Source organism: Polistes fuscatus, unplaced genomic scaffold (genome assembly GCF_010416935.1).
Source record: "Polistes fuscatus isolate 324 unplaced genomic scaffold, CU_Pfus_HIC Scaffold4, whole genome shotgun sequence".
In the NCBI taxonomy this organism is placed as follows: Eukaryota; Metazoa; Arthropoda; class Insecta; order Hymenoptera; family Vespidae; genus Polistes; species Polistes fuscatus.
In genome coordinates, this window is record NW_025113118.1 from 4,996,448 (window position 1) to 5,127,943 (window position 131,496).

At 31.8% G+C, this 131,496-nt stretch overlaps 14 protein-coding genes across 31 annotated transcripts; 11 read left to right on the forward strand and 3 right to left on the reverse strand.

Moving 5' to 3' along the window:
- The first annotated feature begins 5,775 nt into the window (after window positions 1-5,775).
- Window positions 5,776-22,985, forward strand: LOC122521300 (nicotinamide/nicotinic acid mononucleotide adenylyltransferase 3). 6 transcript variants are annotated; one of them, XM_043641890.1, is made up of 6 exons: window positions 5,784-6,781; window positions 7,100-7,509; window positions 7,590-7,691; window positions 7,761-7,927; window positions 8,779-9,142; window positions 15,264-15,483. In XM_043641890.1, the coding sequence occupies exons 1-6, from the start codon at window positions 6,460-6,462 to the stop codon at window positions 15,291-15,293; spliced, it is 1,395 nt and encodes a 464-aa protein (XP_043497825.1). In that variant the 5' UTR covers window positions 5,784-6,459; the 3' UTR covers window positions 15,294-15,483. The 6 variants fall into 6 exon arrangements, with proteins under 6 accessions (XP_043497824.1, XP_043497825.1, XP_043497826.1 ...); XM_043641891.1 differs by lacking the exon at window positions 15,264-15,483 and adding an exon at window positions 13,730-14,171; XM_043641889.1 differs by lacking the exon at window positions 15,264-15,483 and having other exon boundaries at window positions 5,776-6,781; window positions 8,779-11,861.
- On the reverse strand, window positions 18,964-31,099 carry LOC122521301 (ABC transporter G family member 23). The gene is made up of 15 exons (XM_043641896.1): window positions 30,603-31,099; window positions 27,509-27,664; window positions 26,846-27,090; window positions 26,185-26,362; window positions 25,651-25,744; window positions 24,219-24,459; window positions 23,222-23,288; window positions 22,805-23,042; window positions 22,457-22,634; window positions 22,226-22,341; window positions 22,069-22,139; window positions 21,845-21,933; window positions 19,781-19,957; window positions 19,596-19,682; window positions 18,964-19,361 (listed from the first exon to the last, which is right to left on the reverse strand). Exons 2-15 carry the CDS (start codon window positions 27,610-27,612, stop codon window positions 19,150-19,152), a joined length of 2,097 nt encoding a protein of 698 aa, XP_043497831.1. The 5' UTR covers window positions 27,613-27,664; window positions 30,603-31,099; the 3' UTR covers window positions 18,964-19,149.
- A 5,916-nt stretch (window positions 31,100-37,015) lies between these two features.
- On the forward strand, window positions 37,016-46,243 carry LOC122521102 (ABC transporter G family member 20-like). Of its 8 annotated transcripts, XM_043641545.1 has the most exons (14): window positions 37,147-37,164; window positions 37,539-37,601; window positions 37,812-37,987; window positions 41,795-42,006; window positions 42,563-42,833; window positions 42,921-43,343; window positions 43,421-43,510; window positions 43,599-43,711; window positions 43,820-44,205; window positions 44,298-44,413; window positions 44,508-44,578; window positions 44,655-44,743; window positions 44,827-45,003; window positions 45,091-46,243. In XM_043641545.1, exons 4-14 carry the CDS (start codon window positions 41,798-41,800, stop codon window positions 45,390-45,392), a joined length of 2,247 nt encoding a protein of 748 aa, XP_043497480.1. In that variant the 5' UTR covers window positions 37,147-37,164; window positions 37,539-37,601; window positions 37,812-37,987; window positions 41,795-41,797; the 3' UTR covers window positions 45,393-46,243. The 8 variants fall into 8 exon arrangements, with proteins under 8 accessions (XP_043497482.1, XP_043497484.1, XP_043497485.1 ...); XM_043641547.1 differs by lacking the exons at window positions 37,147-37,164; window positions 37,539-37,601 and adding an exon at window positions 37,016-37,066; XM_043641544.1 differs by lacking the exon at window positions 37,539-37,601 and having other exon boundaries at window positions 37,069-37,148.
- Window positions 46,244-46,418: 175 nt separating this feature from the next.
- Window positions 46,419-53,567, reverse strand: LOC122520881. The gene is made up of 14 exons (XM_043641199.1): window positions 53,506-53,567; window positions 53,016-53,401; window positions 52,877-52,947; window positions 52,572-52,800; window positions 52,344-52,469; window positions 51,997-52,275; window positions 51,727-51,906; window positions 51,165-51,624; window positions 50,246-50,894; window positions 49,574-50,147; window positions 47,139-49,219; window positions 46,920-47,046; window positions 46,690-46,832; window positions 46,419-46,622 (listed from the first exon to the last, which is right to left on the reverse strand). Exons 1-14 carry the CDS (start codon window positions 53,565-53,567, stop codon window positions 46,419-46,421), a joined length of 5,571 nt encoding a protein of 1,856 aa, XP_043497134.1.
- Window positions 53,568-55,541: 1,974 nt separating this feature from the next.
- LOC122520883 lies at window positions 55,542-56,276 on the forward strand. The gene is made up of 3 exons (XM_043641201.1): window positions 55,542-55,640; window positions 55,783-55,909; window positions 56,002-56,276. Exons 1-3 carry the CDS (start codon window positions 55,542-55,544, stop codon window positions 56,274-56,276), a joined length of 501 nt encoding a protein of 166 aa, XP_043497136.1.
- A 548-nt stretch (window positions 56,277-56,824) lies between these two features.
- Window positions 56,825-60,304, forward strand: LOC122520884 (caldesmon-like). Its single transcript, XM_043641202.1, has 6 exons — window positions 56,825-57,036; window positions 57,667-57,790; window positions 57,873-58,331; window positions 58,649-59,036; window positions 59,277-59,488; window positions 59,724-60,304. The coding sequence occupies exons 1-6, from the start codon at window positions 56,825-56,827 to the stop codon at window positions 60,003-60,005; spliced, it is 1,677 nt and encodes a 558-aa protein (XP_043497137.1). The 3' UTR covers window positions 60,006-60,304.
- Window positions 60,305-61,534: 1,230 nt separating this feature from the next.
- Window positions 61,535-65,296, forward strand: LOC122520776 (esterase E4-like). Its single transcript, XM_043641032.1, has 8 exons — window positions 61,535-61,901; window positions 62,564-62,689; window positions 62,843-63,014; window positions 63,081-63,457; window positions 63,530-63,710; window positions 64,009-64,202; window positions 64,283-64,430; window positions 64,754-65,296. Exons 1-8 carry the CDS (start codon window positions 61,689-61,691, stop codon window positions 65,089-65,091), a joined length of 1,749 nt encoding a protein of 582 aa, XP_043496967.1. The 5' UTR covers window positions 61,535-61,688; the 3' UTR covers window positions 65,092-65,296.
- An 87-nt stretch (window positions 65,297-65,383) lies between these two features.
- On the forward strand, window positions 65,384-69,114 carry LOC122520777 (esterase E4-like). The gene is made up of 8 exons (XM_043641033.1): window positions 65,384-66,127; window positions 66,540-66,665; window positions 66,779-66,950; window positions 67,016-67,392; window positions 67,483-67,654; window positions 67,947-68,140; window positions 68,218-68,365; window positions 68,662-69,114. The coding sequence occupies exons 1-8, from the start codon at window positions 65,924-65,926 to the stop codon at window positions 68,988-68,990; spliced, it is 1,722 nt and encodes a 573-aa protein (XP_043496968.1). The 5' UTR covers window positions 65,384-65,923; the 3' UTR covers window positions 68,991-69,114.
- A 1,083-nt stretch (window positions 69,115-70,197) lies between these two features.
- Window positions 70,198-73,725, forward strand: LOC122520778 (esterase E4-like). The gene is made up of 8 exons (XM_043641034.1): window positions 70,198-70,588; window positions 71,007-71,132; window positions 71,464-71,635; window positions 71,699-72,075; window positions 72,148-72,319; window positions 72,764-72,957; window positions 73,031-73,178; window positions 73,273-73,725. Exons 1-8 carry the CDS (start codon window positions 70,379-70,381, stop codon window positions 73,602-73,604), a joined length of 1,731 nt encoding a protein of 576 aa, XP_043496969.1. The 5' UTR covers window positions 70,198-70,378; the 3' UTR covers window positions 73,605-73,725.
- Window positions 73,726-74,419: 694 nt separating this feature from the next.
- LOC122520885 lies at window positions 74,420-75,554 on the reverse strand. Its single transcript, XM_043641203.1, has 4 exons — window positions 75,470-75,554; window positions 75,030-75,221; window positions 74,759-74,956; window positions 74,420-74,646 (listed from the first exon to the last, which is right to left on the reverse strand). The coding sequence occupies exons 1-4, from the start codon at window positions 75,552-75,554 to the stop codon at window positions 74,420-74,422; spliced, it is 702 nt and encodes a 233-aa protein (XP_043497138.1).
- Window positions 75,555-76,562: 1,008 nt separating this feature from the next.
- On the forward strand, window positions 76,563-78,749 carry LOC122520780 (retinol dehydrogenase 14). 3 transcript variants are annotated; one of them, XM_043641039.1, is made up of 5 exons: window positions 76,563-76,899; window positions 77,040-77,224; window positions 77,325-77,564; window positions 77,815-78,215; window positions 78,486-78,749. In XM_043641039.1, the coding sequence occupies exons 2-5, from the start codon at window positions 77,092-77,094 to the stop codon at window positions 78,588-78,590; spliced, it is 879 nt and encodes a 292-aa protein (XP_043496974.1). In that variant the 5' UTR covers window positions 76,563-76,899; window positions 77,040-77,091; the 3' UTR covers window positions 78,591-78,749. The 3 variants fall into 3 exon arrangements, with proteins under 3 accessions (XP_043496974.1, XP_043496973.1, XP_043496972.1); XM_043641038.1 differs by having other exon boundaries at window positions 76,563-76,735; window positions 76,928-77,224; XM_043641037.1 differs by having other exon boundaries at window positions 76,563-76,735.
- Window positions 78,750-78,853: 104 nt separating this feature from the next.
- On the forward strand, window positions 78,854-80,481 carry LOC122520782 (luciferin sulfotransferase-like). The gene is made up of 7 exons (XM_043641040.1): window positions 78,854-78,988; window positions 79,072-79,275; window positions 79,362-79,458; window positions 79,524-79,680; window positions 79,748-79,868; window positions 79,960-80,054; window positions 80,120-80,481. Coding segments are annotated over exons 1-7 (990 nt in total). The 5' UTR covers window positions 78,854-78,987; the 3' UTR covers window positions 80,435-80,481.
- Window positions 80,482-81,738: 1,257 nt separating this feature from the next.
- LOC122520818 (mitogen-activated protein kinase kinase kinase 15) lies at window positions 81,739-92,932 on the forward strand. 4 transcript variants are annotated; one of them, XM_043641096.1, is made up of 24 exons: window positions 81,739-81,849; window positions 82,235-82,372; window positions 82,456-82,664; window positions 82,777-82,971; window positions 84,313-84,482; window positions 84,770-84,938; window positions 85,002-85,301; window positions 86,097-86,350; window positions 86,443-86,602; window positions 86,836-87,189; window positions 87,282-87,543; window positions 87,618-87,755; window positions 87,842-88,008; window positions 88,082-88,177; window positions 88,242-88,381; window positions 88,472-88,627; window positions 89,154-89,261; window positions 89,760-89,872; window positions 89,946-90,115; window positions 90,189-90,453; window positions 90,660-90,987; window positions 91,077-91,230; window positions 91,319-91,395; window positions 91,475-92,932. In XM_043641096.1, the coding sequence occupies exons 2-24, from the start codon at window positions 82,336-82,338 to the stop codon at window positions 91,542-91,544; spliced, it is 4,092 nt and encodes a 1,363-aa protein (XP_043497031.1). In that variant the 5' UTR covers window positions 81,739-81,849; window positions 82,235-82,335; the 3' UTR covers window positions 91,545-92,932. The 4 variants fall into 4 exon arrangements, with proteins under 4 accessions (XP_043497031.1, XP_043497034.1, XP_043497032.1 ...); XM_043641099.1 differs by having other exon boundaries at window positions 89,166-89,261; XM_043641097.1 differs by having other exon boundaries at window positions 82,306-82,372.
- Window positions 92,933-105,118: 12,186 nt separating this feature from the next.
- Window positions 105,119-121,791, forward strand: LOC122520886 (dynein beta chain, ciliary). Its single transcript, XM_043641204.1, has 33 exons — window positions 105,119-105,362; window positions 105,441-105,673; window positions 105,810-106,075; window positions 106,185-106,591; window positions 106,656-107,083; window positions 107,163-107,404; window positions 107,462-107,729; window positions 107,827-108,697; window positions 108,793-109,147; window positions 109,229-109,500; window positions 109,603-109,983; window positions 110,191-110,339; window positions 110,528-110,557; window positions 110,967-111,212; window positions 111,298-111,829; window positions 111,928-112,492; window positions 112,586-114,979; window positions 115,060-115,421; window positions 115,483-115,959; window positions 116,043-116,307; window positions 116,397-116,746; window positions 116,809-117,071; window positions 117,128-117,424; window positions 117,500-117,669; window positions 117,745-118,048; window positions 118,117-118,586; window positions 118,665-119,219; window positions 119,294-119,594; window positions 119,663-120,246; window positions 120,329-120,456; window positions 120,530-120,744; window positions 120,811-121,167; window positions 121,257-121,791. The coding sequence occupies exons 1-33, from the start codon at window positions 105,119-105,121 to the stop codon at window positions 121,698-121,700; spliced, it is 13,425 nt and encodes a 4,474-aa protein (XP_043497139.1). The 3' UTR covers window positions 121,701-121,791.
- The last annotated feature ends 9,705 nt before the right edge of the window (window positions 121,792-131,496 follow it).

A 131,496-nucleotide genomic window follows, 5' to 3' on the forward strand; every position in this document is an offset into this window, starting at 1 on the left:
ACACACACATACACACACATACTGTATTAAATGGGAGACGCTTGCCCGATGTATCGGTGCTCGTATTTTGCTCACCTGAGATAGAAAAGGAAAAAAAAAAAAGAAGAAGAGGCAACAAAATTTATACATAGACAAAAATTTGCATGTTGATCGATCGTCGGAGGAAAAAAAATACCAATTTTAAAAATTGTATATTCGCGTATGAAATAGAGAGAGAGAGATAGAGAGAGAGGAGAAGGGAGGGAGGCGACTTAATGACTTTTTTCGTTAAATTTCGTGTATATAGCTGTTCCTCGACGATCATGTTTTGGATACGTACAATTGGTGTATAATAATAATATTAATAATAATAAAAATAATAATAAAAAGTATAGAAGAAGGGGAGGAGGGAAAAAAAATATGATCCAAAAGTTGCGATATGAAAAATAAATTGTTCGCGTGTAAGTGTTATGCGCGTGTTGGATAAGATCTCACGGGTTTTTTTTTCTTTCTTTATCCGTATACGTCGGGCCAGTTCGTTTCCACGATAAAATGTGATATTAAAATTAACAGAAAACGAAAAAAAGTGGATAGTTTAAGAGAAGGAAGAGTAGATGATGATCGGTGTTGGGGGAGGGGAACTGGAAGGATTCGAATAAACAGAATTAAGAGGAAAGATAGTAAAAAAGAGATCGACGAGAAACTGTTCATATAGGACAAATGAATTTTTTTCGAACGAATGAAAAGAAATATTAGGGATAATGTCGAATCCGACGAGATTGATAAGCCGATATGACAGAGAACGAAAGACAAAGAGAGATAGAATGAATGATAAGAAAGAGTGAAAGAGAATGAGAGTGCGTGCGTGTTTTATAATTGAAAATTGTGACGAGTATGAACCGATTTTGAGTATAGATCACGCAACACCAACGATATATATATAATATACATATGTGTGTGTGTATACTATATGTATATCGGTTGATGCGGTATCTAAATTGTCGCAGAAAAAAGTGAAAGAGAGAGAAAGAGAGAGAGAGGAGAGAGAGAGAGAAGATATAAATAAAAAATGCGTAACTCCAGTCGTAATAGAAATAAATGTTAAGATTGTAAATCGAAGGAACGCACGAGCCTAGGCGTTGATATTGCGCTCAAGAATCTTCGCAGAAGTATATATATAATACATAAATACGTACCTGGTACGTATATATACGTAAATACACATGCACGCACATACACACCCCTATAAGCGCGCATACAAATACGTGATACATGTATAATATAATGAATTTTTTACGCTCGAATACCAAGAGACCAAGAACGAACTTAACGAACTGGGTAAAATTTCAAATTCGGGGATGTGAGAATTCGATCCTTTTCCAAACTCCCTTTCTCCCTTTCTCCCCTCCCTGCCCCCGTTGGTTTTTATTTTAAAGTGAACTAGCGATTACGATTTTGCTAGCGTCGTCTCTCGTTGAATGCTGTCTTTTTCTCTTAAACTTCGTGAGAATCAATGATGTGACACGGTGAATGGATGAAGATTAGGGTTGGGAGGACGGGAAATAAGAGGAGGAAGAGGAGGAGGAAAAGGAAAGACAAAGAAGAAGATAGAGAAAGAGGATAGTATATATATAAATATATATATAGTATATCCCCTTTCGCTTCTTCTACTTCTGAAGAGGTTCTTGAGCTCACAGTAGTAACATATAGCCGCGCAACCCTCGATCTAATGTTTAAGGAAATCTTTAAGTAATACACATGACCGATAAGAGGAGGAAGAGGAGGAGGAAGAAGAAGAAAGAGATATAAAAAGGGATAAAGAAAAAAAAAGAACACGTTGATAAGGAAAATACAAATATGAAATAATAATGAAAAAAAATGGGTGTTATTTTTAGATGTCTATTAGATTATCAAAACCAGAAACTAAAGAATATAACAAAAAAAAAATGCTTAAACATAAAAAAGGAATAAAAAAAAATGAGAACCTACTATTAGTACTACTACTATACTACTACTACTATATTACTACTACTATTACTGCTGCTATTACTACTACTACTACTACTACTACAACTACTACTACTACTACTATTACTACTACTACTACTACTACTACTACCATAACTTGTAAGAAGGATTTAAAGGATATAGAAACTTAGTTGACGCAATTTCACAAAATGATTAAAGCAAAAAAAAGGATAAAAAAAAAAAAGAAAGAAAAAAGGAAAAAATAATAATAATAATAATAATAATAATAATAATAATAGTAATAATAATAATAATAAGTTGAAGAAAAAGAAGAAGAAGAAGAAGAAGAAGGAGGAGAAAAATAAAGAGGAAGGAAGATGCAAATTTAGAAAGAAGAAACGTCCCTCTTTTACGAGAGCCCCGCGCAGGAGCTACCAGAGAGCTACTTCGCTGCCGTCCAGCGTACTCTCTCGTCCGCCACCATCGCTACCCTCCCACCCCTATTGTGATGATCCCCCTGTTTCTCTCGCGATGAGAACCCTTTCTTTCTCCGTGGACGATATTTTCCGAGCGGGAGGGATGTTGATGTTTTTCAAAGAGAAGTGAATAAAATGATGAAAGAAAAAAGGAAAAGATATATGTAATTAGATGAAGCGAATCTTTTTTAAAAAAAAAAAGAAGAAGAAAAGAAAGAAAGAGAAATAAAGAAAGGAAGAAAAGACAACAGAAAAAAAGAAAAGGGTCGTTTTTTAAATCGCACCTGGGCAAGCGCGCGCGTAACCCGCGTCGCATCCTGCGCGGGTGTTTTATGAAAGTCTTTTAAACAAAGAAAGAAAGAAGAGAAAAAAGAAAGAATAAAAGCAACAACAACAACAACAACAACAAAAATAAAACAATAAAAGAAGGGCGAGTGTAGGGGAACGTGGAAGACGACGAAGGGCGACAAAACTTTTTCTCCTGTTGAGAATGAAATAGAAAGAGAAATGGATGATAGATAGGATAGAATAAAGATATAGGATAAAAATGAGAGTGATAGAGAAAGGAGGAGGAGAAGGTGTGAGGAGGAAAAGATAAGGATTAAGAAATAAAAGGAAGGAAAGAATTATCGGGAGTTCCCAGCTCGCCGTATGTGTAAAAGTACATTCACCACGTCGCCCTCCGTCGCACTCAGGGACATCTTTTTCCTCGAGAACATTTTGCTGCTTTCATTGTTTAGATGATTACTATTTAACGAAAAAAAAAAAAAAAAAACAATGTGTGTATGTGTGTGTGTTAGTGTGAGCGAGCGAGCGAGCGAGCAAACGAGCGAGGAACGTGGTCTGGTTGCGGAGAAACAAGGAATAAAACAAAACTTGCGAATGTCTTTCATTCGTAATAACGTGATAGTGCGCCATCTGTGCGGTTAAACCGCCATTTTGGATCGAGGATCGTCCATTTGTAATAATAAACGTTGGGCGAAAAATAATAAACGATTATCGAATTAATTCAATTAAATTGAGTTGTATTATAAGTGTTCCTTTTCTTAGCTAAATTTATTAATGTAAAGAATTAATGTAAGAAAAGAAAAAGAAGGATTATCGTAAAAGTATAATATAGTTATGCGAAAGAAGAAAGAGTTAGATTGAAGGGTTGGATTATTTTCAGCTAGGTGACGGCTAGCATGGCGATACTCCTTCAGAGCAAAAGTGCGGTCCTTTTCTCGGTCGTTGTTAAGCCACGTAAAGCTGTTGCAAGGGTTTCATACTCGATAATATCCTAAACTCGCATAATCCCTCTCATTCAGCCATCTTTACTTCGTGATTTTCTTCTATCTCAAACACTCATCGAGAACTCGAACTACGAATAAGAAGACTATATCCTTCTTCTTCTTTTTCTTCTTAAGATCGTAACAACGAGGATGAAAGAGAAACGAGAAGAAAGAAGGACGATCCTCGAGCACTTAGGCGAGCACGTAAAAGATTCAAATTCTTATGTACCCACGATAATAGTTAATAAAATAAGGAATAAGAGAAAAATTGAGAGAGAGAGAGAGAATGCATGTTATATGGTCGACAAAAAAAATAATAAAATAAAAAATGGTGTATAAGATGTTCTGTTTCTCTTTTTTTTTTGTCGACGATATACGATGAACGAATAAACGAACGAACGAACGAAATACACGATTAGAAATTATACGCGCTCGCCAAGGACTATCACCGTTACCACCACTACCACCATCGTCATCGGCAACCAACACCAACATCGGGCTCTCCTGACACTAAGAGCATTTAATCAACGGTAGAAATGTGATTAGTGGATTAAAAAACTAGAAACGAAATGAGAAAAAGGAGTGACAAATAAGTGAATGAGAAACTAGAGAGTGGGAGAGAGAGAGAGAGAGAGAGAAGTTTTGTAAGTATGTAAGCCAATTTTCATGCTCGTATTAACGTCCGGATTTGCCGCTATTACGAGAGATTCATTGAATCTAATATGTGTGAGAGAGAAGGAAGATTAGGGAAGAGGGAGAATGAAAGAGAATAAGAGTGGAAACGAGATTTATAAAATTATGCGTGATTAGAGAGAGAAAGAGAGAAAGAGAGGGAGAGAGAGAGAGAGAGAGGGAGAGAGAGAGAGAGAGAGTAATAGTATAATCGAACACGAGAGAAGTTAGGAGTATAATATTATTGTGTAATATTTAAGGGAGATTATATAGAAAGTGTGAGTGAAAAGGGTGGAAATATTTGAGAGAAAGGGAGGGGGCTTGATACGGAGTGAGCTTAATTTTCTGCACGATTAATAGAGCGAGATACGAGAGAGAGAGAGAGAGAGAGAAGGGCGGGGGAAGAGTGCAAAAAATATAAATATACAAAGACAGAATATAAAATAAAATGTTCTTGTCGGATTAAAAATCATTGTCAAGGTCGAGAATGTGAGATAATAAGAGAGAGAGAGAGAGAGAGACATAACGTGTGTGAGAAAAAGAAAACGAATGAGAGTATGTGTGTGAAAGAGAGAGAGAGAGAGAGAGAGAGAGAAGAAAGACGAGCGAAAGAAGCAAGGTTAAAGGGCACGCACTGTCAATTCGTCAATATTGTCATGACTCGATCGATTGATACGCCTATGATCGTACCTCCATTATTAAATGGTTGTATGAAAAAAAAATAGAGAGAGAGAGAGAAAGTGAGAGGGGGAGAGAGAAAAAAAAGAACAGAACACGTTATTGATACAATTGAGTACGTCTTTATGCTTATGATTATGATTATTGTATTAATTAATTGATTATCATTATAAATTACCATTAACAGAACGAAAGTAGGAATAAACCTGACAGCATCAAGGATGAAAGAGAGAGGGGAGGAAGAAATGAGATAAAAGTAAAAATAAAAATTTAAAAAAAAAAAAAATAATAATTACAAATAAATAAATAAAAAAGAAAGGCAAGCACTTATATTATTGTACATACTTACTTGTAACTGCTATTCGTATTGCAGAGGTTTTTGTTCTCTCAATGAATGATTTCCTCGATTCTGCGGAAAGGAAAGGAAAAAAAAAACAAAGAAAACGTGAATAAAATAAAAATTTGTGTATCATTAAACGACACCGTAACCCTTGTCACAGTTTTTTTTTTTTTTCACGCGTAGGAAGAAAGAAGAGGGTTAAGAAGAGCGAAAGAGAGAGGAAGAGAAAAAAATGGCCGACAACGGTAGTATATACATAGTAGTCTATATATCTATCTCTATCTGTATACATATATATTTTTATATATATATTCTCGCGCTATAAAGCTGTTACTCTAAATCCTTCAGCGGTATATCAAAGTCCAGCTTACTTTACTAGAAACTGGCACCGGTGAAGAGGCACTTTACATTTACGTAATATTGGCGTAAGAGGTATTTTAAAAGGTTGCATAAATCGGGGTCATAACTCGTGTGCTCTCGGTAATGCACTCTTCTCGAATAAAATAAAGTGGCGCCATCTGAAGGTAAAATATACGGAGTAGAGTATTGATTTCAGTTCAATATAATAAAGTTCTATACGTAGTATTTTCCGAGGGTTATACGGAGTTAGCTGCATCTGTTTGTAAATCATGCATTTCTAAATTGAAAACTTTCATGACAGAGAAAAAGAGAAAGAGAAAAAGTTTGAGATTTGCATTTACAGTTGAATGATGCATTAGTATGACTGGACGAAACCAATGCATAAATTCTATCTTATTTACAATTTTTTTTATCATTCGAAAAGAAAACAAAGTAGATCTTTCTTGCCTTTAATTTTAATTACGTTTACCTTTAAACGGAAGAACCCGATATTATCGACCGAAAGAAAAGAAGAGAAAAGTAAGTAAATGTATAAGATACAACTTGTTGACGCAAATTCAAAAAGAGGAAATCGAGATACGTTCGTTCGATTAAACAAGAGACTGAAGGTTATTTCATATCGAAGTAAGATGATTCAATTATATCACAGATATGATTTATACAAGATAATAAATGACGTTTTATTTAATAAGATATTATATCATGATCATTTTGAATGGCACGTTTTTACTTGACTTTGGAAAAAATTGATCGTTTGACTTTGGTGGTAACGCGATATCAAATATGGCTGAAACGTCAGTCGGTGCGGAGTTTGCTCCGGTTTTACGATGCTTGTTACTACACTTTTATAACGCGAATTGCGTGCTACTTAGTGTTTCAAAATCAAGACTTTTCGAGAAGGAGGACCAAAAGATACGATAAAACGGTTGTCAGTAGATGCTGTCTAACAAAGAGAGACAAAATGTCACCTAAGCGTGTTATTCTTATGTCCTGTGGAAGTTATAACCCTCCAACCAATATGCATTTACGAATGTTTGGTACGTAGTTATATCGTTTAAAATCAATATCTCTTCTTTTCCTTCGATACATGATTACCTTATTGCGTAATATTTTATGCATTTATTGTAGAACAGAAAACACAGGATCTTAGACATTTTATAAATATTTTTAATGAATTCATTATTGATCCGTTACGTTACTTATTTATACTCGTAATTTTGTGTCATGTCATGCTTCATAAATATTTTGATTATATAATAACATTTGATTGGTTCAAATATATTTATCTTACATATTTATGATTTTATTATTTTGGATATATTAATGAAATATTTTATGTGACTTTTTGTTTGTAGAAATAGCAAGAGATCATTTACATCGGATGGGTAATCACATAGTGGTTGGTGGAGTTATATCTCCGGTTCATGATGCATATGCAAAGAAAGAACTTGCATCGGTTACGCATAGGTGTGCCATGCTACGCTTAGCATTACAGAACAATGATTGGATTCGACTTAGTTCCTGGGAAACAAGACAGAACGGCTGGACGAGAACTAAAATTTCTCTTCACCATCATCAAAATTTATTAAATCTAATTTTGTTTGATACAAATGATATTAGAAATAATATACCAAAAGAGGATTTGGAATGGATACCAGAGAATATTAAAAATAGTCAGGATCAGTTACCAATTCAAATAAAATTGTTGTGCGGAGCAGATCTTCTAGAAAGTTTTGGAAAGTGCGACTTGTGGATGGAGGAAGATGTTAGTTTAATTCTTTATATTAAATATGTATTTTATTTAAGAATATTTGTATTTATACGATTTAAATTTTGCTTATACAGATAGATGCGATAGTTGGTCAGCATGGTCTCGTTGTCATCACAAGAGAGGGCTCTAATCCTAACAAGTTTATATATGATTCAGATATTCTTTCAAGACATATGGTAAGAAATAATAAAGTAGTTAATAATTTGGATTTTGAGTTAAAGCTGATCTTAATTTTCTATTTGTAGCATAATATTCATATCGTAACAGAATGGATTCCAAATGAAGTTAGTTCTACTAAAATAAGAAGAGCATTGAAAAGAGGTGAAAGCGTAAGGTATCTTATTCAGGATTCCGTCATTGATTATGTCTACAAAAATGAAATCTATGGCGCTAAGTCTTCTACAACGACAATGTGAGTTTAATGTAATTTAGTTACAAATGTTACTTAATAGTGACGCACTCTAATCAATAACTCATTTAACAATAGATTTTCTCAAGACAATAACTTCAGATAGATATTGTATAGAAATAATCATTTCAGCCATAAATCGATAGATAGCTTAGTTGAATTTTAAAGATTTTAAAAATTTTATTATGTGCCAAATGGGATCTCGTGAACTTGTACAGAGACAAATTGTTAAAGATAGATAAATATATATGTATATATATTCATCACACAGATGAATTATTTACGAAGAATTATAAACGTAAATTTATTTTTACACATTTTGTATAGAAAATCTGTATTTTTATAGCAAATATTAATCATCGGTATAATCGGTGAGTTAGAAAAATGTACAGATTCATTAACATTAAGCAATTTGTAATAATGCACAAAGAATATGTGAAATACGGCCAATGCATTGTTATAGATTTAAAAAAAATCCATTAATTTACTTTTTCATGATAAGATTTATCAATGTATAAATACGATTAGATTCTCCAAAAATTCCACGATATATATATATATATGCTACGATCATAAATAAATTTTATTTACATTATACTTTTCATAGTCTTCACATATATATTACATCAGCACATAGTTAAAAAATATATCCGTTTGACTGACTGTCATGAAAACTTGGTGTTGCAAGTTTTCTTCGAAAAACAGAAAAAAAAAAATCCGATAACTGTTTGTATAATACGATCAGTGAAGCGGATATTCGTAGAAAGCAGATTGAACGATATAATTAGTAACATTGTAACGAAAACAATACGGTGTCTTGTTTTTCACGCTGCCAATCCTCTTGGACAATGAAGTAAGTTGGACCTGACCTCGCCCAATGCGAACGATTACTTGACCATTGATCCCAAGTACCAAAGCACCTTCCTATCGCCGTCGCCTAGCGACGTTACCATGGAATCCCCGAGCCCGGTTGAAATTATAAGCATCGACGTTCCCGATACCGTTCTGCGTAAGAACTTGCAGAACGCAACGAGCGCGGCCTTCGTCGCTTCTAGGCAGCCGATGGGTCTCGAAGAGGCTCGCGAGAAATTTATTAACGCGATCACCGCTGAGAATGGTAATGCCAAGCACGTAACATCTAGCACGAAGGCCGCGTATCCAGGTCAAGCAAAACAAATCATTGCCACCGAAAGCGGTGAATCGCAGTTACTCGACGAGGTAGGTTTAGTTAACGAAGACAGTAGGGTCACAAGGGTTCCTAGCAAACTAGGTGAGACATCCTCGAAAGTTGATAAATTCGAGAATGTCTCGGTTAATGTCGGTCCAGTCGAGAGTGTAGGACTTAGCGATACTATAGATAGGACGCAAATAACCGAAACTGATAAAGAAAAAGTAGATGATGTGAAATTAGAATCCGAGGATGTCAGGAAAGATAACAATGTTCGTTTATTGTCCGTGGAAGAGAATGTAGTAAAGTCTGAAATAGATCCACGATTCGAGTGTGCACTTTCTGATTTTACACTTTCCACAGATGATCATACTTATAGTAAATTAATAGACAGTGATAAAGAGAACGAAGAGGCTGCTACCAATCAGAGCGTAAAAAAAGAGATTCAAGTTACACAATTAACCGTTATAGAAAATACCTCGAACGATATAGAATATGATCGACGAAATAATAGTTTAAAGGAAGAGCCCAATACCGAAAAATACACTGATGAAACTTCTTTGGACACTGCCATAGATATGAAAAAAGATCGCGAGGAAGATAACGTTCTTCAAAGCGTCGAGTTGAGTCCAGCTGCTAGCACGATCGAAGCTGTCTCTGTGATAGAAAATCCAATGATCAAAAATCTAGAAACTTGTGAAGCAAAAGAAAAAATTGGTAAGAAAATTGTTGAAGATGCCAAAATCGAAGAAAAGATTCAGTCTTCTAAACGTTCGTCTAAACGAGATTCGAATCTCGAAATAGATGGTAAGTATTTGAAATCAGTGGTGAATTCTCGCAAAAGTCCGAGAAAGGTAAAGGACAGTCAACTGCGTCAATTCGAATGCATTTCACCTAACCATCAAGATCATATTAATGATACCGTGATCGAACAAAAGCCAGGAAGAGCGAGATCATTGAAATTAACTAATTCTAGAAGAGGAACTAGCGACACGAGGAGTCAAGAAACAACGATGAACCCGCAACAATACGATACAGTTTTAAAGGGTAGCTTGGATTCGATGATCAAAGCTAACGAATCTAGGACGACGTTGAGAAAAAAAGCCGGCAAGACTTCGAAAGACACGTTCTCGAAGAAATCAAAGAGTTACGAGTCGATAAAAAAGACTCAAGAGGTTTACTTAGGCGAACCATCGAGGACAGATAGCAGTACATCGCAAACATTAGTAACAGCTGAAGAATTCGATCCTCAGACTTCAGAGGAATTTTGTTCAATATGTTATTACATGAACGAACTTACTATGAAAACGGAAGAAGAGATAAGTAGTCCGAATCAAGAGATCTTTTATACGTTACGTTCTAATTGTAGCTCATTGGAGGACTCAACCGAATGCGATATATGTAGTTCCTTGAATCTTCAAAGTTCCAACGAAGTATTGGATCGTACGATTTTATCCACGACGAACAACGAAGAGTCTCTATGCGAAATTTGTGAAATATATGGCGAGGTAGGGGATAATATGGAATTTGAAAAAGAACCAATGGTAATTCCACGGCTAGTAAAAGGTTATCAAGAGAAACGAGCTTTACAGGAAGAGGATTATAAAATCTTGGATAATACCACGGTAACGGATGTTTCTTTGGAAGAAGATAGTTTCGAAATTGAAAATTGCGGTTTGATGAGCGGTACCGAATCAGTGGACGATCGGGGATTACAACAAAGCGAGAACGAGTCTAAAGAAAACGAAAAAGTAACGTCCAAATCGATATATTCTCGTGGTTCATCTTTAAAAACTAAAGACAAATATTTCGTGCCAAAGGACGAACTTGCGATACTTTCTAGCGGCTCGAGAAAGATCACTCGTAAAGGATCATTGTTAAAAAAGAAACCAGAAGATCATCAAATCGTTGGCTCGCAAGACAAACGACGTTATTCATCGGCAGATAATCTTCAACTAGCCAAGGTTTTTGCGACAAGAAACGACAAATGTCTCAGATCGAAATCTGGAAAGTCTACCGGTTCCGCGGACAACATAAGATCCTCGAGAAATAGTTCGAGAAGATGCAAGTCTCTTCAAAGATCAGCCGACAACGTAAGATATTTGGACTCTTCCACGGACAATTTGGACTCGTTAGCTGAGAGTCTTGGTCAAGAGGATAACGATGATAGGGCATTCGATTGGAACGAAAAGCCAAAGGTCAGGGATAACGAGACTGTTAAACTGATACTTACCAAGCACGGTATCAAGATCATTAGCGAAAAGGAAACGGCTTTGTAATCGATCGACTTGTTGCAATTAACGTTACTATAATGAACTTGATTCTTCGGTTTCCCCTTGTGGTGGCTCCTTTTCGCTCGGTTCTCGTTAATCTTCGGCTTTTGTGATAAAGTAGGATGTATATGTATGTATATGCGTAGAAGCACATATATATGTACATGTACGCACTCAACACATACATATAAATACAACACACCTTTGTCTTTCTTCCGTACAAGCGAAACTGTTCGAACATAAAGATTTTATTCATTGACTGTATGTATGTATATATGTATGTATGTATACATGCGAGTGACAGATGTTTAACGAATTTTAAGGAATAACGTACGCTTCTTGTTTAACGCTTTACAAAAATAATCGTACGATGTGTGAACTTGTACGAAAGAACAAAATATACAAGAATGCGAAACACAAGAAGAGTATATAGGCTTGAATTAAATTATTATTTTCAATAATAGAAAATAATCAAATCGATATAGACATTATAGATAATTATAATTATTATTACTGTTATTATTATTATTAGTATTATTATTATCATTATTATATTAATAGTATTATTATTATTATTATTATTATTACTGTTATATATAAAACATAGGACGGCTCTCTTCCTCACGTGACGCCAACGTGAATCTCGTTACTTACATTGATAGATATAAGCGCCAATTTATTCCAATTTCGATCGATCATAACGATCGTGTGCCAAAATCACGATAATTTATATCGACGTTGAGAGAGATATGAAAAAAAAAAAAATTGATAATTATTGTCGCAGTTCCATTTAAGAAACGTTCGATGTGATTTCAAGAGATACGGCAAGTTGCCAAGACAATCCTAGTAACGCGTGTCAATACGACGAGAAATATATAGTTTCAATTATATAAATATATATATATATATATAAAATATGCAATATATTTAAGCGAAAAAAAAAATATATATATATATGCATATACATATAAATTAGTCTTTACGGAATACATCGACCGATAAAAAGACGTCTGTTAGATCGATATTATCGAATATTATAATATATATTTACGAGAGAAAAAAAAAGAAAAAGCAGAGAGGCGAATAATTATCTTCATTACGGCTAACGACTGTTTAAAACAAATAATAGTAACTTTTTAAACACGAAGTTCTTCCGACTTTAAACATGTTATGCGAATACGTGTGCCAACCTTCGAGCTTTAATATTATTATTATTATTCGTTTTTTGGTTCGTTCATTCGAAACGATCTTTGTGAAAGATGAAGAAGGAGAAGGAGAAAAAAAAAGAAAAAATATAATATATATATATATACTTATTTACATATAACATAATATATATATATGTATATATACATACGGCGAGATATATATATATATATATACCATGTAGGTAAACGGAAACTTACTCTCAAACTTACTATTAGTTAGTCCTTCTCGTAGTTCCTCGTTTTTGTCGCAGATAATCTTTAGATTATCTTTCGTTAATATCCTACGTTATATCTGTTTATACACTACCGGCAAAAAGTTTGGAATCACTAAGTAAGTTCCGCAAGAAACAGGATATTTATATGTAAGAGAAAATACAAGTGGAACACCTTTTTAGAGTAATCGGGATAAATTTATTTGTCGAAAAAATATTTCCGAGAAATATGTCGACATATTTTTTCATTGTATATATTTTTGTAGCAATAATTGTTTTTCTTCGAGTTGCCCTTTTCATTCGAACAAAAAAAAATCACATCGTATTTTTTATTCTGACATTATTTCGAATATCCTGGCAATTATTTTTTCGTTTATTGTTTTTGATTGAATTTTTTTTTCATCTCTTTTTGTACAAGAAATCGTCAAAAATGTTCCAATAGGAATGTTCCATTCCGAGCGTTGTCTTAAAATGAACGTATGAAATGAACTATGAAAGAACATTATGAAGATAAGAAAATGCTGCGACGAAATCTTTGAAAAAAAATAATTTCACTTGTTAATAATTGATCTATAATAATGATATTAATAGTTTCAACTATAATAACGAAATTGATCGGTGTAATAGATTTTTATGAAAAAAAAAAAAAAAAAAATCAGCAAGTGATTCTAAACTCTTGGCCGGTGTTAGTGTATTTTTCACTAAATTTGCACGATGTTATGCGTTTGCTTGTGTTATCGATCTTGCTTCGAAAGACTTTCCTATTTTTGGCGAATCTATTTCCATTTGTATCTAAGAACGTTTTTTTTTGTCCGAATTGAACGATCGATTCGTCGATCGATTCCTTTCATTCGTTTTTTCTATTTTTTTTCTTTTTTTTTTTTTTAATTTCATTTTTACAAACTCTTACTTAAATATTCATTTACTCGCCTCGTCGTTTTTAGATGCAATTGGAATTTTAACTAAACGATCAACAACAACATCTTCTTCAATCGATGACTCTCAGCTCATGTCAGCTTCGCAGAAAAACGTTACGTATTATTTATTCCTTTAATTTTAATCGATCATAAAATTGTTTCGATTCGAATATGACTTTAGTTTCCTTTAGATTTTTTCTAATCATTTATTTTAATTTTTTGTTGTTGTCGTATGAAAAAAAAAAAAAAGAAAGGAAAATAATTAGAAACCAATGAGCAAACGTTGGTTGTGTGCGTTGTCAACTTCGAATCGAATAGATTTTCGAAGAGAACATTTCAAGAGAACATGTACTTGACTACATAGTATTTTTAGATTTTTGGAAATACCTCTCTCTTATACGATCTCGGCTTCCATTCACCTGATCATCATCACACTCCTTTTCCTTCTTCAATAACACTAGCCACAAAATTCACGGGAAAAAAAGTCACGTTGGTTCGATTTTTCTCGTATTTTCTTCATTCCCCATTCATCACGCACATCTTTCTTTCCACGTATTTAGCTAATGTAGATAGCGATATCTTTTTAGAACATGCGAAATACGTACGTATTTATTAATCAATATATATGTATATATATACACATATACATATACATATACATATACGAGTTATTCGTTCGTACGCTTTTAATAGGAGCGAATGACTTGATCGTAGGCTAATTATTGTTATTATTATTACTTATAATAATAATAATTATTACTTACACACATATATTTGTTTTATTATTATTTATTTTTATTTATTTTCATTTATTGTACTATTTCTTTTTTCGTTTTTGAATGAGCGCTTTCTTCTCTCTCTCTCTCTCTCTCTTTCTTTTCTTTTTCTATCTATCTTTCTCTTCTCATACCATTTCCAAGTATTTTATGTATGTGTTTACTCCAAATCTCTTCCGACCGATCACATGTTCCTTATACGTGTTCGATGAACGACGGCTCTTATCACGCAATCGCTAAAATTAAAAAGTAAATGTTTGATTAACAAATTTTAAACGAAAAAGAACAATTTATTAGAAAAACGAAAAACAAAAAAAGAAAAAAGAGAAAAAAAAAAACGAAAAAAGAAGCGGAAGAAGAAGAAAAAAAATAAAACGAGGCAACGATTGTACACTTTACAGATCGTCGATATAAATATTATTGTTAATCGTTTATAAAAAAAATATCGTACGAGATTTTGTAAATATTAATCTATAAATCGAATACGACAAAAAAACAAAAGTAATAATTAACGTAAATATGATCTTTTATATGATGATTTTCATATTATCCCTTTTTCTCGATTGAACAAAAAAAAAAAAGAAAAAACAAAAAAAAAACGAACAAACGAACAAACAAAAAAAGAAATAAGTAAATAAAAATAATTATAAATATATAAAGTATATAAAAGAGATAATGATAATGATAATTATACCAAAAAAAAGAAAAAAGATAAAAACACGATGGCGTGATAAAAGCCGGTGTACGGTTCGGTTCTGATGTAGCATGTGATATGTGTTTTCCAGGGTACAACAAAACCTGCATGCCTACTGTAAGACAGATGATAGTTGACTATCTTGCTGCTCGTCCCTTGCCAATCCGATGTGGCCCCTGCCTTACTGCTAAAAGTACTAATAATGCTACTAACAATCGCAGTAGTAATGGCGCCAATCGCGTTAGTAGCACGGCTAACAGCAACATCAGCAACAGCTACAACATCATCAACAAGAACAACAACAACAACAAGAACAACAACAACAACAACAACAAGAACGTACACCTACGAGAGAGAACTTAGAATTCGCTAGAATATTATAATGTCGGAATATAGAAGATCATTTCAACGAGAAATCACAAAGAAAATAGGTCAGTGCAGGAGCTTGCATATTTTTTGTATTTTATTTTATTTTTTTTGTATTTTTTTTTTAATAATTTTCTAGATCGTTCCTCGTCAGGCTGCTGGATAGTTGATTTTTATCCGAAGGTTTTTCTTTTTTGTTTTTTTTTTTTTTTTGAAAAGTCTTCATTTTTCTTGACTTTTTATAGCATATTCTCTCCTACTGGACGATCTTGCATTTGTATAGTTAACTTGTAATATGCAATTAATTTTTTTTTAGGTATGTACGTATTTATATATATATATATATATAAATTATTCGATCAAGGATCGAGATAAATAGAGACGAACGTATGGAAATGAAGGAATATAATTATACTTACGCGCAAAACATAAAAAAAACGAAAGAATTGATACACATTTGTTTCAGAATAATCTATTATATGTACGTACGGAAGAGTACATATTATATGTATATATATTTTACAACAACAACAAAAAAACATATGCAATAAGTGAGAATCGTTTAGCATGAAATATATCGAGAGAACGTATTTATGATTATTTTTGAAACGATAGAAGAAGTTTTGCGTAGGCTGTTATTTTTGCTAATAAAAAAGATCGATTAATCTTATTTGGTTATCTTGATGGTTTCATAACAAACATATACGCTTCTGTAATTAGAAACTATACGTAATCGCCGTGTATTGTAATCGATAATTTTTTTATTTTTTAATTACACGTTATATTTTTTAATATACGTATGTAATACGTAAAAACGAGATGTTTCAATTTAACACGCACACTTACATGATTACGTGGGACGAGTGTAATGAATAAATGTTATTAAATATATTTGCACCATGAAGAGGAATGAAATAGAGTTAGTATACAAATATACATAGTTTTATTTTCAAGATCATTTCTCGGAGGTATATCAAAAATCATTGATTCTTTTTATCTTAATTAAACATCGGTCGGTACATATACCGAATATAACTTTTTCTACTTATTGTTAGATGGAGGAGTTAAAAGCCATCTAATAATTGTAAAACTAAAATCTGTTTTTTTTTTTTTTTTTTTTTCTCTTAATTATATGATATGTTTTTTTTTTTTTAACGCATCGATCGAACGCTGCTCGAAATTTTTTTTATATAAAATATATATAAGCTAGTATATATTTATTACGAAATAATTAATTCAAATATTTTTTTGAACGTAATAAAATTAAATTAAGAGGGATATGGCATAACACGAGTTCTCGTTTATATATAGTTTAATATATTTTATTCATTTAAAATACATTCTGAAAATATTCTTATTAACAAGGTGTAATCTTTTCGTAATTTTTTGTTGTACGAAGACAAGCTGATATCGATGATCCGAATGTAAAGTTTAATGTAAATAATTATTTGATCCTCGAATTGATCATTTTCTTTTATAATTTCTTTTTTTAATTCGAACCATAAGAGTCTTGAAAAATGAATTAATTGTATAATTTAATTAACCGATTGTATCTATTGTATAAGAGGAGAAAGTAATTATTATAAAAGATATGGCGATCGAATTTTACGAACACGCAAATTATATGTAAATACATCAAAGTTTATATTTAAAAAAAGAAGTTAGAAGAAAAAACAAACGAGTACCAATTATTATGACGAAACAGCCTTATGAGTAAATATTAATTATTTCATTAAATTATATGTCCCACCTAAAAAGAGAGAGAATAATAAATTCTATTGGAGAAGTGTTGACGATTGTATCGACCTGCTTTACGAAATTACAAGTACGACATAGAAGTTTATATTAAGAAAAAGAACAAAGAGAAATAAGAAGAAAAATATATACCAATTACATCTAATAACAACAGGAACAACTGCAAACAACGTAATCGTAAATATTATTCGCACGTTGTATATGTTTGTAATATCGCGTTTAGTGTATTATGCTAAACATCGTGAATTATATATTTGAACATATGTATACCAAGATAAAAGAAATAAATTATGAATAAATAATTAATACGAGCGTGTATTTATATACATAGAGGGCGACACTAATATTATCTCGCCGAACATTACAAAAATATATTCTACAAAGAAAAATAAGACAAAAATAATATTTAAAAAATATGCTATTAGATGTAGATTCTTATATGTACAACCAATTGTGTTGAAATATCAAAAAAAAAAAGGTATCTCAGGTCTGATATCTGAGATAGTATCGGATTTAATCCGTCTCTAATCAAAAATTGTCCGGTTCCAGTACGGTCCCAGTTTAGCCCCAGGCACAACTTTAACACAAACCTGATATAATTCTTCAAACTTTACGTAATTCTGACTTTAATATAATTCTGACGTTAATGGTATTAGATGTTTTTTATATGATTATTTCCTCGAAGTCATTCCGAAGGTTCGATCAATAATAATAATAATCGGTGATTTGCGTTTCCACACAATGTTTCTTTCTTTTAATTACATTAATCAAAATGAAATAAAAAAATTTTCTTATATTTTAATTACGTAAATAACATTACATTTTTAATCGAACTATTATTTTCAATACGCATTGGATGAAATTCATCGAGTAAGAAATTACGTACTTTCTATGTATTTATTATAATATTTAATAAGTAGCAACGTTATCTTGCAATACCGACGCCTAGTATTTGACTAGACACATAATTCGAGAGAAAATTATTTTTCTTAACAAGAATTATTAGTTTTTCCTCCTAAAATATTCTTAAGATATTAATTCTTTCGAAGATTAAATGCTTTCCTTTTGGTTTCATTTTCTTTTCTTTTCTTTTTTTTTTTCTTTTTTTCTTCTTTTTAATTCCAATTTAATCTTTTCGCTATTTAATATTTGCGTCTACAGTTGACTCGATATATAAACATAAAAGAAATACGAAATATACATAGACGTGTTATGTTAATGACACATTATTTGTCGTATAGTTCTTCTTTCAAGTTTTATATTATCACGATAATAATTAATTTTATTTTTTCAAAGAAACTTTTTATCCAACACTTCAAACTCGCCAGAAATCATCGTCCGTTCAACGTGAATTGTACTTTTATGATACGAAGTACCGTTGAACAGTAATTTTCCGGTGGCCAGTTCCGCTATAGAGAAAAGATTAAATAATTTACAGTCGTATCGCGTTTCTACCATAGATTTAAAATAGATTTTATGATAGTGTGATTCTATTTAACGATTAAAAACTATACATTCTAAAACGATCCGAAACGTATTTTACATAACTTAAATTTAATTACATAATTTAAAAGTTATTTAAATTATGCGATTATAAAAATAAAATTCATATAAATCTCTATAATAAAATAAAGGTAGATCGCGTAGAGATAAACCTTAGTAATTAAAAGGAAAAATAAATAAAAAGAAAAAAAGATAAAACCTATCCGGAATAAAATGACATTAGAAACAACTAACAGCGATTTAAATAAAACTAATCGTTTAAAAACTAAGGCACTCTTAGACGCAAGATTGCCGTCTTTATTATTATTATTATTATTATTATTATTATTATTTTTTTTTATTTCTTCTCTTTTCTAAAATTTCCTTCTAAGACCATAAAGACATAGGCAAAACAAAATAATCGTCCAAACACTTATCACGAGGAAACCGATGTAAACTTCAGGATTGCTAATAGAAAGGCCTTTGATCATAAGTGCTCTCAGTGATATTCCTGGTACTGTCGTTGGTAAAAAAACACTTATCCATCTCATCGCAGTTGGCATTCCTTCGATTGGCCAGAGAAATCCTGAAAAATAAAAAAGAAAAACAAAACAAAAAATATTAGAAAAAATTACAATTTGTTTAATTTTCATCCGTTTTAATTTTCTTTTTAAATCACCCCCAAAAAAAAGTAAACCAAAAAAAAACATTAGGAATTACAATAAAATATTTGTTGGGTAAATAATCCGTTTATACGCGAAAAATGTAATTTTAATTAACATTTCTTTTTTTTTTATTATTATTATTTGTTCATACTTACCGCTAAGAAGTATTAAAGGGTAGAAACTTCCAGTGACTACGAAATCCGCGAAAATGTGCGAATTGACAAATGCCGAAACCGTAAAACCTGTCGATCGAACAAAATAAATTTATTTTATTTGTTTAAGTTTCTTTTTCATCTTACTTTTTTTTCTTAATAGAATCAATTTGAATTATATAACGTACCATAAGTCATTCCACATATACCCATTAAAAATACTATCCCTATGATTGTAACAAGGGAACTTTTACTTTTTACTCCAAAATAAAGGAAGCTTATGGTACAGATTATTAAGACTTGTACTATGATCAGCATCAGTTCTACCACGAAATGAGAGATCAATATTTCTGGTGTTTTAACTCCTACAGAAAACAAAAAAAGATGTAAGAATATAAAACAAAGATATTTATAATATAGTAATCATTCTTAAATGCTCGTTTATATTTTTGTATTTTATCATACTCTCTATATCAACTCTGATCGAATAGCTGACAGATTGGATTACTTTTAATTATTATATTAACTTTAATTTTATTAATTTAATTAATTATATATATATATATATATATATATATATATATATATTTTTGTTTCCTTGGATTCAATTATAGAAAATGTCAACAGTACAGTTGGAGTAGTATCTTTCGCAGAAAACTTGCCTGTACCGATATAATAGTTTACTATGAAAAATTGTCTTCGTTAAAAATTTTCGCATTAATAGTATTGCATGTCTCGCATAACAATTATTATCGTTTAGTGAGTAACACCCAACAAATTGTGTATTCTATCCCATTGAATGCAATCATTTAATTAATCTTCTTGGTATCGCGGTCATCCGAGAAAATATTATACACGGTTTTTCATAGGTTGCTTTATAGAGATGCTAACAAAATAATTTACTTGATTATTTTTTTTTCTGCTAATTAAACTTAAATATTTGTTATAGTTGTATCGTAGGACCGTAGTTATTAAAACATGATTGCAATTAAAGACTACGTATCAGGATATAATACGCGGCAGAAGTGAAAGTGTATTTTTAACCCCTTGCACTATTCGGAACTTCAGGAAACGTCAGGCCAAACGCGGTGAAAGGCGAGCGGCGGAGCGCACGTGCCGAAATTTGAAATCTATTTTCACGACCGAACGCAAGATGTCGAGTACGAGTCGGACTCGTGATATTCATGTTCGGCCTGAAATGTCGAGTACGAGTGAAGCTCGTGATATTCATGTTTGATCTGGAACTGAACAACGAGCCCGACTCGTGACATCCATGTTTGGCCTAAAATTTTCATCACGAGTCAGACTCGTCAAAATAGTGCAAAAGGTTAAAGTATTTTATTTCTAAATACCATATGTAATATTTTCAAGATATGCATGAAAGTGAAAAATAATAGATGACGAAAATTTTTTTTCGCTTTTCTTCACGCTTTTGTGTGAGATTTAATATCGAATTGAAACTGGTTTGATCATGAATAAATTATTCTAGATCGTTCATTTATCTTCTTGACACAACGTTAACGTAATTTTCATTTTAATACACATACACGCATACCATGGTCGAATTACTATTTATTAATGAATTATTCATAATATACTCTAGGAACAAACTTTTAATATTTATATTATTTATTTGATTGATATATCTTCGTTTCTTTGCTATGGTTTAAATAATGTGTTTCTTTCAAAACATTTTTTTATTGATTAATTTGAATATTTTCGGTAACTTCCTAAAAAAAGTTACATAATAAGAAATATTACATATGTTCAATGATCTTCCTAATCCTTCCAAAAAAATTCTTTCGAAACGAATTAGTTTTTATTTATATTCATTTTTTAAATTACCAGCCGTCTTCTATTTCTCATATCTGATCGACCTTGGTATTCAACATGTTAATTGGCAATAAACCTAGCGCGTGCGGTTACTAAATGACCGCACCTTGTAATTTGTAAAATAAAAGAAAATGTGTTGTTGGCTATCCAATTACATAAAATTTCGTTCTATAATTTATATATATAGTCATTTAACCGCTTATGGTAGGTTTAGTGTAAATTTTTCAATTTACGTTATGACCTATCGAGCTGTACATTCACCATTTTGAATTTAAAAATTATACGTATATATATATATTTTTTAAATAATTAAAACGTGACATAAAAAATATATATAAATGTAATAATGTCAGACGATTCTTTTGGTTTTTATTTTTTTTTTTGGAACTTTCGAACATTCGAGATCTATGAATGATTACCTTGAACGAGACTTCTTTCCCAAATCCCCTCGTGTTTGTCTGAAATTAATATCGTGGTAGTAAGAGCAGTTGCTACGAAAAAACATAACCTAAACAGAAAAAGAAATCAAATATATATACATAATATTATGTTAATATTATACAAAAAAATATACAAATTATAATAAATAATATATTATTATTATATATATATAATAGATAAAGAAATGAATTGTTTAACTCACGTTAAAATGTAAGTAGGTGAACTGAAAGATGTAAAGTCTTGTTCAAGAATACCAAAAATAGGTTCTTCGAACTGAAAGTAAAAATGTTCGATGATAAAATCGATGTTTAAATAAATATTAATCGTCAATTGTAATGCATGAGAATAATTATACTTACATTTAATGGTACATTCGCTACTTTCTTAGATAAGTTACATTCTTTCATGACATCTTGTACGGTCTCAAAGTATCTCTTGTATAGTTCGTTCTTTAAGAAAATTCCAATTTGTCTATCTGTCGAAAAAAAAGAAAAAAAAACAAGAAAAAAGAGTTCTTTTGCCTTTCCTTCTAATTTTTGCTTTAATTACAAAAAAAAAAAAAAATTAAAAACTTATAAATATATATTTACTGGACATGTCCAACCAGACTTGAATTTCTCCCATTTCAAATTCTTCATTTTCCAAATATCTCTCCGACTCAAATCTTCTTTGCAATGCTTCCGTAAAATTTTTACCAAAATGTAACATCCCAGAAAGTTTTCCTTGTCTCAAATTATTCTCCATATCCGAAAAACTATCGTAGAATATCTTTGATGAGGAAAAAATAAAAACAAAAAACAAAAAAAGTGAAAAAAATGATCTACGAAATAAATTTTATCATACAGATTGTCTAGCAAGAATGTATACACATATTTATAAAGTATGTTATTTAATTTGTTATAGAAAATATTACATATTTATTATGTTATATTTCTTACCTTCTCCGAGGTTATATTCTTTATATTGTGCAAATATTGGCAACTAAAGTCAATGACATTGCACGTACCACCGTAATCGTCCGGCGTGTAAACAACGTTTCCAGTATTTTGACCAAAATTACAGTTCCCAGTTTCTTCATTGAAAATACCGATTTTCAGATTTTGAGGATCGTGACCAAAGGAATAAAAAAATAATGTAAGTTGAATAATTGGAAATCCTGCAGCAAATACGATTCCACTGTAAGTTAATATTATATTTATTATTATTTTTATTATTATTATTATTATTATTATTATTATTATTATTATTATCATGATGGTTAAATTCTGTGAAATTATTTACACTTTCCTGATTTAAAGAGATATATAAAAAGAAAGAAAAATTAACTAGCAAAGAATGATAAATTATCATCGTACCTAGGACGACGTAAGAATTGCGTCATATTTTTGATTATAAGAGCCTTGAATCTTCCAGAAGTCGTAGCTGTAAAAAGTCGTTTATTGTTAGTGAACTGAAGAAAAAGATGGAACACGTGGAGTATTAAATTCATAAAAAGAAAAAAAACATTCAGAATATTATTATTATCGTTTTTTCTAAATATTGTTTTAATTAATAAGAAATTCGTTGTTTGATATTTAGCAATTTAAATCTTAAAAAACCACGAACCGCAGGATGATTAATCAGCTTCAGAAAAAACCATCATTAATAAAAGAAATAAATTATAAATTGCATTTATTTGCATTTATATAGAACTTGTTTTCTACTCTATTATTTTTATCGAGTTTTGTTATCTGTTATCGTTGTTCTTTTTATTATTTTCATTTGATATGAGATAATAATTTCGAAATTAGTAAATGTGTATTTTTTTTCTTCTTCTTTTTTTTTTTTTATAACAATTTTAATATAAGAAAATAAAAATCAAGAAAAATTATCAACGTTCCGAAAAATAATAGAATATTTTTCTTTTCATCGTTTTTTCGTAACTATTGCATATGCGAAAAGGGGGCTGAAAAATATTAGAACCTCGATAAAAAATGATTTCATTTAAAAAAATCATAAAAGTGAGTAAAACTTGTCAATAAACCCACGTATAATGGATGACCTCCGGTATCCGACAATCTGCAATAATATAATAAATAGTATTCGAACGTTTTTTACTATTCGGAATTCTCTATTATTCGAACACTATGTGAATACAATTTCCTATGTTACATCGAGTTGTAATATTTGATCAAATTGTTATATCATTTTTTCGAAATATTATAAACTCACCATCGTGTTAAGAGTTAACGTTCTATTAGAAAAAAAAAAAAATTCCTTTATCCGAATAATTATAATATCACCTTCCTATAAGTATAATTCAAATAATGGAGGTTTTTAATGTATAATTTATACTTGTACCAATATACGTACATAAATTTTTAATTGGTTGTGCTGGAATACTCGATGAATTCGTAGGATGATGAACCAAAGTTTCTACAAATTCTGTTTCTTGCAACATCTCAGAATTGTGAGTCACATTTCTGTTAACATTTTCTTCTTGATCTTTACTTAATTTAAGAAAAGCTTCTTCTAAATTATCACACTGGAAACGATCCAACAATTGATCAGGAGTAGATTCAATTAATAATTTACCTAATCTCATTAAACCGATCTAAAAACAATATAAACATGTTATTAGCTTTTTTTATTGCTTTTGTTACCTTTTTCTTGTTTATTCATAAGTGAAAGTAATTAATGACTAAAATAATAACGATAAATGTTTTATACGTATTGCAAAACGCATTATGTTTTCACGTAATTATGTTAATATTCCTTGTTTATCATGATTCATTCTTATTAATAAAAACTCTGCAATTTACTTATTTATATTTTTCTTGAATAGATGCATAACAATTAATCGAACTATTTCCTTTGCTTTTAATCGTCTCATTTTGTTTTTCTCATTTTGTTTTTCTTATTCTTTTTTCCTCCTACATAGAATCACGCGCGGAAACGTAGATATAATATATATGTTACCGGCATAGAGCGGGAAATTCGGCAATGCCAGCAATACCCCGGCATTGTCCTCAATGCAAAGCGTCTTTTGACAAAGTCGGAAATGTATTCATATTTCTCACATTTCCTTGAAATTCTTGAGAATGATAAATGAAAAACCGGTAAAGTAACAAACCAGATATCAAATATTTCGTTCTAAATCTGCTTATTTTCCGATACGATAAGGAATGAAAGGTACAGATTTTTCATGGAAATCTCTATGAATATCGGTCTAAATGTAATATAATTTTCTTCTATGATATAAGTAATAGTAGACCCTACAGATAACACACCAGCATTGATTAAGTTTCAGTTTATAGAGGTACGCATAGTATAGCGGCACGAACATTCTCAACAACCAGTTTCATGCTCGTTTTTGTGTGTGTGTGGGAGCGGGGTGTGTTTTGATTATGGGGTGGAGAGTGTATGTCTGTGTGTACCTGTTGCCTGATAATTTATACTTTTCAATATTACCTAAATAGCATTTGGTGTTCCATAAAATGTCTAAGTATTATGTTCAATGCTTAGGAAAAGTCCGTAAAAATTCTTTTGTTTCCTACATTGTCAAAAAATGCTTTGCATTGAGGACAATGCCGGGGTATTGCTAACATTGCCTGATTTCCCACTATTAGCATATATATGTTCCATATATTACGATTTTGTTATCTCATAAAATTTAATATACTCGATTGAATTGTAGTCTTTAACGTGAAACATGCCAAAACATAAGAAATAGAAAATCCAAGAAGATGATTAATCAAGAAGAGAAATATTTATTTTATTTTTCTTGACTGTTTGTTTTACTCACTTTATTCGCTTGTCTGGCTTCCTCAATGTAATGTGTAGTAATAATAACAGTAATACCGTTCTCCTGTGTGATCCTAGATAAGTATTTCCAAATCCTGGAAGAAAGATGCAAGTTACAAGATAAACGAATTAACAAAATTATAAACAAAAATTAAACTATATCAATAAATTGAGTGATCGAAAATTAAAAAAGAAAGAAATACGAGCAACAACGTGTTGTTTTTTTTTTTTTAATATTAGATAAGTGTTTTAATGAAAATATGATGCGTGTCTAGACAATGAAAACAAAATTAGACAACTAATTTTCAAGTTATACATTTATGTGAAGTTTTAACACTTTTTTAACGCGTTATTATTTTGTATCTGATCGCATACTTTTCGATAGTGCATAGATACGTTCATCGTACGTGAATGTTCATTCTTCGAGAGCGTATATGTACGCCCGTTGGAACGAACGGGTTAAAAATATTTTACTCATCATCTCTTACTCTTTTTATTCACTTTATTAAATAGGATAAGTTAAAAATATACTTGCTCATCTCTTAAAACCGGATCAAGACCTACGGTTGGTTCGTCAAGGATTAATAATTCCGGATTGTGAAGTAAAGCTGCAGCCAATGATATTCTTCGCTTCTGACCACCGCTCGTATTTTTTACCAAACGATTTTTTGGCGGTAATTGCAAAATTTCTTTTAGATCTTCATATCGTTTTTCTGAAAAAAAAAAAAAATGGATTATAAAAATGTCACGTCAAGTTATTAAAAACATGGGATAAATAATTTGTTGCCTTTTTAATTATTTTCTTGATTCTTTCATTAAATACGTAATTAAATTTAATCGAATGCGGTTTAGTTACCAACCGTCTGTACATTTTATATAATTACGTCTATTATCTTGTAATTTTTACTATTTAAAAGTGATATGTAATAATTATACAAAATAATTTAAAAGTATAATTACTTAAATAATACATTAAAAGATTTTTTGTGCGTATTCTATAAAAAAGATTGCCGATAGAATCTTTTGAATTAATAACAATTGTTAACCTTTGAGATACAAATATTATTATGACGGATAATAATCATGACAATTGACAAAAACAATCGCGTGGAGATTATTTCCACATTGGAATGCAAATGAATTAATCTTTATGTTTGCATTTTTTTTTATTTAGAAAAATTTTTAAAATATCTTACTTATCTCGTCATCCTCCATTCCATTTATTCTTCCGAAATAATTCAGTGCACCGATTACAGAAAACTCATCTACGAGGCAAATGTCCTGCGGCATAAAACCAACTCGAGGTCCTGGAATACCCGAATTTTTAGTACCCGGTTTTCCTCCTAGCACCCAAACGTCACCGCTGTCTATTTTTCGGATACCAACGATGCACGATAAAAGAGTTGTTTTTCCACATCCACTTGGACCCAATAATCCGTATCTGTTTATGGGAATTTAACATTTTTGTTGTTATTTTTTTTCACAAACTTTCGTATGTTATTTTATTTATTTTACTTTACTTTTAAATTATACTTTATATGTTTTATTTTTAATCATAGTAAGGAAAAATACTTCAGTCAGTATTATTATTATTATTATTATTATTATTTTAGTCTTGAAAACAAAAAGTCCTTTTCAAATTCACCTTGTAAGGATTTATTTTTTTCAATGCGATTAAACAACTCAAGGATTATTTTTAAACCAATTAACGGAAGACAATAGTGTACGACTATTATCTTTCGTTTTTTTTTTTTTTTTTTTTATTATACCGTTAGATGTAATTTAGTAATAAAACAACGGCAAATAACGGAAATAAACTCGAGATGAAAAAATGAAGAAATTACTATGACGTTACTTACATGGAACCTTTGGCAACGGTCAGATTCAATCCGTCGAGTACTTTAAAATTTTTTCCATAATATTTGATAACATTTTTCAATACGATCGCTTCCTTTTCGTACATTTTAGATTTCTTCGAGTTGATACGTTGTCACTCGTTGATAATATCAGTCTGACTAAAAAAAAAAAAACAAATCAGAAAAAGAAGTGAATTATTTAAATAGATTATTAATATTTATTATATTTATAAATATATTTATTTTGAAAATAATAACCGATATGCAATTAAACGCGATTATAATTGAACAATTTAATTATCGTTATTTGCATCAGAAATATACATATATCTAGAGAGAGAAAATAAGTAAAGTACTTGTAATATTTATTTGCATTTACAATTGACGTATTTGCAAAGTCATCATGATTTCAATGTCTCCGTTTCGATTTGATAGTTTTTTTTATTATTTTTTCCGAACGAAAAAACAACCTGATAGAATCGATTGAAAATCAATGTTTATTTTGTTTCTTTATCTTCTTTGTTCTTGCTTTCCCCTCCCCCCCTAAAAAAAGATATAAAAACGACAGAATTTATAATTAATTGTCTACTCATTGGTATTTACCAATCGCTGAATTGAATAGCTTCGAAAATATTTAGAATCGAAAATGAAAAATTTTGTTAGGAAATACGACGTCAAATACTTAAATACAAAATTTATTATAGTATTTAGCCTTTTTACCGTGCGTATATGTCTGAAAAACATAATACGTAATCCAAAATTCTTTAGTATTTTCCGTTTCTGAAATTTTTATGAATATATTTATAAGAATACGTTTTACGTTGATACTCATTCGATAATTAATTAGAAAGGCTTAAACTTGCGTAAAAGTACGTAATATTTGTTTTTTTGATAATATTTTTAAATGCGTAAACCATAAACGTGTCATAAATCGACAATTAAATTATTTATTAAAATTAAGTACGTACACGCATTCGAGTTAATTGCATTTACGCGTAAATGATTTTCTTATGATAATTAGCGATATAATGTCGTTAAATATAAAATTATTTAAACGAAGCATTTATTATTTGCCTTACTCAAATCATTATTCATTATAACTTGTATTTTTAATATTAAATATATCCTATTTTTATCTTATTAATTTTAGAGATTTAGATAAGTTTATAATAGAAATATCTGACGCGATTTTATAGTTAATATTAAAATGAAATTAATAGATGTGGATTTTGTAATTAGTATGATATATCTTAACAAATTATGTTTTCTTAATTCAAAAGATAACGCATTAACGATAACACACAGGTATTTGGAAATTGTATGAAATACGTAAGTCTGATTAAATCTTGATATGTATATTTAATGTTACCTTAATATGCTTCTGTTACATTTTATACTAGCAATGTTTATTCATTATTCGATTTGCGTCATACAAACTAATAACTTAAAACGTGAGAAAAAAAAAGTGATAGAAAATATAAATTAATGAATAAATTATACTATCAATAAAAAAACTTTGTTTTATCTCGAATAAGTCGACAGTTGTGGTCATTTATTAGACATTAAGTATACATTATGATAGGTAAGTTTTTATTAAAATGTATTTATAATGTGCATCTATGTAAAAACGTGCAAATTGTAAGAATACAACGTATTACGTAATGTTAAACTTTGTAATATCTCTGAATATTATAATTTACAATAGATTAGTATTTGTTTATAATGCAAAACTTCAAAATTCTTATAGGAAAAAATTTATTTAAGGATTATTAAACTTTTAAATTGATCCAAATTCAATTATTAAAAGGAATTATAAATATTAATGATTAGAAAGTTCACATTTTAATAAATAAATAATATGCATAGATTTCTAATTGTTTATTAATCGTTAAATAATTACGCGAGGTATTATAAATATTTATATATTTAAATATAAGGAAAAGAAAGCACAAAATTTAAGAAAAGCACAAAAACAATTAACGGATTAACGGAAATTAATTAACGAAAAAATATGTTAATGAGTTTCAAATTATTTCGATAAATTAATGTGTTCGATAATTCCAACAATTCTTTGAATATTATTCTAATTTGTTTAATAATTTATAAACGATAGTAAGCAAAAATATATTCCAGATTAATCATGCCAGTTTATATTTAGAACGATTGTTCGACAAAAATATTGATGAAATTTGCTTTGTTCAGCAGATTATATTCTAGATTTTCAAGTTGACGAGTCGTAGTATATTTAATACAAATAATTAAAATATAAACACATTTAAAAATTATACTTAAATATTATTCTATTGTCAAATCGTTCAACTATGAAATGCAAAAATGTTTATTTTTATAATATCTTCAATAATTAAACTGATTAAATGAGTAAAAAATTAATACGTTCTTCGTATTAAATTTTTTTAAGTAAAAATTATTAAAAGTAAGACAAATTTCTTCGTTGGATTTATCTTGTACGATTGGTTAGATTTTGTTAATATTCTTTTGTTTTTTGTGCTTGTAATTTTACTTATGATATTTTTCGTTAATTAGATTAGTTGAACAGAATAATTTAATGGAGAAAAAAATGAAAAAAAAAAGCAATTATTTTAAATAACGATTTATAAAAATATTCGTAAGCATTGTAATTAAAAGGAATAATTGTGCTTAGTAAATATGCTCATGTTAATGACAGTCTAATATATATGTAATGCATAATTTTCTTCTCGACGGGTCCTAAAATTATATATAGAAGAGAGAAATAGATTCCTCGTTATTACGCATTTAAAAAAAGTTCAAAGTGCAATTAAAAAAAAATTATCTTATAACATAAAGCAACAACGTTATATGGATAATAATAATAATATGTAATTATCATTATATATATGTATATAATATAATATAATATAATATAATATAATATAATAATAATATGTAATTATCATTATATATAATAATATACATTTGGATAATAAATAAAAGGTCAGACAACGTTATATACACTGTTAAATTTCTATTATTATGGAATATTGAATTGAATGTCATGTTAAGTAGATCGCGTGAACTTTCTCTAAACGAAAACAGCATAATCTATTATTCTACTTACTTATCTATTATTTCCTTATTAGCTGTAAAACAAAATAGGCTGTGCAGTCTCTGTTGATATTCTTCTTGATTACGAACAAAACTTTTAGTAACGATGATTCTTTGCTTTTTTTTTATTCAAATCTTCACGATCATTCTCATCGTATCGTAATTGTTATTATTTCTAATCTTTTTATATAAACTTTATAGAAATCATTCTCTCTCGTATTAAGGAAATAAACTTTTATCATCGACAGAATTAATTATTTTCTTCTGTCCTATTCAATTTCTTTGACAAATCCTTCTTTTGTTTTTTAAATAAAAACATTAACTTTATGAAATGAAATCCCTTATTATTAATTAAAGAAAATTGTAGAATGTAAAACTAAAATTACAGAAGCGACAAGCTTGACAGGTACGACATAATAATATTCATATGACTCTATGAATAACAATTCGAATACGAAGTTAAACCGATATGTCTAGCGTTTGAGGCCGTGTTAAATCCTCGACTGACCGGTGTGTTTCGGTCTTCCCAATGATGTTAAACCAGTTTTATGACCGGCATATTTGAGAATGTGGAAGGGAGTAAAACGCATCAAGGAGTACTTATAACGGTACTATCTTTACGCCGGATGATTTTTAACATTGCATTATCGATAATTCAGACGAATTACAAATTATTTAGTTTTCTATTTTACCGACTGTCGATATATTACCACAAGTTGATAACATAGAAATTTTCAGTAATGTTCTATGTAACTGTCGATCGATAAAATTATTTTCTTACGTCGGTAAGGTAAATATTTGCATAAGAAAAATTAGTTTTCTTTTATTTCGCATATAGGTATGTTCGAAGATAAAAAAAATTAATCATAAATATTCTAATTGCAGAATATTCCTAATCATATTCGTAATTATATTTTTATATTATTATCATTTAATGTGTGTAATAATTTAATGATGTTGTTATTGAACTTTTGCAATTGTTTTCATTTCCTATTTGAAAATAAGAACTCGTATATCGCGACAATAATAGCAATCATGAGGATGACATGATGAAGTATACTCAATGAAAAAGCGAGTAGAAAAATGATAAAAAAGAAAATTATATCGAAGAAGTAGCAATCAATGGTGTACTTTCATCGGTTAATCTTTTCTTGCCGAGACGTACTTGTATTTCCGTGTTATTTCCTATAATAACATATAAAAAGCAAAACTTGAGCAGTTTAAATCCACTTATCTCGATGATATAACAAAATATATTATAATAAATCAACTATTTGCATGAATTTTATTTTCTCTTCTTTTTTTTTCTATATTTCTCTATCTTTTCTTTTAGCTCGTAAAGCGAAAGTATTATGAAGATATTAGGTGAAAGTTTTTTATGCGTAAAGAATATTAGGATACGTTGATCGATATTATATCAGAAATTTCTATTTTTCTTTTACAGTAATTCATGACGTTCTAGCAATTTTAAGTTCTAACAAATGACATAATTATTCTATATATCTAGTGATATGGATCAAATGATTGTTAGAATTTAGAGACAGGATTAGTTCGGATCGAAATAAATAACATTTATTAACATAATTAATACAGGTATATAAATGACCGACGTCATAACATCTCATTTGCATTGCCGATTGTCTGACTTTTTACATATAGTCCCCAAAAAAAAAATTATAAAAAAAAATAACTAATGTTCTAAGATATTGATATGCAAATGGTCCATATAAATGATCTTTAACTTTGCTAGAAAATATAAACGTGAATATGTTAAGTATCATTAATCATTATTACTCGATCTTTTCATTCTAAGTGATGATTTATTTCGATTTTGATAAATTGCTATTGTTCAATATAATTAGTTATTGTTTTAAAGATTTTTATAAGAAAAGGAAGATTCTCTCTTTCTTTCTTAGTATAGTAGGATTGGGTATTAGAAGATTTAAAATAAAAACTAGTTTATTCTCAAACCGGTTAACCTCGTGACTAATTGAAAATGTGTCAGTGTCGTCGTTGTTTAACGAGACTTTATACTAAACAGCGTTACTGGTATTGCATTTATATAGACGTTACTTGTAGATACTTTTCAAAAAAGGAAAGAAAAAAAGAGTATGAGAAATTATAGATTTTGATTTGTCAATCTGTAAAATTTAGATGATTGGAAAATTAAAATAAACAATAAATCAAAGCTGATCTTTTATCAAAAGATTATGATGATGATGATTATGTATATATATTGTGATAATAATTAAAAGGTTTACATTTTTATTTCATTTTCTCGTCACAAAATTCACTTTCCGCTATAAAGTTTGAATATTAATTCGAAGATTTTAATATTATTTTCTTTTCTTTTTTATGAACTTAGGTTATAATCAAGAAAAATACGTAATTAAGTAATATTATAAATTTCACAGTATATAATTTTCTTCTGGACGTAAAAGATAATTAAGTTATAATAAATTAATATGAGTTTCTTGTCCATCGTATATTTATTCTTAAAAACAACTAAAAAATTAGCATTTAATAATCCTCGCCATATTTAAGAGTATAAATTATTATTATCGTTATTTTTTTTAAATTAGAATTAATTCAAATTGACAAGAATAATTTTGCTAAAATATTATCATCTTCCTTATTGAAAACAGAATATTGTTTCTTAGATTCTTTTCTAAATCTAAATAAATAAATATTGAATAATTCATAAACTCGATATTCGAGCAGGTTATGTTGTTTTGGTATAGTAAGAATGTTTCTTGAAAATATTCGATTGACATATCTTGGTAAACACTTCTGGGATATCCGTTACCCAATAAATTGATGTAGAATAAAAAAATAAAATGAATAATGCAACATGAACGCCATTTTTTGCTGGAAACTATTTTTAACTATTAACATCGTATATTTTTCTTATTTTATTTTTCTACACCAATGAAATCCCCATTTTATATAAATCGACATATTTATATATATTTTAACTTTAAACATGTAAAAGATACTTTAATAAAAATATAAAAAAAAGAAATAAAAGATTAAAAATAAATAATCGTACATATTTGTTTTTACTAGTTAACAAAACAAAAATTCTAATAGATACCGTCTACGACAATACTTTTTGTTAAGCACTGTATTACATTTGTTTCCAACCTCTATTCTCATTTGTATATTTTTTTTCTATTCCATTTGTAGACGAGAATAAATCAGAAGAAACGTAATCTTTGAAATAGTAGCTTTATCCATTTCTCTTTTTCTCTCTCTCTCTCTTTTTTTCTTTATCTCTTGATTCCATTCTCCATAAAAAATTTCTTCTCGAGTTGTACACGTACATATATATATTTACATGCATAAATTTAAAGTTATTTTTTAAATATTTACATGCATAAATTTAAAGTTATTTTAAACGAAGTTGACGGTGAAGTTCTATGATTTGTCTTCATGGTCAAATCCATCAAAGTTGCTAATATCAATTATTTAAAAATTTTCCATCAGTAGTCTATATTTCTATCTCTCTCTCTCTCTCTCACTTTCTTGTTTTTGCAAATTACTCACACTCGGTTCGACGCGTAAACACATGATGTGTAACTTAGGTTAGCATTTCTGCCAATCGTTCTTCTTATTCTTTTGTGGCAGGTATTAAAGGTCAAACAACAATAAGAAGAATAATAATCAATATTGGAAAAATTTACGTAAGTGAAGCTTAGAATAAAAAAATAAATATATGTTTCTCCGTTTTTCCTTTTTTTGCTTTTTTCTAGCAATATGCCACAATTCTATCCAATCATTTTCGAGTAAGAAAGGAGTGTGAAACTTTTTTTATTGATCAGTTTTTTCTTCATTTTATCGATATTAATCTTTTGTTCATGCAGATAATCTCGTCTCATATCTGTTGACGTAATATTTTAATCGAAGAATTATTGCTGTTTAATGGAGAGAAGAAAAAAGGATTCTCGTCTAATATTTATCCGGGGAAAGAACACGCTCACATATGTTGAAAATAGTATTATAGTATGCAACGTATCATCGACGACATAAAATAAAAAAAAAGGAAATATCATCAGAAAATTCTGACGTTATTTGTGTACCTACTCTCAACGTGTTACAAATTTTATTCTCTATTGTGATTATTATAACAGATTTTGTAGGTATCATTCATTTATTTTACATAAGTATAATTGCATTACATAGTTTTTTTTATGTATATAAAAAGACTCTTCATACGTTAGTTAACATTTCCATTGATTCCATTGAAAAAAAGGAAAAATACTTCTGTTTCTTGTAATCTAATTTGTATGTTTTACTTTCTTTTTCTTTTTTCTATTGCATTGCGTCGAAATATTTATGAAAAAGTTCAAATTATTTCGTGAAATTTTCTAATATCGGTAGTACTTATTTAATGGTATTGTATATCATAACGTTGAAGGAGGCTTGATTTAAATTTGTTGTTTTTCACGGTTATTGACCGTAATAATAATGGTTGGCAATTGTTAGAAGAAAAGTGTATCATATAATTAACGCGTCGTTTCGAAATCACGAATTTGTTTCTCCACGCGTAATATTACGTAAAAACTTTCAGCATTAACTAATTGTTGGATTTGCAATGATATTATTTTTTACATATCCTTATATTTTTTCCCCCTCTCTTTTCTCTTTTTTCTTTCTTGTTTTTGTTTTTGTTTTTATTTTTCTCGCGAGAGTATAAATTATTATGAGAAATTGATCACGGTTACACAAATAACGTGATTTTCTTCAAAAGTTCCGTTCTCGCGTGAAATTTGAATATTATCGTTGGGTATCTTTTTTTTTTTTATTTAATATAAAACATTATGATAATGATATTTTTAAGCTTATACGTGAGATCATATTTATCTTTGTATTCTTTATCGACCTAAAAACAAACCTTGGCTCGAAGAACCTTGACGTCGAACTTCTTGCGAATTTCATTGTAAAAATAAGAAGAAGAAGAAGATGAAGAAGAAGAAGAAAAAGAAGGAGAAGAAGAAGATTAAGCAAAAACTGAACAGCCTTCTCTTCTAACAGAGAAACGAAGGTGTTTCTTTCCTCGAGTGACCTTCAAAAACTCGTCTGACTTTATTCCGTGCATTTTTATGTCCATGCAAATTTCGAATGCTAACTTTTCTACTTTTTCCTACCGTAGAGAGACTAGGACGTTCGTGGAATTTCAAATGACGAATTGGAAATGATTTACAAATTCAAAAATAAAAAAACAAACGAAAAAAAAAGCAAAATAAAGGTTGCAAGTTGGAAGGTGGACGTGGAAGGAAATGAATTTAGTTTATTATAAGAATTAATCAGTTAATCGGCCTGCTATTTAAGACGATTATTAAAATTCTGAAGGATAAAATATATCCTTGACTGGAGTCCAAAGTATCATCCGTATTCTCATTTAGTGATTGAATACATTCGTCAAATGATTGCTTATGAATTTAATGACTTTGACAAAGTATACCACGTGATGACTGAGTGAGATATCCATGTGTCACATTTTATTGTTAATTTCATTCCAAGTTTCACGTCAAATAACACGCATGTTCTTTTTTTCCATTATAATTCCTTTTATTCTCTCTTATTTTTGCACGTTTCTCTAATAAAAATTGAGAAACTGTATTCGTTTTTAATAAAACGAACAATGCGTTAATTATTATTAATATTATTATTATTATTATTATTAGAAAGGAGGGAATCTCGAAAGAAGAAACGAAAAGAAAACGTCATTTTGCAAGAACACGATTCTTACTAAATTACCGTTCCGATTTCTACTCGAATTTCTTGGACAAGTTTTTCCACTATTTAAACTATGTATATAAAATCAATATACTTGTGTATTTATATTGGATTATCGATTACGTGACATATTAAAAAGAAACATATGAATTATTAATTTGTTGTAATCGAAACGTTTCGTATAATAAATATTTTCTGTCAACTCTGTATAGTGATACCCTAATTGATAATACAAAAAGTAAACGTGTTAACTGTCGTTGCTAATAACAACATAAACGTAAAAGTAAAAATAATACGTGTCCGTATCCGAAGATCGATCATTATATTTTCAATCGTATCTAAAGTATAATGAAAAATATTTTCGATCTATATCATCGATAAAGTTCGATTTAATTTTATATAAATTTATTTTATATTTCCTTTGTCGTTGATATAAATTCGTTAATTTTATAAACAGAATCTTTTGATCTGATTCTACGAACAAAAATATTCAAAAAAATATTATTATTACAAAATAATTCGTCAAGTCCCTGTAAAAGTGTACAATCAATGGCAAAAATAAAATGATTTTTAAATCAATCGTGACGATTAAAAAACAAAAAGATTTAATGTTGAAGTTGAAGTGGTGGTTAAAGGTTTAAATCGAATAACGAATGAGTATCTCTCATTCTTAAGTTTAACGCTCCCACCAGAAGCAGCAAGTCGGATCGGCAGACACATCAGCTAACTCCAGTCTTGGTAACTTTTGTTAGACGACTTTGGTGTCTTGCACAAGTCTTTGGTTCTCCGGTCGTGCGAGTGATCGGGCTAGTTCTCTCCGGTATAGCGAACGGATTGTATCGTATCGTCTTTCTCTTTCTTTCTTTTCCTCTCTCTTTCTCTCTCCCTTTCTCTCTTTCTTTCCTTTTCCCTGTTTCTCGTACTTTTCACTCTTACTCTTTACTCTTTCTCGTTTGGTTACTTTCGTTGCTAACTTTCCTCGTTGTATAACAAAAATATCAAACATAAAAATACTTGACCAGAAATAAATTCTTATTGGATCATACGATTGGAACGAGGGGAAACAAAAAGAAATAATAATAATAATAATAACAACAACAACAACAACAAGAATAAAAGGGTCAAGTTCAGAGAAATAAAGAAAGAAAGAAAGAAAGAAAGAAACAGAAAGACGATATATCTCGTTGTTTCTATATTATTCTCGATTCAGCCAAAAAAACCCTTCACTGCGAGAAAATTCTTCAGTTCGGCATTGAATTCGTGAGCTTGTGCAGTGAGAATCCTTTGTTGTATTTCTTGGCTCCTCCTGAATCTGTTATCATCATTATCATCATCATCATTATCATCATAATCATCGTAATTATTATCGTTATCGTATCGTTGGTGTTATTACCGTTACTATTACTCTTTCGTACTCTAATAAGTGTTCGTGATTTTTCTCATCGAGATTACATTATCCTTTGTTCTACATTTTGTAATATAGATTTATCAAATTTATAATGGAATTCTTATACGATGGAACATTTCAAATCGTGCTTCGATAAAGGATCGACGAATCAAAGAAACGAAGAGGGATTATCATCCCGTCCGTCCTCCTAACGTTTCTTTCCGACTACCTGGTGTCTCGAAAGTCCAAAACAATTTAACGATTTATCGCAGGTTAGTGAACACTCATTTGTTAAATCAATACAATTATTTGTTTCTTAAATATTGTATAATGGTAAAAATAATCGGGCTGGAGTACTCAAAGATTTGTCTCTCTTTCTTTTTTTTTTTTCTATCAATACGTATTTAAATGTCAAGCAAACATGGACTTACAACACGCCGGCGTTTTCTACGCGTCATCTTAACTTTAATGATAAATTGACTCAGCATAAAGTTTGCTTTATACTATTTGAAAAAGGAATTGCGAATGATGTTAACGGGATGACACACGGGGAAACCGCAAAATCGTTTACGTATGTTGCAAAAATTAATCATTTGATACCGATCGTTATCGGTTTTTTTTTTCTTTTTTTTTTTGCGCACCATTGGACAATTTTTCTTCTCTTCCATATCATTTTCATTCGCGTGATTATCATTGTCATTCGTTTTTAGCTCCGCTTGTCCTTATTCGTATTATTGCACGTTAACGTAATTGCTTTTTTTTTCATTTTTACGCACAGTCATGCCACTCTCACACAGTAACTCGAACGTGTGCGCACGTGTGCGAAAGAGGAAAAAAGGAAAGAAAAAAGACAACAAAAATTATATCTCGTAATCTTTGTCATTTCCTATTTCTTTCTTTCTTTCTCTCTCTTTTGGGGATGGGGTGGGTGGGGGAGGGGTTTGATAGGAGAAGACGATCGTTCTGAGAAGCGAACAAATTGATTTATTTGTGTTGAAAATAAAAATGCAATTCTTGCAATTATTCTTATAATCATTATCATAATCATCGCGTACAGGTTGAAAGATCGAATAATAAAATTGCAATATAATTAAGTAATCTATTAGAGTCATTAATTTTCGTCATTTAATATATTTCTTTTTGTCCATCCTTACGTTTATCTTCCATCATCCGAGGTATTTTCGTTGATACGTTAAATGATATAAACTAATATATACCTACATACATATATATATACATATACATACATACTTAATGCGTAAGCGTATGTGAATTTATGTATCACAGATATAGGATCGGCTTTCCTTTTCATTCTAGTTGCATTCACGAGTTAAGACATACATATCGAATCTGTACACGATTATTTCGTTCTCAACTAACAACGAGAGTCATCGAACTAACTTATTATAGTTTTTCTTTTCTTTTTTGTCGTTTTTTCTCTCTTAACTTTTTCTAACACTTAATGCTGAGAGTTCTCGGCAGATGATGACATTTCTTTAATCAATTTTTGTTCGTACACTTCGCGAAATGAATGAGAAATTGATTTCAACGAAGAAAGAAAGAAATTTCATTCATTTGATCGTTACTATTTCTTTTTTTTTTCTTTAAATATTCTTTATAAATAGAATTGTGTGTGTGACAAAGAGTTTCGTAAGTTTTTTAATCGAGTCGTCCGTTGAAGATGAAGACAAATTTATTATTATTCGTTAACGTGGCTAAATAATGAACATCGACGGTAATGCAAGAGAGAAAATAATTCGGTGCGTTGTGAAATATTATCTTTCTTTCTCTTTTTTTTTTCTCTTTCTCTCTTTTGAAAACATTAAATACAGCGTGTACACACATATGAGTAATAAAATAAAGTCCGGTTACGTATTCACTGTATTCGGTACTCTGTTAGATCAGAATATGATGGAACTTTTGTAAATAAAACTTTACTGTGTTTGTACGGGCGCAAAACTTAAGATCTTAATCAAAGAAAGAATAAGATAATATTTCCAGTATTTTTTCATTTTTTTTCCAAGAATTCGACGATAATTTTCTCGACACAAAGTGAGATTCCTAGGTATTGACTCTTGGGAGTGTCCTTTAATTTAAAAAAAAAAAAAAGAAAAAAGAAAAAAGACGTTAAAAACTTCATCATATTTCTCCTTAATTTCTCTTCCTTTACTTTTTCTAAACTTAAAAAAGAAATGAATTAATCGTCAAGATGAATGATCTAATCGAATTTCGGTTTGAATAAAGAAACTTATGTAACCAATTTAGAAAACAATCTTCCTTCGGCCGTTGATCAAAATTATTGGTCATTTTTTTAAACTTCTTTTTTCTTTTTCATCGTATACTTTTGAAATTAATTTAGAAAAGAAAATTGAGAAATCGTTTCGAAATCAAACAGATCGATTTAAAACAAGTTAAAGGAGAAAGGTTTGCTTCTGGACCGTCTAGATAGATAATCAAAAGGAGTGAGAGTACGACCTACAATGTATGAGTTACATCACTAACGAATTACGCGATACGTTTGGTGACTATTAAAAATAAAAACGGTATAATACACCTCGTTCAGACCAAAGAATTCTTTACTTTTATTACATAAATACTATAGCAATTTGACGTATATACTTATCTCTTTAATAAAGGAAGGATGCTGCGACGTAAATCCACGTGGCATCGAACACATGTCTTCGTGCACACGTATTCAAGAATTTTACTCGATAATTATCATTATCTGTTTCGTTTTAATCACGAAAAACAATTCCGACGATTTATCTTTCTAACAACCGGTTATTCTAAATAACCAAAAAAAAAAGTATAGAAAAAATAATTTTTAATCATTCTTATATTTAAAAGAGAAGGAAATAAAATCAACGAAATTGTGTGTTTGTGAACGAACAAAGTATAAAACTCATATATCGCACGGAAATAGAAAAAAAAAATAAATTGATTACAACGCAAAAATAAAAAGTTTTAAAATATAATACGACGAGGATATTTTTCTTTTTTTTTTTTTTTAATTTATTACATTATTGCAATAAATAGTTACTTTCATTTCTAATGGTGAAACTTGAATCACCGATTTTCCCGCCTCTACGCGATCTTTCTTTTTTACTCTCTCGCTCGCACTTACACCGTGTACGTATATTCGTGTGTAACCTACGGTGTAACTGAACACACACGGACTTCGTAACATCTTACGTCACAAAATGCATGTTACACTTTTGATGATCAAACGTATATACACCGTCGTGTATTACATTTCTCTTGTGCAATATTTTAAATAGCATATACATTTTTTCGTGTTAGTAATAAATAATGCTCTCCTCAAGCTAATAAAAATTCGCAAACAACTTTTGTTGAAAATTTGGTCAGGGTTTCTCTTTTTTTTTCTTTTTTATTTTATTACACAGATTCTTATTTTGTTATTCGACGATAATGTCCCCTGGCCTAAATCTTTATCAAAACACATCAATTATTTATTTACAGTTAATATTAATATTCAAATATGACGACATTGTAAAGTTATGCTTGTGTATTCTCTTTCTTTTCGTATCTTGAAATGAAGAATGAAATATTATAATTATATGAAACACATACGAGACAACTAACGTAATCCTAGATCACTTCAAATAAAATACCAATTACGTAGTTCTACGTCATTTCAAAATAATCCACATAAATATCGATAAAGTAGTACTTTGCAATATAAATATATATTACAATTTTTAATTTGTTTATTCATTAATACAATTTTGTTTGATTGTTAAGTGTTCATTTTTATTATATATATATATATATTTTTGTTTTGTTAAATTTGTTAAATTGTAATGTTATTGTTTCATTTAATAATATGTTTTATATTTCGAATGATTACATTTGGTATCCAGTTAAACATTTCATCTGAACAATGTCTGTCGCAAATGTGTTAATAAGAAAGTTAATTTTTTCTTCTTCTTTTTTTTTTCGATAAAGCAACTTTAACATACTATAAACAGATACATACATATGTATTCACAATAATATGTAAACCTATTTTTTGTCTTATTTATTATCCTTTCAGTGTTTTTTTTTTGCATATTTCTTAGATCATGAATCTGTCAAATGCAACATCAACCGTACCAACAGCTTCTTTGGAGTTGAAAACAAGGCGAGCACAGTTTCAAACGCAAACATCGACCTTGGATACGAGAAGAAGGCAAGCGGTATGCGTTAGAAGAGCGTGTAAGAGATATGGACCGAAAAAGAATTTTAATATTGTCCTAGATGGATTAAACATGACGGTGCCTAAAGGCACGATGTGAGTTAATATATATATGTATATATATAACTCAAATCTATTCGAAAAGAAAGCAAAATAAAATATATAAAAAAGAAAAAGTACAAATAAATTATTTAAATGATATTTACGTAAAGAGGTGATCTTTGAAACTTCGATGCTGTTAAATACGTTATTACGTAAAACTTAGAACATGCGTTGTTTTAATATTCTATAAGCTGTAATATATATTATATTTTGGAGAAAAAACATTAAAAATTTCAAAATAATTCATTTTAAAAGTAGGTCAAAATGTTTCTTCTCGTCAATTCGCATAATGTTTATTTAACCACGTCGAAAATATCAATCGATATTTGTTTATTTTTTTATTTTTTTATTTTTATATAATACTGGCATGAATAATTAAGCAAAACTATTCTCAATGGGAATATTATCAACTGTTATCCATTTATTTTCACGTAAGATCCCCTTTTTTAAGATATCAGAATAATGAATAATTAATGAGGAATAAATAAAGCGGATATATTTTATAAATATTTGACAACACGGATAAAAATGTTTTTTTTGTTTTTTTTAGTTATGGTCTGCTCGGTGCCAGTGGTTGTGGGAAAACAACTTTATTATCATGTATCGTGGGTCGAAGACGTCTGAATTCCGGAGAAATTTGGGTTCTAGGTGGTAAACCAGGATCAAAAGAATCAGGTGTACCAGGTCCACGATTAGGATACATGCCACAAGAGATATCACTTTACAGTGAATTTTCTATAAAAGAAACGTTTATATATTTTGGCTGGGTCGCAGGTATGACGACCGAACAAATTAATATTAAATTGGAGTTTCTTTTGAAGGTAACACTATTTTCATGAATAAATCGTTATTTTAACGTTTAAGAGATTCTAACTGATCGATTGTTATTTTATCGATTGTTACTTTAGTTCTTGCAGTTGCCATCGGAAAATCGTTTTATTAAAAATCTTTCGGGTGGACAACAGAGAAGGGTATCATTCGCTGCAACGTTATTGGGCGATCCAGAACTTTTAATTTTGGACGAACCAACCGTAGGAGTTGATCCAGTATTACGTCAAAATATTTGGGATCATTTGGTCCAGTTAACAAAGGATGGTAAAAAAACTATAATCATAACGACACATTATATCGAGGAGACCAGACAAGCGACTATAATTGGTCTTATGAGGGGAGGTAAATTTCTTGCCGAAGAATCACCGAGCAAGTTGATGGAAATGCATAGATTGGATACTTTGGAGGATGTATTTTTAAAACTTAGCAGACGTCAGAACATGGGTCTCAGAAGAAGAAGTAGTATTCTCAGTAGCGTTACCGGTGTACCACCGGAACCGGTAAGTTCATCATTTTTTTGTATTTTTTCTCCCACGTTGATTATATAAAATTATTTATCTTTGTCTCTTTATCGTAGGACGCTGATGACGAGATGAGTGGCGAATTTGGTGACAACGTTAGTATTTCTAGTCGAAGAAGAAGCATAGTCGTTACGGATGAAGGAAATGTAAGTGGATTTAAGAAAGTCACGTTATTGGTAATGAGTTTAGAGATTGGAGTTACTTTTTTCATTGAAAATAATTTTTCACATTTAGTTGCCGGAATTGCCGTCGGAGAAAAAATGTTATTCAAATTTCAACGTTTTAAATTTACAACATATGAAAGCGTTAATATGGAAAAACTTTTTATGGATGTGGAGAAATTTTGGGTAAATATCAATTAAATATTTTACATTAATCTTTTCTTTAATATACAAATTATACATAACAGAAATATCATTGTAATCCATTATCGTAATAATAGTCAATTTGTTTAGCATAATGTCGTTCATCATCGGTTTACCAGTAATACAGATCGTCTTATTTTGCCTTTCTATCGGAAAGGATCCCGTTGGTTTAACATTTGCTATTGTAAACAAAGAACTTAACAACAGTACCGATGAATGTATACCATCAATTGGTTGTAATACAACATTATTGAGTTGTCGATTTTTAAATCACCTAAAGAATACATCTATGATATTTGTGCCTTATGACACTCAACAAGAAGCTGAGTATGCGGTTAAAAGAGGCTGGGCATGGGGTACAATATCATTTTCAGCTAATTATTCCGAAGCTTTAATTTCGAGGCTAGAAAATGGCAAGAATGCGGAAAATTGGGATCTCATATATTCTGACATGGACATCGTTATGGATATGTCAAGTAATTTGAATCTGTTAACGTCTTTTGCCTTTATCTTAGTAGTAATTTTAACTGTTTTTTTTTTCTTCATGTTATTCTCATTTTAATTTCAGATCAACAAATTGGTCAGCTCTTGCAAAGAAACATCTTATATTCTTATATAGATTTTGCTCGTGAAGTTACCGTTGCATGTAACTATAGTGAAAAATTAACCAGTATACCTGTAAATGTAAGTTAAAAATACAAGTATATTATTTCATTTCGATTCATTATTTTTCCTATCAAATTATATCTCTAATCTTCGATCTTGCAAATTGATTTAGTTTAAAACACCGATTTATGGACCTTTGAATCCAAACTTTACTGATTTCGCAGCACCAGGAATCATTTTAACGTAAGTTGTCGAATTAAATGATTATCAATGTTTACAAAATAATTACAATTGTTATATAAAACATATTTTTTCTTAGTATCATCTTTTTCTTATCGGTTGCTTTAACGTCGGGAGCTTTGTTACTAGAAAGGAACGAAGGTTTATTGGAAAGAAGTTTAGTGTGCGGTAAACATCATTATTCAATTATGTGATGTAAATTTGTGATTAATACATTCGAATGCGAGTTATTACAATTTTTTCCTCTACAGGTGTTACTGGTACTGAAATATTATTCGGCCTGGTATTAACCCAATTCGTGGTAATGATTGGACAAACTTTAATGGTAATGATATTCAGCTTCTCCGTGTTCCAAATTACTTGTGAGGGTAATATTATTTGGGTTTCTGTGTTAACTGTACTCACAGGATTAAGCGGAATGTGTTTCGGTATAAAATATCATATTTTAATATGTTAATTTACATTGATTCGTTTTCTCGATCTTATTTAATTTATGGTTTTCTTTTTTTTTATAGGATTTGTTATAGCCATTGTCTGTGCCAACGAAAGAAGTGCTACTTACGTTGCGATGGGATCCTTTTTACCGATAGTTATGTTATGTGGAATAATTTGGCCATCCGAAGGAATGCATCCTGTTCTTCAAAAAATTAGTTACGTTTTACCATTAACAAAAAGTACCGAATCAATGAGGTTTATGTTAGCCAGAGGCTGGGATTTATCAAGGTCCTCGGTTTACTATGGTTTCATTGCCACTCTTACTTGGATCACTATCTTTCTTAGTATAGCAATATTTGCAATTAAATTTAAAAAAGGATAGGAATATATATATATATATAGATATATTATAATGAATTGTATTAATTATATTAATTACACACAATAATATTCAAGAGAAAGATAGAGAGAAAAAAGAATACTATTTTGTAATATGAATATGCGTAAATGGATTGACATGTATAGAAACTAATCAAGTTTTTCTCATTGAGGCTGAAAAACTTCTGTAATCCACCATTGTATATAGCGAATCACAGGAATATTCGTATTTGTTATCAATGTAAATTTGAAATAATTGATGTTTATTTGTAATGCAAGGTTTCATAATTCTTATATAGAAAAATTGGATATCAATTTGAAAATTCGATAATTTTAATATTAATTCTGTTTCTCTGTGTATAAGAATTTTGAAATATTGCGTTACGCGAGCAATAATTAATAGTTTCAAATTGACAATGTATAAGCGTGACTAGCTGTATATTTATTAAAGATATTAAAAATTAATGAATATAAATCCTAGATAGGTTTCAATTGAGATGTACAATTAAAAAAAGAGAATAGAAAAAGTATAACTTTTTCTTACGACAACGATTAATTGTTAGTTTTATATTAAGAGACTTTTAAATGTATCGTATGTATATTACTTTTAAGAAGGACTAGAATCGTTCAATCGGGAAAACGATTTACTTCCACACAAAGAAATAATAGTATAGTATGTAGTATGTATCTAAATAGGTATTATAAGTTTCTATTCAACATGATTGTATTTATTGAATTTTATTATGTTAATTATTATTAATTTTAATTTTTACCATATCAAACAATTGCAACAATAATTTTTGTATTGTATAATCATTTGGAAAGATAATTATAAAAGGTGTTATTTTTATGTCATTTTCTCAGATTTCTTTTTGTTCAGAACTATCATTAAATATCGTGTTACTCAAAATGTTAATAACGATTTGAACGTAATATATGCGATAACTTTGATTAAACGATAATTTTTTTCGAGACACGATTTTGCGAACAGTATGGATTATTGACGAATTTATATGCAACCGAAAAAACCTTAATCTTTTTCACGAACGTCGTTAATCAGCCAAGGTTTAAAAACGTGCCCATCGGCTTCCTTTGTAGGCATATAAGTAAAGAAAGCTTTTTTGTATGACAAACATGGATATCTTCTGAACTCCATGGTACTCCACATATACCTGCTGTATAACACACGCATTTTTCTTAACTGACTATAGAATATGGCATTTTTCATAGCGATCTGTCGAAGATAAGAAAAAATTAATTAAATCATAAAAATCCTTCGTTAATTATTCATCGTTACGTACTTTGTTCTTCATTTCTTTAGCACGGTCGAACGTCAATTCATGAATTTCTTTCTTGGACATGTCTAAGGAGGGTATTACAATTTTTGGTGGTGGAATCGTGTCAGCCATTCCCCAAAATATGAACGAAAATTTCAAGAGTTTATCTAAAAGATGAATATTGTTCGTTCGATATGAGATTTTATAAATGAATTGTAATGAAATGTGCAAGGATAATGTTGAACGTAAATAACTTGTCTCTTCGTCGTTGCAAACGAATCCTTTCCTATACATAATCCAATTTTGAATTTGTTGCATTCTATGACATTTTGGTAGCTTTGCAAAAAGAAATCCCTCCGTTGCCATTTTTTTCAATTCTTTCTGTAGAAAAAAAAAAAACATAAAATTGTTGTCAACGCATTTAATATAATATCGAATATTTGATTATTCATCATATTAATAATTATTCGTACTTTTATCAAATTCTCCAAACTAACATTTGCAATATTAACATCTTTATCTTGACGATCTTCGTGTTCTATTGAATTTTTTTTTATCGATACTACAACTTTATTATCTTTCTTCGTCTCTTCGTGTATCTTTTTCTCTGTCATCATCGTTATATCTTGATTTAAATTTGCATTATTATTCGTTCCTTCTTCTACTTTTTTTACAACCTTTTTATCATAACTTGAAGCTTTCTGTGCATCTAAAGACTTTTGTGTATCACGTTTTACTGAATTGATCAATTGATTATGTTCACTTTTCTCTTCTATCTCTTTAGTATTTGTTTTTCGTTTGCCAATATGCATTTTAACAGGCTCGCATTTTACTTTACAACTGTGATACCATTCCTCAGAGTTATTTACTTCATCCTGTGGCCCATAAATCATTCGTGCTGCCTTTTCTAAGTATTCTTTTCTACGTTTTCTTTCTTCTATCAAGGCATGTTCTTTTCTAGGTAATGGTCCAGGTGGTATATTTGTCGGTGACCAATGACTATGCAAACAAACACATGGTATGATTTCTTTACTCGGTTCTGGTGTATGCAAAGGTGTTCCCATATTTAAACCTTCCACAACTGTTGTCGTTGGACCCATAGTATAATTTTCTGCTACACCTGATATACAATATTGTACATCGTCTATGTACTCGTCATCCCGAGGGATTCTTTTAACGTCAGATATAATCAATTTCGTGTCAGCTTTCATGGGTCTTGAAATATTTTGTACGTTCGTGTAAACCTTCTTTTTAAAGCTTTTTAATTTCTTTTCACGTTCCTTCCGCTTTATCCTTTCTTCCTTACGTTCAATTATCTTTCTCTCGTATTTACACTCGCAAACAGGCTTTTTCACGCTTAATCTTTGTGGTTTCAGAGGACAGGTATATTTATTGAATTTAGCACATGTAGTCCAACATGGTACTTTATGTTTACAACCAGCGTAATAATCGATCAGACCCTTATCCTTCAAAGCTAGAGCCCATCTTTCCCTTGGTGATTTAGATTCCATCAATCTTTCTCTTTCCTTCAGTAATCTCTTGGATTCTTCTATTTCTGCATGGTCACCTATTATACCGTAACTGTCCAGGTAACCACTACAATCGCAAGGTTTGACATTATCTCGTATCTTTGACATAACGTCTCGAGGTGTCGTGTATCTTTCTAAGAAATTAATAAAACTATCCTTGCGTAGATCAACACATTTTTCATAAGGTGATTCATAAAGATCGTATTCAGGAACGTACTCGTCGCTTCTTCTTCGACTTGGTGGTGGTGTATAATAAATAACACCGTCTATTACTCTAATGTCGTCGCGTTCCTCTTTATTTTCCTTTTTTTTCGTACCAATCTTATCTAGTTTCGTCGATTCAATTTTCTTTTTTCCAATTGATCCACCAATCTGATACATCAAAATCTTTTTCTTGTTCCTATTTTCTCGACAAATACAAGCTTTCCCATTTTTTCTGACAGGAATCATTTCAATAGGTGGGTCTGGATCGACCAAATAAGCTAGAGTCTTTTTAACAGGCAATTCCTGTTCTGATTTGGTCCTCCAACCACAGGGACCTTTTTTTGATATCTTCACTTCGCTGACAATTTCTTCAGAAGCTGGATCTTTCGATTCTTTTTCCAAAGAATCTCTGTATTCGTGTTTACAAAGAGATGGTGGTTCTGAAGGAAGAACAACTGGTTCTATATTATGAGGATATGTGTCAGGTGACATCATCATGGTCTTCAATCTTTTCATTTCTTGCTTGATATCTTCCGGTTTAAAGATAACTTTGTCATCTTTTATCGACTTTTTTTTATGGTATTTTTTTACCTCGCCAATTTTCGAGGCTTTACGTAATTTCGATGAATTCATTTTTGTACTTTTCTTTTCCAAATTCAACGGAGATATATTTTTCCGAATTTGTTTAACCGTACTTACGTTCAAATTGTTCTCACCTTGTTCGTTTTTTCCTTTTTTCGGCTTTTCATCGTGAGATCTGTTTATCGAATTGTTTTTCAAGGATGTTTTGGATTTGGTGGTAGAATCGTTCGGATAGGATCCTAGTTCGGTTTTCAATTTCTTTTTATTGTCATTATTTCTCTTCTTACGCCATTTTGAATTAGCATCGTTCGTAATAAATACTTTAGACATTTTCGGCAACCTTTCGTTCCTCTCTTTCTTTTTTACAATTGCTTTCGTATTTTGTGCACTTTGGTCAGTATTAATAATACTTTTAGTTTTATCTTCTGTTCGTAAATTCACTCTCCTCGAAGAGAAATTTGTTCTACTTCTTCTTCCGCTTCTTCTTCTACTTCCTTTCGACGAAGAACTTACCGTTCTCTTCCTTCGCGAATTTTTCTTTGACGTTGCAGGAAGCGTTTGTTTCTTTTTAATATCTTTAATCTGTTTTATACTTTTCTTTTCTTTCTTAATCTTATCCGAAGGTACTTTTGTAACTGCAATTTGTTGTTCGTCGTCAATAATTTTCGATGAAATTTCTTTAGACAATGTCGACAAAGATTTGAAAATTTCGGATTCTTTATTACTACTACTCTTTCTCTTCCTTCTCTTCTTCAAAACTTCAAGAATCGGTTGAGATGGATCCGATCGTGGTTTAGGTGTCGAAAGTTTCAAACTTTGTTCATATTCTGTAATAGTTTCTTTAACCGACGGTGCAGTACGAAAAACGTTCCATGGATCATCGTAACCATGATAATCCGGATCGGGTATAAATTTGGTAACTTTTTCTTTAACAATCTTTTTCTCGGTTGCCATGGATTCTGGACTAGCATGGCAAAGTTTGTCACGTTTAAGGATTTTCTCTTTTTTCATTGGAACAGGTTGCTGTTGTATTACTTCTTCTTCTTCTTCTTCCTCGTCCTCTTCATCCTCTTCTTCGGCACTTCTAATTTTTTTTGGCTGTGGTATTCTTTCACCGAATGGTCCTTCGCAAACAGCACGCCCTGGTCTAATTCCACACGGTGGACCCTAAAAAGAAATGACCATCGATTCCCTTGTATATTAAATGACATCAACAATGATCTATGTATCATATTTTAATTATTTTCCCTAGAAGAAAAATCTACCATCAAGATTTCTTTTCGTTGTCTTTCCAGTTCTTCCAATTCTTTAGGAGATAAAATATTACGAGTACCCCATGGACCACCGCAAACGCTCATACCTTGCTCATCGCCGCAAGGTTGAAAATCAGCTATGCTGTACATCCTTTTTTTCTTCTTCTCCTTAGTATAATAATCTTCTTCGATACTTTTCTCTCCTTTCTTTTTCATTTCTAACCTAACAATTTCCTTTAGGAAAGGATTCAATCTACACGACTTGTCGCCAGGATTTGCTTTACAAGAATAAGCTGCTGTTATATCTGGTCTATACTTCTTTCCAAAACATAAACCCTCATCCTTTGTCCATGGTATGTTATCGGTACTCAATCTTGGTGTCACACCTTGATTGAACATTTGTTGAATGGCGCAAGAACACGGTGGAATATTTTTCAATGGCAATGGAGGTGGTGGTTCGACTCTTCTTGAAGGAATATGAATTGTCTCATCCTTCATACCAGTTATGTAATACTTTTTCTCCCCTTTATCGGTAGTGACACCATTTATAATAACGTTCGTGGTTATCTTGTCTTCCGAAGCAATGATCTCAATCAAATTCACCGTTGATTGATGAGGTGTAGGAGGTGGCGAATGTAACGCCATAGATCCAACGATATATCTGTCATTAATAATTCATAAATTACTTTAATAATAAATTGAATCCTCTTTGCGTATATATATATATATAATAAATATTTCAAGTAATTTTTTAAAATGATTAAGATGTACAGGTTAAAATAATTCTTAATTATTTGAATAATCATTTTTAATATTAATTTAAAGATATACGCTGGTACAAATTATCTTCAAATTATTTAATTTAAATTATTCTATCTTGTTTCATTAAATCGAATTAAAAGAAAAAAAAAAAAGATTTCGTTTCAATCACTTTTGTTTTCGTTCATCTTCGGTCAAAGCATCGATGACCATGAAGGGTGCCTTAGTTTCCTTTTGCATGATACTAGTTTTTCTGGTTTGTCTGCAAGAGCAACAACTGTCACAAGTCGGTCCTGGAAATACGAGTCTCATGGTAGCCTCGACGCTTTTTAATATTTTATTTGCTTCCCTTTCAACTTGAATAAATTCTTCGTCCGCATTTTGTAACCATTCTTGCCAATTTTTCGAAAGATTTTTTCTACCACTTGGATATATCTTATTAGGTCCATCACCAAGCTTCAACACAGTGTAAAATCTTTCGTCGCTGTTTATTGGTGTGACATTAGCAACTCCTGTCATTTCATAAGAAACGGGACACGTTGGTGGATCGTCCGAGACACCGCTGATAACAAAATGTGCATCCTTTTCTCCTAGCCATGATTTTTTATTATCTCTAGGTGGATTAAGTGTCCCTTTAATTGATAAGACAAAAAAAAAGAATTAAAGACAAAAAGAAGATAATCCTGGAAGTTTTTATAAAAACGTTCATCGTATTTGTTCTAACGTTATTGTACCGCAAATCTTGTATTTAACTGGACCAGTTTGATTTTCGCTCAATCCGGAAAGCGTGAAATCAAAAATTTGATTATCGTCCGGCAATTTGGTAATATCACTGTTAAGCTGTTTTTTATTACTTTCTTGAAATGTTAAATTTTCGTTAGCTTTCGTCAATCTTTCATCGCGTTTCGATGAACCTAGAAAAATTCGATAAAATATAACTCGACGTAATTATCTTCGAACGAATTTATAATTGCATTGATATATATGTATATATATATATATACTTTTCTCTTTTTTTAAATCAACTTTGGAATCCTTGAAAGCCATCGATAAATCGTTTTTAACAATGACGTTATTTATATGAAAATTTCGTAAATTTTCTTTATAAGTAAATATCGGACAATTTTCGTCCGGTAAGATAACTTTTGGTATCGGCAACGATTTACGATAATTTCGCCAACGTTGTAAACGAGTCATATAATTTACCCAATCGGGACGCGTAAAGAGTTCTTCCTTGTACGGTGAGCTTGCTTTTTTTCTTGGCAAAATCATCATTGGTTGAGCTAGAAAATTAAATGAAATTGATAGAAAGAAAAGAAAAAAAAAAAAAGAAAAGAAATAAAATCGTTACGTTTTGGTGGAAATTTGGGCATAATAATGGCAGGCAATCTTTTATCTAATTCGATAATGGTTTCTGGTAATGTTAAGAAAGCAATGGCTGATAAAATGATTCTCTCGTTGCAATCGTAATTTTTCTCTGTGAAAAAGACAAGAAAATTAAATTATTCCCCCAACAAAAAAAAATATATATTTATATATATATATATAAATTGAATGTAGAATAAATTGTTGAACAGACTGTAGCCTTCCTGTTCGAAATAATTTCCGGTAAGTAATCTGTAAGTTTCTCTGAGAAAATCAATAGCCTTGAAGTCGCACGATCTTTGCATTCTTCTAATTGTTTTTGGATCAATTTTAAAAAAGGTTGATACAATCCCCATGGCCATAAGAATTTTTAGCGTACGACCGGTTTCCATTTGCTTGTAATCAGCCGTCATCACATCCTCCAACGACATCAGATTTCTCATCTGAAATAATATTACGATAGATCATCATTTTTTCTAATCAATGATTATTCTTACGTTACATCTAATCCTGTATTACCTGATCGATAGAAAAATCTTGATACCATCGCGGTCCAACATTACCCTTCATTTGTTTCAACTTAGCTTCCACTAATATTTATATATCAAAATAATTATATCTCTGTGTGAAAAAAAGTAATCATTCGTAACTTTCGTACCGTTTGCTTTTCCAATACGAACATTTTTTCTTGTCTCTTCTTCGTTTTTTCGTAACCTATCTTCCCATAAAATATCTTTGGCTAATTCAAATTCGTCTTCTATGTACCACTGGATTGCTCCATTTATCGATGAAATAGGAAAATCTTCAGAATTTATTCCAATGTATTGCGTATCTTTGCCCTTGGTTATTAGTTTCTTTATATCCAAATGATTGATGTATTGCGTGCGTAATTTTATTGCTGGAGATTCTTGCAAGGAACCTATTGCGGTTAACGATGACGTATAAGGTGGCTTACGTTGATCATATCTCATCAGAGGATCGATGTCTTCTACTGAACAGCAAAAATCGATGGGTTTCATGCTTTTTATCTCCTCTATTTTTTGTCTTTAATGTTAAAAATTATTATTATTATTATTATTATTATTAATATTAACTAAGGCTACGTAATATTTCTATTTGTTTTTATTTAATTTGCATTTTATATTTACTTTTTTCGGCGTGCCAACGATCGAATACTCGATTCCCTGGACTTTAAAGAAATTCGAGACATTTTGGAGAAACCGGTTGCTCCGCTTTTTAATTTTTTTTCTTTTTTTCCCCCTCGAGAATTTTGTTTACTTGTTAATTTGAAATTTCCATTTTTAGATTCCTTTTTTTCTTTTTTTTTTGTTTGGTTATATAACTTTTATTCGATGCTGTAAAATGTATACGTGTGATGTTTGTTGCGTTGAAAATTATGAAACGATTAATTAGTCTAAGTTCAGATTTATCGTTCGATATTGTTACACTCTAATTTCAACCAATTGCTTGCAAAAAATTGGCGACCAATAGCTTTAATATTACATATCTGTGATTTTTATATTATTTCTCTCCAGTTTCTAAGATTTGAATTTAGAAAGACTCTTTAGTCAGTTAGTTCATTAAAATTCTATCTCACTTAACAACGTTCATTATTTATTCCTCGAATTTAATTAGCAAAATATCTACGATTTTTAACTTGAAACTTCGACTTTTAAATTAACCACTATCCTTGGTTTTCGACTCAACTATTTATACGCTTCTTAGTTACTTTTATATTTGTATTTGTAATATCATGTTTCATTATGTGAGATTTATTATGAAAAATTATAAGAAAATAATCTTGTCTTTTTTATTATCATAAATAATTTCCTTATCGATGATATCTTTTTAATCATCGCAATAAGAATAGCATTTTATTTTATTCAGTTTTTTTTTTCTTTTTAATAGTTTCACAGTAGATACATTATTCATCGATGTTATGTATATTACGAAATAAAATGAATGATTAATTTTATCTCATATGACCTGATAAAAAGATTTTCTATATCCCGTTGGTCTAGCGAGTAGTTTGATTCTAGGTGAACAAATGGCTTTCAAGGCGGACGGATTTACTTTGAAAGGATCTCGTAAATCTTTAGTAACTTTTTTCAAAGAAGTTAAAGTCTTCGGTAACGCCAATTCCATAACTCTTTTTGATGCTAGAAAAATTCAAAATTCGTTTATTTAAATTAATTGTAAGCGAATAATTTTATTCGCATGAAAGTATATAAAAGAAAATATGGAATAAAGGAAACCTTTCGAAGGTAAAGTTCGTTTTTCCATTTTCCTATTTATTTTTCCAGACACGGTAGAGTCCCAATTTTGTTTGACAAATTTTTTTTCTTTAATTTTAGATCGAGCCAATCGTCGAATTTGTCTTGTATCCTTTACTACTTCGTTTACTTCATTATTACGTTTCTGTAATAATTCGGAAAACAATTTCATATTTGATACGATCAAGCTAATGTAATAATGGATGAAATTTTATATAAAATTGTAATTTTTTATTTTTATTTCAGATATTCATAAAATAAAACAAATGTGCAACGAAAAATATCTAAATATTATTCAACATTAGATACAAATAATAGAAATGTCATCGATAATTGTAATTACTGTTAAAAGGGAAGACTTGGTTTTTCTTTTCTTTTTTCTTTTTACTATTTTTTCAATCGGTAATTCATTTTCCGCATAAATGTTGACAACTTTTCTAGGTAGACACCACCAGCACGATTTGAGAGATCCTTTTTGTTTCCACATTTCATAATAATCTTAACCTATCAAAATCAATGTTTAAAATATATTTAAGATGAAGTAATATTCAAAGTAAATGATTTGTATAATTTAATTAATTTTCAACATGACGTCGCAAATGCGGTTTGTAAATTCAAAGATAACAATTCAAAAGATTATACGCCATGATTCACGAAGTACTGTACTATGAGAATAACTAAATGAATTTTTTGTTATCCGAGTGAACGTCGCTTCGAGAAAGACGATATTAATTTGTTTCGATTAAATCTGTTTCACCACTTTCACTCTCAACATTCTAAATTTAACCCTAACGCAAATTTCAAAATTTACAAGTCCTCAATATCAAACTCCCTTTAAACTAAAAATAAAAATACTTATTATTTGTTGAACTTGTTAGAAGCTTATTACAAAAAATTAAATCAAATTAGACATGAGTACTGATGATTCCTCCCGAAAAACACCGAGATACGATAAATTAGCAAAACCGAAATTAAAAATCGAGAAGACAAGCAACATTAATCCGTACAAGGTATGTACATTTGTTTTTTTTTTTTTTCATATTCTTATAAATTTACGCGTTACACGTGTGTTTATATAAAGAAAAAAAAACGGAATGAGAAAAATATTTGAAAAGAAAGGGGGAACATAAAGAAAAAATTACGACGTTTCAGATAAAACCTTCAGCTTTGTCTTATCAGATAACAGATACGTTGAACAAACTTGCACAACCTAAACGAAAATCTGATGTTTACGATTATCCTAGTTCATCAGCACGAACGAGTAATTCATCAAACGCAGGTTCTTTTTTCGAAGCATTTATTTTTCGTCTTTTTAAATAATTTTTCTTTAATAATTTCTACAAGATTCTCGTATCGTTTCGTTTTTATTAGAAAAATCGATGAAGAGAAAATTGATAAACAGTAGCGAAGAATCGAGAAAATTCAGTGATCTTGGAAGGAAGCAAAATCTTTTGGATTCTTACGCTCGTATAACTGCAATGAGAAACAAACGGTGTCCTAAACGTTTGCGTGAATTAGCTAAAACCAAGAACAATTCTACTGACAACGATAACGTTTATGGAAATTTCAATAAAAATTATTATCATTCTGTGAAGAACTTAACGCCAAAAACTAATCTTACTTATGGGAATCAACAGAAAAAATAATAAAATTTTTTAAAAAGAAGAAGAAAAAATTTGATTTTTCTTTTTTTTCTTCGAAAAGGTTAATCAATATTTTCGAAAAATCTGTCAAATGTATGAAACAAAAAGATATAATGTAGACAAAAAATAATGCAATAAATTTTTGACCTATATTTTAATGTTTTTATTCTACGATATTATAATTTGAAATGTTAATTGAATATTATTTATTATATTAGAAATAAATTTAAAATCAACTTTGACCGCGTTGTTCAAGGATTGAATTTAACGCGAAGATCGGAACAATCGACAACCATAAAATTATGGCGTGGTAGACAAAATGAATCGTAGATTTCGATCAAATCTTTTTTCGGAACAGAATCGTCCAAAATTTGTATCAATAAAATTCTTCAATCGATAATTAAATGAAAATAAAATCATGTCTAATATAAAATATAACCTTTTAATTGAACCACCAAAAAATATCATCAGGATGAAACCACTAACCTAAAATTGATCATCGATATTACACGGTAATTAATTTGTTGAAAGAATTAAAAATATTCAAAGAAATGCCTTCGAGAATACAATCCAGATCGAAAATGGCACGCACGCGTAGATTTGTCACCCCTAAAAGTAGTGCAGTTCAATTTAGAACTGGTGCAGTTGGTTCTAAAAGGGTTGCAGATGTCACTAAGAAAGATACTCGAGTTTCTAAACATCCTGGTATTTCTAAAACTTCTAGAAGGGATAAAATAATACAAAGAATACAAATTAGTGCAAGGTGAGTCGAGAAATAAATTATCATTCTTTTTAATAAAAATATGCTAATACGTATTAATATAATTTAATAATCAAATAATGTTATTTATTATATTTAATATTATTGTATTCCACGTTTAAAATGTATAATATATGTACAATATTATATTTAAATATATCTTACAATTAAATATTTTATATTTGTATATTGTGATGTATTGTGTTTAAAATTTATCAAACAGAGATAAAAAAGTGCATTAATAGAATTTTATAAGAATATTACAACTTTTTAAATATTACCTTAGTCATTATTTTCTTGAAAATTGTGACTCTTATTTTTCTTATCTTACAAATTATGTTTATGCGCATTTTTCCTGATATCTTTTCAATTTGGCAAAATGTCACTTTTAGGAAAAAATTCAATTCTACGAAATATCCTTATCTTTGTATTATAATATAACATTTTCTGTTACTATGTATATAGACTACGATTACAATTCGTATTCCTATCACGCGATACTCAATAATTAATGTAATATAATAGTAAAATATAAAAAGTAAAAGACAATTTTTTCAATTTATTAACACAATTTATTCATATTTATATTAAATGAAATATTAAATATGTTCAATCGAATTCGCATAATTTTAGATATAAAAAGCAAGATAAGTTTCGCGTAAAGACATGGTTGGAAACACCAGCTGATTGGGCTCGGTTCGATGCTTGGGCCAAAATTAATGCACAACCACGAAAATATCCAGAACCAGAACCGATAGTAAATTATTTATTAGTAACAATATTTTGTATAATAAGAATAATAACAATGTATAATTATTTTCTATGTTCTCAATCGTCAGATTCGACCATCAAAATCGTTGCATTTATTGAAAAAAAGGATCAACCTATTAAGCAAATTTTCAAAACGCGGTGACATGAGTAAACACTGTAAACCGAGTGAAACGAAAGTTTCAAGAGCAGCTTTGCTCGCAGTAACAACAAAACGACTTTTGGAATTGTCCGTACCGAATTTACGTATGTGCGATTATGGTCGTGAATTGCCAATTAAAATACGCAAAGCCACACTATACTATATTCCAACTGAAAGAATAAATCATCTGAGTCAGCCTAGAATTGTCGAACGTGAAGAATGCAAATCTGTGGATGTACCAAGAGATACGAAAGATAAACGTTTCGAGAAAAAAAGATTATTGGAGTTAACGAAAAAATTGGCCGATTGTCCCGAAGGTTTGACTGATCAAGAAAGAAATGAATTGTTCACTGCTGCTGGGATTAAAAGAAGTGCATTAGAGTACAAGGTGATATTTTCTTTTGTAATTTTATCGATTAATATTTTATACAACATTTCATTGATCGCCTGTAATTTATATAAAAGTTCGTTGAGATTTTATTACTTTGAAATTTTTATATTAAACATTTTTCTTTATAAAATCTTACTATTACAAGATACTAAATATTTCATTGCAAATGTTAATGTCAAATTGAAATTGAATTTTGGTACTTTTATATAAAAGAAATAAAATAAAAATAAAATAATATGAAATTATAATTAACCTTTCTGTGTGTGTGTGTGTGTATGTGTTTTTTTTTATTTTTAATTTTCTAAATACATCAGATTACTTCATGGACAAAAATTCTGGCTTTGCCAGCGTACGCGATGCTGAAACCTAGATACGATAAAGATGCTAAGAAATGGAAGAAAATATTATTAGAAAATTTCGAGATAAGAGGTAAAAAGGCTTTAGAGGAACAACAAAGAAGAATAGAAGGGAGAAAAAAGAAGAAAAAAGATACACAGCCAGAAAAAGGTGAAGGAGACGAGATAAAGACGCTCGATGAGGAAGGGAAAGATTTAGAAGATGAAAAGAAGAAGAAAAATAAGATAAATGAAGCTGAAAAAAAGCTAAGAAAACGAGCTAAACACGCTTGGAGATACGCACCTTTGCCCTGTAAAACATATAAGGATGCATTTGTTGTTAAACAATCTGCCTTAAATGTTGAAGGTATCTGAAAATAACAACAAAATTAACGAAAAATTCTATTCCATATAAATAATGACAGTGGATTAACAATAAGTGAAAAATATTAAGAATAAATTTATGAATTTTTTTTAATTTTTTTTTTATAATAAAATTATATTTATATTTCATTTTTTTGTCAATGATCTATTGTCATAATTACTAGCGCATTAATTTATTCCTTTTGGTAAATTAACATCGTTTGTGTTCGTTCAATACTCGTAGCTTCACCGAGAACAATCGAGTTGGCCAAATCGAAAGCTCGCAAAGATTTAACGACAAAAAAGGAACCATTTGCCGTAAAAAAGAGTGCACTGAGTGCTACCAGTACAGGTAGAATCAACGAATTAGCTTCACCGAATCAACCTAAGGATCCTGTCGAAAAACCACCTCCTCGTGAAAAAAATAAATACGACCAACCGATTTATCCAAAACCGGTAAATGTTAGATCTCATTGATATCGATATACACGAATTTTGATTCTAAAATAAAAGAACGGATTGAAAAAAAAGTTTTGAATCCTAAAAAGAACAATATAATTTTTCGTTTCGAATAAAGTTAAATTTGACTGGAAAGAAAAATAAAAGGGCCAAGACTTTTAAGTCCTACCGCGTATATATTTACATTGCTATTTTCAATAATAAATGAATTTTGTTCTTTTTTCTTAAATAGAAATATGGTAAAGTTTTGCCGAAAACGAAACCGTATAAAATGGGAGAGTGTCCAAAAGAAGAGGATAAAAAGGAAACGAAGAAGAAGAAAGAAAGGCCAATCGATCCAATCGTTTATCAACCAACTATTGATCCCTGTATCGATTTAGAAATGGCGAGAAAACAAACGAGAGAGAGAAAGAGGGCTGAACAAATATTAAAAATGAAACGTCAGCAAAGAAAAACCGAGCAAGAAGAAGAGAAGAAAGTTGAAAATGAAGAAATTGAAAAAGAAGATAATTAAATATCCATTTTTAATATAATTTGTCCTTTTTTATACAACGACTTCGATCCAGAAAAATTCCACTGATCGAGCGATCAATTGCAATTTGAACAAATTTCATGCAAATTGATGAACCAATTACGAGAAATAACGAATTGACAAGAGAGAGAATGATAAATACTTTAAACATCAATTTAAATTCTATTATCAAGCAGAGTGTTTTTCCTGAAGTAATGGTCTTCGTCACCACCATTTTGTTCCATTGATCTATTGTTCAATAGTGTATGTAAATGAATATACATATATTACATTTCAACTCATAGTAATACGCGTTCTACATAAACGATTATTTTCCTTATTTCCTTATAAACCGTTCTGGGAAATTCAATGCTGTGGTCTACTTTATTTTAATAAGTGGGAAAAACCCAGGAAAATAAAATGGATACCCACGAGATGTTCTACATAATTAAAAATAAGAATTCAATGAAATGATTTCATATATCATATCATAGGTAGAAATCGTTTTATCGTTTTAACGCGTGTGACGTATTATAATATAAAATTAGAAACACAATAACAGTAGACAAAAAATATTTATCGACTAAACTTTATTATTCGAGACTTATTATTTATCGTAACTAATGATGTTTTCAAACTAACATATGGACATTATTAATCTCGTCGATTATATAATACGAAAGAGGTCAAGTGTACATAAATGATAATAACGACGACGAAGAAAAAAATTAAGTAATGTTATCATCGATTATTAAAAATTCATTACTTCATTAGATAAAAAAAAAAATGAAAAATAATGTTATTTTAACTGAAGGTTCATCTCTAAAAGGAATTTCCACGTTCTTACGTATATTATAGTTTGAAGCATTGCTAAATCAGGAATGTATACTCGCAAAAGATAAAATAAATATTACTTATTATTATCTCTTTTAAAATGAAAAATAAAAAAAAAAGAACAAAGAAGAGAAAAAGAAATAAAAAAATAAATCTCTCATAGTACGTATATATAGTATGTTTGAAGAATTCACAATGAACAATAAATAAAATACGTGACCCCGTTAAAATATTGTTTCGTCATATTTTCTGCGTATTATGATATAGAAAAAAAAACTAAACGAAACATACGTTCTTATCTAGAAAAGGACAATTTTATAATAAGAATCAATAGATCATTATGACTGAATGTCGTACCTTCTTATCGTGAGTTAAAATAACAAAAGGCTCGTTGAGAAATGCATAAATATTCCTAATGTCAAAAAGTAATGCTATTCAAATGTGATAAATTGTAAATAAAACAGCGCTAAATATTATTTTAAGATTACAAAAAAGAAAAAGAAGTAGAACAAAAAAACATTAATGAATATATATATATATATATTCAATAGATAACCTTCGAGTTATACGGATGACCTTGAAAAGGCAAATGTTACTATAAATTACATCGGTATTATTCTTGGTAAGATAATCGGCATTTCTCTCCTTCCCACCAGTCTACCAGTCTATCTTTTTCCTCTTGGATGAAGAGTATATAAATTGCATTAGTCTGTCCTTGAACGTCAGAGTCTTTCCTTGAACGTTCTCGGCTCTCACGAATAAGTTCATTCACTATATATCGTCACGGTCGTATACAACCGCTTATATAAATGCTATTTAAAGTACAAGTTTAACAGAAACATTTCGTCAAACATGTCGAAAACTATCGGAATCATCGTCGTCGCACTGAGCACCTTTTTCGTTCTCGCGATAGCGAACGATTCTACGACAAATGAAGGAATAATTGTTAATGCACCGGTTGGGAAAATTCGTGGTACGATTTTAACATCGAGATTAGGTAGAAAAATCTATTCGTTTAGAAGTGTTAGATACGGCGAGCCACCAGTCGGAGAAAAAAGATTTCAGGTAATAATTGTATGATAATACTTTTGAAAAAAACGTTAATAATACGTTCGTTCGTGTTAAATATATAAATCAAATTCGATACAACAATTTATTTTCCACTTCATACGTAGAATCATATAAATTACCATAAATAATGATCGGATTAATTCATTAATCATGTGTATTTAATCGAGAACTATCGTTTATATTTAACAAATTGTTTTCTTTACAAAAAGAAAAAAAAAGAAATAATAGTAACATCTTTTTTAAATACAATTCATTGTTAAAAGCATATAATTATGTTATGAATCATCGTGGAAAAGGCAATAACACGTATAGTCGTCAGCAATGTTTAGTGCCTTTCGTTGTAACATACAGGATGAGTCAAAATTAATTGGTCACTTGGATTTATAAATATGATATATGTATACATCAGAATTAAAATGATTTCGAAGGACGCACGAATTCTGATGATTCTTTTTTTCTTTCACATTCTCTACAGTAATTGATTTTTTTTTATTAAATTAAATTTTTCAGTTTTATATATTCAACTGTATAACGTGATTAAAATAACGAGGATAAACTCTCGCATCGTTTCTAACACATGTAGCACGTGAAAAAAATTCAACAAATACCGGTTTACTATAGAAACTTATAATTAGTTTTATCTTTTTCTTTTTTAGGCTGCAACTCCGGCAAAAGATTGGAATGATATATACGATGGTACCCAAGAAGGACCTGCTTGTAGTACCTTAAGTGATACACCCATATCCGAAGATTGTTTGCGTTTGAACGTTTACACGACCAAGGTGAATGAAAAAAAAATATATATTTAACTGGACTTCACCATTGCGTCACAATTTGTCATGTAACTTTGACGCAACCCTTGACTTTAATTTTATCAAAAAACGTAAAAATAATTATCATCTCGAAATATTTGTTCATATAATAATTCTTTATAGGTACCAACGAATAATGCAAAAGGCGAACATTTCAAAGGCCGTCCAGTTATCGTTTATTTACATCCCGGTGGTTTTTACTTTTTCTCTGGTCAATATCGATTCTATGGACCGGAATATCTGTTGGATAAGAATGTTGTCTTAGTGACGTTGAACTTTAGACTGGGAAGTTTAGGTAAAAATTTATAAATACATTTATAGTGACATAAATAATTGTGTTTAAATATTTTCTGTTTGTTAGGTTTTCTGAGTACAGGAGATTCTCACGCACCAGGAAATGCTGGTTATAAGGATCAAGTTTTAGCACTTCGTTGGGTCCAAAGAAATATTGCAGCATTTGGTGGTGACCCTAATTCAGTTACTATTGGTGGTACGAGTGTTGGAGCTATCAGCGTATTGTTGCACATGATATCACCGATGTCGAAGGGTCTATTCCACAGAGGAATCGCTATGAGTGGTTCCTTTATAGGAACAGAACCTTATAAATCAGATCAGAAAAACTTGGCGATAAAACAGGCACAATTTTTAAATTGTCCAACAAGCACAACAAAAGCAATGGTCGATTGTCTTAGATCGAAACCAATCGAAAGTTTCACTAAAACCATTTCACAATTCTTCGTAAGTTTGACTAATCCTACAAATCCAAGTTGATTCAAAATTATTTCAATATAATTTCATTATTTCTTTCAGGAATTGTCTATTGGATATCCCGACCCCATGGGTATATGGGGAGCGGTTATTGAGCCAGAAATAGATGGGTCTGAAAGATTTTTAACTGGTCAACCTATTGACTTAATCAGACAAGGCAAAATCAACGAAGTTCCTCTAATCATAGGTACTACTTCAGAAGAATTTGGTGGACAGGTCATCGGTAAGTAATTTCTATAGCAATATTTTTCAACATTTTTGTCATACGAATTAATTAATTTGTTCGTAATGGTTTCACGATACAATTATTAGGAGAATACAATAATTTAAACACGCAAATAAACTGAAGCTATTATAAATAATAATAATAATAGTGTTATTGATTTAATTATTTAATATTTTAGTATATTCTTTTGCTTGAGATTTACACAATCTTTAATCATCGATAAATTGACAAAAATAAAAGTCAAATTAGTAGAAATGATTTTTCTGTTGATTTAATCGCATTCATTTATCTTTAGCTATCGATCAAAAAGTACGAAATGGAAACAATTCAGTGTTCGATCTTTTAAATAACGATTGGGATACCGTAGCACCGATCAGTCTTATGTACGAAAGAGGTACACGTCGTTCGAAATATATTAGTGACGAATTAAGGAAATTCTATTTCGGCAATCAGCCGATCGGTCGAAATTCGTACGAAGATATAGCTCACGTGAGTAAATCATCGAAATATATAATCCGATTAGAACGACATCGATTTCGTATAAATTAACGAAACTTATTCCTATTCAGATTTATAGCGACAGGGTCATCGTATTCCCAGTACTTCGTGCTGCTGAACTTTATTCCGAATATAGCAAACTTCCAGTCTATTTCTACAGATTTTCATTCAGAGGACGTTACAGTTTCGCTATGTGGAATGATACAACCCCATACAAAGGTAAAAGAATTTTCTGATCAAAAAAGAAAAATTTCTAATCCTTAAATACCAATGTTTTGTACAATAGAATCTTTTAAGTATGTAATATTTATTGCATAATCGTGAAAACAATTATTCCACGAAAAATTTAATTTAAAATAGTAGGGTATCCGTAACTTTTACATATCGTACTAAATTTTTAATTTTTAGCTAAAAATATTGACAAAACGTTTGAAATTAACAAACAAAGATAAATAGAAATTTCGGAACAAATAACTTTTCCTTTATTAATACTTCAAATTTGATTACATCATTAACATTGACGACTTTGATTATTTTTTTAGAACCTGTACACCACGATGATCAACAATATCTATTTACTATGAATGCCATTTTTCCTTTTTACAATGGTTCTGATCCAGAAGTTCCAATGATCGAACGTAGTACTGCAATATGGTCAAATTTCGCACATACCGGTGAACCCATTCCAAGGAATAACGAATTGTTTAAAAATGTCGTGTGGGACAGATTCGAAACGCCGAAGAAAAATTATTTAGACATCTCTCTAAATCCCATGATGAAACAGGGTATCTTTCCTGAAAGAATGGCTTTATGGGAAAGATTATTCCCTTTGCCACCACCAACTCGTACAACCGATATTAATCATCAAACAAAATCTTAAAATTAAAGCTATGATACAAATATTCAAATACGTTTCATATACGCATATATAATGTTTTTTTTTTATTAAATATAAAAAAATAAAAAATTCTGCTGTATGTATAATAAAATATTATATAATTTCTATTTTATCCTTTAAACGTGCATTACAACATATTATGGACGTATCTACAAAAATTTAATAAATGTAATTGAAAAACAAAAAACAAAATAGTAAGTATTACTGAAACTGTTATTTATTTAAAATTTAATTAATATTGATTATTGTATTTATAAAATAAAATAGTAAACAGAAATTCAATCTTTTAAAAAGAAGTAAAAATCTTTAAGATATTATATTAACTAATTAAGTTTTTTCAAACTCATTGAATCATTAAAATTAGACAAAATATTTCCGTAACATCTTTCTTTGTAAAGTAAAATTATCAAAAACACGATCGACAAACGGATAAATTTTCGTAACGTTAAAAATTAAAGCTGTACAAATATAAATTACAAACACAGTGAAATGTTACTTTTTAAAAAATACAAATTATTCTAAATATATTCTGTTTACCTTCAAAATATTGATAACCTTAAGAAGACGTGAGTTGTTGCATTTTATAGTCTTTGTCCTTGGTAAGATAATCCATATCCCCTACTCTTTTCTTTTTCCCTCACTCTTTCGTTCCTTTATTCGTTCCTTTTTCCTCTTGTGAGATAAAGTACAAAAATTCTTCAGCAATCTCTCTGAGCGTCTCAATCTTTCCTCTAACGCAGTCAACGCTCGTGAGGAAGAAGTTATTTCAATATCGTTTTCGAATAACAACGTCACTAAAAAAAAAAGCAAAATAATGTTTGAAACGTGCCAGTTCGTAATTTTATGCTCGTTGTTCGTATTTACTGTTGCGAATGAATCGACTTTGGAAAATCCAATAGTGGAAGCACCCGTTGGAAAGATTCGAGGATCTATCTTAACTTCGAGATTAGGCAGAAAAATTTATTCGTTTCGAAGTGTAAGATATGCAGAACCACCAGTCGGTGAAAGAAGATTTCAGGTAAAAAGTCATGTTTTTTTCTGTCGCAATTAAAATTATCATTGACTTTATCAAAATATTATTTCTTTGTACGTTTGAACCCGAATATACGTTTGACAAATTGTAATTATTTATTATAGAAAATTTCCACTATAACTTATAAAATTACTCTGGAAAACAACATTCTACGTCTTTCGTTTATTTTTAAAAATATTTGTGTCAATGTTAAGAATATCCAATATTATAATGAGGTGTTGTTTAAAATAAATGCATGTGCAGGTGTTAACAATAATTTAGTGCTTTTCATTATATATTATTTTACTGTGACAATGATACTTTTACACTTTATCAAACACATATGTATTACAGACATAAAAACAATTAAACAAATGTTTGACCATCGCTGCAACCTTGCCTTATCATTTATTTTTAGGTTGCAACTCCAGCAAAAGATTGGAATGATATATACGATGGTACCCAGGAAGGACCTGCTTGTCCTACTTTAAGTAGGACACCTATATCCGAGGATTGTTTACGATTAAATGTCTACACGACCAAAGTAATTAATAAATTAATTAAACAGATTTGTTTGCGTTACAATTATGAGTTATAATGTTGATTTGTTTTACTTCAGAATCTAATAAAAACAGATTAAAATAATATACTTTATAGATACCATCGCAAAATGCGAAAGGCAAGAATTTCAAAGGTCATCCAGTTCTTGTCTTCTTCCATCCTGGTGCATACTATTCCTTCTCTGGTCAATCTCGATATTTTGGACCACAATATATCTTGGACAAGGACATTGTCTTGGTGACATTAAACTATCGATTGGGAACTTTGGGTAAACATTTATTTTTGAATACGTAATAAAACAGATGACCATTGATATATTTCTTTTTTCGTTAGGTTTCCTTGCCACAGGGGATTCTTATGCACCAGGAAATTTAGGCTTGAAGGATCAAGTTTTAGCACTTCGTTGGGTTCAAAGAAACATTGCAGCATTCGGAGGTGATCCGAACTGTGTTACTATTGGTGGTTATAGTGCTGGAGCTACCAGCGTATTGTTACATATGTTATCACCCATGTCAAAGGGTCTTTTTCACAAAGCAATTGCCATGAGTGGTTCACCTACGAAGTTAAAACCCTACGAAAGAGATCAGATAGGTTTAGCTAAAAGGCAAGCAGAATTGTTGGGTTGCCCGACAGACACAACAGAATCTATGTTCAACTGTTTTAAATCTCAACCAGTCGAACGTCTCAATGAAACAATGTCGAAATTTTTCGTGAGTTTTGTTTCTATTGAAATTATTCTTATATATTCTAATAATGAAAATTTGTTCGAATAAATTCATCCTTAAAAATGATTTATTTAGGAATATGGTGGTGATCCGGTGAATATATGGTTACCGGTTATTGAACCAGAAGTAGATGGGGTTGAAAGATTTTTAACTGGTCAACCTGTTGATTTGATCAGAGAAGGCAAAATCAATGACGTTCCTTTGATCATTGGTACAACTACAGAAGAATTTAGTAGAGTGGTCTTTAGTAAGTGATTGGTAAACTAGCATTTTTTCAACTTTTTTACCACGTGGCTTAAAAATACTTATTTATAAAAATAAAACGCTTTAGTATTTTATTTAATAATTTTGCTAATATTATTGTTGTATTATATTTTCACTATAATAACTACTTAATACTTATAATTAGTATATTACTTTTTTTTTCTTTTCTATTAAAATAAAAACAAAATTTAAAACTCACATTAAATTTCAAGACTTAATAAATACAAAAAATGTTTATAGAAATTGATTTGAATAGATTTTATTGTTGTTTTTAGTTATCGATAAAAGAGTACAAGCAGGAAACACTACGTCATTCCGTAACCTAAACACAAAATGGAATACCATAGCTCCAATTAGTTTTCAATACGAAAGGAATACACCTCGTTCGAATTACATTAGTCAAGAATTGAGAAAATTTTATTTTGGAAATGAACCAATTGGTACACAATCATACGATGGAATAGCTCACGTGAGTAAATAATTAAAATTCATTCGTTCGTTCCATCGATATGAATTTTTTATTGAACTTTTTTGTTTACTTATTAGATTTACTCCGATAGCATTGAAATATTCCCGGTGCATCGTGTCACAAAACTTATGGCTGATAATAGCAAATTTCCAGTCTATGTCTACCAATTTTCATATAGAGGACGTTACAGTTTCGCCATGTGGAATGATACCACACCATACAAAGGTAAAATAATTCCCCCATCCCCCCTAAAAAGAAAAGAAATATTCGTCATCGAAAAAATGTGATTTTTATAAAACTTTGTTAACGTGTAAGAATAATCGATTATATTACAATCAATTACTTTAGAAAAAGTAAAATTTTAGAAATGAAATCATCTGTTTAAATGTTCAAAAATTCTCATAGACGAAAAGCAAATTGCATAATAATCGAAATTATTGGCGGAAGGAAATTCCCATTATTATTATAGTGCTTCAAATTTTATTACACATCAACTTTATCAATTCTTATCATTTTCTTAGGACCCGTTCACCACGATGATCTGCAATACTTATTTTACATGAGTGCACTTTTTCCTTTTTACAACGGATCTGATCCGGAAATTCCAATGATCGAACGTAGCACCGCAATGTGGACAAATTTCATGCAAACTGGTGAGCCAATTCCGGAAAATAACGAATTGTTTAAGAACGTTAAATGGGATAAATTCGAAACGGTTAAGGATAACTATTTAGACATCAATTTAAACCCAACTATGAAGCAAGGTATTTTTCCTGAAAGAATGGCTTTATGGGAAAGATTATTCCCTTTGCCTCCATTGCCTCACTGTATCGACAATCAAAGTAATTAATAGAATTTCGACAATGATAAAAAAGTAATATTTATCATAGAAAAAATCAAACTACATTACGCATACTATAAATAGTTTTTTTTTATTAAGTATTAAGGAAGATAAATATACTCTATTACAATTATTATTTAATATTATTATTATGTGCATCATACCATTTTTTTAAGCGACGTATCTATAGAAATATTGTTAACATATTTATATTATAAGAAAATAATTAATTAATAAATATTAATACTATTTTGAAATAAAGAAAATAAAGAAAAAACTTTAATGCAATTTTAATAATTCACGTGTATCATATTTTGAATAAATGAATAATTGATTCAATGAATCATTCTAACGATCCATATATATTCCTAAATTATTTATTATATTACCTTTTCGAGATAAAGGAGAAAGAAAATAAGACCTCGAGACGTTCACGATAATTACAAGAAGATCCATTATGATGTTATGATGTTTCATATGATTACTTTGCGAGAACTCGTTAAATTATTATTTATCATTGGGGAATAAAAATAATTCACGATAACGATTTATTTAAAAGGCTTAAAGCTTAAATCTTATTATTCTATTTTCTACTTATCTCGACTAATGTTATTTGACGAATTACATCTGTAATACCATGTGATTGTATGCAATCTCCAAAAGAAAAATAAAGTTAATAATACACTGATAAGGATAACGATGAGAAATTATCTACTTAATGTTATTGTTTATTCATTAATATACCAGCAAATAAAGAAACAAAAAATTAGATTCTAAACTAACCAGATGATAAAACGATATTTCCATATTTTTGCCCGTCATCTAGTTCAAAGTTTATACAAAATATAAAATATATGCTAAATTTTATCTGTTTAAGAATGAAAAAAAGTTAGAAAGAGGAAAGATGAATGTGATTTATATAACTACCAGATGGGATTTCCATCGAACGTCATACAAAAATAAAAATAAAATATCTGAGACATTATTGTAATTTGATCTCATCAAATTTTTTTTTATCGTAACGATTAAGCTGTATAAATAATTGTCCCATAAATATAAAAAAAAGAATGCACTCCGTTGAAAAAAATATGTTTCTCCTTTTTTTTTTATAAACGATCTTGGGCATGCGCGTCTTAGCAAAGTAAATCAACCTTGTTCTTGATAAGGTAATTCATATCCCCTACCAGACTTTCGTTGTCCTTCAACAGTTATATGGAAAGTATAAATAGTCTACCAGTGACTACGAATGTTTCAATCTTTCCTCGAGTGTACTCAAGTCAAGCTAACAATAAGAAAGAAATTCCTCGACACGACCGATGTAGCAATATTCAAAAATTAAAACGATTATTAATTAAACAAAAAAACAAGAACGAAGGTATTTTCTATAAAAAAAAGAAATGAAAATGTTTGAAACTTACCGGCTCATCATTTTATGCGGGTTGTTCGTCTTTACGATCGCGAATGAATTGACTTCGGAAAATCCAATAGTCCAGGCACCTATTGGAAAAATTCGTGGATCGATTTTAATGTCGAGATTAGGCAAAAAAATCTATTCGTTTCGAGGTGTGAGGTATGCAGAACCTCCAGTCGGAGAGAATAGATTTAAGGTAAAAATTATTATTTGTTTTTTCTTCTTTAGAAATAATAATGATCATTGATTTAATCGTAAATATCTATATCTGTGCCCATAATGAAATTGTTTCATAGATGACAATTTTTTCATACGATAATATTTTCTACCTTTACGTAAAATACTTTTGTTAATCTTGACTTTAATTGTTATTATAATTCGAGTACATATTTAGCAATTTATTATCCGGAAATATTATATTATAATTAAACGTCTTTCCTTTATTCTTCAAAATTTGACTCATCGCAAATTCTGTCGGAAAACTATTATTAATCATCGTGAGAAATCGATTTATTGTTTTTTCTAAATCAAACGCAATTCGTTATAAGTTGGAATTACTGTGTCAACGATAACCTCACATTATATTAGACACTGACATTCTGTTTCGATTTTAGGTTGCCACTCCAGCAAAAGATTGGAATGATATATACGATGGTACCCAAGAAGGACCTGCCTGCACTACTTTAAGCAAGACACCTATATCCGAGGATTGTTTACTTTTAAATGTTTACACGACCAAGGTAATTCAAAAATTATTTAAATAAACTTATTTTCATAATAATTTGGAATTCTTCTGTAGCCTTAAGATTATCTACAAATATTCATAGATACAAATATTGTTATGTTACAATAGACATATTATTATAATATTATAATGTTGTTTAGAAATTATTCTGAGCTTCTTTTAGCCACTCTAAATCTCTAAAATTCGGTTTACTTGCCTTCCACTTGAACTACTGGGATAGCTTCCTTCGTAGTCTAGTTCTAATTATTGCAAAAATTTTATATAGGAAAATGTGACGGAACGTACATATTATTTGAAAACAAATGAATATACAATTTTTTTTATAGTTACCATCGCAAAATGCAAAAGGCAAGAATTTCAAAGGTCGCCCAGTTTTATTTTTCATCCATCCTGGTGCCTTCTACGTCTTTTCTGGTCAATCACGATTTTTCGGGCCACAATATATCTTGGACAAAGATATTGTCTTGGTGACAATAAACCATCGATTGGGAACTTTGGGTAAACATTTATTTTTGAATACGTAATAAAACAGATGACCATTGATATATTTTTTTTTGTTAGGATTCATTAGTTCAGGAGATTCTCACGCGCCAGGAAATTTGGGTTTGAAGGATCAAGTCGTTGCACTTCGTTGGGTTCAAAGAAACATTGCAGCATTCGGAGGTGATCCGAACTGTGTTACTATTGGTGGTTATAGTATTGGAAGTACCAGTGTATTGCTACACATGTTATCACCGATGTCAAAGGGTCTCTTTCATAGAGCAATCGCGATGAGTGGTTCTGATGTTATCTTAGAACCATACCCAAGAGATCAAAAACATCTAATCAAGAAACAAGCAGAACTGTTGGATTGTCCAACAGACACGATAGAATCTACGTTGACCTGTCTGAAATCAAAACCAGTAGAAAATTTCACCGATACTATGTCGCAATTTTTCGTGAGTCTTGTTCATCCTATAAAAGATAAGCTCGTCAAAATGATTTCACTGATCATAATACGATTTATTTAGGAATATTATGGAGATCCGATTCTGATATGGTCACCGGTAGTTGAACCAAAAGTAGATGGTGTTGAAAGATTTTTATCTGCTCAACCTGCCGACTTGATCAGAGAAGGTAAAATCAACAAAGTTCCTCTTATCATTGGTTTTACCGAAGAGGAATTTGGTGGAGTGGTATATGGTAAGTAATTACTATATTAGCTGTTCCATGAGATTCAATAAATCAATTTGTCATCATATCGTAATCGAAATTATTTACGACTAACGATGAGTCCTGAGACTCTTATAGACCGAAATGATTTTCAATAATTCTTGTGTCATTCGTGTTCTTAGAAATTTTTTACGAATAAATTAATCTTCTCACTTTTGATTGAATAGACAGAAAACATTTGTGCAGTTCGTTAAAAATTTAATTCTGTCCAATATTTAAGTTGCAGTACTGAAGTTTAAATAAATTATTTTATTGACTCTTAATTCTTTAAATTAAATGATTAGAGAATAACACGACGGATTGAATAAATTTAATATAAAATATGTCTTAAACAGACGAGTAAGTTATTCATTAAAATATATTAAAATAAATAAATAAGAATCCCCACAATTCCATTGGTTTAATTTATTTTAGCTATCGATAAAAGAGTACAAGAAGGAAACACTTCGATACTCGATAATCTAAATACAAAATGGAATACCATTGCTCCCCTTAGTTTCATGTATGAAAGGAATACACCTCGTTCGAATTATATTAGTCAACAATTAAAAGAATTCTATTTCGGAAATGAAACAATTGGTACACAATCATACGATGGAATAGCTCACGTGAGTAAATAATTGATGTTTAATCATTCGTTCTATCGACACGAATTCTTTAATAAAACTTTTTCTTATTTAGATCTACGCTGATAGCGTTATCATATTCCCGGTGCATCGTGTAACCAAACTTATGGGTGATAATAACGTACTTCCAGTCTATTACTACCAATTTTCATATAAAGGACGTTTCAGTTTCGCCATGTGGAATGATACCACACCATACAAAGGTAAAATAATTCTCTGACTGAGAGTAACCTCTCAAGTGGAAAGGTTTAAATTTGCTTGAATCATCGAAATTAATAATATTTTTGATCTTTTTAGGTCCTGTACACCAAGATGATTTGCAATACCTATTTTACATGAGTGCGATTTTCCCTTATTTCAATCAATCTGACCCAGAAATAGCAATGGTTGAACTTTATACTACAATGTGGACTAATTTCATACAAACCGGTGAACCCATTCCAACGAATAACGAGAAATTCAAAAATATCAAGTGGGAGAGATTTGAAACACCGAAGGATAATTACTTAGACATCACTCTAAATCCTGTTATGAAACAAGGTGTATTTCCTGAAAGAATGGCTGTATGGGAAAGATTATTCCCATTACCACCACTGCCTTGTCCTGTTAAATATCAAAATAATCAATAAAATTTTGACAGTTATAACTAAGATAAAAAGTAATCTTTATTATATACTTAAATGGTCATATCATAACTCATGTTTCTGTAATTTATCTACAGAAGTATAATAAACTAAACAATAGAAATAACGCTAATACAATTCATTGACAAAAAATTTCCTATTATTGCACCAATGTTTGAAATCACCTATTAAACGTGTTGTTATATTTTAAAATTTGTATAGAGGTTGTTTTGTACAAATTAAAAGTAAAAAAAAAATAGAATAAAATTTGTTGCCGCAAGGTCTTATTGTCGAGAACAAAATATGTTTGGAAAATTGACCAAGTACTCATGAAATATGAGTACTTGACAATAAATATGTCAAGTTAATGTGAATACGAATTTGAATTTGTTTTTGACATCAGACCGGACATACGTAAATCTTTCACTTTCATTGCACCTTCCAAATAAGCGATCTGATCAAGGTACATATTAAATTATCTTTCTCACGTAATTCTTGTTTTAATTGAATACAAATTTGACGTGGTACATATTCGTCTTCCTAATCAAAAGTGAGGTCAATGATCAACATATTCATGTGGAATATTATATAAAATATAAGATATAAAAGTGAAAGGAAAGTGACAACATTTAGTAATCACTGAAACGTAGCTGCATAAAGGTCGAGTTAAATAAAGTTGAAGTTAAATCTTATAAAACGTCGATTAGATAATTTTTTATATAATCTGTCCACAATTCAAATATACGTGATATCGACAGCAGGAAAATTTGACGCAAGTTTTTCACTCTTACAATCAGAGTTTAATATAAATGTGTTACAAGTTAATGTGAATACGAATTTGAATTTATTTTTGACATCAGACCAGATATACGTAAATCTTTCAATTTCATTGCACCTTCCAAATAAGCGATCTGATGATTCAAGGTACATATTAAATTATCTTTCTCGCGTAATTCTTGTCTTAATTGAATACAAATTTGACGTGGTACGTGTTCGTCTTCCTGATCTACTTCAACTTTTTTATCTTCGTTTACGTTTTTCTTTATTCCTTTGAGAAAATTAAACGTTGTCAAAGTATCTTTGGTAATATCGTTTAAATAAAAATAAATAATATAATGTAAAAGGGGGGAAAAATGAATTATTTATATTTAAATACGTACGATAATTCATAAAGTAATTCCAGAAGCAAAACCAACTGAGCAACCATATTGCAGCATAAATTATTGCATTTCTTACACAACTTATGGTTAAACGAGAAGGAGCAACAAATTCTTGAATATTTGTATTCTCGGATGTCAACGTTTCAGTGCAATTATCATGATTCATATTTACCGGCTGTTTGACATCATCTCTGTTACCTGTCAAAATATTATTAATCGGTATTATTATCATCACAAAAAAAAAACCGATAAATCGATTTATATATTTTACCTTGTTCATAATTTGGGGTTGCACTTAATGGCAATACATCTGATTGATCAATTTTATCGACTTTACTTCTTATCTCAAAAAGTAGTTTCTCGATCGATTCTTGATGACCATTAACAAGCTGACTTACAATGTCTTTGTTTAATTTAATGTCTATCTTTGTTAATACCTTACGATTTAACGTATTCCAATTTTCTTTTTTCAAAAAATAATTATTCGCTGATATATAATTATGAAGATCTACGTAACGAGGATAATACACCTTGAGAATTTCAGCTAACAATACTAATCAACAAACGTAAATATAATTTATTAATTTATTTAATATCTTATATTATGTTTATGTATTATAAATATATATCTAATATGTGTACCGCCATCCGAAAAATCTCGATATAGCGAGAAAGGTGATAAATTTTTCTTAGGTTTCGAGAAAGGTATACTTTCGATCCAAGCACATAATTCTTTCGAATGATCGCTTTGATCATTTCCATTTTCATCATTCATATGACCTTTTACGTCGTTCATTTTTATATTTTTCAGAACCGTCTATTCACTATTAATGAAGTTAACCTTCAATTATAAATCTTGAACAATTAACTTTGTAAGATATATCGTATAGGATTAACGCACATCTTCGTGTTCTTCATAATCTCTCCGATTAATTTTGTCTCATTTCGAATTAATCATTAACAGACAATTGTCATGTCTTAATATATTTTAACATCATCAACCAAAATGAAATCTGTATCATTTACGAAATTTCTCTAATATCAAATCATTCTTTTGTTTGAATAAATGAATTTAATCGAAATCACAGCTTATCGATATAATATTTAATTTCAAATTTCACAATTAACACAAGTATATATTTTTCTCTCTCTCTTGAATAGAACGTTCAAATAAAACGAACTTATAGTTCATTCATAGATTTATGTATAGCATCTTTATTGTTACTCTGCCTTAGAAGTTTGAGAAACCTTGAAGATACTTTTTCCTTACATTCTATATTCTTAGAATAAATACAATTTTTCTAAACCTTTAACCGGCCACACCTGTTTATTTTAAGGCTAAAACTAATTAATATAAATCGACAAAAACAAATCTTTTCGCAAAGTCATTGAAAAATATTCCGGCATATGAAATCTTGTTATATTTGCATAACAGTAGTGTATCGTTTACATACATATACATTAGATTATTTTATATAATATATATATAGGATACATTGTACTGAGTAAAATATTAGGAGTACAAATAAGTTTCCGCAGTTTTTTGTCAAAAAATAATATTTATTGTGAAAGAACGGTAGTTTAAATTTAATCGAAGTATTGTCCATCATTAGCAACTACTTTTCCCCATCTTTCAGGCAGCGTTCGGATTCCATGTCTGATGAACTCCTTATCTTTTGAGATTATATGATGTGAACCGCTGCTCCAACAGAGCATGTACCTTTGACCGGAACAGATAATAGTCATATAAAAGGAGTAGTATAGAGGGCGTAGTATAGAGGGTCTAGTAGTATAGAGAGCGTAGTATAGAGAGTCTGGAGTAGTATAGAGGGCGTTTTTCCTTCCCAGTATGAGTTTTTTTTCCATGAATATTCGGCTTTGCTGTGGATGTTGACGCGTGGCCAGATAGTCCCAATGATTTTCTTCTTTTTGGATTATCATAATGTATCCACTTTTTATCACCAATGACGATTCGATGTAAAAAACATCTTTTTGTATGCCTAGCTAGCAGCATTTCACTCATGCATAATCTGCGTTTATCATCTCTCGGTTTTAATTCGTATGGAACCCAATTACCTTGTTTATGAATCATTCCTAACGATTTTAAACGATTTGAGACTGCTTGCTGAATGACTTCTAAAGTAAATGCAAGTTCCTTTTGTATTTCAGACGAATCTTCCTCCAATAATTCCACCAATTCTGCATCCTCGTAAATTTTTGGCCTTCCAAAAACTTTTTACGATTTTAAAATTCGTATTGGTAAATTACGATACAATTGCAGTGATCTATTTGACTTGAATTTTATTATCGGCGTTGACAAAAGTAATAAGAAAATGAAAGATAAAACGGTAATAATTACTGGTTGCACGGGTGGCTTGGGCAAGGAAACGGCTAAGCTTTTAGCTAAAAAAGGAGCCAAAGTGATTATGGCATGCAGAAATGTCGATGCAGCAAATATCATTAAAGGTTACCTTCCGATTATTTTTATTATTTAATCAAATAGCTAAAACATTCGATAAATGAATAAAAATAACTTTATTAAGCAAGTCAATTCTGTCAATTGCAGAAGAAATAGTGAAAGAGACAGAAAATTCTAAGGTCATCGTACGTAAACTAGATCTTGCTTCTCTGCAATCGATAAGAAATTTTGCTGAGTTGATAAACAAAGAAGAAAGTAGATTAGATGTTCTCATTCACAACGCAGCTATAGTTCAGTTCTTAAGAAATAAAATCACTGAAGATGATTTAGAAGTAACTATGGCTACCAATCATTATGGACCATTTCTTCTAACTCACCTCTTAATAGGTAATAAGAACATATACAAGGTAAAATGAACAAAACTGAATTAGAACATATCTGACAATTTTTGTAAACATATTAAAAAGTAAGATAGCGAAATCCGTCTAGCTAAAATTGAATTAAATGAACGCATATTTGACATTTTTTAAGAAATATAACATGATAAAAATGTTTTATAAAATAACGTTAACCTTATTGAAACACTGATGCACTGACTCATATGTTATGGATTAATTAACGTTAAGTATTATTTCAGATCTGTTAAAACAATCAAAACCAAGTCGAATAGTCATACTTTCATCGATAACATATAAGTTTGGCTTTCTAAACTTAAACAATCCTAATCCAACAAATTCGTTTCTTCCTGTTAGACATTATTTTACCTCGAAATATGGAAACCTAATGTTTACATTAGAATTGGCACGTCGTTTAGAAGGTACTGGCGTTGTTGCGAATTGTCTGCACCCTGGTATCATAGATACTGGAATTTGGAGAAAGACGACAAATTTGGTGTATTGGATTACTAAATTTATGATAATAATGCCACTGGGAATAACACTCGAGGAAGGAGCTGAACGAGTTATCTATCTTGCTGAATCCGAAGAGATCAGTGGAGTATCTGGAAAATATTTTGTTAAAAATTTTAGCCATTTTGAGGTATGTTATTGTTATTAACTAATCGTTAAATTTATAGTTTCAAAGCTTAGATCTCATTTTTCAATAAGAAAAGAAATACAAAATAAAAATATATTGTACCATTGATTAAAGATTTAAATTATAAAATTATAAATATATTTCTTAAGTAATCTCGAACAAAATTAACGATAGAGGTGTTTCTTTTCTTAAGCAATTTGATCGTAATTGTTTTAATATATTAATGGATTTTTTCTCTTCTATAAATTTTTTATATTTTTTTTCTTTTTGTAGAATACTAACTTAACGAGTATAATCCAGAATCCTGCACTGAGCAAGACATTTTGGGAGATCAGTGAAAGACTAGTTAAGTTACAGCCAACCGATCCTAAAATATAAAAAATATTTGTTAATAACTAAGCGTGTTTATAAAATTAAAAACAACTTACACACCTTGCTAATAATTATTAAAAAATATAAAAACCATAAGTAAATCCCATTTACTGTGTCTTATTGTCAAAAATTATTTTTTTAAATTGTAAAAATTTATAAACATATTAATAAATACATAATAAGTAAATAAATGTTATTAATTACTGTTATATTTCATAAAAATGTACAAAAAGTAGGATGAATGAAAGTAGTACAAATTAAAAAAACAAACAAAAAACTTGCAGAAATAGTAAAGTAGAATGCTTCGAAACCGGTTTGACTTACATTGCATTTTCATAGAACCTTCCTCAGTCAGTACATCTCTTAACTGTACGTCAGAGTGCATTTAACGGGAATTTCAACAAGTAAGTATTAAACAAATTCTCTTTTAATTATTCCTATAATTTAAATAACATAACTTTGACTAAAAGTAATAAAATGATTATAGTGAATACAAAATCTATAACATTTTCAACATTGGAAGGCGATTCTGCTGATAAACTGGATGAAATATATAGAGTAAAACCAAGCTTTCTCAAAGTGGAACCAGGATCCTATTTATTACCACCTAATTATGTGTTTTTTGCTAAAAAAATAAGAGATATGAAAATATATGAAGATGACGTATGGATAGTTTCTCATCCACGAACTGGTGAGCTTAATTAAACTATTTCGGAGACAAATAATAAATGATAAAATTCTTTTAAAATAATATTAATTAATATTTTAATTACACAGGCAGCCATTGGGTACAAGAAATGGTATGGTGTATCGGAAATAATTTCAATTATGAAGCCTCAAAAACTCTTCTGATGATTCGTAATCCATTACTCGAGTAAGGATTTTAATAAAATGTTAATAATTTAATTACAAAAAGATTTATTAAATTATATGTTTTAGAGGATCCGCTCTTGTGGTAACAGGAAATTTTGTAGATTGGTTTTCGAAGTTAGGTGACTCAGTAGAAAATGTTATAAATGCTTCGCGACCTCGTTACATTAAAACACATTTACCATGGGATTTATTACCTACAGATATTCATTTAAAAAAGCCCAAAGTATGTACATACACTTAATTATTTTTGTGAACTAAAATAATGCTTATACAAATTTATTATCTTTCAGATTATATACATTACCAGAAATCCTAAAGATACTTGCGTGAGCTTTTATCACTATTGTAAAGTTTTTCATAATATAAAAGGCAGCTTCGAAGATTTTGCGGAATTATTTATGAACGAGAATGGTATTAATTTTGCATTAAAGTTATAAATATTATTGAACATATATATGTATATAGACATTGATAATAATTTTGTTGATAATTTGTGTTTAAGCTCCAATGGGGCCATTTTGGAATCACGTACTTCCTTTTTGGAATGCTAGAAAACAAGATAATATTTTGTTTTTAAGATATGAAGATTTGAAAAAGGTTTTTATATGAAAATACTTGTAAGATTGTTTTATGTGCTTCTAACTATAATTGCATTTTTTTAGGATCAAGTTGAAATAATTAAAAAAACAGCAAAATTTCTTGACAAAACGGTAACAAATGAACAGATTATTGAGCTTAGCGAACATTTGAAATTTTCTAAAATGGCAGCAAATCCTGCTGTAAATTTAGAACAATTATTAAAACAAAAAGGTGCTGATGAAAATGATCCTAATGCAAAATTTATAAGGAAAGGCGAAGTTGGTGACTGGAAAAATTATATGTCAGAAGATTTGAGTATAAAATTCGATAATTGGATGGAGAAACATTTAGAAGGTACTGACTTAAAATTAGAGACAGAAATTTCAACGTGCGAATAGCGATGAGAATTTTGATATCATGAACATAATATATAATAGAAAATAAGAGAGAGAAAAGTCTATATATTATATACCATAATTAATTAATTAATTGCATATATATGTGCAACAAATTAAGATTTCTTTTTATATATTAATTCTCACAGCTAAATAATATATTAAACAAACGCAGCTAATTATCTCAATAATGCTTTATATTCAATTTTTATATCTAAATAAACAATATATTACATTTAATATTTTTTATTAAAAATATCAATATTACTTATTAACTGACCTAATATTAAGAATAAATTACTACACCATAACCAATCCCGATTGCTTGGATTTCACCATGTGATAATTGTTGCAAATGAAGACCTACTTTTGAATATAAAATATATAAAAATTTTAACAGAAAACAATTTCAAGAACGTTGATCAATTATGTAGACTACTATGCAATTAAGAACTGCAACATAATGAAGGATACTATAATAATATAATAATATATATTGTTATACATACTATATATTATACTATAATAATATAATGCATAATATATACAATATCTAATTAGAAAACGTGTAATTAACTACATATAACCCAGATAATTGTCTTTAGAATAAAATACAATGCAGATTCATAGAGTGCATTTATAGAAAAACAGATTTACTATATATATTACGTATATATGTTCGCTTCCTTTCTTTGTGTGTCATTGAAATGTAAACTTAGCAATTAGCATGTTCTCCTGTTCCCTCATCGTCTCTGGTCGATCGACAAAAATGTTTTAGAACGACGACAGAGAAGAGAAATAATAACTGTTTTCATTCTAGATCTTTCGTTGCGTGTGAAGGAACGTATAGAATCTTCAGCCATCTATCTAATTTATGCTATCCTAATAATAACTTCGAAGACTTTCTCTGCATCTCTTGCACTCATTGAAAACTCATTTCATTCGATAAAGGCAATGATCGATAAGTACTTCTTAACTGGCTTGAAATTTTTCTCTAACTTCATTCTAATCTTTTTTTATTTTATCTTTAACTCTCAGTTATTTAGGTAAAAAAATTAAAAATATATGGTTAATGAAACATTAGATGAATTAAGAAAAAAATTCTTGAAATATTATTTCGATTAATCTAACTAATTGTAAGTAAGGATTAAAAGAAAATGTTTGTTTCTGTTAATCCATTATATCTTTCAGTGTTTCTATTTTTGAATTAGTAAAGTGAGAAAGAGAAAGATAGTGAGTGAAGGAAAGAGAGAGAGAGAGAGAAAGAGATAGAGACATAGAAAGAACTATGCATGCGCCATCTGTGATAATGAAAGGAAACTTCTTGCGGTAGGTTGTACTTGTGCACGACCTCGAGCCCGGATTTGTGTGTTCTAGAAGAAATGGACGGAGATTTTTTATAATGTACGCCATAAAAGGTATATTTTGTTAAAACTTTACAAACAAAATCACTTTATTTATTAATGTTGTTTAAACATCGAAGATTCATTCAACAGCTTTCCCAGCTTTTCCCAGTAATTTATTGTTAAGACAATCTTAAATCAAATGCGACTGTCATCAAACATTTTTGCTTGTATAATTTACAGCTTTTGATAATTTATACCATAAACTATTTGCTAGTTTGTAATACTTATTGCGAGAAATAATTCATGCGTAAGAGTAATTTTGTAAAGTCTAAACATATATTTATTTTGTATTTGCAAATTAGAATATATTATCAACATAATTTTATATATGTATATATATGTGTGCTTTATCATAGATTACAGTAAATAATTGAAGTATTTTTATCTTAATATCCAGAGAAAAGTATAAGAAAATCGATCAACAAGATAAGTGTTAAAATATAAATTTAAGTAAAACTGCCTTCGCAGAGCGACGGTCATAACAAGTATAAGATCAACATGCCGTCCACTTGTGGAGATGGTATAGATATACAAGGTATTAATATAAACATATATTTTAATGTGTTCTATTAAAAAATCGTAATATTCAAAGATATTATTTATATAATCTTTTTGTAGTCAGTGTAATAGATGGTATATCGAGTACAGATAGTATTGGAACGCAGAGCGATGTCTCTGGGCATACTACGGTATCAGGAAGGCCTAGGATGGATGTAGCATGTGTATTAGATCTACAACAACCAGAACATCTTGCACAACGAAAAAGAGCCTTGGAAGAAGTTAAGCAAGCATGTCTCTTAGTTAATGCAAACATGCATCATATACAGGTACTTTTGATTAAAATAATATTATGTAATAATTACACAATAAGTTTTACCAATACAAGTACAATAGACGTATTTTAAATGTTATATAATATCAGACTACTTTTTATTACAGTTTGAAAAGCTCGATTTTGGAGAAACTAATGTATTAGATACATTTTATAACGCAGATGTAGCTGTGGTTGATTTAAGTATTCAATTACAACAATCTGCATTATTCTATCATTTGGGTGTAAGGGAAAGCTTTGGTATGAAAGAAAATATCTTGCTTCACAACGATGTGGATACAGAAGCTACAATTAGACTCAAGGTATGTATGTTTTAATATTAATTATAAATTACATGACTTCTTATAATGCAATTGATACAAATAATGCACTAAATCAGTATGCGTTAGACAACAAAAATATTTGTGTAATTGTTAATGAATGTGAAATGGAAAAAGAAACATTTTATATTAGCCACATAAAAAATTAGGTCTAGAAGTTTTACACCCTATTTAATATAGATATGTAGATGTCAATAATAAATATAGTGATCAATACTTTATACAATATTACAATATGTATAATAACCTTGTACATTTATTAGAACTATAATAGTCACACTGAAACCATGATCTTAATTAAAGGTCTAATAAATAACTATGTACTATGAAACCAATCCTATCTTACAATTAGTGAAGATCTTATTACACACGTTACGAAATTTAGTTAACTATATATCTTATTAAATCATATTCTTTTAAAAATTACTTTGCCTTTTATATAAATTAATTAAGATTTTCAATTATTATTTTTTTTATATTCAATTTCTTAGTTAAAGTTATTGAATATGAATTATAAAATTATATCAATTTATTTACTAATAAAAATAGTACAAATCTTACATTTAGATAAAAATATATATTATGATAAAAGTTATTTGAAATGATGATGATGATTTGCGCGCACGCCGCACATGTGCAATATGTCTTATTATCTTCACAAGTCTCATACTTCGTCATTCTCGTATCTACAGTTGAACGGATTATATTCAGGTCTTTATTATTTTCACGTTAAATTGTGTTAATAATTAAATAGTTCATATATATTATCATTATCTTACGTTAATTAATAATTATCAATTACTATCGCCAATATTTGAAGTAGGACTCATAAAATTCACAGTACCACATAAAAACTTTTGAAATTATCAAAATTTTGTTTAAAAATATTATCAACAAATAATCGAGTAAATTCTTGTTAATACAATCTGTACATTTAGACAATCTTACCACGTACCTAATATGTAGTTCTACCATGTATGGAACTGAAAAACATGAGCTCATGCTCTTAATATAGCAGTTATCCATTGTGCTTGCTGGCAGTACGCGGTAATCGAAATTGCTCTATATTTTTCTTCTAAAGTGCAATTTATATTTACATGTGTATTTAAATTATTATCAAAATTCAATTGTTTAAATTATACATTTGTAGCAGATATAAACAGAAATTATATCTTATAAAGTGAGATTAAATCAAGTTTAATTGTAATAGTGACAAATTGAGCATTAAAGAAACATGAATAAATCTAAAGTAATGTTTTAATATACTTTCTTATAGTATATCTCAATAAAATAACTATAATGTAGATTAAATAATTGTTACAGTTGTCGTGTGGTAGTTACACTTTCGTGTCATATCGTGTAATTGAGTGTGGTTCTTGTGTTGCTACCAGTCCAGCAACTAGTAGAATTACAGGTGAAGAATCCATAGATCCAAAACAACATCTTACATTAAAATTAAAGAAATTATTTCAAGATGTTGAAGTACAATCCAAGTAAGTTTAACAATAATATTTTACAATAAAATATATCATATAATTTAGTATATAAATTGTTGCTATCTGTGATTCAAAAGATAATTTGCATTCATAAATAATTAGATCATAATAAAAAAAGACCTATTACCCATTTGTTATCCTTATCTTATCTTTCTCAGGTATATACTTATCATTTTAAAATCAATAGTCTTTGTATATTATTTTGTATCATTTAAATATAAGTTTTTATACTATTAAACAAAATTGATATCTTTAACATAAATTGTCATGTCTGATATTTTTAGAGCTCACATGAAAGAAAAATTCTTAGCAGACTTACGAAAAGCACGTGAAACTTATTCGGGAGAAGAGCTCTCTAGAGCCTTGAACAACATGCGTAAACGTTTGGATGATCCCAATGTTCTCTCTGGAGAAGTGGTGCTTAATGTACTCATTTCATTTCGAGAAATCCAGGTAATTTGTATTTGTAATATAAAATAATAAGAAATAATAACAAATGTAATATATTTGTTCTAGGGTTACGATGCAATGGTACAATTGGTTGACGATTTAAAAACTATACCTACGCATAAAAATTATATTAATACCCCTGCCATTCGTTACTTATATGCTTTTGCATTAAACAGACGAAATAAAGAAGGAGATAGGGAAAGAGCTTTGAAAGTTATTGAAAAAGCATTAGAAAAAAAAGAAAATCATGTACCAGACATGTTGTGCTTGTGTGGAAGGATATATAAGGATAAGTTTGTTGAAAGTAGACATACGGATCAAGAAAGTTTAAAAAATGCTATTCATTGGTATAGAAAAGGTTTTGAGGTAATATTTATATATATATAATATATATGTCTACACATATGGTGTTCTTCAGCCAATGCATTGCCTTGAAATGATGGATTTTTAGGATTAAAATGATAAAAGTCTTTAAAAAATACTAAAAGAAATTGATAATTCCTAAGGTACATATAAATGATCAAGAAAAAACTAGTCTATAGATTATCTTTTTGAAATCTATACTGTAAAGAGCTATAATAATACTAACTCTTTGTAGGAATCAAGCCAATATAAAATAATGCAATTATGATGAACTTGTACCATATGATTACATATGTGAATATTATCCTATTATTATAAGTTCTTAACATTTAGAAATATCGGTTATATTTTTAACAAACAAGCATGAGTTAAGGTGGGTGGAACTTCAATCATTCAAAATAATAATAATTATTATTATTACATGTATTATATTGGATATAATGTATTTGAGCATAGTTATTGTTTAGTAAGCTTTTTATTTATTTTCTACACTTATGTTTTGCGTATGGTATAAGTTTATTATCATTTAATTTTTCCTTGATTATATTACTTTAATTGATTACGAAAATTATTTTGTATTTGTGACTGTCTGCATCTTTATCATTTATACAAATAGACAAATCAATTATCAATTTCTTAGCTTATAGCATTCATACTTTCGTTTGTTGCTTTGATTTCAGGAATCTATTTTTCCAAGTTGATTCAATGGCTGTTGAATATTATATGTAACAGCATAAGTAATTATAAATTACATCAAGCATCACAGTATTCAGCATGATTACAATTTTTGACCATTAGGTTCAACCAAACGAATATGCCGGTATAAATCTTGCAACACTGTTAGTTATAGCAGGAAATGAATTTTCGAAGAGCGAAGAACTACAACATATAGGAATGGTATTGAATAACTTAATCGGGAAAAAGGGCAGCCTGTCAAGTTTAAAAGACTATTGGGATGTCGCAACTTTTTTCGAGATTAGTGTGCTAGCAGAAGATTACTCTAAGGCTATTCAAGCTGCTGAATGTATGTTCAAACTGAAGCCACCCAACTGGTATGTATAACAAATATTTTTATAATTTTGTTTATCAAATAACTATTATACAAAAATGATGAGTTTTCTATATGAAAGTGATTTCGTTATAGGTACCTGAAGTCAACTATTGGCAACATATCCTTGATAGATAGGTTTCGGAAAAAAAATGAAGAGGCTGAAGCTTCACCTGAGGAGCAAATATTTGGTTTCTGGATGGACTACTTTGTGGAAGCCACAAAACCGGAAGTTGGAGATAGTATACGGTTTCCAGTAAGTTGATAAATGGAATCGTTCTACAAAGGATCCAGTTTTCAATTTGGAAGACTATGGCTTATAGTATTGCATTACGAAACCAGCTTGCTTCTGTACATTTTTGGTCAAAGTAAGAATAATATAAAATGCTTTTCTGTGCAGGTCCTTAGATTAATTAATTTTTATTAATGAATTTTTTATTTTAAATTAATTCATTGAAAGGATATTGTTTTTTGTATTTTCTGTTATAGCTTCTGGTGTTAGAGCCAACGAAAATTTTAATGCCAAGTTACGTCAACGTCAATCTTGGTGCGGAAGAAAAGTCCATTCAAATCTGGAACTTATGCTTGGATAACATGAAAAATAACTGCAAGCAAGTACACGATTGGTTGTTTACTGCAAACATGATCCGAAGTGTGAGCCTATATAAAAGAGATGAGAGATGTCTCTTTTTATACGTTCATCAAAACTCTGATGATTTCCAAATGTATTTGCCATCTGTACAATGTAGGCAAAGATTTTATGACTTGATCTTAGAAATGACCAGAGATCAAGAAGGTATGGTTGCAGATTTGGATGCTTACATGACCGATGATCGTATGAAGGTCAGTGATTTTATAATTAATAGAATTAGCATTAAAAAATTAAAAGTTCTATAAAAATTTATTATGTAATATTTATATTTATATATTTTCAGTTTGAATATGAACTGGATGATCAAAATAAAAGAATAATACTTGGAAAAGGGACATATGGTGTCGTGTATGCAGCTCGTGATTTAAATACTCAAGTGCGAATTGCAGTAAAAGAAATTCGGGAACGGAATCTGGGAGATGTTCAGCCTTTACACGAAGAAATTAAATTACATAGTCAGCTGAGACATAGGAATATTGTTCAATACTTGGGGTCAGTGAGCGAGGATGGATACTTCAAAATCTTTATGGAGCAAGTCCCAGGAGGTCAGTATTAAAACATTTTTCTAATTGAAAAAAAAAATGATTAATGTTTATATATTTATTTTTTTCTTATTTAGGAAGTCTATCAGCCTTATTACGGTCTAAATGGGGTCCATTAAAAGAAAATGAATCAACAATATCATATTACACTAAACAGATTTTAGAAGGACTTAAATATTTACATGATCAAAAAATAGTTCACAGAGATATTAAAGGTTCATATAAAAAATTAAATTTATATGATCTTTGATAAAAAATTGTTAATATCTTATTCATACATATTTTGGGTTTTAATTTTTAGGTGATAACGTATTAGTTAATACTTATAGTGGTGTAGTGAAAATCTCAGACTTTGGTATGTCTAAACGTTTGGCTGGTCTTTGTCCAAGTGCTGAAACATTTACAGGAACTTTACAATACATGGCACCAGAAGTTATCGACAAAGGTCAACGTGGTTATGGTGCACCTGTAAGTAAAAATATATTTCTCTATCTAATGTAAGATATCAATACAATTATTTTACCATAAATTGTGATATTAGGCTGACATTTGGTCTTTGGGGTGTACTATAGTTGAAATGGCGACAGGAAAGCCACCATTTATCGAATTGGGCTCTCCTCAAGCAGCTGTATTCAAAGTAAGTAAAAGATATTTTTTATAAAAAATATAATAATTATCAAATACTTATTTATTTTTCACAGGTTGGATACTATAAAATACATCCCGAAATACCGTCTGAATTATCCGAGAGAGCCAAAAGTTTTATATTAAGATGTTTTGAACCAAATCCTGATGTGAGAGCAACCGCTGCCGAATTGTTAGAAGATCCATTCTTAAACGAGTATGCTATATTTTAAATTAATTGAATTATTATTTATAATATACTAAAATGTTAATATTACTATACTCACTTTATATTTATTATTTACAGGAAAAAGAAAACTAGTAGATTAGCAGCACCACCGGACTTTAGTAGAAGCATATCTGTTCCTGCAGATAGAGTGGACCGTTTGGGAAAGTGCGACAAAACAAATAATAATCATATTATAACTACTGTTGCGATGCAAACATCACAATCAGATGACAGGTACGGTTGATATTTAAAATGATTAAAATATCATTTTGTTTACAGCTTGAGATCACTTTATCCCTGAGTCATTACATTTTACATTCATTTAATGCTTGAACTCGGTATATATGAAGCTTTAATGCCAACATTATCATTGTGATATTGTTAATTGATAACTGCTTTTAAATATTATGTATAGTCCCAAAAGCTTCGAGATATAATTATCTATTTATGATACAACACAAAAATACATACACTATATATGTAATATAATCTTATAATTTTATAGAATATGCGAATATTTCAGATATACATACATATAAATTCAAATTCTAAATATATGGAAGAAATATTTATCAAATTTAATTTGATAATTTTTTATTTATTTATTTTTGTAAAGTAGCAGTATAATTAACATGACTAAAAATGATACTTTGTTTAATAATAATATTCTCAAAGATATCAATCTTATGTTGGATATAATTATAATTGGTATTTATATAATTAACAAAGGTATTATTATATATAATATTTAATAATTAAGAATTGCATGTAGTGGAGGGCTAACCAAGTCAAGCCCATTGAGAGAGCGCAGTCCAGCTCATCTTCTGTCTCCCATCAGCATGCCAACTACAACTCTTTCTTTTAACAGGTATGATACCTTTATTGAATAATATTGATGTAATGTGAACATATACATTATAAACTTTATTGATCTTTTATATTATGATGAAAATGTTTTCACATTATTTACAATTGTATGAATACACAATTATTTTTTGAAATCTTTCATTGCCTCATATCACACTTTAATTATGGATAATAATATTCTCCTAAACAATTCCTGCAAAAATCTATGTGATGCTTTTTATTCCTGGACTTACATGTGGTGAATGATTATTGCTTTATCAAACTATTTACATGTAAAATATTTAAACAGGGGCATATGGTACAAATAAATTATAATTATTCTTTCCATAATGTTATTTTGATCTATGTGTATAAATTAGTGGAAATTATGTGTGAATAGAATAGATATATGTATGCTAAAATAAGTTACTCTTTATTAACAAATTATATTAAATATTACTTGAAGTATTTTATAAGGTGTAACAGATAGATATAATATTTGTTTTCTTTCAATTTCTAGCACAATAGGTAATACACCATCAATAGAAACAAATGAAAGCGATACAGCCGGAGCTTCTATAACCAGAAGAAGTTCTTCTGGTGGATTATTATCACCGGAAGTTGAATTAGGAGGTGAGTATGTTCACATAAATAACATTTAAAATTTGTTAATAAAGTAATCGAATAAATATCCGATTAATTGTAGGGCAATCAGGACATAAATCTGGAGAAGAACAAGAAGGGTTTTATCTATTGAAAAAAGATAGTCAAAGGAGAATGACACTGACAAGAGTTCTCAGTCAAGATGAAACAAAAATTTGTGAGGTTTGGATGAGAGGTATACATCAAGATGTTGGCCAAACTGTTTTACGCATGGTAATTCTACAATATACATTTTTAAATAATGATTATTATTCATTACAATTAATAATTTTAAAATTACTTTTAGAATCATTTGATATTATTGATGCGCGGATTAAAAGACTACATTTCTGAACAAAATCAAGAAGTTATTATAACAGCTATACGCACATTAAAAGAAGAATTAGATTTTGATTCAACAGCAATTAATCATCTTCAACTAGCTATTTACTTGTTCCAAACAGCAGTGAATGAAGTTTTAAGAATGCACAGCATTAAACCACATTGGATGTTTGCATTAGATAATTTAGTAAGAAATGCAGTTCAAGCAGCTATTACAGTATTGTCGCCTGGTGAGCTTTTCTTTACTTTCTCATACATATATGTTTGCTCCATTCATTTCAATTTAAATCATAAGATTAAATATTTGAAATTCTATCTTAGTATATGAAATGATTTATAAAAATCTCTCGTATAAGATGTAATTATAATTATTTCTTATTAAGACACTTCGACAAACATAAATTATAAATGAACTTTTCTATATTGTATTTTATAGAACTTGGAGCAAATTTATTGGGACAAGAGCGTGTACAACCTGGTGGTCAAGGTCCTGAAGAGGGTTCTACATCTGGTGTTTCAACAGTAAATTCTATGAAATCTCAGAAAACAGCTGATTCTGTTGACAACAAATATTGGAAAGAATATCACGATCAAATGGGAACATTAAAAATGGAAAACATGAAGTTATTACAAGAATTGTTAGATTGTCAAAAATCATATCAAGTATTATTGCAACAGGCTTTAGAAGAACAAAGAGCACAAATGAATACACTGACTCATTTCTGTGAGAACATTAATAGAAAAGCCTTAAGACAAGAATCAGGGTAAGCATTCTCAAATGTAGTTTTTTTTTATTTAATAAAATATTATATAATAATTTAAGAAGATAATTAATATTATTATTTTTGCCCAGTTATAATTCTACTATCTCTGGTTGCAAAAACGGGACTGATCAAACAGATTCATTACAAACAGTTAATTCAAATCCTATAAATTCTTCATACAGAGATGGAGCACTTATCAATTGGTTGCAAGATCTTCAAATAGATGAAGTATCAATCGATAGAGTAAATATTATATTTATATCTTTTTCACATTCAAAAATTAACTGATTATAATTAAATTTAATTTTAATTATCACTATTTGTATTATAGTTTATGTATGAGCAATACACTTTGGAAGATGTTTTAAATTATTTTACGAGGGATGATATTCGAAGACTCAATTTAAGGTAATCGTATAGATTGTTGTTAGAAGTATACGATCTAATTATAAAAATGTTGAATATAATTTTATCTTTGTATGTACAGAGGTGGCGTTGAGCTAAGGATATGGCAAGCTATATTGAAATATAGGAGGGATCAGGAAGATAAAAAATAAAGAAAAGATTAATAAGTACCTATCACTATATTTTACAAAGAGTTATTATCTGTATAAAATGTTTTCTAGCAGGGTAACGTACTTTCGTCAAGTCTGATTACTATGAAATAATCAAATGATATATTTCGTTCGGTGTGTCGCTTGACAAATAGAATACGTTGAACTTCCACTTGAGATCATGAGTGACACGATGATGTTAGTAGTATATCGAGTAGTTCCTAACTATCGATTAGTTGCAGATTACTATTGTAAATACCAATAATTAATATTGCAATAATTTGTTATTTTTTCTTCGTGCAACCATTTGTTAAATTTATGTAACTCAGTATTTTTCATCGAACATACGCATCATGATGCATACGTCTTAACGATACAGAGTTTGTAGTTTTTTATTCGTTCTATGTCACATTCAACGTGATCATGTTTTTTCCCTTCAAACGGGAAATATTATGTTTATTTTTATCCAAGTTTTCAAATAAGTTATTTGTCATTCATCGTATACTCAGGAATCGACAATACAAATCTGCCATGCAAATTAGTGCATAAATCTCCACTGCAGAATCAAATGATTAGAAGAATTGATAATGTTATAGTAAAAACATAAAACAAAAATCAGTGAAATAATTATCAAAAATATTTATATTATCAATACTATAACTCAACTGAGAAAGATTATATTTTAAAATGTAATATTAGATTATTCTCTAACAGGAAATGTTTCTATGTCGTCTAATGCTTCCTCGCGAACGAAATTGTTTTCAGTGCCTTGTAATACTACGGTTATAGTACAAGAAATAATATTTATTGTTTCTCGTCTTACATGTTGTCTTAAATCTGTATATTATATATTATATCTATATATTTTTAAATAACAGAACACACAAAGAGAGAAAAAGAAAAAAGAGACAAAATAGTCTTCCGCACTTAAAATAACTGATACACATGATACGATTAATCAAGTAAATTATTTTTGCTTGTTAACAAATCATTTCTTTTTTTAAATGATATACGATCGAAAAAACAATACTTGATATTACTTTGAACGTCGATCGATTCGTTACGATGCAAGTGCCTACTTTGTCAATGAAATATTTCAAACTTTTCACGTACTCTGCGATATATTCTATATACATACATACATATATATATGATAATGGATAGATCAATTGTTAATATCACTTCTTGTCATATCAGACTATCGAAGATGAACGTTATCATCGTGACGAGATATTTGCTCTCGATTTTTACATACATTAACGAGAGTGGATAAGTTGTTACACTGTTAAAGTATTGTTATTTCTGTCGCATAATAGAATTATCGTCGTTGATCTTAACACATTTGCAATAAAGAATTAAATGAATATTATGCCGAATTTTGTAAATCGTAATAAGAGTTCATTTCAATTATCTCCCGACGCTACGAATGAAATAATCCGATTAATACTATTTAATCAATCTACTGTAACGTTTGATTACTACAAAAAAAAGGAAGAAAAAACAAAACGCAAAATAAAATTAAAAAAAATATATTCATCTAGCGAGGTACTTCGGTTAGCTCGTGTAGCAGGAAAAACGGTAGACAATTACCGTGAAAATTGTAAAAGTTGGAGTCCGTTCTGCGAGGGGGTTGAAGTAGAGAAAGTCGACGCATTCATTTAAAACGCATAAAAGTTTCTGTCGGCTGGTACGCGTGGTTGGCCTTATTTTTTATTTTTATTTTTATTTTTATTTTTTTTTCCAACCATCAAAATGCCTTTTTTATCGCTCTCCTTTTTCTTGTTCCCGCGTGTATGCGTCGGTGCGGAAAAAAGCTACGGTATGAAATATTCACAGGGGTATCCCTGAATGTTAACCGAATACCTTCGATCTCTGGTTCTTTTGTGTAGCTCACGAAAGGGGTGTATTTGCATGCGCCGTCAAATCATTGCCTCTAAAAGCTAATCGAACGCGGAGATAAAACATTGCACCCTTCTTACTCTTCATCATTGAATACCGCCGTTGTATTGGAAATCGTTTCTCAATCGTTTTTTAAAATTAAACTCTTTCATCAAGATCCATAAGAAATTTTTTAAACATAGTATTTTTATAAAACATTTGTAAATAAAATATATTTTGTTCTTGTATTCTTTTATATATATATACAATTCTAAACAGAAAATGTCGATTAATAAACGACAATTAATTATTCGTAGTGATTAACATTATCGAGATGGAACTATAATATATCAGCAAGTATAATTTTTACAAGTACTATGGACAGAAAAAGAAGGAAGAAGAAGAGGACAAAATAAAAGCCGGTTCTCTTATAAGCGTTGCTTTTATGATCTCGTTGCTCTCCTGGAGAATCGATATTACTCTCGAGGAACGCAGAGCGAGAGCTCTTATCGTCGTAACGCGGTTATCGAGGAATATTTTTCTTCCACGCCTATCTATCGAATTGGCAGGGAGCAGCTGTTATTGCAACACGACCCTGGCGAGCCCTTGTCATCATTAGCAATTCCATAACGAAAGTCTGGCCGTTTTAAGGGCGAGAATCTATTCCTTTTTCTTTCTCTTCCTCTTTTATATTCCCATTCTTTTTCTTTCTTTTCCCTTTCTATCGAACGATCGCGTTTTTGCAAATATAAATGTAAATGCTTAGATTCCGAAGGGGTTTGCTTGTTGTTGCTTCTTTTCCATCCTCCTCCTTCCCTTCTTCTTCTTCTTCTTCTTCTTTCTTTCCCTCCGTTTCTTTTCTTTTCTTTTTCTTCATCTTCGTAAGATTCGTAAAATATGAAATCGCAAATAAGGGAGTGGTAGAATAGGTGGATGGAGGTGAATCTCAGAAAAAAAGGAAAAAAAAGTAAGAGTTTTACCGTCAAGCCGTTCTCGATCGTGCTTTTCCTCGATATGGGGGGTTAGTCCGTTGCTCATCCTAGCGTATTATCAAATCAGTTTTCCTCTCTTCATCTTCTCTCTTCGAATACGCTACTCCCCTTATCCACACTTTTTCTTTTTCTTTTTTTTTTCCTTTCCCAACGGCAATACGTCAAAAAACTTCCTTACGAATCGTTGCACATTTTCTTCCCCAAATCCCGTCACTAAAGATTATTTTTTAATATTCCCCGACGATATCCTTCCTCAAATGGATTAACAACCAAAGATTTTACAACGATCGCTTTATTTTTCTTATCCTTTCCTTAACCTGAAAATATCTAATTTGATTAAACTATCAACGGCTCTTTTTAGGAAACTATTAAATGCTAGATCATTCAGTTTCTATGTAAATCCGAGTCTAGAATTGTGTATGCAGTCAGAAGCGTCCTTTACTTCGGGTTCTTTGAAATCGCAAATAAAGCGGTGCAAACGAGCGCCGAATCAGAAGCCACCCCCGAAATGATTCCGGCCGAGCGTGAAAGGGAGGTTTCACCCCGATCGAGCTACAAATCCTGCTTTCCAGCCCTCTTCCTCTCTCTCTCTCTCTCTCTCTCTCTCACTCTTTTGGAGTGCTCTTCTTCGGGCTGCTTTTACCTTTTAATTAACTAACTACGCCTGTGAGGTATCTAACTAAAGAGGATTCCCGTTCAAGAATAAAAGATTTTTAACGTCGCCCAAATAATCCATTTTCTTTCGAATGGATAAAATAGGATTGGCAAATAGAGTAGAATGTTTTTTAATCATACGTTAAATAAAATCAAAATCAGAAACTATTATTTTTTAAACACGTTGTGTTTGAGAATCATTGACGAATTATTTTGTAGAATTTATCTATCGATTTTAATTTAAATTAATCTTTCAATAAAATCTCAACACGCACATAAATATAAAACAAAAAAAAACACGCACATACAAATGTACGATCAGTAATCGATAATATTAATAAAAGTTTAATAAATAATTTAAAAGAATAAGAAATCATCGATAAAGCTCATCGGTTTATTACAGAAGAGAACAATGAGGGCTCGATTCATTCTCGGTTTTATCTTTTTTCCAACATTGTCACACCTTGTCGTCCGTTGGAATTAATTATTTTCGGCTTAACATCTTGAATTTGTTGCTACAGGTAGAAAGGAGGGTAGAGAGGGAGGGATGATCGAGAAGATTTGACGCAACCAGGCAATAAAATCTCTTAATAAAGTCTCTCCAGTTTTGTTCTCTTCATGGTGCTTTGGTCAGCATCAATACTGACGACGATAGTATTTCAAAACTTAATATCCAAAAAAACAAAAGAAGAAGATATCACATCGTAAGTAATATGCGATAGTGAAGAGATAAAAGATAAAATTGTTACGAATCGTCAACCGGGTTAGAATTAGTTTTTGGTTGTTAGGTCTTGGGACACGTTTTGCGGTAAGGATTCTGCGACCGATATTGCACCGTTTTCAGCACACCCTTTCTCATCTCATAATACCCCAAAGGGCTACAAGGCAACAGATGTATTCGATACATATTCATATCCAGCACGTCTCTCTTTCCATTATTGTTACTGTTATTATTGTTAAGGGTTGGTAGAGTCAGGTTGGTATAACTACCAAGAATAAGAGCGTACGAAATATTCAATATAACTAACTAGAAAGAAAACGAAAAACAAAAGAAAGGAAGAAAAAAAGAAGTAGTACCTTGATAAATTATAAACGTAAACGGTTGTTGTTGTCCTTTTTTTTATTTTTGTCACGAAATCTTAACGGAATTAATTAATATAACGATCGAACGAAATTCGAGATTATTTCTATCGTGACGAATTTGAAGCATTAAAGAACGACACCTGACCGATGTTGAAATTATCTGTCGAAAAGTTTGACACCCAACGAGACGATTGTAAAGAAAAGAAAGAAAGTAAAAAAAGGATAAAAAAAAAAAAAAAGAAAAAGAAAGCCGGATGGCTTTTAATCGTCCGTACTTAATACTTCGCACCGTGGGAGTCGAAGAAAGCTGGGGCATCTCGAGAATCCTTTAATCTCCGTGATCTATTATCTCCTCGAGAGAATAGTGGATGAGAATTAGCCTTCCCTCGTAGGACCGGCACGGCTGTAGTTGAATTATTGCCAGGCGTATCTGAAGGCGGCAACGACGACGACAACGACGACGACGACGACGACGACGACGACGATGCTGGCAGCAGCACCATAAAGTCGACCCCGAAATGTTTCGCTGATAATGCGATTCCATGGACGAAATTACTCCGCGTAACGGCGTATATCGAGAACCGGGGTGAGGGTGGGGGGTAGTGGGACAGAAGAGAAGGTGTTTATAAGAGGGATAGAGAAAGGAGGGTGCTTCGCTGTGATTCGTCGCCACCGGTGTGAGATGTTCTTTTCAACGGAAAAAAAAGAACCGAAAGAAGATTGAGAAATGAGAGGAAATCGAAAAATTTTCCCTTTAGATATTTCGAACGTGTCACATCTTGCTATCTTCGAAAAATTCTCTCTCTCGTTTTCTCTCTCTTACTATCTTTCTCTCATCTTTCGAGGAATGGTAAAGCAGTGAATTATGCATGAAGACGTTCTATGAAATTTTACGGCTTATACGTACCCCCTCCCCTTCTACTCGAATTCGCTATTTATCAAACGTTTCTTCTTCAAACGATGTTTCTTTAATTATTTTTTATGAGATTGTTTTACACCTTATCTATCCGTTCGTGAGATAGAAGTTAACGTTTGTAAATTATCGGCTGGGGTTTGTAAAAACCCTGACGAGATGGAAATAACATTTCTATTTTTATTTTCTTATATCTTCTAACAATTAACGATGTTCTTTAATTATAATATTTTATGTATATATTGTAAAGTGAAAAAAAAATGAAAAAAAGGAAAGTAGACGGAAAGTCAATAAGTGTAAAAAAAATAATCGAGAAAATAATCGATGACAATTGAAGATCCCATTTTAATAGGTTTGCAGATAGATAAAACGTTAACAACAAATCTATTTGCTTTACTTACGATTTTTCTATTTAATGAAAAAATTGAAAATCGAAAATACCTGTTGGATCCATAGTAAGTGGCGCCACAATATTTTTCCACATTTACGACAAATCTCACCAGGGGTAAGAAAATCAACAAGAAGTAATAGTCGTACGATAACAAATGCACCTGCACCATAGACGATATCAAAGTTTGTTTTTGAAAGAAAAAGAAGAAAACACGGTGAGTACAAATCCTTCGAATCAAACGATAAAAGAACGCGCGAATTTGTAAAACAGTGATTTTTCTGTTTTATTTTTTTCTCTACGCGAATTATTTGAAAGATCTTTTGCGATATCTCTTCGATTGCTAGCGTTAAAAAGAATTTTGTCGAATTTTTCCTCACACCAAGAGAAGACAAAGTCTGGAACGTGTCCAGGTAAATGCAATGACGAAGCAAGTGGTAACGCGGTCGGTCGTTGCTAGGAACTGTTTACTTTAGACCACACCCGTAGGATCCATAAACTTTAATGTTATCGATAACTTACTATCTTTTTTACATTGTTTAAAAAAAATAAAAAAAAATCAAAAGAAGATACGATTAGCACACGACTGAAGTGAAACTTTTCTATAAGTTGAGAGATCATTTTATTGAATTGTTAGATTATTATTAGATTTTTTCTTTTCTTTTTTTTTTGGGAAAATAAACCGAGGATAGAGAAATCTGTATAGCGAGTTCTATTTCCCTCTCTTTCAATCTTTACTTTCTCTCTTTTTAGTATCGTTTAGTATATTTCATAAAATTTCGTCGTTACCGTCGCCTTATAAAATCCACTTCAAAAATGCGAGTTGGATAGGAAAATACGATGGGATACTTTCAGGACTGACTTGTTCGACGAAAAGAGAGAGAGAGAGAGAGAGAGTTCTTATTTTATTTTATTATTATAAAGAATTTATGGAATATATTTTTTTTGTTCCCTTTTTTCCTCTATTTTGTGACTTTCCTGTCAACCGAAATTCTTTCGCCTACTAGGATATACATCGGATATTTCCGTTTCCTCTTTTTCTCTCTCTTTCTCTTAAACCCTCGTCAAAACTCGAACGAGCCTCGAGTATTTCCCCTCTTTTCGGCACTCTAGTGTCGCGATATGACGAAAATCCATCCTGCCATCGCGGTAAGAGGACTTGGTGAGACAAAGCGAGCTTAGGGAGAGAGTAAAAGAGAAAGTGAAGAAGAAGAAAGAAACAAAGAATGATAGAGAAGGATATAGAATAAAAGACGGATACCTCGACGTCAGCGAGATCGAAGATCCTTTTCCTTCTTCTTCTTCTTCTTTTCGTATCGAGAGAAAGAGAGAGAGAGAGAGCGAAAGAGAAATTGGTGGAAGAAAGGAAAAGAAAAGAAAAAAAAGATAAAAAGTGGAATGATGCGTGCACAGTATTATCCATGGATAATATACGAATACCACCATATATATATATATATATATATATATATATATATATACTTTAGAGTGTGAGGCTGTCACGCTCGTAAAGTAAGCTGATATGAATGCGTATGGCATCATTTTACGTGTCTACTACGCTTTACATAGAACTTTCATTTTTCTTCTCATCTTCTTTACTTTCCGTAGCTTTATTCAAGGACGTGCTTTCTCAACGTCTATGTTGGTATATACATAACTCTTTGTCTTTTCCAAAAGTTTCTATCCTTATCCCTTCTCCTTACTCTCTCTTTCTCTCTCTCTCTCTCTCTATCTATCTATTTCTATCTATTTCTTTCTAGCAATAAGCGGAAGTATTATAGAAGGTCTCAGGTGGCAGGAAATTGGCCTAAATTGGACAACGAAAACTATTGTCCTCGTATCTTCGAACACGGGGGAAAGATCCTTTAATTTATACTTACATACTCGGTAATACTATTTTATCTTTTTTACTGAACAAAATAATAAGAACGAATTAAATGAACACGTTATCGAACACGCTATTGTTTAATTTTTTTTTTCTTTAGTTCTTCTTTTTCTTTCTCTGTTCTCTTCGCAAAGGGAAAAAGAGGGGGAGTTCTGTTTTTAATTTATATTTTATTATATTTCGATGACGTTACTTTTTCTTGATACAAATTATTTTGGAATAATTAACGTCGCGAGAGACCACGTACAATGAACATTTTTCAATACTAAACGTACCATGACCGGTCAAATGAACGATTGTCAATTCTTATCGAGGAATTTCTTTCAAGTTAATTGTGAGTTAAAAATTAATTTTTATTGCATAAATGGCATAGTATTTTTTGTTATACATACATCGTAAAATATATATGACTTTTTGAAAATGGATCATTTGATCAGTGTGGTAAATGAAGCTCGATGGTACGTTTAGTGTTAACGACACTACTTTTCTGTTTTCTTTCTTTCTTTAATTTCTTTTTAATTTTTCTCTTTTATTTTTTTTTTTTTTAGGATTCAAGGGACTTTTTAGAATTTTTCCTGTCGCATTTTTTCGTGAGAAAGAGAGAGAGAGAGACAAGCTGTAGAAGCAAGAATGTCGGATTACGATGATAGTAGAAGCGTCAGGAGCGTTCTCGATTCTGAGAAGTCTGATGCTGAGAAGTCTGAGGAGGGTACGGAACCAATGCCAACTTGGCAGAATCATCCGTGTGAGGAGAAAATGGGGGAATTCGAGAAGCTCTTACAATCGATGATGGACTCTCGCGACTCGTCACAGGAAGAAACTGAAAAGGAGGAAGAAATCGAGATCGAAGAGAAGAAGAACGTGATAGAAGGTTGGTCTGTTTTTTTTTTTCTTTATTAATAGCTAAAAGTATCGATTTGAATGAATTATTTTCTTTTTTCGACGTTGACACAAAATATATATATATTAACCTCGTCGATCTATATTTATGAAGATAAAAAGGATTGGTAAAAAAATTGAGGAAGAAGCGAAAAGAAATTAAACATCGTCGCGCGAGAAAAGGTTAAAAAAGCAATTCCCCGAACGTTAGACTGGGTTTGGAGGGGGTAGGTGGTAGGGGTAGGGGAAGGGGGACAGAAGAAGGGTGCTATGAATTTACGGGAGTCATTTAGTGTCCATTTTACGCCTTATTCGTATCAACTAAGCGTCGAGTTGAAGAGAAAGAAAGAGAGAAGGTAAGATAGCGGAAAGTTTGCTTTGGGGTAAAAAAAAGAAAAGGGGTGAGAAAAAACGAAAGAAAGAAAGAAAGTAAGAAAAAGAGAATACGGGGAGAGAGAGATAGAGAGAAAGAGAGAGAGAAAGAAAAAGAGACTTCCGAGAACAGAGAAGAGAACCCAGGTAACCTGTTGAGAGCTTCTGGAGAGGGCGAAAATGGAGAGCTTGCTGCAGCTTAACTTGGAGAATTTCCCAGACACACGCCAAGGGCATTACGAGGGAAAGTGGTGTTGAAGTCAGTTCTGCTTCTTGCGTTCGCACGCGCGCGCACACCTTCAACTTGAAAGAAAAGGAAATTTTTCTTTAGCCTCGGGTTGAATTTTTCTCTTTATTTATTTTTATTTTCATTGTTATTTTTCTTCTTATTTTTCTTTTTATTCTTTTTTTCTTTTGTTTTTTGTTTTTTAAGGAACAAGGATGATGCTATTTTCGCAAGTTATTGATATTTTTTCGTTTACGGATAAATAAGACTTGTGGAAAACTTATTTCAGATGCCGATAGTGTATTTCTGGGTGGAGAATTAGCGACGAGTCAGAACGTGGATTCGTTGATCTCGGCAAAAATTCTTTCCCCTTTTTAGGAAAGATCAGAGAATGAGAGAGAAAGAGAGATCGTGTTCAGACAGAGATTAACTCTATTAGGAGGATAAAAATTACCGCGCGAAAGAAACCCTCTTTAGAGGTTTTTACGTTTACGGAATAACGAAAGATCGCTAGTATTGATCGAAATATTAATCGTAATTGATGGTTCGGTTAAATTTAGCAATGGTGAAACGTCGTTGGACGAATAAATAGAATAGACAAAAATATTTTCTTACAAATAATACAAATTAAATGAATTCCTTTTTTTCTTTTTTGGATAGAATGAACGTATTAAAAATAAAAAAATCGAAAATAAACGATACTTATTTATAGCGTTTTTAAAGAGACCAATCATCGTAAAACTCGGTTGTCACGAAGTAAGAAAATTAAGGTCATAAAATGGGAGACCACAGCCAAACGTAGCAGCAGGTAACGTTTAATAGCATCGAGAGGACCAAAGTATCGTCACGCAATTTAGTAATGTCTCCTTTCTGTCTCAGAATTCTGGCTGATTCTCTCATTCTCAGAACGTAACGACGATACCAACGGTAGGTACCACCTCCTTCCTACCCTGAAAATACTAGCATAATTAAAATAATAAATTCTGTTGGCGGAGCACGACGCCCTTAGCGCTGCCTAAATTAGTAACACGTAGTGGTGCTACGTATCGCGAATTCTCTCATGCGTTTCTCTGCTAGCCGCAAAAGGCGTGTCTTGAATTATAAACGTTAGTGAGAACTACATATGTTCTCTCTCTCTTTCTCTCTAAGTATTTTCTTCCTCTCCCCGTTCTCTTTCATTTTTTCTACTACTTTCTTTTCTTTTTTAGACAGATGCCCTAATCCTGAAGATCGTAAGGAAGGTTTGCCGCGCGTGTCGAGGTCGCTCACGAAATAGGGTTCTGATTTTATTAGGGAAATGTTCGTTAGGAAACGTACCTGGCGACGAGCCAATTCGATCTCACGCTTCGTCGAATTTATTCTCTGAAATTGCGGATTCCGAAATGCTCGACGGATCCAGTCTCCTTTCTTTTTCTTTCCTTTTCTTTTTTCTTTTCTTTTTTTTTTCCTTCCCATTTTCATTCTTTTTCTTCTTTCCTTCTTCTACTTGTTCTTTCGAGTGGACGGACGGCAAAACTGGACGATTCGGATGGTAAGTCAAAATTCGAGAATTTTAGAGTAATTCCTAAAACTTTTACCGAGATATTTTTTCCTACCTTTCTTTTTTTTCTCTTTTCTTTTTTTTTTTGAAACGGGGAAACGTCGAGAGGGCCAACAAATACTACATCCAAGGATTATCATAATGTCGCTCGTCAGCCTGAAACGCGCATAAGCGTACGTGACGAGTACGTACTCCCGAAGTGACAGTATTTTCTTTTCCCTTTTCCTTTTTTTGTTCCTTCTGTTCTTTTTATAAGCCTACTCTAAAAAAGTTTCCGTGCGTTCGATTCGACAGATGTGTCTTTTTCTTTTTCTTCTCTCTCTCTCTCTTTCTCTTCTTTTTTTTTAATCTTTCGATCACCAGAATATTCTCATTCGTTGGTAGTGTCGAGTTTACGAGACACTGTACCCAACATCTATATCGTCGGTTCTTATTTGCTCTTGGTTTATTTCTGTCAATCAGGATTTTCCGATCGGACGAGACCGAACGAACTTTACGAGAGGGCTTGCAAGGAATGTTGAATGATTCGCGAGTTGAATATCAAACACGAAGGTCGGAATAATACTTGCGATTGTAGAAGTTCGTAACATTCGACGGTGGTTCGATTTATTTAATGTTACAGTATCTTGAAAATAATTGAGAAACTTTGATATAACAAATATTCTAATCACCCACCCACTCCCTGCGTTTAGGCAACACTTTATACGCACAAATGTTTGCGAATACGAAGGGATTTTAATAAAGTTTCTCACCGATAGATGGAATTGGCAAACAATTTTAACCGAAAAAGTCAAAAGTCATATTTATCTTCTACATAAGTAAAATTAAATCGAATTAATAATAATTGAAATTATTGACAAATTTTTGTTAAATTTGTTCATTTTTATTTTAAGCAAAACGTTAAAAAAACAAATTATGCAAATAAATGTTTTTCTTTGCGCCGAATTTTCGGTTAGTCGCATCTAAGAAAATGGCGGATTTTTTTCTTTCTCCTTTCAAAAGAAGAAAAAGAAAGGAGGAAGAAGGAGGAAGACATTTTAAGGGCGTCGTCGGGGGTAGTATCGCGACGTTGAATCGACGAAGGCGTCTGTGAAAAATGACATCGGGCTGAAAAGCTCCCTAAATAAGAAATCACTTTTGAAGTTGCACGGAGAGCGCATTATTCACTCGGTAGGAAAAGTCGAAAGTAAAATGGTCCTTCGGCTCCGCGCGGGATTCTCGGTCATCAATTTTCACGTCGCGTTTTCGTCGCGACAAAAAAAAAAGAAAGAAGGAAAAAAGAATCGCGCGAAAAGCGTTTTGCACCGAGGAGAAAAAAAAGGAAGGGAGAAGGGTGCGGATCGAGAATCGAATGGAACGTGGAATTATCTGTTTTGGCGTGTGCAACGCCGATAATCCGGGAGCTTCCTTTGTTGTTTGTAAAAAATGGAAGGAAAATGGAAAGAGCGAGAAGCAAAGGAAGGAATGGGAGAATGAAAGATCGGAACGATAACTCGACATGTTTTTTTTTGTTTATCTTAAAGGACATTTCACGATGATTAATCGAATGCTCTGTAATTAAAGAAAATAAATCTAAGTAATTGCGGGTGTTGTAATTGATGAACACCGTTCGTAGTACTTATTTTTCGAAATTGGAAAAAAGAGAGAGAAGGAAAGAAGCGTTCCAATCTTTATCCAAACAATTGTCTCTCGATTATCGTTTTTTGTTTATTTCCTTAGTTCAATTTGTGCAAGGAGGATTTGGCAAAAGGGTGTATTTTACTTTATACAAAATAACGAGATTGTTGGAACATTTGAACGAAATAAAATTTTGCATGAAATAATTGAGCGCATTCTTACGCTTACTTAATATTAAAAAAAAAAGAAAGAAAAATTGTACGAACAAAAACTTGATGGATTATTTTATAGATTGCAAATTTTTCATATTAAAGAGTATATCTATGTTTGAAAAAAAAAAGTGATTACATCAAGAAATATCGAATAGTTATTTCGTTTCAATAGATTGCAATTTTCTTGCCGTATAATAGAACACGAAAAGAATTGACCTATCTCTTAAAGCTAAAATGTTTCCGGGAATTTATGTAGGCCAGTCGATATTTAAACTCGACCAAGTTTTTTTCTTACAGTCACTCTTTTAATAGATTATTATAGATTGAATGGAGAAACCGATTCCAAGAATTTATGCGCGTTATTTTTACGACGCGTACTCGTAATTTTGCTGGTGTAAGAATTTAAAAAAAATTAATAGCATAAAAAAATATTATCTCTATCATCGTCTACGATATTTGAATAATTAATTAATAAATTATGTAAAACATACTCACAACTTTTAGATTCCCCAAATTTCTTTAAAATCCATTGATCAAAATCTTGGTGAAAATTTGCCGGAGATGTTGCTTTATCTGAAGGTTCTGTAGCAACTGGAAAGGTTTCTTTGCAAATAGTAGTAGTAGTAGTAGAAATAAGTAACGGATAGAAGACGGATCGCGTGCTATGTCAGCCGCGTTTCAGGACATTTCGTGCGTTCCGTGACAATAGGTTCGCCAATAAGCAAGCGACCCTTCTCCAGAGACACGATCATTGCCAATGGTAGTGGCAACGGTACCAGGCTCAGTCCGTACCTGGTCTTCTGACCTGCTTGCCAAGCTTTAAAGTAATATTATTAGAACTTAGACAAATTTGATCCTAACTAGTTAAGAACATTAATTATTAACAGAGGTCTTTCTCTTTTTCTCTCTCTTTCTTTCTGTTCATTTTAACAGAAGACATGACTGCACCGGACGCACCAACAGATTTTCGTCTAGAGTATATAGGCGGATTTATACAAAAGTCACTTAAATTGAAACCGGAAAAATGGGGAAAATTATTATTGACCGAAGAATACAGGAACGCTGTATTAGATTTTCTGAACAATCCATTACCGATGACACTCTTCGTTGTATTGACACCGAACGTTCAATTGGTAGCATCAACTTCTTTTCCGATACCATGTCAGAGAATGAAAGGTAAAAGTAGATAAAGTCAAGAAAATACACGAAATTACGCGATTTCATGAATTTTTGTTAGATCGAATGAACTCTTAATCGCAGGCCTTTATATCGTGAAAACAATCAAAGCGCCATTACCAAAAGAGAAAGGTGATTATTCATCGTTGTTAATAATCGGTGATCTATCTCATCGCGTGGTCGATCAATTGGCAACATTGATTGATAACGTTTTCGCGCCTCTTCTGAGTAATCCCAACAATCATAAGGATCTACCGGATGTTACGATCCAGGATATCTCGAAACACGTGCACTCGCTCAGAGGTACTTTGTATCAGGTGAGCTTTCTTTTTCTTTTTTTCGGGGGGAAAGGGAGGAGAGGGCGAGGGGTGGGGGAAATTGTAATTCTAAGCAAACAATTAATCAGTCGAATATCAAGGACGATTAAAAGGACGTTTTCCTCGAGACGATCAGGTGAAAGGTCAAGTTAATGGCAGGACAGTTCTACCGATGCCAGCCGGCTTGGAGAAGGTGACGGAGGTTGAGAGATTGGTCTCGACGGTAGGACCGCAAGCGGTCGATTTGTATCTGAAGAGCGCCATCGAGGGTGTCGTGATAAAGTGGGCTTATTTGGTGAATGACGTTGTCACTCAAGAATCGAGCGCCGCTTTTGACAACGGTCAGCAACCAACGCCGAACGTTGAACTTGATTATTGGTCCGTCAGACTGGCGAATTTAAGGTGATATATCACTAACTATATTAAAGGACAAAAAATGATGATAGAAAAAAAGTAATAATGATATTATCGAGATAAATCATATTCTTCGATTTGTTTTTTTTTTTTCTAGATATATCTACGATCAGCTGCAGGAAGATAGAGTAAAGAAAATGGCAACGATTTTAGAGAAAACCGAGAGCGCATATTTTCCGTGCTTTAGAACGCTCTCGGAAAATGTAGTGGCATCTTTGGAAGAAGCAAAAGATATATCCTTGTATTTGATGCCATTGAACAAGTGGTTTAAAGCTGTCGAAGAGACAGAATTTTCCGAGACTAAACCATTGATGGGAATTTTGATTCATTCGTTAGGATTGGCGTGGGCTAATTCGCAATATTATCAGAGTTCCTCCAAACTGATAATCATGTTGCGACAAATATGCAATCTGTTGATACAAGTTGCACAAAGATTTCTCGATCCTACGTCGATTTTTCAGAGCGACGTGGACGAAGCACTTCAACGCGTGCAGATATCGCGAGGTATGGATATATGAATATAATATCCAGAAACCGATATATTATAACATAAATCTTGCTTTCTCAGACATTCTGGAAGAATTCAAACGTCAGTTCGAGGCAAGAAGGAACATGCCTGGTATGAAACCTGATTCACCACCGTGGTCTTTCAATTCCGGCGTAGTTTTTATGCGTCTCGACGCGTTCCTCAAACGTTTGGCGGATATCGAGTGGCTGTTCAATACCGTATTAGAATTTGCCAAGCTCGAGAAAATAGAGATCGGTGGTATTCTCGGTAGATCGCTCAGCGCAAGGATCATCGATATTTTCAAGGAATTTCAACACCTTTTTGTTGCCTTAACGGTACAAACAAATGACGTACTCGATCCGGACGATGAAACATTTACATTAGACTGCGCCAAATTTAATTCATCCATTACCGATTTGGATAGTAAATTGGCCGTAATATTATGTCAATCATTCGACGATTGCGGTAATCTCGAGAGTGTGTTCAAGGTATACTAATATTTCATTGCGCAATAATTAGATAAGTAAATTATTTATCAATTAATATTTTGATTGAAAATAATTTCAGTTGATCAATATCGCAGGATCGGTGTTGGATAGGCCAATGATACGAAAACAATTTAACGATCGTTATACAAGGATTCTGGAGCTTCTTAACATCGAGTTGACCGTTGTTGAAGCTTTATTCAATCGTGGCACAAAAGGTGCTCTGGCTGATCTTCCACCTCTGACAGCTTCTTTAACTTTTACCAGTATGCTCAGAAAACGAATCGAACGACCAATTCAAAATTTCAAAGCCATGCCAAATCCGTATGTAAAGGAGTCTTCGTTAAATTGAACCGATAATAATAATAATTATATTTTCAGCATCGTTAATACCGAAGAGGGTATCGCCATAATCGAACGTTATGAAAGACTCGTTAATATTATTACGAAAAAAGAAGAAAATCTTTTCGTTGAATGGGTGGAAGCTGTTCCAAGAACAGTTGACGCCGGTTTGAATTGTAATTTAATGATCAAGGATCAACGCTCGATTTTACAATTAAATTTCGATCCTGATCTATTAGCCATTTTGAAAGAAGTCAAGTACTTGAAGCGCATGTCTCGTTCGGATATTCCTCAGGAAGCATTAGAGGTTATTACTTTATTTATCTTAATCGATAATCTTTGCAGATATCAATATATAAATTGTAATAAACGTGTAACACAAATCAAAATAAATAATTAATCAGGTGTCGGAGAAAGCAGAGACGTTTAGAAAATTTCATATGTTACTTATCGCGACTATCGATTCTTACAATGACACTCGAAGATCAACGAAAAACGTCGAACTCGATTTGATCAAATCCGAACTAGCGGAAATCGATTCGATGATACACCAAGGCGAGTCAGAGCTCTGTTGGCGTTCGGAAGGACTTTTGGAATACATTGTCAAATTGGAAGAGCTCGTAAACGGGCTTTGGAAACGCGTGAGAGCTGCTCAAACGAATGTGAACAAGATTCAATTGATTTTGGAGCCTTGGACGAAGATGCCACTTTTCGGGAGAAAGGATTGTCGTAAGGATGCGTTGCTTTGTTTAGAGGAACGACAAGAAAGAGTTTCGAAACGTTACGCTGACGTGACCAAAATTGCCGAACAAATACACTCATTGTTGGAGGAAAATAAACATTTATTTCAAATCGATGATGATGATGATGATAAGAAAGAAGTTTGGAAAGAGTATGTCAAATACGTTGACGATATAGTGATCGAGTCACTTCGCAAAGCTGTTGGATGTACGCTTGGTTATCTGGCAGACAATATGGATTCGAGTGTTCAAAACGAGCCCCTTTTAGAAGCCAAATTAGAATTGAGAGAACCCGATCTTTATTATGCACCATCGTTGGAACCTGACGATCCCGATGGTCTCGAGCAACTTATTGCTGGATTACTGAACGATACCATTGGTATGGCTACGCTTATTCCACGATTAAGGTCTGATTATATTGACTATGTCGAGGAATTGGAAAACGATCCTGATATCAAGGGCATGAAAAATGAAATATTAGAAAGTTTAGCTAACGCGATAGATGAGGCTATCGATTTTTGTGGTAACTTCGAAGGTATACGATTAGAATATATTGTTAATGAAATAATGAACTCAATTATTAACTCTCTGTTTGACTAAATCTGTCATCCGTTAATCGTTTGAAATTAGGATACGCTTTTCTTTGGCTCGAAGATAGGGATGTGGTAATGCAACAATTTCTCGAATACAGTCGACAGTTAACGATGGAGGAAATGGAGATGGTAACGGCACAGGATCCCAAGGGTCCAGTGCGGTCCGCGCCGAAGAAGGAGCAATTTCGCGAACAAATCGATCTCTACGAGGGTCTTTATCTCGAGATCGAGGAGATGGATCTTTCGAGAGTGTTTTGCGGTTGGTTCAGAGTAGACATTCGACCCTTCAGACAGTCGGTCCTGAATACTGTTTGTAAATGGTCGAATATGTTTAAAGCACATATGGTTAATCACGTTACTAGCAGTCTATCGGATCTCGGAGCTTTTATAAGGTTAGAAAAAAACCAACACGATGTTTTCTCCTTTATTATTAAAATACGAGCCCAATCGAAAGTACTTAAATATCGATTTAGACGGGCGGACGAAGGTTTGTTGCAACAAGTACAACCAGGAGATTATCTGGGACTCGTTAGTATTATGGGGTATTTGATGCAAGTTAAAGAGAGACAACCTACCACGGACGAGATGTTCAAACCCTTGGAAGAGACCGTAGAATTACTCAAGTTTTACGATCAAGATATTCCCGAAGAAGTGAACGTATTACTTAAAGAACTTCCAGAACAATGGGCCAATACGAAAAAATTGGCCCTCATGGTGAAACAACAGGTTGCTCCCTTACAAGCGGGTTAGTAAAACTTTTGCTAACTTTCTCTCTCTCTCTCTCTCTTCTTAGGTTTTTATTTCTCGTATTACAAAAATCATTCAAACGAAATATCACGTATCCTAGGCGAGGTCTCCAGAATTCGTAGTAGAATTTCTGCATTCGATACGACGATCATGCTTTATCGCGAAGCATTTAGGCGTAATGATTTCTTCAAATTTGACTGTCAACAACCTTACGAATTGTTGGACGAAGCTCATCAAGAAATTCACATGTTGGAATGTCAAATGAGAGACATACAGGAATCGGCCTCATTGTTCGAAGTGATTGTACCGGAATTCAAGCAATTGAAGCAATGCAGAAAGGAATTAAAGATGCTTAAACAATTATGGGATTACGTGAACATCGTAGTGAGCAGTATAGACGGATGGAAGACTACACCTTGGAGAAAAATCGATGTTGAGAATATGGATATCGAGTGTAAAAAGTTTGCCAAAGAAATACGAAGTTAGTAGTTTCCAATTAATACTTAAAATTGAACTGTAAGTAATGCATAAACGGGATCATGCACTGATTTTAATAAAATGTAGTTATTGCTGTCATCTACTGTAAAAGCACATTTGGTCTGTTAATACATAAGACGATCCAATTCGTGTATTGTTTTTTTAATTAATAATTAAACAAAAATTAATTATTATTTGTTTACTTGATTAGCTTTAGACAAAGAAATGCGTCAATGGGATATTTACATATCGCTCGAAGCTACTGTGAAAAATATGTTGACATCGTTGCGAGCAGTTGGTGAACTTCAAAATCCTGCGATTCGGGAAAGACATTGGCGTCAATTGATGAACAGTACGAAGGTATCGCTGTTACGTATTTGATGAAATTTTCATTATTGGGATAAGTACGATTAAGAGAAATCGTTTTATGAAATTTATGATATTTCTTCTTTTGATACTAATATCGGCTAACTTTAAATCGCGAATGTTGCCTTAATGTATATTAGAAATAGTTGCACTGCTGTATATATACGCTGTCGATGTTGCAGAAATTGGGCTACATGACTCCAGAGATGACCGTAAGTTCACTGTATATAAAGTGCACAGCATAATATATTTTTTTTAATTATTGTATCAAACCTTTTTTTTTCGATTCCTGCTTTGACGTCATAACATCAGAAGCATTGTCCATTTTGTTTAAATTAAATTATTTAATCATTTTAATATGGTTTTAATTCATTTTGAATAAATATATTTCTATAATATGCTGCATCTCTTTCGATATTAATTTAATATCATAATCATAACGATCATTGTAAAATATCATATTGTACATTTATTGAATAAATTCATTGTGCAATACATCGTTCATGAAACCTAATACGCACTCGATCAGCCTTGATCCTTTCGTTCCTAAATTGGAAATATAAAAAATAGAATATATTCCGAATTGACGAACAATACGTTAGACAAGATTCCATTGTGTAGGTGCGTTTTGTAATGGACGAATTGACAAAATTGGCTGATTTGCTCGAATTGAATCTTCACGAGTGCGAGGAAGAAGTGAAGAACATCGTTGATAAAGCGGTGAAAGAAATGTCAATGGAAAGGTATATGAAAGAATTGAACGTAACTTGGTCGAAAATGGAATTCGAAAAAGAGATTCACGTTAGAACGGGTGCGACTTTGATCAGAGCGAGTGAAGAATTAATCGAAACTTTGGAAGAAAACCAGGTAGCTGCGTTGATCACAAACTTTTATCTAAGAATATATCAGCTTGAAGTGATTCGATCGATTTCCCCGATAAAATTGATTACAGGTTCAATTGCAAAATTTAATCACGTCCAAGTTCATAGCACACTTCTTGGAAGAGGTTTCCGCTTGGCAAAAAAAGTTAAGCGTTGCTGATCAAGTTACCACGGTTTGGTTCGAAGTACAACGAACGTGGATGCATTTGGAAAGTATCTTCATGTCATCCGAAGATATTCGTCGTCAATTACCCGTCGACGCTGATAGATTTAATAAAATAGACAAGGAATTTAAAGAGATGACGACGGAAATGGCAAAGACACCGAACGTTATTGAGGCAACGAATAAAGAAGGTTTGGTAGCTGCATTGGATATACTTCAAAAGGAGCTTGTCCTGTGCGAGAAAGCATTGGCCGAGTATTTGGAAACGAAACGTTTGGCCTTTCCTCGATTTTACTTCGTATCTTCGAGCGATTTATTAGACATACTGTCCAATGGAAATCAGCCGGAAATAGTAGCGAAACATTTGACGAAATTGTTCGATTCAATGGCTCGATTAAAATTCGACGATTCGAACGAGGAAACGATTAAGCGCGTATCAGGTTAACACTAATTAAAGAACATGATTATCAATTAAATGTAAAATAAATTTAAACGCTAAGGTAAGAAGATTAATTAAAATAGCTGTTTCCTTTGCTAGGAATGTTCGCTAAGGATGGAGAATACGTGGAATTTTGTAATTGCGAAATGATTTGCGATGGACCGGTCGAGGCTTGGTTGAATCGACTTCAACGTTCCATGAGAGTTTCCATTCGGCACTATTTCAGCGAGGCCGTTATCGCTTACGAGGAAAAACCACGAGAGCAATGGCTTTTCGATTACCCAGCTCAAGTTTCTCTATGTGGTACGCAGATCTGGTGGACAACCGAAGTTAATTTAGCGTTTGCTCGATTGGAGGAAGGCTACGATAGCGCAATAAAAGATTACTTGAAGAAGCAAATATCTCAGTTAAGTACTCTGATAACGTTATTAATCGGCGAACTTACTAAACAAGAGAGACAAAAAGTGATGACGATCTGTACGATAGACGTACACTCGAGGGATGTCGTAACGAAGTTGGTTCAGTCAAAGATAGAAACAGCTCAAGCCTTTCAATGGCAAAGTCAATTACGACATCGTTGGGATGAGAAGGAAAAGGATTGCTTTGCCAATATTTGCGACGCTCAATTTAAGTATTCTCACGAGTATTTGGGAAATACTCCTAGGTAAGATATAAGATAAGATAAGAGAATAGAAGATTAAGTTTTCAACTAACTTCGACTCTTACGTAATTATTGTTATTTTGATCTGTCATTTAGGTTAGTCATCACACCACTGACAGACAGATGTTACATAACTTTAACGCAATCGTTACATTTGATCATGGGTGGTGGACCAGCCGGTCCAGCTGGAACGGGTAAAACAGAGACAACTAAGGATCTCGGTAGAGCTCTTGGAATTATGGTCTACGTCTTCAATTGTTCCGAACAAATGGATTACAAATCCTGCGGAAACATATACAAGGGATTGGCGCAAACGGGTGCCTGGGGATGTTTCGACGAGTTCAATCGAATCACAGTCGAGGTATTGTCAGTCGTTGCCGTCCAAGTTAAATCGATTCAAGACGCCATCAGGGATAAAAAGGAAAAATTCAATTTCATGGGTGAGATTATTGGATTGGAACCGACCGTGGGAATATTCATAACCATGAATCCTGGTTACGCTGGTCGTACGGAATTACCGGAAAATTTGAAGGCCCTTTTTCGACCTTGCGCGATGGTCGTGCCTGATTTCGAATTGATTTGCGAGATTATGTTGGTAGCTGAGGGATTTCAGGAAGCGAGAGTACTCGCAAGAAAATTTATCACGCTTTACACGTTGTGCAAAGAATTGTTATCGAAACAAGATCATTACGATTGGGGACTCAGGGCGATTAAATCCGTTCTCGTAGTGGCAGGAAGTTTGAAAAGAGGTGATCCTGGTAGACCCGAAGAAGAAGTTCTTATGAGAGCCCTAAGAGATTTTAATATTCCTAAAGTAGTCTCGGATGATTTACCCGTCTTCATGGGATTGATAGCGGATCTTTTTCCAGCCTTGGATGTACCCAGAAAACGAGACGTAGAGTTTGAGAAGATGGTTAAACAAGCAGCTACCGATCTTTCATTGCAACCGGAAGATGGTTTCATTCTTAAAGTTGTACAATTGGAGGAATTACTCGAAGTAAGACATTCCGTATTCATAGTAGGTTCTGCTGGATCTGGAAAGACTCAAGTATGGAAGACATTATTTAGAACGTATCAGAACATCAAGAGGAAGCCAATTTATAACGACTTGAATCCAAAAGCTGTAACCAATGACGAATTATTTGGTATCATCAATCCGGCTACACGCGAATGGAAAGACGGTTTGTTTTCTGTGATCATGCGAGAACAAGCTAATTTGGGAGGGGATAATCCTAAGTGGATTCTGTTGGACGGTGACATCGATCCAATGTGGATCGAATCTTTAAACACTGTCATGGATGACAACAAAGTACTTACGTTGGCAAGCAACGAGAGGATAGCTTTGACTCCAGCTATGAGACTGTTGTTTGAGATTTCGAATCTTAGAACAGCTACACCTGCTACTGTATCGCGAGCTGGAATTTTGTATATTAATCCACAAGATTTAGGATGGAATCCATATGTCACTAGTTGGGTCGAGAAGAGGAGCAATCCCGTTGAAAAATCCTGTTTAGTGATGCTATTTGACAAATACATTCCTACGTGTTTGGAAACTTTAAGGAGCAGATTTAAAAAGATCACGCCTATCGCCGATATGGCACACGTAGAAATGTTGTGCTATTTGTTGAATTGTCTTTTGAAACCAGAATTAACGGCAAATGATTTTCATAAAGATCATTACGAACTTTATTTCGTGTTCGCGGCCGTTTGGGCATTTGGTTCGGCCATGTTTCAAGATCAGACTGTAGATTATCGTATAGAGTTTACCAAATGGTGGGCGAACGAGTTCGATCAGATTAAATTTCCATCGGAAGGCACTGTCTTCGATTACTATATTGATACGGAGACAAAAGATTTTGTTCCGTGGACTGAACGTCTACCAAAGTTCGAGCTAGACCCAGAGATACCTTTACAAGCCGTTCTGGTCTATACTTCTGAATGTATTAGAATAAAATATTTTTTGGATTTATTGATGCCCGAGAAACATCCCGTGATGTTAGTTGGTTCAGCAGGTTGTGGAAAAACCATTTTGGTTAACGAAAAGCTATTACAATTATCGGAAAATTATGCGATCGCTAACGTGCCGTTTAATTTTTACACGACCTCGGAAATGTTGCAAAAGATTTTGGAAAAATCGTTGGAAAAGAAAGCTGGTAGAAATTATGGACCACCGGGAAATAAAAGTTTGGTATATTTCATCGATGACATGAATATGCCGGAAGTTGATGGTTACGGTACCGTTCAACCTCACACTTTGATTCGTCAGCATTTGGATTATGGTCATTGGTATGACAGAACGAAACTAACATTGAAAGATATACATAATTGTCAGTACGTGAGTTGCATGAATCCCACGGCAGGATCTTTCACGATCAATCCGAGATTGCAAAGGCACTTTGTCGTGTTTGCTGTTAGTTTTCCTAACACTGAATCTCTGACAACGATCTATTCCTCGATATTGTCACAACATCTTGCTAACGTTGAACATAGGTGATTGATGAACAAATATTTCTGATATTAAATTCGATTTAAACGTTTTGTGAATTGTTCTCACCCGTTATTATTTTTAGATTTCCACTGTGCGTCACTGAACTCTGTCCCAATATCGTTCAAGCCTCGATACAACTGCATCATCGTTGCGCACAGATGTTCCTACCGACAGCCGTCAAGTTTCATTATATTTTCAATCTCCGAGATCTTTCCAACTGCTTCCAAGGCTTGTTGTTCAGCGGCAACGAGTGCTTGCAATCGCCGATCGATTTAATAAGACTTTGGATGCACGAGACTCACCGAGTTTACGGAGACAAATTGATCGAAGAAAAGGATATTGAAACTTTTTCCAAATTGCAATTGGATATCTTGAAAAAGAATGTTGAAGAAGTCGACGAGGGTTCGATTCTGGAGAAACCAAATATTTATTGTCATTTCGCAGGTACTTTTCTATTAAATAATTCGAATAATCTTGATTTTTAAATGAACAATTATTTTTCTAGGAGGAGTCGGTGAACCTAAATACATGCCAATAAAAGATTGGAGTACATTACATCGATTATTATCCGAAGCTATGATCAGTTATAACGATCTCGTAGCTGCTATGAATTTAGTGCTTTTTGAGGACGCCATGATGAATGTCTGCCGCATAAATAGGATATTGGAATCGCCAAGAGGAAGCGCATTGCTGGTTGGCGTCGGTGGTTCTGGCAAACAGAGCCTTTCCCGTTTGGCTGCCTTCATAAGTTCGCTGGAAGTTTTCCAGATTCAATTGAAGAAGGGTTACGGCATCGTTGATCTTAAGTTGGAACTAGCGTCGCTATATCTAAAATCAGGATTAAAGAATCTTGGTATTGTCTTTCTCATGACCGATGCTCAAGTACCAAACGAACAATTTCTTGTGCTAATTAACGACATGCTAGCATCCGGCGAGGTTCCAGATCTTTTCGCCGAAGACGAGATAGAAAATATTATAGCAGGTATATTTTCGATTGATAAGTTACAATATTATTCATTGATATTATTTATAAACGGAATATTGGATTTGATTAAACCATCATAGGAGTTCGGAATGAAGTCAAGGGGGCTGGTATGCTCGACACTCGTGAAAATTGTTGGAAATTTTTTATCGATCGCGTGCGACGTCAATTGAGAATAGTTTTATGTTTCTCACCGGTTGGATCCACGCTTAGAGTCAGATCACGAAAATTTCCGGCTATAGTTAATAGTACGGCTATTAATTGGTTTCATGAATGGCCTCAGGAAGCTTTGATGTCAGTTTCCAAGAGATTTTTGCAAGAACTTAATGAACTTCCAGAAAGTTACAGGTTAATCATTTTGTTTACTTCTTTTTATTTATAAATGAGAAAGTTGTAATAACTTTACATTTGTACATGGGTGATTCCGTTTTATTTAGGGAATCGGTTGCAAAATTCATGGCTCATGCTCATACGAGCGTCAACACAGCAAGTCGACAGTATTTAGCTAGCGAGCGTCGATACAATTACACGACACCTAAATCCTTTTTAGAACAGATCAGTCTCTACACGAGATTGTTGAAAACCAAATCTAGTGAGCTTCGTGCGAGTGTAACAAGATTAGAAAATGGTCTGGATAAGCTCAGATCTACCGCAGTTCAAGTGGATGGTTTGAAAGAAAAGTTGGCAGAACAAGAAGTCGAATTGCAGCAAAAGAACGAAGCTGCCGATGCTCTGATTACCATCGTGGGCGTTGAAACGGAAAAGGTTCAAAAAGAAAAGGCGTTAGGTAATTATTTTAACTAACATTAAAATAAGGAGACATATAAAAAATATCAATAAATTTAACAGCCGACGAGGAAGAATTCAAAGTAGCTGTAATAGCTGAGGAAGTAGCGAAGAAGCAAAAGGATTGCGAGGCGGATTTAATGAAAGCCGAACCAGCTTTATTGGCAGCCCAAGAAGCTTTGAATACATTAAATAAAGCGAATCTAACCGAATTGAAGTCATTTGGTTCGCCACCTGGTGCCGTGACAAACGTGACGGCAGCTGTTATGGTTTTACTTGCACCTAATGGAAAAGTTCCCAAAGATAGAAGCTGGAAAGCGGCTAAGGTATTTTATTACAAAATTAATTCAACATTTAATGGCCAACTAACTTTTTTTTTTAGATCGTTATGGCAAAAGTTGACACATTTTTGGATGCTTTAATCAATTACGAGAAAGAAAATATCCATCCAGAAGTTATTAAAGCGATACAACCTTATCTGAAAGATTCGGAATTCGAACCGGAATTCGTGAGATCGAAATCCGCCGCAGCCGCAGGTTTGTGCGCTTGGGTGATCAATATCATCAAATTTTATGAAGTTTTTTGCGATGTTGAACCAAAGAGGCAAGCGCTCGCTCAGGCGAACGCCGAATTGGCTGCCGCGCAAGAAAAATCAGCGATCATTAAACTAAAAGTTGCTGTAAGTGCACTTCTGATCGTTAGACAACGTGTTCATAAATTTTCTAAGATCTTATTATTGTTTGTTTCTTAATAGTCTTTGGAAGAACAGTTGGCCAAGTTAACCGCAGACTTTGAACAAGCGACGGCTGAAAAACTAAAGTGTCAACAGGAAGCAGATGCGACTAACGCAACGATCGCACTTGCTAATAGACTGGTCGGTGGGCTGGCATCCGAGAACGTTCGTTGGGCTGAGTCTGTAGCAAGGTAAAAAACAAACGACTAAACATATAACGTAAAGAAAATTAAATGGATAATTGTAAACGTTGACAAATATTATAGTTTCATGCAACAAGCATCCACTTTACCGGGAGATGTTCTTCTGGTAACAGCATTTATATCATACGTTGGTTGTTTTACAAAGCAATTCCGTCAAGATTTGTTGAATAAGCAGTGGTTACCATTTTTACGAAACGTTGAACCTTCCGTGCCAATTACTGAAGGACTAGATCCTCTATCATTATTGACAGATGACACGCAAATTGCCAAGTGGAATAATGAGGGTTTACCAAACGACAGAATGTCAACAGAAAATGCTACCATTCTAATTAGTTCGGATCGTTGGCCACTAATGATAGATCCACAGGTAATCCAATAATTATCTATCGAACTAAAGAATAATAATTAATATACTACTTGTTCATTATATCACAGCTTCAAGGTATTAAGTGGATCAAAGAAAAATATGGCAACGAGTTACGAGTCATTAGATTAGGTCAACGTGGTTATCTCGAAGTTATCGAGCATTCCTTGGCAGCTGGATCAACGGTACTTCTCGAAAACATCGGTGAAAGCGTTGATCCCGTTTTGGATACATTGCTAGGACGCAATTTGATTAAAAAAGGCAAGGCCATAAAGATAGGCGACAAAGAAGTAGAATATAATTCTAATTTCCGGCTTATACTTCATACGAAATTGGCGAATCCTCATTATAAACCTGAGATGCAAGCTCAAACGACATTGATCAACTTCACCGTGACGAGGGATGGGCTTGAAGATCAATTGCTGGCAGAGGTCGTGAAAGCTGAAAGACCCGATCTGGAGGAACTTAAAGCGGAACTAACGAGACAGCAAAATGATTTTAAAATTACGTTGAACAGTTTGGAAGATTCTCTTCTTTCGAGGTTGCTTATAATTAAATTGAAAAATTTACATAATCTTTGATCGATCGATTTAACTCTAATGGCAATTTATTATCGTAGATTGTCATCAGCTGGTAGCAACGTTCTTGAAGACACGTCATTGGTCGAAAATTTAGAAACGACGAAAAGAACAGCTGCAGAAATCGAATCTAGGGTAATCGAAGCGCGTGGAACTAGTCGAGAAATCGATGCTGCACGTGAACTTTATCGACCAGCCGCAGCCCGTGCTTCCTTGCTGTATTTCATTTTAAATGATTTGAACACTATAAATCCAATTTACCAATTCTCGTTAAAGGCCTTCAGCGTAGTATTTCAAAATGCTATTTCAAAAGCCGAGCCTGCGGCAAACGTTAATAGCAGAGTTCAGAATCTCATAGAATGTATAACCTATTCGGTTTTTATGTACACCACGAGGGGTCTCTTCGAATGCGACAAATTGATCTTTACTTGTCAAATGGCCTTTCAAATTCTCTTGGCATGCGACGAAGTTACTCCCGGTGAACTCGATTTTCTTTTGAGATTTCCCATAACTCCTCACGTCACATCTCCCGTTGATTTTCTCACGAATACCAGTTGGGGTGGAATTAGGAGTCTCGCCACGAGAGAAGAATTTCGGTGAGAAATGAAGTAGAACTACTAGATAAGGAAATAGAACAATTGATTTTTAAATAATGCAATTCCTTTTACAGTAACTTGGACAGGGACATAGAAGGTTCGACGAAACGTTGGAAGAAATTCGTCGAGTGTGAGTGCCCGGAACGTGAAAAATTTCCGCAAGAGTGGAAAAATAAAACAGCGATACAAAGGTTGTGCATGCTGAGAGCTTTACGGCCTGATCGAATGACTTACGCTATTACCGCTTTTATCGAGGAGAAACTCGGTCCAAGATACACCGAAGGGAGAACGGTGGAATTTGCGAAATCTTTCGAAGAAGCTAGTCCTAGTACTCCGATATTTTTTATCCTCTCACCCGGCGTCAATCCTCTCAAGGTAAAGTAACTTTCTCGATATGCTGACGTCTACCAAATTATTATTTATCTTCTGTCCTGGCATTTTAGGATGTCGAAGACCTTGGCCGACGATTACGGTTCACGTGCGACAATCAAAATTTCCACAACGTTTCGCTCGGTCAAGGCCAAGAGACCGTAGCCGAACAGGCCATGGATGTAGCGGCTAAGAATGGTCATTGGGTGATATTACAGAATATACATCTCGTAAAAAAATGGTTACCCTTATTAGAGAAAAAATTAGAAACGGCCGCTGATGGGTCTCACGATGATTACAGAGTTTTTATGAGCGCCGAACCGGCAGGCTCGCCTTCCGGTCATATAATTCCTCAGGGTATCCTAGAATCGTCTATCAAAATCACGAACGAGCCGCCAACTGGCATGCAGGCGAACCTACACAAAGCCTTAGATAATTTTACTCAAGAGACCTTAGAAATGTGTTCTAAGGAAGCTGAATTCAAAGCTATTTTGTTCTCTCTTTGTTACTTCCATGCTGTTGTAGCCGAACGACGAAAGTTTGGTCCTCAAGGATGGAACAAGATTTACCCTTTTAACGTCGGTGACTTGAATATTAGCGTTAGTGTGCTCTACAATTACTTGGAAGCTAGTCCGAAGGTTCCTTGGGAGGATCTAAGGTTGGTATTTCATCGAGATAATCTCTTCGTAATAAAGTTTCTTCTACGAAAAGTCGTTGAGATTTTATTTTAATACTCAAAGGTATCTCTTCGGTGAAATCATGTATGGTGGACACATAACCGACGACTGGGATAGAAGACTCTGCGTTTCTTACCTTGAAGAATTCTTGCAACCAGATCTGGTCAATGGAGAATTACAATTAGCACCAGGTACAATTAATTATGTCTTGTTGAAGAAAATCTATTGTTTTCGAAAAATATTAATTATTATTAATTATTGAAGGTTTCCCAGCACCACCCAACACAGATCTAGCTGGTTATCACACTTACATAGACGAAGTTATACCTCCGGAATCTCCATACTTGTACGGTTTACATCCAAACGCTGAGATAGGTTTTCTAACAATGACTGCCGAAAATTTATTTAAAACCGTTTTCGAAATGCAACCGAGAGATGCAGGTAGTTCAGGAGGACAGACAGTAACCAGAGAAGATAAGGTATCTCGATGATGATAATTATTTATTTTAATTAATCGAATTAAATCATACGATCTTTTAACACAGGTCAAACAAATGTTGGACGAAATAATAGAGAAATTACCAGATGAGTTCAAGATGTCTGAGATAATGGGTAAGGTCGAGGAACGTACACCTTACGTGATCGTAGCCTTTCAAGAGTGCGAGAGGATGAATTATTTGACGAGTGAGATCAAACGGTCCCTACGTGAGCTGGATTTAGGATTGAAGGGTGAACTGACGATCACATCGGACATGGAGGATCTGGAGAACGCTTTGTTTCTCGATCAAGTTCCACCCGTTTGGACGATGAGAGCGTATCCCTCTTTGTTGGGTCTTACGAGCTGGTTCGTCGACTTATTATTGAGGCTTAGAGAATTGGAAAGCTGGTCTACCGACTTTGTTGTAAGAGAAAATCCTAACGTCCATTTCCTTCCTTCGAATGTTATTCAATTTATCAATTTAACAACAATCTCGTGATTCCTTTTGTTCAGTTACCAGCCTCGGTCTGGCTCGCTGGCTTCTTCAATCCACAATCGTTATTGACAGCGATCATGCAGTCTACGGCTAGGAGGCAGGAATTACCGTTAGACAAAATGTGCCTTCACTGCGACGTGACGAAGAAGAACAAAGAGGAATTTACGTCGGCACCGAGAGACGGCGCCTACGTTCATGGAATTTTTATGGAAGGGGCTAGGTGGGACGTCCAGACTGGTATCATAATCGATTCCAAACCGAAGGAATTGTTTCCACTGATGCCGGTTATAAATGTACGAGCGATTACGCAGGACAAGCAAGATTTGAGAAACATGTACGAGTGTCCGGTTTATAAAACTCGTACACGCGGGCCCACTTACGTTTGGACTTTCAATTTGAAAACCAAGGACAAGCCTGCTAAATGGACTCTAGCGGGGGTTGCACTTTTGCTTCAAACTTAAATGATTTTTTTTTTTCATTAGTAAAATCACGATCGTACCTGAATATAATATAATAGAAATAAATACTATAACTATGTGTATATCTGTTAAATAACGTCGCAAATAATAATAATATTTACATGAAAGCTTGAACGTTTCAAAGAATACTCACAAAGAAAAAGGGACGGAAACTTTAATCTCATCTTGTCACTTAGCCTAATCGAAGTCGTTGCTCAGCCGCGATTACTCGACGTAAATAGGACGTAGATCGTCGGACGGTACTCCCGGAAGACCGGATAGGACGGCAGGCCACACGAAAATACTAGGACATCGACTAATCGAGCGAAGGTTAATAAAACGAAAGACGGAGGAAACTAACTCGAAGTCTCGGAGGAGGTATCCTCCCCCTTCCTTCCTTCCTTCCTTCCTTCCTTCGAGAACGAAAAGGTCGAATTTTCTACGATGGGGAAAAAAGAAATTATCCGTCATTCGTAAAAACTGCTTTCTTGGATAAGAACGAACAAAGCTGTAAGAAAGTAGGAGGGAGGATCGATACCAAATGGTGGGAGTAGTAAACAAAAGTTGAAATTTAACCGGAGCTACGAAGTATCGGTCAATTTAATTTACGAGTCTTAAAACTTTAACTAAATGCGATAGAAGGAGCAAAAAAGAGTAAGAAAGAAAGAAAGATGTCTAAAATGAGTTACAAGGAACGAAAGAAGGATGGTGGTATTAAAAGATACAAGATTTATCCAGGTTGGAAACATAAAAGCTTTCAGATTGCGGCAGCGGATCAAAATTGTATCGTGTTAGCGAAAGAAATTTGATTTCCCGTTCGAGGAGTGAGAACGGGTCGTCCACGGGTAAGAAAAGCGGTGCAATTTTTGTATTCGTAGTTGTCGTCGTTCGTCGGAGGAAAAACGATTTTCCAAAATAGAATGGAACCCTCCATCAAATATGCAGAGGTTATTAGCTCAGGAAGGAGCGAAGAAAAATGTTTGCTCTTCTCCCCTTTTTTTTTTTTTCTCCTTACTTTGATACAACCCTTAGCGCCAAAGGGAACGGCCGTACTTCCGATAAACTCAAGAAGTTTCTTCCTAGGTAGACTAAACTCGAGCGGTTTCAAAGTTACTATTACTATTTTCTTGAGTTCCCCAGGTGAGAGAATTTCCTCTAACTCTATCGTCGTTAGAAAAAGAAAAAGAATAAAAATAAAAGAATAACTTCTACTTTGGGATAGGGTGAGAGAAAGAGAGAGAGAGAGAGAGAGAATGGGATATTAAAGTTGCCTCATGAATCCCATCGGATGCAACGCCTATAGTAGAGGAAGGGAAGACAAAATTATCAGCCCTTTGATGAAGCTCGGTGATTGGTTCGGAAATACCCTCAACACCGCGATTTCGCGTTTCATCGAGCTTCTCTCTCTCTCTCTCTCACTCTCTCTTTTTCTTTCTTATTTTCTTTGTATTTTCTTCTCTTTTTTTATTGCTTACCAGACTTCAATCACGCTTTTCATTAAGCCATGCTCGAAGATGAAGGGTATGGGGCTCGGATCGAATATCCGGATATGTTTCGTACTTCGAACGAGAGCTGCCAGGAGGCTAGGTATATCCAAACGATTTTCTTCTTTCTTCCTTTCTTTCTTTCTTTCTTTTGCGTTCCTCCTTTATACAATGACAATAAACTCAAAACTTCAATGGCTAATTGGCTGTCGACCATTCGTTAAATGATATCCTACTGAAAAGTAAACGACTATTGTCGGGACGACGTGGATAAAGTTTCTTTCCTATAAAAGGAAAAAAAAAAGGAACAAAGAAATAAAGTATTATACAGATATTAAGTGACTTTGACTAAACTCTTTTTCGGTGTAAAATTCGCCTCGTGAATATTTAATTAATGAAAATTGAAACCATAATGAATTATCAATAATATATAGTCTTCTTCATCTTCGAAAAATGGAAATTAAGAATTGCACGCTTCATATCCTGCTAGTCCATAACTGTGAATTCCGTCTGGATATTAATGGAACGTCGTTAGCATGACAAATCACTTGTCAGAACGATGTGTCACTCGGTTCGAAACCTGTTACCTGGATCTTCGATGGCATATCAATGGGTAATATCGATCCAAGTGATCGATACGTTTTTCCTCATAGGAAAATTCGTTCGGATTTTGCTGGTAAATAATATATCGATATCCATAGATGGATATTATACCCGACGAGGTATTTTAATTCGACATTTCTCCGATAATCCCGCTTTTGTCTCAATTGCAACGATTTATCACAGTCATATTTAAAGATTTCAAAAATATAGTATCAACGGGGAAAATGTTTTTTTTTTTTAAATAATAAGAAAATACATCAAAATATACTCGTATCGATGCCTTCTTTGTATCGGTCCGAACTTTTAATGCACCACGAGAAAATTTAAAAAGGGTCGTATCCGGACCCTTTCGGTTTGTCTTGTGCAATAAATTCGAGGAGAAGTTAATGGTTTCCTTTGTCCTCCTTTGTTTCGAACGGAAGACGATCCTAAGAAAGTCATTTTTCATCGAACACCATCGGGTGGTGAACATGCCGGAATCGCTCGTTTCGTCAGGTTAATCATTTTTAAAGGACCGACCGCAGGTGGCAGCGGTTTCGTCATATTCCTCCTGGTTCTTCTATTAATGTTTGTCGGAAGGTATGCGAGCGAGCGAGACGACTCACTTTAGAAATTAAATTTTCTACTGTTTGTCAGTAAAAGAGAAAAAAAGAAAGAGAGAGAGAGAGAGAGAGATCTCGTGATGGCAGAGGGATAATGAAACGACGCGAAGGCTGTGCACAATTTGTTTTGCATATAACTCACATTTTTCACCGTGACCCTTCTTTCTTTGTCTCTTAGCTCTCTCTTTCTCTCTCTCTCTCTCTAAATTCTCTCTTTCTATCTTTTATATTTCTTTCTTTGTCTTATCTTACTTTTAAAATCAAAGATTACAAAGAAGTGTCACCTAAGTAGTAGATCTAACAAGCAAATACATTGCTATAATTAACAAGTTCGCAAGAAAAAAATACTAGAACAAATAAAAGCTTGAATCATTTGAGTATATATATATATAAATAAATGTAACATAATATACTATAATTAAGATTACATTTCAACTATATCGTTCGATACTTCTTTTCTTGAGATTAAAAATTTTCTTATAAATTTGGTATGAATTGTAAAAAATAAATGTAAGGTAGTTATTACTATAGAGACTATCCAGGTATCTAACGTGTCCGAGTAGGGGCACGTGCTCGCAATAATTCTCTGCTCCTACCCTTTCTGAATTCTCTCGGCTAATGCTGTGCCAACAGCATGAGCTTCCTTTTTTGTCGGTCCATGCCGACAAATTCGACCCCACCTTCTGGCCGCTTTGTCTTCGACCACCCTCGAAGAACGAGAGGAATAAGGACAGGAGAAAGCAGCTCGCGCGTGTTGCCCTTAAATACTGTGCCAGTGGATTTGGGAACTCCAACACTATGATAGGACTTACGCGTATCTTCCTTTTCCTCTTTCGAGAACATCAACTAAGTTTATATACACTAGGTTAGCCGTGTTAATCTCTAAATGGATTTACTTTTTAAAAGTACGAAAAGATTAAATCGATAAAATTAACAATAATGGTATTACACATTCGCATTATAATGACAAATTCAATTCCGTAAATAAATAATAATAATGTATGTATGTATTTATTTAAACTGGCTGCAGGATAAAGTCCTAGTATATATATACAGAGTGTACAAATAAAAAAGTAAACATTATGCAAGTAAACATATTGCGAGTTATAAAAAGAAAAATATAACAAAAATAATAAAAAAATAATAATAATAATATTGACAGTGTGGTTTCTCAAGTCAATTGCTATACAAGAAAAAACAAAATTGCTATATAATAAAAAATGAATGATAATAATAATAATAATAATGATGATAATGATAATTTATTTTCAATCAATTTTAAATAAGAAATGAAATATAATATTTTGAATGAAAAATCGATGAATGAAATAGTAATTAGCGATTGCAAGGCAAAAGGGATTGGTCCTGTGTATATTTGCGTTCTTTCGCGTATGTCACCACGATGATTATTCGAGCGTGAGCTCTGATATTCGAAGCAGAGTAACGAAGTTCGAAATCGCGACGGATGCGTCAGGTTCTTCAAAGTAAGGTAGAAATGTTGAGAGAATTAATTAAACAGATATAGGACAGGAAAGGGGCGGAAACGAAGTAGATATATATATGTATATAGGGAAAGATAGGGTAACTCGAAAACTGGAAGAAGAGAGAAAGAGAGAGAGAGAGAGAGAGACCTTTGAGCGGCAAGTCTGTAAACCAATCAGTGACGCCTCGCCGATAGTGGGACTAAAGTCGAGCTAGCTGGATCGCTCGAGTGAACTGCTTAGTTGATTACGATATAACTTGGACCGTTCTGTCGATTCTACTCACGTACCTCGACAAATTTTTGCTTGCTCCTGCAGGATATACCTCGGACGAAATCTTGACAGCCAACGCAGCACTTTGCTTCGACGCAAAAAAAAAAAAAAAAAAGAAAAGAAAAAAAAATGTCCTACGATTCTTCTAAACGTCTCTCTCGTAGTCGGAGATATGGGGGAGGGGTCGAACTATCGTTAAACCGAACGACAGATAATTTTCAAAGATTTATGAGAGATTTTATTTCGCAAACTTTTCGAATTTATCGACAACGTTGTTAAACTTATCCAGACTTCGTTTTTTGTGTTTTTATTTTTTTTTTGTTCAAGACCACCTAACGAATTTAAACAAAAAAACAACAAAATAATTACAAGATGACACTCTATAACCAGGTGTTTTAATTCATCAAAAATAACAAATATATATAACTAAGAAAACAATAAAATAAATAAATAAATACAATAAAAGGTATGACTCGTTTGATCATATACTACAGACCCTACCTACCTCGTTCTATCCGTCACGCAGTATTTAATCTTTATCGATCAATATCGAACAAAAGAATGGCATGGCCTGTATAAAGAAGATAAAGGAGATAGTCTGGAGAAGTAGGGTGAAAATGGAGCTATAGTTTTGAAGGAAGTGTAAGGGTGGTGGTAGTCAGGGAGAACCATTGTAGAACCATTCGTTTGGGAAAATGCAAGGAAAAGTCGGGAAAGACAAGGAGGCATCTGCCTGAACACACGGTGTACGTGAGTCGACACCAGATATCCTAGTCCCTAGGCGAGTATTCTCGCGGGACACGACAGAGAAGAGATATTCGATAGGCTCGAACTTCGCCAAACAGTGCTCAGAGTCGATTGTATTCCTCTCTCTCTCCCTCTCTCTCTCCTCTCTCTCTCTCTCTCTCTTTGTCTCTCTTGTTTCCTTTCTACCGGGCTCATCGTTCTCTCCCTCTTTCCCTCTTATTTAGCCAGTACTGCTATATCAACGACCGAACTCCTGTTGTCCTAATTAGCATGCTACTCTCGATGATAAGAGGGACAACGTTTTTCCACCTTCCATTCGACGCCGCGTATTGTTTGAACATCAGCCTCCGAATGCCGTGAATTCGACGCTGCGCTATCGTTTGCTGTACAACCAGCCGAGTCATAACAATAAAGAGAATAACTTGCGTGTTTGTCGACAACTAATTATTTTACATTTCCGCGTCTGCGTTGCCAACGCAGATTTGTGGCATTTCGTCCATTTTCATTATACTATTTTTTCAATTGGTCGTTAAAAAGCATACAAGACAATTCTTATTAAAAAACCTTGAGTAGGTATGTGTTATATTTTATTTTTCAAATCTATAGATAAGTTTTATACTCAATAACGAAAAACATGAATCGATTGTACGTTGTATACTTTCGATAAAGTAATTATTATCGAATTAGATTGAATTTATTTGAATGAATAATGGATATAAAATAATGTTTTTTCAATGATATTCGAACAGATTTGGGAGATTTCAACAAATTTCGATTAATTGTTTACATTAAATTTATTTTGCCAAAGTCTCGAGCGTGTTTATCGTATCAACAGATGTTATCTGTCGGGGTTCTCTTATCGGGGGACCACTTCTCTTTCTCTTTCGAGGTTGAACTTGAGAATTTGTTTTTCGCGAGAGAGAAAGAAAGAAAGAAAGAGTATTTGGTACGGTTCAATCGTTTAGAGAGAAAATATTGTAAGATAATATTTGTTCTAGTATTTCCCCCACCCCTCTTTCTCTTTCTCTTTGTCTATTATTCACTCTAGCAGCTTTGATGCCTTCAAGTTCTCCGGTAATGCGATTAAATTGATACGTGATTCGAACCAAGAAATTTAAGACAATATTATTACGATAACATTTATTTATTTTATCCATGCCTTTCTAATATAATTAATATATTTTTATGAACATAACGAAAATTAATTGCTTTTACTTCGAAATTCTATAAAAATTAAAAAAAAAAGAGATTAAATTATTTGCTTCGTCTAAAATGATTTTCGTTTAAAAATGGTACTTTTTAATTGGACGAACGTAGAAATTCGTAGAAATTAATCAAAAGGGGATTTATTCAAGCTCTGTATAACTATATAGACATCTGCTTTCGTAGGACAACAATCGTACTGAATTTGCGAAAGCAACGGCTGAAATTTCGCAAGACGATGCTTTCGACACCCGGCTCTTAAACATCCTTGAACTATTCTACGTTATTTCGAAGCGTACACACTCGTAAGGGTTACACCCGCCATTTGCACGCTTAGCGAACCAACGATAATTGGAAAATCGTTATCACTTTGTTTTCGACTTTTCAAGATTGTCTGTACTTTCAATTTCAACAAAAAAATGTTCAATTTGATTTTCGTTCAATACGTCGATAAAAAGAGGAAACAAGTAAGTTATGATATTACCAATTGCGTTTACTTTTTCATCTACATACATATTTGTTTCTTTTTGTTACCGACAAAAATAAATCTCAAACGTATTGAACAGGAGTCCCGTTTCTTAAGTCAATTAATTAATTAACTCTTCATTATGAGATTAATAAAAGTAAATCATCAGTGAGATTTATAGAAATAGTATTAAATTATTCTACGTATATTTTTTTTTAATGAAATATTATCCATATACGAATTACAAATTGAACCCCGTTTTTAATGTATATTTTTTCAACGTACTTCGAGCCCGTAATTTTTTTGTTTTTGTTTTTTTTTTTTGAGACCACACAATGTTTCCTCTACTTTTTTTTTCTTTCTCTCCCTTCCGCATACTTTTTTGATCTTCGATGTTTGGAGCTTACACGCTTCAAATAGCAACATGGCTTTATCGCAGACGTCGAGACGAAGCCTGACTCCGATTAAAAATTTCACCGATGGTCCATTGAAAAGCATCCCCGATCGGTAACAACCCTTCCCTACTATGAGAGAGCGTTATCGCGTTCCTGACAGAGAAAACGTCACATCATGGTGTCCCATGGATTATACGTTCTCAGCCAACGCGGTACTCTCGTTTCCCGTCGACGAGATCGAAAACGAAACAATGCCCGGATTACGGTAGGCACGATGTGCCTCGATTTTTTTATGTTTTCAACCCTCTCTCTCTCTCTCTCTGTTTTTCTCTTTCTCTCTTCGATATCTTGTCCATCTCTGCTGATCCTTTTCCTTCTTTTCTTTTTTATTTTCCTCCTCATCCTCCCCTTCTTCGCGAAACAAACAAACTATATACTCAAACGTTGTCTTTTCTCTTCCTTTCTTTTTACTCTTTTGTTGATCATTCCCGATTTTTTATTTTATTGTTCTCGTAAATACTAAACAATCGGAGTAAAAACGTAAGCTAAATAAAAAACGAGAAGAATCCCTTAGCAATAAGAAAAACATCTTCATTTTCTTCCTTTTCTTCTTATTCTTCTTCATTTTATTTTCGAATAAACAATTCCAATTCGATGTATATATATATATATATATATATATTGTTGACAGATTTGAAATATAAAATCTTGGATTTTTCGAAAAAAGATCATCCTACTACTACGTAAAGAAATAAATATCTTAACTTTAAACAATGTTCACAGGCACACATTGTCGGATTTCTGCGAATGATTCTTATCTTAAGATAGATATTCATCCTATCTAAAACATTTGCATATTGTTAATATGTATAAACGAATGCATTATAAATGATTTTGTTCGAGCAAACGGAACATTATTCAATTATGATAATGAACAGATGCAGATGTTAGGAGAAGAAAAAGAAGAAAAGAAGAAGAAGAAGAAGAAAGAAAATAAATCTTCCTCGACCGACGAGATTAGTTGTCAATCGGCTTTTCGTAGAAACCTGCGCTAAACATTGTGCACATGCAGAAACGTGTACCATTATTTTTTATTAGCAATCTTTAAAAGAAACAGACAGAAAGAGAGAGAGAGAGAGAGATAAGTTATCGCTTGGTGGGTACACATCGGAAATATTTCTTTGCAATAAAGATCTATTTACCTTACAATTAATTCGTGTTACCTGAGGAATAAAGAAGACGGAAAAAGAAAAACAAAAGTAGAGAAAAACAAAAAGATTAAAATAAAAAACGACTATTTGAACGTTAATTGCTAGCGAGATTTACCGTGAACAAATATAATATCTTAAATAAAAATCATTTTTGCTCGTTTGTTATATATAATATATTCATCTTTTAATCTCTAATACGAACGATCGTATATTATCTATCTATGACACAGCACGATAAAAAGAAAGAAGGAAAAAAGAAAAAACAGAGAAGAAGGAATTAGCGAATAGAAATCAGCTCGCGCCTGCTAACCTTGCGTGGTTAATGACGATAATAGAGTGCAGTGTAAACGACGACCGGTCTCTATATCGCGATCGTACGACGAGAAACGCGATTTAAATGATGCATCAAACACCAAGAAAGGGGGTGGTAAAGAGAAAGTGAAAGAGAGAGAGAGGGTTGTTAACATCATTTGCATGAAATCGCAGGTCTGTCGTTGTTCTCCCCTTGTATACCTATCCAACAATGTATACGCACTCCCTGTGTATGCCCCCCACTCCCCCGCTACTCCTCTGATCCTCGGCCCCCTCATCTCCCCCCAGTACTCCAGTATTCTACCTGCAAGTCTCTGACGTATTTATGTCAAACGAACGTAGAACGTGCCGCCCTGCAATTGCCAGCTGACTGGCCGGTTGAGTCATTAGAGGTTACATTGTACGGTCACGTGGAGGTACGAGGTAACCGTTATATCCTGCTGATTCTACGGTAACAGGTACAGGCCGATTAGGTACAATAACTTATCCAAGTGCAAGCAGTGTTCACATTAATGTTAGATCGTTAAGTTTGTTGTATTCATTGAATTTGAAGATTTAATGAAAATATTTTATAACTTTTGTTTATTAGCTATGATCATTCTGTCGTTCGATTTATTATAGTTATTTCGAAACGATTTGAAGAAAGAAAGGAAGGAAAGAAGAGTACAAGGTGTATCGCAGTAGTTAAATTTTGATTTTTGTTCATTCGGTTTAGAATATTTGAAAAAAATATTCTGTAACTTTTTATATTATTATAACTTTTCTATAATGAAAGGTGAATCGCAGTAGTTAAATTTTGATTTCTGTTCATTCTATTTAGAATATTTACAACTCATCAAAATTCTTTACCATCTAAATATGTACAACTGAATTAAATACGCACTAGAAACTTGAAAGGTTCACTTTCTTTAGAACCATCAAAAACAGATTTAATTAAATACGATCATAATAATAGTTTTACTAAACGATTCTTACTTTCTTACTTTTATTTAATTTCGTAAACAATAAATTTGAAATAAGTT

Bases quoted from the DNA above. Each gene is read 5' to 3' on its own strand.
- LOC122521300 (XM_043641889.1), top strand. From the start codon at position 6,460: ATGGCACGTTTTTACTTGACTTTGGAAAAAATTGATCGTTTGACTTTG. The intron at 7,510-7,589 runs GTTAGTTTAATT...TTGCTTATACAG, and splicing joins ACTTGTGGATGGAGGAAGAT to ATAGATGCGATAGTTGGTCA. The intron at 7,928-8,778 runs GTGAGTTTAATG...TGGACAATGAAG, and splicing joins AAGTCTTCTACAACGACAAT to TAAGTTGGACCTGACCTCGC.
- LOC122521301 (XM_043641896.1), bottom strand. From the start codon at position 27,612: ATGTACGAAAAGGAAGCGATCGTATTGAAAAATGTTATCAAATATTAT. The intron at 22,635-22,804 runs GTAAGAAATATA...TCCTCATCAAAG, and splicing joins AGAATATAACCTCGGAGAAG to ATATTCTACGATAGTTTTTC. The intron at 22,342-22,456 runs GTAAATATATAT...TTTTTTCGACAG, and splicing joins AGTCTGGTTGGACATGTCCA to ATAGACAAATTGGAATTTTC.
- LOC122521102 (XM_043641547.1), top strand. From the start codon at position 41,798: ATGAATCTGTCAAATGCAACATCAACCGTACCAACAGCTTCTTTGGAG. The intron at 42,007-42,562 runs GTGAGTTAATAT...TGTTTTTTTTAG, and splicing joins ACGGTGCCTAAAGGCACGAT to TTATGGTCTGCTCGGTGCCA. The intron at 42,834-42,920 runs GTAACACTATTT...TTGTTACTTTAG, and splicing joins AATTGGAGTTTCTTTTGAAG to TTCTTGCAGTTGCCATCGGA.
- LOC122520881 (XM_043641199.1), bottom strand. From the start codon at position 53,567: ATGTCTCGAATTTCTTTAAAGTCCAGGGAATCGAGTATTCGATCGTTG. The intron at 52,470-52,571 runs GTCTGTTCAACA...TCTTTTTCACAG, and splicing joins TTTCGAACAGGAAGGCTACA to AGAAAAATTACGATTGCAAC. The intron at 49,220-49,573 runs GTATAAAACAGA...AAACCGAACTAG, and splicing joins GATTAAGAAAGAAAAGAAAA to GATCCTATCCGAACGATTCT.
- LOC122520883 (XM_043641201.1), top strand. From the start codon at position 55,542: ATGAGTACTGATGATTCCTCCCGAAAAACACCGAGATACGATAAATTA. The intron at 55,641-55,782 runs GTATGTACATTT...ACGACGTTTCAG, and splicing joins GCAACATTAATCCGTACAAG to ATAAAACCTTCAGCTTTGTC. The intron at 55,910-56,001 runs GTTCTTTTTTCG...CGTTTTTATTAG, and splicing joins GAGTAATTCATCAAACGCAG to AAAAATCGATGAAGAGAAAA.
- LOC122520884 (XM_043641202.1), top strand. From the start codon at position 56,825: ATGCCTTCGAGAATACAATCCAGATCGAAAATGGCACGCACGCGTAGA. The intron at 59,037-59,276 runs GTATCTGAAAAT...CAATACTCGTAG, and splicing joins ATCTGCCTTAAATGTTGAAG to CTTCACCGAGAACAATCGAG. The intron at 59,489-59,723 runs GTAAATGTTAGA...TTTCTTAAATAG, and splicing joins AACCGATTTATCCAAAACCG to AAATATGGTAAAGTTTTGCC.
- LOC122520776 (XM_043641032.1), top strand. From the start codon at position 61,689: ATGTCGAAAACTATCGGAATCATCGTCGTCGCACTGAGCACCTTTTTC. The intron at 61,902-62,563 runs GTAATAATTGTA...TTTCTTTTTTAG, and splicing joins TCGGAGAAAAAAGATTTCAG to GCTGCAACTCCGGCAAAAGA. The intron at 63,015-63,080 runs GTAAAAATTTAT...TCTGTTTGTTAG, and splicing joins CTTTAGACTGGGAAGTTTAG to GTTTTCTGAGTACAGGAGAT.
- LOC122520777 (XM_043641033.1), top strand. From the start codon at position 65,924: ATGTTTGAAACGTGCCAGTTCGTAATTTTATGCTCGTTGTTCGTATTT. The intron at 67,655-67,946 runs GTAAGTGATTGG...TGTTGTTTTTAG, and splicing joins ATTTAGTAGAGTGGTCTTTA to TTATCGATAAAAGAGTACAA. The intron at 68,366-68,661 runs GTAAAATAATTC...TCATTTTCTTAG, and splicing joins TGATACCACACCATACAAAG to GACCCGTTCACCACGATGAT.
- LOC122520778 (XM_043641034.1), top strand. From the start codon at position 70,379: ATGAAAATGTTTGAAACTTACCGGCTCATCATTTTATGCGGGTTGTTC. The intron at 72,320-72,763 runs GTAAGTAATTAC...AATTTATTTTAG, and splicing joins ATTTGGTGGAGTGGTATATG to CTATCGATAAAAGAGTACAA. The intron at 72,958-73,030 runs GTGAGTAAATAA...TTTCTTATTTAG, and splicing joins CATACGATGGAATAGCTCAC to ATCTACGCTGATAGCGTTAT.
- LOC122520885 (XM_043641203.1), bottom strand. From the start codon at position 75,554: ATGAACGACGTAAAAGGTCATATGAATGATGAAAATGGAAATGATCAA. The intron at 74,957-75,029 runs GTAAAATATATA...ATATTTTGACAG, and splicing joins AACCCCAAATTATGAACAAG to GTAACAGAGATGATGTCAAA. The intron at 74,647-74,758 runs GTACGTATTTAA...ATTTTCTCAAAG, and splicing joins GAATTACTTTATGAATTATC to GAATAAAGAAAAACGTAAAC.
- LOC122520780 (XM_043641037.1), top strand. From the start codon at position 76,701: ATGTATCCACTTTTTATCACCAATGACGATTCGAT. The intron at 77,225-77,324 runs GTTACCTTCCGA...TGTCAATTGCAG, and splicing joins TGCAGCAAATATCATTAAAG to AAGAAATAGTGAAAGAGACA. The intron at 78,216-78,485 runs GTATGTTATTGT...TTCTTTTTGTAG, and splicing joins AAAATTTTAGCCATTTTGAG to AATACTAACTTAACGAGTAT.
- LOC122520782 (XM_043641040.1), top strand. The intron at 79,276-79,361 runs GTGAGCTTAATT...TTAATTACACAG, and splicing joins AGTTTCTCATCCACGAACTG to GCAGCCATTGGGTACAAGAA. The intron at 79,681-79,747 runs GTATGTACATAC...ATTATCTTTCAG, and splicing joins TTCATTTAAAAAAGCCCAAA to ATTATATACATTACCAGAAA.
- LOC122520818 (XM_043641096.1), top strand. From the start codon at position 82,336: ATGCCGTCCACTTGTGGAGATGGTATAGATATACAAG. The intron at 85,302-86,096 runs GTAATATTTATA...TTTGACCATTAG, and splicing joins GGTATAGAAAAGGTTTTGAG to GTTCAACCAAACGAATATGC. The intron at 88,628-89,153 runs GTACGGTTGATA...TTAATAATTAAG, and splicing joins ACATCACAATCAGATGACAG to AATTGCATGTAGTGGAGGGC.
- LOC122520886 (XM_043641204.1), top strand. From the start codon at position 105,119: ATGACTGCACCGGACGCACCAACAGATTTTCGTCTAGAGTATATAGGC. The intron at 117,670-117,744 runs GTAAAAAACAAA...CAAATATTATAG, and splicing joins TGGGCTGAGTCTGTAGCAAG to TTTCATGCAACAAGCATCCA. The intron at 121,168-121,256 runs GTAAGAGAAAAT...CCTTTTGTTCAG, and splicing joins GCTGGTCTACCGACTTTGTT to TTACCAGCCTCGGTCTGGCT.